At 40.4% G+C, this 144,179-nt stretch overlaps 3 protein-coding genes and 1 non-coding gene across 6 annotated transcripts; 2 read left to right on the plus strand and 2 right to left on the minus strand.

The window, feature by feature from the left end:
* The first annotated feature begins 29,470 nt into the window (after window positions 1-29,470).
* On the plus strand, window positions 29,471-29,577 carry LOC131250358 (small nucleolar RNA R71). The gene has a single exon (XR_009173280.1). It is a non-coding gene; the product is annotated as a small nucleolar RNA R71 (small nucleolar RNA).
* Window positions 29,578-44,805: 15,228 nt separating this feature from the next.
* LOC131249117 (uncharacterized) lies at window positions 44,806-54,429 on the minus strand. Its single transcript, XM_058249684.1, has 4 exons — window positions 54,292-54,429; window positions 53,758-54,095; window positions 46,784-49,377; window positions 44,806-45,219 (listed from the first exon to the last, which is right to left on the minus strand). Exons 2-3 carry the CDS (start codon window positions 54,093-54,095, stop codon window positions 46,824-46,826), a joined length of 2,892 nt encoding a protein of 963 aa, XP_058105667.1. The 5' UTR covers window positions 54,292-54,429; the 3' UTR covers window positions 44,806-45,219; window positions 46,784-46,823.
* Window positions 54,430-56,649: 2,220 nt separating this feature from the next.
* Window positions 56,650-101,273, plus strand: LOC131249118 (G-patch domain-containing protein 1). 2 transcript variants are annotated; one of them, XM_058249685.1, is made up of 11 exons: window positions 56,650-56,887; window positions 63,545-63,629; window positions 63,728-63,807; window positions 64,273-64,297; window positions 64,374-64,461; window positions 64,578-64,644; window positions 68,041-68,134; window positions 91,697-91,887; window positions 93,512-93,739; window positions 93,831-93,947; window positions 100,977-101,273. In XM_058249685.1, exons 1-11 carry the CDS (start codon window positions 56,810-56,812, stop codon window positions 101,046-101,048), a joined length of 1,125 nt encoding a protein of 374 aa, XP_058105668.1. In that variant the 5' UTR covers window positions 56,650-56,809; the 3' UTR covers window positions 101,049-101,273. The 2 variants fall into 2 exon arrangements, with proteins under 2 accessions (XP_058105668.1, XP_058105669.1); XM_058249686.1 differs by having other exon boundaries at window positions 64,276-64,297.
* Window positions 101,274-108,584: 7,311 nt separating this feature from the next.
* Window positions 108,585-112,464, minus strand: LOC131249119 (protein SAR DEFICIENT 4). 2 transcript variants are annotated; one of them, XM_058249688.1, is made up of 2 exons: window positions 112,216-112,464; window positions 108,585-109,709 (listed from the first exon to the last, which is right to left on the minus strand). In XM_058249688.1, the coding sequence occupies exon 2, from the start codon at window positions 109,700-109,702 to the stop codon at window positions 108,689-108,691; it is 1,014 nt and encodes a 337-aa protein (XP_058105671.1). In that variant the 5' UTR covers window positions 109,703-109,709; window positions 112,216-112,464; the 3' UTR covers window positions 108,585-108,688. The 2 variants fall into 2 exon arrangements, with proteins under 2 accessions (XP_058105671.1, XP_058105670.1); XM_058249687.1 differs by lacking the exon at window positions 112,216-112,464 and adding an exon at window positions 112,109-112,175.
* Window positions 112,465-144,179: the final 31,715 nt, after the last annotated feature.

A 144,179-nucleotide genomic window follows, 5' to 3' on the forward strand; every position in this document is an offset into this window, starting at 1 on the left:
TTGTTGAAATTTTGAGCACCCATCATACATGATATATATATATATATACAAATTGTTTTCATTTTCCTTAGCCCACTTATTTTTATTTTTTGTTGTTGCTAATCAAGGTAAAAATAATACCCGGAGTGTTTTATGAGGGATTGCCTCAAGTGTATTGTTGAAATTTTGAGCACCCATCATACATGATATATATATATATATATAAGTCTAAAATTCTGGTAGGCAGGACCAGGAGAAAGGTAAATTAATGGAGGAAATTGTTGCCATTTTCCTTAGCCCACTTATTTTCATTTTTTGTTGTTGCTAATCAGGGTAAAAATAATATCCAGAGTGTTTCATGAGTGGTTGCCTCAAGTGTATTGTTGAAATTTTGAGCACCCATCATACATGATTTGAAGCAGTACTTTATGAAACACTTAGGTTAACTTTTACTTTTATCTAAAACTTTGGTGGGCTAAGAAAAATGAAAATAGTTTCTCCAGTTGATTTACATTTCTCTTTGTTATTGTTCGTCAGAATTTTTGTTCAGGGTAAAAAATTATTCCCTAAAGTTTTATAGAATTCTGCATAGTACATAGTCTATCCAAATTAAACACCCATAACACATGCACAGAGGTATACAAGTGTGTAGGTGGGCAGGCAAACATGACTCTATATATTTATATAAAAGTTCGTATGAAACTCATGTCAACTTTTTCGGATTAGACGCGCATAACTGGTGTGCAAAGGTGCGCACGTAAGCATGATTATCCAGATAGCGAATTCATGTACGGTGGAAACATGATACACATCAAAGGTGGAAACATGATACACGACCTGCATTACCGGTGGGGCACCGCGTGACATAGAAGGCCATCATCAAGGTGGGCTCAGAATGGTTGACATCAAAGGTGGGCCCCTTATAGACAACCCACATCAAAGGTGAAAGCCACATGATCGAGGGTCAACTTCAAGGAACCCCCATGTGGGCTTCACATGATGGACGGTCCACATCAATGGTAGCCCCATGGGATGGATAGTCCGCATCAAAGGTGTGCCACACATGATGGACGGTACATCTAATGTGGGTCCACACGATGTTGATGGCCCACATCAAGGTGGGCCCCCCATGATTGACGGCCCAACATCAAAATTATGCCTCGTATTGATGGACCTCCCACATCAGAGGTGGGCACTGCATGATGGACGGTCAAAATCAATGACGGACTACAGAGATCATATGTGGGCCACGATTGATGGATCGCCCACATCTAACTTGGGCCCTACATGAGGATGACCCACATCAAAGCTGGCCCCCATCTGGGCCCTGCATGGACGGTCCATATTGAAGGTGGGCCCCACATATAGTTCCCACTGAAGGTGGACCCACACAATGGATACTCCACATTAAAGGTGGACTGTACATGATCGATGGTCCACATCGAAGTAGGTCATCCTTCAATAATGATCCATAAATTCCATGATGGACAGCCTACGTGGAAGGTGGGCCACCCACATCAAAGGTAAACTCCATATGATGGATGATGGACATTGAAAGTAGGCCCAACATGATAAATAATTACATCAAAGGTGGGTCCCACAAGATATAAAGGTGGGCCCTACACAGTGGCCGGAGTCGGCATTGAAGGTGGGCCCCACATGAAGGTTGGTCCACATTGAAGGTGTACCCTACATTGATAGGCCACCTAAATCCAAGGTGTGCCTTTTTTATGATGGGGTGATTTTAGTCATTTGGTCAACAGTCCAAAACAAATAACCAACCCTAATTATATTTATATTTATATTTTTAAAATTTATAATAAATAATTTCTCAATAAAAAAAGTCAAAATACAAAGCTATTTATATTTAAATTTATTTTATTAATTTTTAATAAATAATTTCCCAAAAAAAGAAAGTCAAAATATGAAACCATTCCAAGAAATTCCGAACCCTAGAAATTGCGGAGAACTATATCAGTCGTTATTGGTATACCAACTCACCCTACACGTGGCAAACACGTATCTTGCATGGCCAATCTGTAGCAACAGAACAATTTCCACCTTCCAATTCTTGCTACGGTGGTCCACTGAATGAACAGTCCAGATACCGTGTCATCAAGGCCACGCTGTAGATATTTTCGTGCGAAGTACATTGCCTGTAGTTAGAGGTCAGAGTCAAGATATGCGGCCTTCGGACCATTCCACCTCTGAAACCGCGTTCGGATTTCTTTATTTCTTCCAATACGCTTGCGTGACTTGCGAATTCCGATAGTCCCACGGGTTACGTGAATACATCAAAAAATTCATCTGGATAAAATCCACACCGTCCATCAGATGAATCACCTTGTTCTAATATATATTGCCTAAAATATTTTTTATTCAAAACTCAAGTGGGCTACACTACAGGGAACAGTTGATATGAGAAATCTTACCGTTAAAATCGTCCCGATTGTGTGTGGAGCCCACCATGGTCTATATATGTCATCCAATCCATTCCTCTGATTATATATATATATATATATATTAGTATGAAGGAAAAAGAAATCGGTTATTTTAAAAGTTCATATGTTCCACACAACAGGAATTTAGAGGTTTTAGTAGTGATTTTACATCATTCCAAAGGGCGTCTCACTTAATCCTTGGATTAGAATTATTTGTATGATATACGGTGAAAATTCCTTGTTAAGTATGATGGACGGTGTGGATTTCCTTTACCTAGATCTCAGTTAGCGCAAGTCACGCCCTCTCTTTGACTAGGAGCGGTCATGACAGCACAGACCTTATTTATTTCTTCCTACGCGTTGAGTAAACAGCCAACGTCCTACCTGTCTTTGGCCCAATGTAGACAGCACACATGAATACATGACGGACTTCCAAACACGCAAAACCTCACATATCGCTCTGTCCAACGATATAATCTGGCCGACCTTTGGGACGCGATTTGTATGTGCCCTCCGCCGACTGGAAGTTCCCCTAGGCTGAAGTTATGTGGGCCCACTGCAATATCTGTTGACATCCACTCCGTCCATCTGTGTAGTCAAATTATGTTAGTATTGTTTACACTCATCTTCGGTATCCCGACTTGAATCAATAAAAAGCTGTAACGTGTTAACATTATAAGTTTAGTATTAACTGAAATTATACTCATACTCGAAAGTATCTTCGTTTAGTCTTCTTTCAGCTATATATGTTATTGTTGTGGGTGCGCAAGCCTTACACATACCTTTAAAAAAGTGAACCATCGCATATCACATGACCACAATTAAATGAGACAATTAATGAGGTAAAGTGCCTAACATATTTATAAAAGACCCACCATGTCAAGAATCCTAACAGAGATTTAATTGTGATATATTTGGTGAGGCCATATCTCACCGTCCTTGTAGAATGCAAAAGTTTCCCATAGAAATTCAGAGAGTTAACGAAATTCATGAAGACTTTGGATATTCGTAGATCGGACTAATATATGTGGACACTAGAGGACGGATTTCTCGAGAATATGAGAGATACACTATTTTCTTTCTACTAGTTGCCTTGCTCAAGGGCTTTTTGTGATGGGGTAAGAGTGTTGTATTTGACCAGACTCGCAACTAACCAATTATTACGATTGTACAATTGATTAGACTCTATAAAAACACTTAAGATTGAGAACCCGAAGATCCTTAACTCTAAGATGATTTGTGAGTTTATGTTCTAGGGATTCCAATGGACCACGGTTACAGAGAGGGAAGGTGTTAGATACCCACTTTACCTGTATGGATGTACGGTCTTTACTTCACAAAATCTGACTAATTTCTGAAGAATAATGATAGTTCCCGTGTGTGGAAAATGTAATGCGATGCAATGATATTAATGATTGATCGATCCGAATTTCTAATGGGCAGGATCTGACTACATCGGCAAGCCACGGAGTATACATTCAAAACGATCAAGTGTAATATGAAAAGTATATATGTATAGGATGCTTGATGCTGTATGGATACTTATAATAAAACGACGACCAACCAGCTAAGGTTTCTAGTGGACCTGCTACGATTCTATCGGCAAGTCTCAAAGCACACGCCCGACAATCAGATACGATGGAATGCAATGTATATGCTAAAATTACTGCTAACTGGCTAAGGTTTTTTATGGGTAAGATCTGATAATATCAGTACGTCACAGAGCATACGCCCGCCAGTTAGATGTAAGAAAATAGCGAAAATTGTATTATGATGTCGATGTGTATTGCGCGGGCGCGCACGCAAGCGGGGGGGGGGGGGGGGGGGGTGGGTGGGTTAAGAGGGAAATGAATGTTACACGATGCTAATGCTTGGGTTTGATGAAACTGATAGAAGCTTAAACAACTAGATGAACAGTAGTGTCGCAAGTAGAGCTAAGCAGAATCTGACTCGATTTGATTTGATCCAAAGGCCAGGATTGGGTAAGCCCACTCAGATCCGACCGTACATCCAGTCTAGTTAAGATCAGTGGCCAATCCAGACCGATCTGATTTGATCCGATTCGCACAACGTTCATTCAACACTGTTTCTTGTAATGTTGTCCACTTGAGATTGGGATATACCTCATTTTTTGTTTAATACTATAAAATGATCTAGAAAAATAAATGGGCGGCATGGATGAAATAAATACATCATGGTGGGATCCACAGAGCACCGACCACCAGCCATTGGCTGGTGGCAGGGGGAGTAGCCAATAAAAGTCCTCTCAGTCGGTGCCTCGAGCATCGGTTCTGACTTCTGACTCTTGACACTCTAAGACGTGAGGAAGCGGATGGGCAGGTGTACCATGCACCAGTTGGTGCATTGACGTCAACAAGTTCTGTGAGTCCCATGAGGTATGTGTTATATTGTTACGCCCCAAACCCAGAAACCGGGCTCACAAAATTTTTGATCGCCGAATCGGTGCCGACAGCCTCCGTAGTACTCTATTCTCGGCTCTTAGTGCGCATACGCCAGATTCCGATCCTGGGATCCTACAAGGAGGATTTTCCAACGTACATTTAACTCGTAATAAGCATAACCATAAGTTTACCCAAATCACAAATGCAACATCATCATCATATATCCACTAATATAAACATTTAAATACAATGCTGAAAGAGGAATAAATATATCGAAATCAAAGCTCTAGAGAATAGCTGCACGCTCCAAGCTCAACGCTGCTGAGACCTAACGCCACCTGCACACATCTATCGTGCATAAGCTTATAGAAAGCTTAGAAGGTGGTAAAAGTGTGTGCGTAAGATAAGTGTCAGGCACACAAATACAACGACATTCATACAATGTCGGAAATACTGATAAGATCATGAATCATACGATGTCAGAGTAAGCGGAAACATACTGGTAAGTCCATGACGTCAACAAGTTCTGTGGGTCCCATGACGTATGTGTTATATCCAAACCGTCCATCAATTTGGTGGGCTCGTCTTAAGGCGTGAGCCAAAAAATAAGACAGATCTAAAGATCAAGTGGACCGCACTGTGAAAAACAGTGGGGGTTGAACGTTTACCATTGAAACTCTTTTAGGGGTTACAGAAGTTTTGGATCAATATGAAATTTGTTTTTCCTCTTCATCCGTGTAGTTGTGACCTTATTAATAGATTGGATGGAAAATAAACGTTATGGTGGGCCCTATGAATTTTTTAATGGTGAAAATCATATTTTTAATTTTTTTAAAAATAAAATAAAACAAAAGACTCGATCTGAACCGTACCCAACTTGATCTGACTCGATTTCCTTGACTGAGTCAGACTCGGTTCGAGTTAGGCCAGTAGTGCAATGGATAAGATCGAGTCAAATAACCCGAACTTAGTCCCGGATCAGATCGAGTTTGGGTCAGTTCATTGAAAATTTCAGACTGAGTCGAGTTAGACCCAATCCGATCCGACTCGGGCTCTCTCTCTCTCTCTCTCCTTGGTAGAGGGATGACTAAGGCTAAGGCTTTTTAAAATGAGAATGGATGCTCTTTGATACTTAATATATCTAAAATGAGAAGGGAAGGGGACTATTTATAGTCTCTAACCCGAATTTTTTATAATTCCTAGTAATTTAGGGGCAAAAGATGGTTGAAGGGTTGGGATTGGAGATTGCCACATGACACCATCTCATGAGTTGGATGAGGTGGTAAAATGGTAATTTTAGATAAGGAGATGGACATCAGAGTAAATACATTTCAACCACACATTTATGATTTAAAAAAGGAGAGTTTCACATGCTTGAGGGACGCTGCCTCAAAGAAAGGGAGTGTCACGTCACCGGTGGCAGCCTAGCTACCACCAGTCCCCACTTGGACTCCCTGCTTTGTCAGACAACATCGTACAAGCGTGTGTAGGCTCTACTGTGAGGTTTCGACCATTTCTTTGATTGGACTTGATTTTGGGCTTAACTAAGTGAGTTGATTGGGTTATGGGGTTGGGTAGGCTAACCGGGCGAGTTGACTCAAGGCTCTAAGGTTTTGGGTTCCTAGGAGTTTAGGGTTAGGCTGACTAGGTTGACTATGTTAAATAGGCTGAGTTTAAGGTTTAAGACTAGGGTTCCTATGGTTTAGACTTCTAGGACTAGGGTTTAGGATTGGTGTTCGGTTGTCCATCCATCCGTTCAAACTCAATCAGCTTATCAGCCTAGGATGTGGTGCTACAATATCTAAGCAAATCCAATTGTGGTTTGGTCCCAAATTAGGAGAGCGAGCATCAAGTTGATCGGGTCCTAATTACATACATCTATTGGAATGAAAAGAATGGAGAACTCGACTAAGGACCCGATCTGGTCCATCCGATAACAGATCAGTATTAGGTGTCTCCAACACATGTAATCAATCCAACACTCTAAACCATTAATGAGGTGGTTTGATTGGTATTACAAATGTAGGAGGTGGGCCACTAGATAAATGACCGTGATCGATTTGAGGTCCAAGATCATCAAACCCTTGAGTGATCACCGAATCTAATTAGTGGACCACAGACATCTCACATCAAGGGATCCCTATCAGAAGAAGATCCAAGAAGTCAACAGTTTCAGATATATCCGGAGACCTTCCTATTCAAAATGCATGCTATAATCGCGAAAGATCCAACATCAACAAGAAAACCCAATGAGGGTTTAGCCTCCTCGACAAGCTATAAAAGGGGAACGCGAAGCAAAGCTCGAGGCCCCATGCCAAACACATCTATCTAATTTTTACAATTTATTTTTCCTCTATCTTTACTTTTATCTTAGCATATCCTAGCCCATTTATAATATAAATTGGTATTGTTTAGCTTCCACTGCTACGATACCATAGGATTAGATTAAATGTCCACATCCCTATGTTAACTTACATTAAGTCATTAAGTTACTTTTCCACTTAAGTTAGTTTGGTAAACATGATTGCAAAAGTAACTTATGTGCATAAAACTATTTATCCACACACACACACACACACACACACACACACACACACACACACACATATTTGTGTTTCATTTCTCTCTCTCTCTCTCACTCTCTCTCTCTCTCTGTCCATATCAAAGGAGGCCCCACATGATGGACTCTCCACATCGACGATGGGGCCCACATGATGGACGGTCAATGTCAAATGTGGGCCCACATGATGGATCTCCCATATTAACATGGGCCAATGGATGGTTCGCATCAAAGGTCAACTCATAATGATAAATAGGCCATATACAAAATGGACAGGTACGATAGACGACCCAATTTAAAGGTGGGGCTCACACAATGGATAACCTACATCAAAGGTGAGCTCCACATTATGGGTAATGGACATTGAAGTCGGGCCCCACATGATGATGGTTCACATCGACGTGGCCCCACATGATGGACAATCCACATCAAAGGTCAACCCCTAATGATGTATGGCCCACATCTAAGGCGAGCCCCACATTATGGACAATCCACATCAAAGTTGGGCTCTACATGATGAGCAATTCATGATGGTGGGTTGTACATAATGGATGATCCACATCAAGGTGCGCCCCACATGATGGGCTGTCCACATCAAAGGTTGGCCCTAATGATGAGTGGCCCATATCCAAGTCAGCCCCAGCATGATAGACAATCCACATCCGAGGCCCACATGATGGACAATCCACATCAAAGGTGGGCTCTACATGATGGGCGATGGATATTGAAGGTGGGCCCCATATAATGGACAATAACAATGATCGTGGGCCCTACATAATATATAGATGGTGCACATTAAAAGTCAGCCCCTAATGATGAATAGCCCACATCCAAGGTGGGCCCCGCATGATGGACGGTCCACATCAAAGATGGGCCCCATACAATGAACAGTCCACATCAAAGGTTGTCCCCACATGATGGACAATGAATATGAGGAAGACCAATCTGCTTTAAGAGATAAATACTTTTGGTGTTTGAAGTCGAACATGCTTTTCTACTTTTTGGTTGATAAGTATATTGTTTACCAAATATACTTATCTATTGAATAAGTAGAAACGAAGATTGGGTGCCTACTCATGATTTAGTGGTAGACTCACAAGAGTTTCAACACAAAGTTCATGAGTTCAATACCCATTGTGGTGTGTAAAAAAAAAAAAAAAAAACTCTCGCCACATTATGGTAAATGTGTTAGGGTATTCATTTTTCAAAAGGGGTTGGTGATTAAAAGATGGTACCTTTTTTCTGGATGTCATCTTTTTTTTTCTTTTTTCTTTTTAAAAAATATTCATTACTTTCAACATCCCTTGTTGGTCTTTCCACTTATCTCCTTATTGTGGATACTGCTACATGTTGTGATGAAGACAACTTGATTGCTACTTGCAATCATTAGTTTCCGTCATTAACTATATATCTTGTTGTATTGGTTCTTCTTTTAATTTTGTATTGTTGTTTGCAAAGCAAATTAAGTGCATCATTAAGCCTCCTAATCACATTAAGAATTTTGTTTCATATGATTATCTTTCTCCTTCTTTTGTACTTTTGTCTTTGTCCTCTCCTTTGTTTTAATTCCTTCCAAAGTGATAGATACCTTGAAAGATCTCTAATGGAAAGCTACAATGCTCAGAGAGTTGTCTACTCTAGAGAAGCGAGTATATGATACTTGATCAATTTCCTTGATAGCCATTATATAATTGGTTACAAATGGGTATACATTGTCAAATATAATCCCAATAGAATTGCTGCTTGTTATAAGTCTTGGCTTGTCACCAAAATATTTACATAAAAGTTAAGAGTTGATTATCATTACAACAAATCTCTAGTTACTAAATTCAATTTTATGCGTGTCCTATTTTCTATTGTATGAAATCGTGTAACGCCCTGAAATTCGGGGGTCGAGTATAACTCAGCTCCCGAGTTCCAAAACATCACTTATGCAACATATGTAATGATGAATGTATGTTGTTTGTATGAGTGCATAAAACATGGAATAGATTAAGCCAAACTGCAACATAATTTAGGGATAAGTGAAAGACGTAAGTGGAAGACTTAAAGAAATATATGTGTACATGTGCAGGTCCCTGTGATATGTATACTCTGCCAGGTCATAATTACAAGTGTTTAGCTTCAAAATACAAGTATCCAAATGAAATTATCTATTCCAAAAGAAAACCCAGAATCCCCGTCAATCAGGACACGGCTCACATGAACCCGCCTGAGAACTGCATAATAGAAAATGTGTCCTCATCATCCTCATACTCCTGCTCTGCCTCAGGGGTCGCGTCATCATCTACATCTAAGACAGAGTCTGGTTGGTGTTGAAACACCGTCCCGGAATGTGGGAGTGAGTGATCAACTCAGTGGAACTATACAGTAAAAGTTAACATGATATCAAATCAATCAAGCAATAATGATAAGGCAATACAATCAAACACGTCTAAAGTACTCTTGTTAATGCAAGGATGTATGTAGAAATGATGCATGCCCTCGCCTGTACTCCCTCAGCGTCTTCATCTTATGGTACGCATGACAACCTCCCGCAGTGCCAACGACTCCTACGCACATGCAATGCAGTGCATGAACATGATTACCAAGTTGTTATTAGTCCTTTTCATAAAACAAGATTGGGAAGCTAAGGTACCTTCCTCATATCAATTTCCATACAGTGATCCATTCTAGGGTCGTCAGTCCTAGGCAATCTCATACAATCATATGGTTCTAGGTCGCTGCAAAGGACTCGTCACCAATCAAAGCACGCCTATCATACCTTAGTTACTACCCTAAGGCTCGTCGCCTTAATGCAGTATCAAGGTATGCTCGAGGTCACTACAAAGGGCTCGCCACTAATTAATGTAGGCCGACAGCGCGAATATAGTGTCCCATACCACCATAATCGGCTCACGAGTCTAGTGTGCTCACTGGTCACTACGGGGAGGCTCGTCACCCCAGCGTAGGCTGACAACTCAACCACGGTGTCCCATACCACCATGTCCGGCTCATGAGTCTTAGCAGATCAAGGTACAACGGTTAACGGGATTGCATCGGTAAGTTGGTACCCTAGATTCAAACAATGGCGTCCATACATGGTGAACATACACCGGGACAATTGGGTTACTTGATGAACTCGACTAGCACGAGCGCATGTTGAGTTGAACGACATAGAGTGCGCAAACACTCCGTGTGGCCAAACCACTGCCGACAACCTAATACGACTCAGGTTCGTCAAACACATCCTACGTGGCGAAAATAACTTCGGCCACAAACTCAATTTCTGTTACCGATGTCCTGGACTATTCCATAGTCCCAAACACATTCAATTATAATAGATATTCATATTAACAATTTAGAACAGTAATGGAACGACAATTCAAATCATACAGTATGTGAGCATTTGAAGAATATCAACTTAATATGGATTTCAACATAAGAAGTGCTTGAACTTAAATAACAAAGAGTGTAAATTGAATGTAGGAAATCATACACACCAATAGGAGAGTTGAGAATCTCTTCTCAACGCCCGTAAATAGGATACTATATTACACATGAGATTATTCAGACATTTCTACAAACACTTAGACTATATATTCCAACATACATAACATATGTTGGTGATACACATATTTGGATAATTTCTTTTACCAAGGAGTTGACATACATACAACTAGTACAAGTACGCGACAATGAATCATGGCAAACACATGTTCGTATTTCGTACGTATACGATACTTTCTACATACACAAAGAATACACAATTCTCAATACATCTCATATATATCAGGAACGCGATATAAACATAGCATTTGGTAGTCCGCACCTTAAACCAGAAAAAGCACATCGATCTGATTCAGACGATAAGTCTTCGTCAACGGCAACTAGATAACCTAAGGCATGAATCGAAATGAGCTACATCGACACATAAACTATTCTAAGCTCTAAAACAGATTAGGGCTTGATTGACTTACCCAAGAATGAACTTAGAATCGCCGAAATAACGATTCAGAAGTGATGGTTTAAGGATGCAGAGTAACAAGAAAGAATCTCAAGATGATTCACCAACTTCTCTCTCACTTTCTCTCTCTTTTCTTCTCTCTCTCTTAGCTAGGGTTTAGGAAATTCGTATGGAATAGAGGGTGAGGGTTTTAAGGTCTTTATATAGGCCTAACATTGATGAAAATAGCCTCAGGGCCAAGGTATACTTAGGTTATAACCAAATCAGGCCTCTCTTGATCCAACGGAGCGCTGCCGATGGTCTTTTTTCCACGTGCTGTCGGACTTAAGCTCACTGACCATGGATCTAGGTCAGACTAAGTTTTTATACCGATCGAATTTACAGCTCAGCCGTGGCAGACCAATCTCAATTCAACGGTCACCGAAACTCGATCAGGTCCACAAGCACTACAACATGCCTGGGCCATCTTCCCTGATCCGAGGGTGAAATTCGGTCAGAATCCAACGGTCAGATTGCTTAAAATCGTCACGCAAGCGACACGACTCAGATTTCATAAATCATATTTAATTTCTCACCGTTCTCACACTCTTTACTCCGGACTCAAATAAATCGACCCAGGACATCATTTGGACTTGATTTCTAAGGTGATGGTCAAGCCCAACAAGGTGACCATAACTGCCTAAGATCATTGCTATCGGACTTTCGACACGCGGTCCAGGTCTGATCCAAAGATTCCAAGTACTCCGGAGAGCAACTAGATTTAGCGTTGAATCCCAGATTTCAGAGTAACATAGTACTAACGATTCTACAGGTTTTGAGTCTTGCAGATCAAATTTAAAGTGATTGATGCTAATTTCACAAGCAATTGAGTTTAGCACTAATTAATCCACAATTAACTTCTAAAGAATTTGAGGTAGTACTCGGGTCTTAGCATGAAAATTTTCCAGTCATTACAATCTACGCCCCTTAAAGAAAAATTTCATCATCGAAATTCGTACCTTCTCATACTCCTCAAGGATCTGAGGGTAGCTCTTTCTGACCTCAACTTCAGTCTCCCAAGTAGCCTCTTCTTCACTATGATGCGCCCACAATACTTTCACAAGAGGGATGACCTTGCTACGCAATACCTGCTCCTTCCTGTCTAGGATACGCATCAGTCGCATTACATATGTGGCATCCTCGCTCAACTGCACCTACTCCAACTGATAATATGCGAAGGATCAGGAACGTACTTCTTCAGCATAGAAACATGAAATACGTTATGCACGCCCGCAAGTGGTGTGGACAAAGCAAGGCGGTACGCTACCGCTCCCACTCGATCTAGTATTTGAAATGGACCAATAAATCTTGGCGTGAGCTTTCCCTTCTTATCGAACTGCAGAACTCCCTTTATAGGGAAAACCTTAAGAAACACATGGTCTCCAACCTCAAACTCAAGCGGTCGCCGCCTCGTATCAGCATAACTCTTCTACCTGCTCTGGGCTGTTAGAAGTCGACATCGAATAATGTCAACTTTCTCTGAAGTCACCTGCACCAACTCTGGGCCAATCAAGCTACGCTCTCCAACTTCTGCCCAGCAATGCAGTGCTCTACACGGGCGACCATACAATGCCTCGTAGGGAGCCATGTCAATACTCGTCTGAAAACTGTTGTTATACACAAACTCTGCATAAGGGAGACAATCATCCCAACTGTCCTTGAAATCCAAAACACAAGCTCACAACATGTCTTCCAAAACCTGATTCACACGTTCCTTCTGCCCATCTGTCTGCAGATGAAATGTGGTACTGAACTTCAATTTCATACCCATCGCTTCCTGGATACGAGTCCAGAAGATAGATGTGAATCGTGTGTCTTTGTCAGACATAATCTCCAAGGGAACTCCGTACAGACGTACAATCTCCTTGATGTACAATCTAACTAACTCGTCTGCAGAGTTTGTGACTTTGATCGGTAAGAAATGAGCCGACTTCGTCAAGCGGTCGACGATCACCCAAATAGAGTCATGTCCCTTCTTCGTTCTCGGTAGCCCTTAAAATCTATAGAGATGAAATCCCACTTCCATTCTACTATGGGCATGGGCTGAAGCAGTCCAGGAGGTCGGCGATGTTCTGCCTTGACCTGCTGACACGTGAGACAACGAGATACAAACTCAGCAATGTGAACCTTCATGTTGTCCCACCAATAAGATCTTTTCATATCTTGATACATCTTCGTGCTACCGGGATGCATCGCAAGCTTAGAATTATGGGCTGACTCGAGAACCTCCCGTCTCAAGTCAGGAATGTCTGGGACACATAACCGGCCACGATATCATAGCCCCCCATCTGAACCAACACTCCACTCGGAGTCCTCATATGTACCAACCCGCTCTCTCATCTTCGCCAATAGCTCATCATCTGCCTGAGCTGCAATGATCCTCTTGTCAATGAGGGGCTGTACTCGAATGTGTGCGATAATCTCATACGGCTCTTCCACCGTAAGTTTCTGCTCAAAGTCTCGCACAAACTCCATCATGTCCCATTCTGCTATCATTAGCGGAGCCCCAAACTCTATAGCCTTCTTGCTACTTAACGCGTCTGCCACAAGGTTTGCCTTACCCGGATGGTAAGAGGTATCGAACTTAAAGTCTTTCAATGTTTTCATCCATCGGTGTTGCCTCATATTCAAGTCACGTTGTATGAAAATATACTTAAGGCTCTTGTGGTCGCAAAAGTGCTCGAACTCCTCTTCATAGAGGTAATGTCTCCAGAGCTTTAGTACGAATATGACAGCTGCTAACTCCAGGTCGTGTGTAGGGTTATTCTCTTCATGTTTCCTCAACTGTCTTGAGGCATATACAATCACCCTGTCCTTCTGCATAAGGACACAACCCAGATCAACACGAGAGACGTCAGTATATATCGTATACCTAGCCCCTTGCTCTGGTAATACTAGTACAGGGCGAATGTCAACTTGTCCTTCAGCTCCTGAAAAGCTATCTCTGCCTTCTCATTCCAAGCAAACTTCAAGTCTTTCCATATCAACCGAGACAACGGTCTGGCTATCTTCGAGAAGTCACGTATGAAACGTCGATAATAGTCTGCTAGACCCAAAAAGCTTCTCACCTCAGTAACCGAACCAGGCTGCTTCCAGTCCTAAATTGCAGCTACCTTAGTGAGATCGACAGCTATCCCTTCCTTGGACACCACATGTCCTAGGAACTTGACTTCTTCCTTTCAGAAATCATATTTCTTGAACTGCACAAACAGCTGATTCTTCCTGAGAGTATCTAAAACTGCTCTTAAGTGCTCCTTATGCTCTTCCCGACTCGCAGCGTATATCAAAATGTCATTAATAAAGATAATAATGAATCGGAACAAGAATGGCCGAAACACCCTGTTCATCAGATCCATGAACACGGTCGGTGTGTTTGTAAGACCGAACGACATCACAAGGAACTCATAATGGCCGAAACTAGTCTTGAAAGCGGTCTTCTGCACGTCCTCATTCTTGACGCGCAACTGATGATATCCTGACCGCAGATCAACCTTCGAAAAGTACCATGCCTCCTTCAACTGATCAAATAGATCATCGATCCTGGGCAAAGAATACTTATTCTTCACAGTCACCTGATTCAACCTGCGATAATCTATACATAATCACAAGGAACCATCCTTCTTCTTAACAAACAGAACAGGTGCTTCCCAAGGAGACACACTAAGTTGAATAAAACTCAAATTCAACAAGCCATCTATCTGCTTCCTCAATTCCTCCATTTCACTCGGAGGCATGCGATAGGTGGGCAATGAAATAGGTGCCGCACCAAGCATGAGATCGATAGTAAAATCAATCTCGCGCTGAGGGGGTAATCCAGGAATCGACTCGAACACATCCTCAAAATTTCGAACTAGAGGCGTGCTTTCAAACGTCGAACCAGCAATACTCTCTAACAGAGAAGTATAATAACTAAGACGAAAAGGGTAACTGACCTGAACTAGGAAAGTAACTGTCTCGCCCTCAAGTCCATGGAGTGTCACTAACCTAGCTTCACAACCAATCTCTGCTCGCATCTTCGTGAGCCAATCCATACCCAAAATGACATCGTAATGGCATAGAGGTGCGACAAAAAGGTCAACCAGAATCGATTTACTCCCAAGATCAATCAAACAACCCATATAACGCTTAGTAATATTAGAGGAGGTCCCTGTAGCGGTAGTGAGCGTCACTCCCTTCATATAAACAATGCCCAAACTCAGGCGCTTAACTGTCGCATACGATATAAGAGAGGTAGTGGACCCTGTATCCACCAACAAAGAAACGGGAATACCTTGGATGTGAGCTGTAATCTCAAAAGATCTCGGTACCAAGTCAGCCACAGGCGTTTCAGCTGTAAGCGCGTGAACTCGAGCCTGCTGTGGAAAATTTAGCGGAGGAACCATAGGCCACTGAGGTGGCCTGAAGCGAGGTACAGAAGGTCTGAAGGATGGGTGAGCTGGCGCTGACCGAAGGGGTGGAGGTGATATGACCTGAGGCATCAGACGGCTGATCTTCTGCGGTGGAGTAAATTCACTGTCCTGCATTCTCAAAAAGCAATTACGATCCGAATGCCCCATCTTCCCACAGTACGAACAGCGAAAGTCAGATCGCACCTGCTGAGCGGGCGGTGCTGGACGCCTCAGAGGAGAATCTGCCCGCAGCCTCTTGCAGAGAAATTGTGCACTCGGAAAGTCAGGTCCGGTTTGGGAACCATAGATGCTCGCATACCAGATGACCTATCCCCGTCCTGCTTAGCTCGCAGGAACATGCTCACCAACTCCGCATAAGAAGATATGCTAGCACAGCACATCTTCGATCGGATCTCAGACCTCAACCCCTCAGAAAAATGCCGCATCCCCATCGGCTGATCACCCAGAAGCAAAGGAGCATAACGACCCAGCTCAGTAAACCGGTTCTCATACTCAGTCACCGACATCCCTCCCTGACGGAGGCGAAGGAACTCACTCTCCTTCTCGTGTCGGTAAGTGACCGAAAAATACTTCTCGTAGAAACGTGCCTCAAACGCCTGCCACGTCTACTCAAACCCCTTCGCAACTGTGCGGAGAACACTGTCCCACCATAAACTGGCCTCCTTCTCAAACATGAAGGAGGCAAGCTCTACCTACTCAGCCTCTGAACAGTGAAGTGGCCTCAGCATCTTAGAGACGCGATCAATCCAGTACTTGGTCTCCTCGGGTCTATGAGAACCCGCAAACGTGGGAGGTCATAAGCGCTGGAATCGCTCAAATGTGCCGCTAGCACTAGCGTTCCCAGATGGGTGCATAGGTGAAGCAGGTGGAGTCGCCCCCATCGACAGAGCAAAGATGCCAGTCATGGAAGACAGAAACTGCTGCTGCTGCTGCTGCTGCATCGACAGCATCATCTGCTCAAACCTATCAGGAGGCGGAGCGAATGAAGATGCATAAGGCGTCGACACAGATGCACGGTTCGGCTCAGGAACAGAAGGCATGACTGGAGGAGCCATAGGTGGAATCACAGGAGTCGGCCTAGCAGTGGGGCCAGTAGCTGGCTGAGAGTCTGGCCCAGCACCAAAATGAGACTGGCTCGACTGCAGATCCGTCTGGCTATCGCCTAAGGGAGAAACCCCGGCAAGCGACTCACCCAAAGAGATACGGGTTGAAGTCTTCGATCCCTTAGGAGGCATACCCTACATTCAACAGAGGATGCAACCTGTGAGATCCAACATCCACATAATCCACCCGCACAGCATTTACATCACAACTCAAAGATAAACAACATGCATTTCATTTAACAAAATTGTCGCAATACAAGAAGTGCAGCATTACATGAATCGCGACAGAGAAAGCATGTGAGCTAAAACATCTAAAGCTTCAAACAACAAACAACTTCCAAACTACTACGCCAACAACGGCTACATATAAAAACAACAACAAACAGAGCAAAGGACGACTACAACTGCAACTACTTGTCAGAATCAGGAGATGGAGGCGGGGCACCCTTATCCTGCAGACAACACAGGATAGACTTTAGAGTTTGAGACATCTTCTTGAACTTATGCTTCACGAGGCCTCGAAGATCCATAATATCCTGGCGTAGGACAGCCTGACCCTCCTCAAGCCAAACTATACGAGCATCCCTGGCGGCCTGATCTACGCCCTGCTCTGGTGCCACAGGAGGAGAACTCTCACTCGTGTCCTGGGCCTCCGCTTCTTCCTCGTCCTGCTCTTCTCCTTCTTCCTCTATCTCTGCTCCACCTTCGCCATAACTCTCTTCCTCATCACTCTCAGTCTCATCCTCACTTTCTTCAAGTGAGGCTTATCGTCGACGAGGCCCAATGTCCATCTGATTAAGGGTCGTCTGATTAATGTAATGAATAGGTACCGACTTTTTCGCCCCAAGCCTGTAGCCAAACTCATGTGCAAGCTTACAAATGAGTCGGTCAAATGGGAACGATTTGGTCCTCCTATTCGAACGAGTGATAAGAACAATCTAACGCAAGATGTACGTTGGCACACAAAGCTTCTCTCATTGCCCCACCTGATACAGGAAATCTACCATCAAGCGCGTACACTCGTTGCGGTTGCTTCACCTTGCATAAACATTAAATGTGCACATGTGGTGAAGCAAGCGGAAGTCGTCCGTCATGTTGGTAGCTAAAAGGCTTCTGTTAGGTTGTTATTCGACTAGACGACCACACAGGAACCGCGTGCGGCGATCCCTCTCACGTGCACTACTCAGATTCTTCTCACTAACAAGCACCTCACCAAGCGGCACATTCAGGAGTCGGGATATCAAAGCGACGTTGATCGTGGCCTCCCGATCTCTTCCACAAGGGATCTTGAACTGCAAAGGCTCCAGTGAGGGATCTCGAATGAGGGCATAAAAAGCTCGGACAGTACTCACATTGGCGCGATATTCGCCCTCAAACAGGGGACACCAACCGGCCCCTTCCAAGCGCTCCAACAAGAGAAATTCATCAAATAGCCGTGGATCTAAATGAGCTTCAAAAAGGACCCTACAGCCTTCATAAACTCCATGAGATAGCTCCGCCATCAAGGTTCTTCTAACGGGAGCTTGACGATCGAGGTCCCTCTTGGTTTGAAACTCTCGAGTGGCGGCCGTGCTCATGGCGGCACCTCTCAGCCTCCGTGCATGGGTTGGGCAGCTAGGCCCGGCTTCATTAACGGGTGCTCTCTTCTTCCCCATCAAAGAGAGAATGAAAGAGATGAAAATATGGCCGTAACAAACTCAAATAGGGCCATGAAAAATGAGAGAAGAGAGAAATGGGAAGAATGATGAGGCTTCCATAAATTTGAGACCCAAAGGAAGGATTTGAGTGCTCAAATGAAGAGGAAAGAGAGGAAAAACAGCAATGAAGATGGAGTTTTGAGATGGTAGGATGGGGATACACGAAAATGGAAGAGGAAAAGGTTTGAAAAGAGGTTTTTGTGGAGTTTTGAGAGAGATTTCAAGAAAAGGAAAGCTTGGAGGGTGAGTTTGTCAAGGAATGAAGGTTTAAGAGGTGATAAAAATGAGCAACCCTGGATAAGTGGGCCACATTAGACCCCAAATGCGTCAGCCCGAGCCGGCCCGCCCGGCTTGGCCCGCTAAGCGGCGAGGGCTCGCCGAACTGGGAGGTCATCGCAGGTCTCTGGACCTTCCGGCAATGACTCACCTTTTGGGTGAGGTCCTCCTGGCCCCTAAACTGAAAAATGATGTGGGTCCCCCTGGAATTACCCCGATTGGGCCCTTAGTCCGATTCGACGCATATCGGGCCACTGGGAGAAGAAACTGATACAGATGCAGGTTTACAGACATTTTAATGGCTGGGATGGGATGATACACCATCTAAACTCGTCAATGGACGATCTAGAAGAGATTTAGGGTCGCTGTGTGTGATCAGGAGTGTGCACAGACTCGATCTCGATGATCATTTTCAGTAAACTTTCGCTGATAGAAGCAATGGAAAAACTACACAGATTCTAAAATAAGCTCGCACCCTCCTACACTAAGGTGGCTACAGCGTACAGTGTGTGACCATAACCCAGGTCCGGTTTAATCCAAATCATGCTCTGATACCAACTAGTAACGCCCTGAAATTTGGGGGTCGAGCATAACTCAGCTCCCGAGTTCCAAAACATCACTTATGCAACATATGTAATGATGGATGTATGTTGTCTGTATGAGTGCATAAAACATGGAATAAATTAAGCCAAACTGCAACATAATTCAGGGATAAGTGAAAGACGCAAGCAAAAGACTTAAAGAAATATATGTGTACATGTGCAGGTCCCTGTGATATGTATGCTCTGCCAGGTCATAATTACAAGTTTTTAGCTTCAAAATACAAGTATCAAAATGAAATTATCTATTCCAAAAGAAAACTCAGAATTCCCGTCGATCAGGACACGGCTCACATGAACCCGCCTGAAAACTGCATAATAGAAAACGCGTCCTCATCATCCTCATACTCCTGCTCTGCCTCAGGGGTCGCGTCATCATCTGCATCTAAGACAGAGTCTGGTTGGTGTTGAAACACTGTCCCAGAATGTGGGAGTGAGTGATCAACTCAGTGGAACTATACAGTAAAAGTTAACATGATATCAAATCAATCAAGCAATAATGATAAGGCAATACAATCAAACACGTCTAAAGTACTCTTGTTAATGCAAGGGTGTATGTAGAAATGATGCATGCCCTCGCCTGTACTCCCTCAGTGTCTTCATCTTATGGTACGCATGACAACCTCCCGCAATGCCAACGACTCCTACGCACATGCAATGCGGTGCATGAACATGATTACTAAGTTGTTATTAGTCCTTTTCATACAGCAAGATTGGGAAGCTAAGGTACCTTTCTCATATCAATTTTCACACAGTGATCCATTCTAGGGTCGTCAGTCCTAGGCAATCTCATACAATCATATGGTTCTAGGTCGCTGCAAAAGGCTTGTCACTAATTAATGCACGCCTATCATACTTTAGTTACTACCCTAAGGCTCATCGCCTTAATGTAGTATCAAGGTATGCTCGAGGTCACTACAAAGGGCTCGTCACCAATCAATGTAGGCCGACAGCGCGAATATAGTGTCCCATGTAAGTGTTATAGTTTATATCCCTGTCTGTTGTCAAATTTGTGGTGCCAAAATCACTGTTATGTTATATATAACTTGCATAAGTGAAGCTCTCTCAAGGATCAACATTCATGAACAAGCTAAGCTCACAACAAGTAAAGCTCACAAGACAAGACTCAAGCTGAAGAGTACAAGGCAGTTGGTAAAGAACTCAAGACCCTTTCAAGATTGAGTTACATGAAGATTTCAAGATTGATCTACATCAAGAATTCAAGGCTCATTCTTTAAGGTCACTAGTTCCGAATGTTTCAATGTCCTTTGCTTCATGGTTGAGGTTTGACTGACCATAGGTTGACCTTAGAAGTAGGTCATTTCGGATACATAAACCGAATGTTTATTTTACATGAGTTTGGCCTGTTCTTCGACTAGTCCTAGGCCTTCTTCGACTAGTCCTAGAGTTGCTTCGACCAGTTTAAGAAATTCCTCGATCAGTCGTGAGTTTGTTACAAATTTTGGATGAAATCTGTTAGGCTTCGACTAGTCCAGGAATCTGTTCGACTAGTCATAGGAACAGTGTCGACTGGATCTACGACCAGTCGAACATCTTCGACTCGAAATCCAGCGATGGTTTATATTTTCTTCGACCAGTCGAAGGAAACCTACGACCAGTCGTAGGTGACCTACGACCAGTCGTAAGAGGCTTTCGACCAATCGTAGAATGGTCAAAGCATATCCCGCCGAATTTTTCAAATATCTGTTATTGCTTCGACTAGTCGAAGAGCTCCCTAGACCAGTCGAAGACCCGATCTTCTCACTTATAAATAGTGCACGAATCTCAGAAGAAATGATCGATTTAATTAATTCATTCAAGCCAATCTTCGTCGAACTTCTGAGAGATAATTCTGTGCTCCATCTAAGCTAAGTGTGCTTATTTAATATTCTCTTTCCTTAGCTTTATTTAATTGATTTTGTTTCTGCTATTCCAATCTGATTTGATAAGAGGAATTATTATTCCCTTTCTTTGGAATCAAAATCAATTAAGGCAAGCCCTATTTGGTTTAATTTAAAATCTATTAGAATTAGAACCATTGTAATCGAGTACTGGACATTGAACTTGGACATTCAATCATCTACTTTGATTTGGTTCTACCGGGCTGCTACAACGAAGAAGATAATCAGGTATTTTACATTTAATTGTAAATCCCTTTCTATTTTGGTTTCTTTCAAGATTTGTCAGAAAAATCTTATTGTATTGGTTTTCTGAGGAGAGCCAGGAAAACTCAGAAGTGAGGTTTTTTTAATTGTGTAAGCCCATAAACAAAGACACAATTGTAAAGGTTTTGGGTGAACCTGGGAAAACCTATTTTTAGTGAATGCTAATATCCCCTGTGTGAGGATATTAGGAGTGGAGTAGCATTTTGTTTTCAAGATTGATCTACATCAAGACTTCAAGGCGAACCACTATAAACCCTTGTGTTGTGGTTGATTGATTTATTCTTCTAATCTTTAATTAATTTTTGTGGGATGTATGTATGGTGGTGAATGTTGTAATTATTTAATTCAAGCTTTGTGAGAATGTTGTAATGGCTTAGAATTTATTTTCTGCTATTCCTTTATCAGCTTGATTTTTAATTTCTTTTGAAAGTTGTTCCAGCAAGGTTGCCCTGTCATTTTTATGGTGTTTGGCTGTCCCTAGAACAATACCTTTTTAATTACAATTTATTCAGTTTGTATTTAATTCTGTATTCCTCTTCGATTTGAGATTTGATACAAAGATCTTTCTAGAAATAAGGTTGTCCTACCATAAACTCTGATTTTTGGTGTAAGGTTGTCCTTAGAACAACGTTTGTATCAACCTCTCAAGATCTGAATTTTGAGGTTATTTTAATTTACTGCTTTGTGATTTACTTTGGCTATCATTTTCTTTTTATTTCCGCTGTTATAAGTTTTATTTGGCATTGTCCTATTCACCCCCCCTCTAGGACATATAGCTTGGCCTTTTCATCCCATACCACCATAATCGGCTCACGTGTCTGGTGTGCTCACTGGTCACTACGAGGAGGCTCATCACCCCAGCGTAGGCCGACAGCTTGACCACGGTGTCCCATACCACCATGTCCGGCTCATGAGTTTTAGCGGATCAAGGTACAACGGTTAACGGGATTGCATCGGTAAGTTTGGTACCCTAGATTCAAACAATAGCGTCCATACATAGTGAACATACACCGGGACACTCGGGTTACTTGACGAACTCGACTAGCACGTTGAGTTGAACGACATAGAGTGCGCAAACACTCCGTGTGGCCAAACCACTGCCGACAACCCTAATATGACTCGGGTTAGTCAAACACGTCCTACGTGGTGAAAACAACTTCGGCCACGAACTCAATGTCTGTTACCGATGTCCTGGACTATTCCATAGTCCCAAACACATTCAATTATAACAGATATTCATATTAACAATTTAGAACAGTAATGGAACGACAATTCAAATCATACAGTATGTGAGCATTTGAAGAATATCAACTTAACATGGATTTCAACATAAGAAGTGCTTGAACTTAAATAACAAAGAGTGTAAATTGAATGTAGGAAATCATACACACCACTAGGAGAGTTGAGAATCTCTTCTCAACGCCCGTAAATAGGATAATATATTACACATGAGATCATTCAGACATTTCTACAAACACTTAGATTATATATTCCAACATACATAACATATGTTGGTGATACACATATTTGGACAATTCCTTTTACCAAGGAGTTGACATACATTCAACTAGTACAAGTACACGACAATGAATCATGGCAAATACATGTTCATATTTCGTACGTATACGATACTTTCTACATACACAAAGAATACACAATTCTCAATACATCTCATATATATCAGGAACGCGATATAAACATAGCATTTGGCATGTGAAATTACACCCACAACAATAATAAACCATTATCTGACATTGAAAGCCTTGAATTTTTGTGACTTAAATTCATCCTCAACATCAGAGTTTGCTAGTCTCGAGCAAAATATGCGAAAAATAAGTTGAGAACTACAAGACAATTTCTATGTACTCGATTGAATTTTGCAAAATAATACAGATACAAGAATTCTAAGACTCGTGAATGTTGGGTATTACAATCTCCTGGACTCGAGCGCACAGTAAATTTCATGGTCAAGTTCAAATTATTAATCCATCAATCAGAAAAATTCTAAACATTGAGTTCCATGGGTGTATAGTGTAATCTCGGCTTATTAACATTAAGATTTAATTCATTATTTCATGATATCATTGGTAACCACAAGAGCATTCAGGACACCCAAAACCTAAATTAAAATGTACCTCATAGATCATTTTTCTTTCTTTCAGCCTTTGATTTTCTATTAAAAGGAACACCAAGGAGGGGAATCAAGTCCTTACCTATAGGGAGCAAACCTATGATGAAGACTGTACACCCAAATTTTTTCACATATCATTTATGGGGAATCAAGTCTACACCTATAGGGAGCAAACCTATGGTGTAGACCATTCGCCCAATCTTTTCAATTTCTCAGGTTGGTTTCTTTCAAGTTTAGTGATCACCAAATTATTCCTTCAATATCGAATGAAACCTTAATGTGTAAGCGAGATGTGACATGTAAAATTATGATTCAATCAATGTTTAAACTTCTAATCATGGATTAATAGTTCGAACTTAACCGTGAAATCTAACAAATAGTTAAATCCAAGAGTCATAAATTCCAACATTACTTATCTTATATAATTCTAAATCCAAGATGGCCGTCAAAATCGCTTCGAATTCATACGAAATTCCAGAAAAATTTAAAAATTTTCACAATTTCTGCTCAAGACCAGGAAAACACTGATTAGGAAACCTAATCTCCCACCCCCAACCTAAAATCTACATTGTCCTCAATGTAAAAGAAATAAGCATGCAATGCACATGAGACAACGAAAATATAAGAGGAGTGATGGAAAGATAGTACCTGGACGAAAGAATCAAGAGGCTTTCCAAAGATATTTACGTAAGAGCGAGTCAACACAAGAAAGAGAAACCAACAAAAGTAAAATAAACATAACAAAAATAAAATTCTACCTACACCACTTTCGCAGGTGCTCTCGATTGCATTTAGCGTATGCAACAAGCCTTTAAACCCCTAGGTTGCCCATAGTGGATGAGTTGTAGTCTTGTGAGGGTTTACAACAATGTTACCCACAAACATTAAACTAAATAAGAAAATAAAACGGAATAAAAAGCTGGGTTAGCTCCTAGGAGCGCTAAGTTTACCGTCTATCCTAAAACAACATAAAAGAAACTACCCTAGTCCTATGAAAACAGGAAACCTACCTATACCTCCATCAGACTAGGAGATCAATCTTGGTAAACAGGATCAGTCAGAGGCATGGACATGTCCTCTGAATCAAATTTCTCGACAAATGGCTTTAAGCGATGTCCATTTACTTTAAACTCCTTGCCATTGTCAGGATCTCTTATCTCAACGGCCCCATGAGGATACGCAGTGACCACAATGTAAGGGCCAGTCCAACGAGATCGAAGCTTACCTGGAAAGAGATGTAATCGAGAATTATACAAAAGGACTTTTTGACCAGGTGTGAATGATTTCCGTAAAATATGTTGGTCATGAAACGCCTTCATTCTGTCTTTGTAAATTCTCGAGTTCTCGTACGCATCGTTCCGGATTTCTTCAAGTTCATTTAATTGAAGTTTACGTAGCGAGCCAGCGTTATCCAGATTGAAATTCAGATTTTTGATCACCCAGTATGCTTTATGTTCCAACTCCACAGGCAAGTGACAAGCTTTCCCATAGACAAGTCTAAAGGGAGACGTTCCAATAGGGGTTTTAAAAGCAGTACGGTATGCCCATAAGGCATCGGTCAATCGGATTGACCAATCCTTACGATCAGGGTTAACCGTTTTCTCTAGGATATGTTTGATCTCCCTATTGAAAATCTCAGCTTGTCCACTTGTTTGTGGATGGTATGGGGTGCTCACCTTATGAGAGATACCGTATTTCTTCATTAAGCTCTCGAATGGTCTATTACAAAAGTGTGAGCCCCCATCACTAATGATGGCTCGAGGCATCCCGAACCGCGAAAGGATGTTCTCTTTTAAGAATTTAATGACCGTGCGATGGTCATTATTTCGGCACGGAATTGCTTCAACCCATTTAGTGACATAATCTACGGCGAGCAAAATATACAAATTTCCAAATGATTGGGGGAATGGTCCCATGAAATCGATGCCCCAGCAGTCAAATGCTTCTATGATAAGGATGGGATTTAAAGGCATCGTATTTCGACGGGATAATGCTCCCAATTTTTGACAACGCTCACAAGCCTTACAAAACTCATGAGTATCCCTGAACATAGTGAGCCAATAAAAGCCACACTGTAAAATCTTGGCTGTGATCTTTTTAGCAGAAAAGTGACCACCACAGGCCTGTGAGTGACAGAAGGAGATGACACTCTGGTGCTCATCGTCTGGCACACATCTCCTTAGGATCTGGTCTGGGCAATATTTAAACAAATATGGATCATCCCAGAAAAAGTTGCACACTTTGGTGAAAAATTTCTTCTTATCTTGCGCAGTCCAATGTGTCAGTATGGAACCTGTGGCAAGATAATTAGCAATATTAGCGAACCAAGGTGAATGTGAGACTCTGAACAGTTGTTCATCAAGGAACATATCATTGATATGAGTCGCCTCAAGGGAATCAGAGGTATTAAGGCGAGAAAGGTGATCGGCCACTACGTTCTCTACTCCCTTTTTATCTTTAATTTCTAAATTAAATTCTTAGAGTATAAGGATCCATCATATCAAACGGAGCTTAAAATCATTCTTAGAAAGAAGATACTTAAGTGTCGTATGATCTATGTAGATAATGATCTTGGATCCCATCAGGTAGGACCTAAATTTATCAAAAGCGAACACTACGGCTAAGAGTTCCTTTTCCGTAGTCGAGTAGTTCACTTGGGCAGAATTTAAAGTTCTACTTGCGTAATGAATGACATAGGGCCTCTTATCTTTTCTCTGGCCTAGAACCGCTCCAAGAGCATAATCAGAAGCATCGCATATAAGCTCAAAAGGAAGGCTCCAATCGGGTGGTTGCATGATAGGTGCAGTGGTCAACATGGCCTTAAGCTTGGTGAAAGCTTCCTGGCATTGCTCAGTCCACTCTATGGTGCATCCTTTTGCAGAAGATTGCATAAGGGACGAGAGAGGAGACTAAAGTCCTTTATGAATCGTCTATAAAACCCTGCGTGTCCTAAGAAGGATCGCACATCTCTAATGCTCTTGGGTGGAGGTAGGTTAGAGATAAGATCAATTTTTGCCTTATCCACCTCGATTCCTTTGGATGAGATAATATGTCCAAGGACAATTCCCTTATGAACCATGAAATGACACTTCTCCCAAGTACCAAGTTCTTTTCTTCACATCTTTTCAGCACACATTTAAGACTCTCTAAGCACTCGCTGAAAGATGAACTGAAAATAAAGAAATCGTCCATAAAGACCTCGAGATATTTTCCCACCATGTCAGAAAAGATACTCATCATACATCGCTGAAAGGTGGCAGGGGCATTACATAATCCGAATGACATCCTTCTATAGGCAAAGGTGCCGTAGGGACATGTAAATGTGATCTTTTTCTGGTCCTCAGGGGCGATTTCAATCTGATTGTAGCCTGAATACCCGTCAAGGAAACAGTAATAGGAATGATCAGCTAGCTTTTCCAAGATTTGATCAATGAAGGGTAAAGGAAAGTGGTCCTTCCTCGTGACGGTATTCAGCTTCCTGTAGTTAATGCACATTCTCTAACCAGTAGTAACTCTAGTTGGCATGAGTTCATTATTAGCATTGGCTACGATGGTGATCCCGGACTTCTTAGGAACCACCTGAGTTGGGCTCACCCATTAACTATCGGATATGGGGTATATGATACCCACATCTAATAGTTTAAGAACCTCGGCCTTAACCACTTCCCTCATGTTTGGATTTAGTCTACGTTGTGATTGCCGAGTGGTCTTAACATTATCCTCAAGATAAATGCGGTGAGTACAAATCGAGGGGTTGATTCCCTTGAGGTCTGCTATCGTCCATCCAAGGGCTCCCTTATGCTCAATGAGAGTAGATATGAGCATACTCTCCTGTTCTTTCTCCAGATGGGCAGAGATCACCACCGGGTATGTCTCATCTTGACCTAAATAGACATATTTCAAATCAGAGGGCAAAGGTTTTAGTTCAAGCTTTGGTGGCTTGAGGTTAGACGGTAGAGGTACTACATCAGTTTGGGGCAACTCTTCAAATTGTGGCTTCCACCGGTTAACTTCAAGTACCAGTGCAGTATCAAGCAAGGCACATGTCTCCCTAATCATGTCATCATCAAAATCATGGGAGTGGGCCAGACACGTCTCTAGAGGGTCAGAGGATAAGGTCAGAGGTGTCGTATCTTCCACTAAAGAGTCAATCATGTTAATGTTGTGAAAATCGTCATCATCCTCTAAGTTTCTGCCGTTATTGAAAAAGATGTTTGACTTCAATGTCATATTCCCAAAAGACATAGTCATGACACCATTCCTGCAATTGATAATTACGTTTGAAGTAGCAAGGAATGGGCGACCAAGGATGACGGGGATCTAAGTGCTCATGTTATTGATGGGTTCGGTGTCCAGGATGATAAAATCTACAGGGTAGTAAAATCTATCAACTTAGACCAACACATCTTAAATTATCCCTCTTGGTACACGAACAGAGCGATCAGCAAGTTGTAGTATGGTTAGGGTGGGTTTTAATTTACCCAAACCTAACTGTTTGTATACCGAGTAGGGAATTAGATTGACGCTCGCTCCTAAGTCAAGAAGTGCATGATCAATTCGATGGTCCCCGATTACACATGATATGGTTGGGCTACCGGGATCTTTGAATTTCTGTAGCACGTCTTGCTTTAGGATGACACTCACTTTATCGGTCAAGAAGATCTTCTTTTGAATATTCTGCCGTCATTTGGTCGTGCATAAGTCTTTCAGGAATTTGGCATATGAAGGTATCTGTTTTACGACATCAAGTAGGGAATGTTGACTTTTACTTGTTTCAACACCTCTAGGATATCCTGAGAGTTAGAGAAAGGTTTTGGTGCGACCAAACATTGGGGAAATGGAGCAACTGACTTTTCTAGAAGTTCTGGTTCTAATTTTTGTGGGGCCTCACTAGATCCATTATTGTTGTCCTCTTCTGGTTCTTGAGGCTTTTCGGGCCTAACCGGAAGGGTTTTATCAATGATCTTCCCACTCCTAAGAGTGGTGATGGATTTAGCGTGCCCCATTTGATTTGAAGAGCTGGGATCACTTATCTCGTATTGCGGTTTAGGATTGGGGAGCGGTTGTGCAGGAAGCATCCCCTTTTCTATAACCGTCATACGTGAATCCATCTTTTGCATAAAGTCTCGCATTGCCTGGGTCAGCTCTTGCATGGAATTTTGAACCGGTTCTTCTTGAAGTTTCCCCTGATTTGGATTTTGATTGAAGAAACTTTGAGGGGTAGCAATTTGTCCTTTTCTCCAACTAAAGTTTGGATGATTTTTCCAATCAGGATTGTATGTATTAGAGGTTAGTCTATTGAAAGGTCTTTGATAATTATTTATGGCATTGGATTGTTCATTCAACACTTCTCGAAAGGCAGGTATCGTAGGACAATTTTCAGTTGTATGAATGTTGCAATCACAGATGCCGCAAACACTTTCATTAACCTTATCCTTCTTTCCTTCCATGGCCTCAACTTTCCTTATGAGCGTAGTCACTTTACACTTGAGATCATCCTCTTCTTTCAAGAGATACAATCCACCTTTCTCCTTTAATTGAGTCGGCCTAGATGTGGTGTTCGACTTTGGGTAATAGTCTCATGATTGTGTTTTTTCAGCAGGTAATCCCATACCTCGTCAACATTTTTATTAATGAATTCTCCGTTACACATTGTCTCGACCATTTGGCGCATGGAAGATGTCAGTCCATCGTAGAAAAAATTTGTAATGCGCCACGTTTCAAAGCCGTGTTGTGGGCATGAACTGACCAAATCCTTGAACCTTTTCCAACATTGGTAAAATGTTTCATCCTCCTTTTGGGTGAAGTTCATGATTGCTTTTCTAAGGGTAATCATTTTATGATGTGGAAAGAATTTCTTTATAAATTCCCTTTGCATATCATTCCATGTGCCAATGCATCTAGAACGCAGTGAATGTAATCACGTCTTAGCCTTCTCTTTTAAGGAAAAAGGAAAGAGTCTCAGCCTGATTGTGTCCTCAGACACATTTTGAAAATATAAAGTGGCTCTGATCTCATCAAACTCTTTCAAATGTAGGTATGGTTCTTCAGATTCAAGCCCATGGAACTTAGGAAGGAGTTGGATAACCCCTGGCTTGATGTCCATATGTCCTATATTTTCAGGAAAAATCATGCATGAGGGCATACTCACCCCCGCTGGTTGTAAATAATCTTGTAAAGTACGTGGCGGGGGTGCTTGATACACCTCATTCTCATCCTGAATGTCCTCCACCCTAGGTTGGGGTAGAAGAGGTTGGTTCTCAGCCATCACTTCAATTAACTAAGGGGATTTCGAGTGGTGTCTAGTCCTGCGATGGATAGTCAACCCCTCAACCAATCCTTCTTCAGTCAAGAGACGTCGAGTGTTGTCACGGGCCCACTTGGGCATGAAACACTCACAACCCTTAATCAAATTTGAAACCTAATCCTAAGAAAGGAAAAGAAACTCTAGAAAGAAAGAGAGGGTTGGAAAGAAGTTACCAATTTAGAGTCCCTCAGTTAAAAACCTGCAAAAGAAAATAAAACAAGTCAGTTTTTAAAGAGAAAGTCTAGAATTAGAAAATCCTTAAAAAGGAAGATAAAAACAAACCAGTTTTTAAAAGAAGAAATTCCTAAAAGAAATTGAAAATTTCTAAAATAAATTAGGAAAGTCCTAAACTAGAAAGTAAGTTACTAAAAGAGATCTGAAAAATCGAAAGTAGAGAAAGAACTTACCGAATTAGAAATTTCTATCTTAAAGGCCTACAAAATAGGAAAGTTAGTTTCTAAACAAAAATTCTATAAGTAGAAAATTAGGAAACAAAAATAGATTCTAAAAGAGTTAGAATTAAAAAGTTACTAAAAAAACAAAAATAGAAAGTTTATTTCTAAAAAGGGAAATAACTAATCTAGTTTCTAAAAACAAAAGAGGAAAGTTTCTAAAAATAAACTATTTCCTACAAATAGGGAAATACTAGAATTAGAAAATTTCTAAAATTCAAACCCTAATTTTAAAAGTAGAAAAAGTAGAGAAATTAGGAACGAATTACCAATTTAGAAACTTATGTCAGGATCCTACAAAACAGGAAAACAAGTTAGTTCTATAAATCAAATAAAAATCTAAAACTAAAGTTAGTCAAATTCTAATCTTAAACTAATTCTAAACCTAATTAATTTCAGAAAATTGCAACCGTCAATCCCCGACAACGGCGCCAAAAACTTGTTCACTCCCCAAGTATAGGGTTGTGATGTAGTAATAAACTCGGTGAGACCGAGGTCGAATCCCAAGGGACTGATATTTGTACGTAATCTGAAAATATCTAGAACTAGAACTAGATTAAGATGAAATCTAAATCGAATGGTTTTTGAGGAATAATAGTGAAATATTACTCTAAAACTTAAGGAATTAAGAAGAAGGGAACTAGGGATTCAGATGAAGGAGACTAGGGATTCAGAGGATCCACTTGTAGAGATCAGGGAGATCTACGGCCAATTCATGAACTCAACTGGACTTCGAGTCCCATCTTCTTCCAGTTGGAAGATATACCTGGAAATCAATTCTGAACTTCATTTAATCTAGTTTTCAAGTGATCAGACAGGTGTAAATTAGAATGGATTCCATCACAAAACCATGCCCATGAGACAAAGCAAACAACAGAATTAAACCAATTCACAGCCAATCTGAGTGATGTATAAATGTCAGGAAGAGTTCCGTCATCCAATCATGTCCAAGGGGCAATGGTGAACAATAGGATTTCCTAGCTGCATAGTCACAATAAGGGAATGGATATACTCAAAGCCATCGCAAATATATTGTAATTTAAGTCACAATAAATCATTAAAAACTGGAAGCATTCCATGAAATCAACTAGCATCAAAATCAGTTTAACATGAATCAAGCCATAGGAGTACTCCCATCACGCCACAAGCTTCACCTCTAGCCCTAGCTAAGAGGTTTAGCCGACCATGATTAGGCTAAATCCAAAATAAACAAAAAGAAAAAGAAAAGAAAAAGAAAGAAAAAAAACAAATACTCTACTCTCTATCTTCCTTGTGATGCACGTCCAACCAAGCGCCCGAAACCGAGATTTTTTCCCCCTTTTTTCTTTTGTTTCTTTCTTTTTTATAACCTAAGATAGGACTCTGGCTTCTGGATTTATGCAGCAACAAATTGGAAGGAAATCATGCGTAAGGCGTATGCACGTTACGCAGTGAAAGTGCAAACCGCGCTTGCGTTTAGACTGAAGGATGGCTGTACAGGCTTGGCTTCGAAATTTCCTCATGGCTGGGGTCTCGGCTAGCGTGGGCTCCATAGGAATGGTTCAGATTGTTCATCCGATCAAGGATGATGGGCCACAGCTATCCTGAATTTTTAAATTTCTCCGGACTGCGTAAACAAGGTGCGTAACGCACCTACGCTGTTCTGATGGTGGGGCCCACATCGCTTTTGTTTTGATAAATCCACTCCATCTATTGAATGCATGTTGAAAAAATAACTGGAAATGGATGGTTTTGGCTATCTCTTGATGCGGCCCACCTGATCTATCGTTCGGTGATGATTTGACCCTTCAGCGAGCAAGAGAGCAGATTCTGACGTGTCTTGGGCCAAGATTTCCTAAGGTGCAGTCGATTTCTCCTCCTGAGTGCATTGGATGGATTGGATCAGCCGTTCGGATGATGAAGGTGGGTCGTTGATGTAGCAACGGACGGACCGTGTGCGGAGGAAAACAGAGAGCTTCCTTTTCTGTTTAGGAAACTCAGCTGGTGCGGATTGGGTTTGATTCCCTGTCGACACTGTAGGTGAAAGATCCGGTGGCCGGTCGGTTTTAAGCTGGCTTCAAGATGGACGGTGTGGATCTGATGCTTAGCTGGTCTTGGTGGGCCCATCAACTCCCGTTCGCCACTTCCTTCCGCATCAGGGACTGAAAAGGAGCTTTTCGTTTTGAATGGGAGTCGGGCCAAAGTCGGTTTGACCTGACTTTAGTTGCAATGCACGTCCAGTGCACTTGTACACGATGCACAAACTATTCAAGGTGGGGTTCGCTGTGATTTTTATGAGAAATCCTCTCCATCCATTCGTTTTTCCACCTCAATTAAGGGGTTGAATCCCAAAGTGAGACATATGCAGATGTCAGGTGGGCCCCGTATTGGCATTTCATGGCTAATCTGATCTTTGGGTCACTTCCACAGGGACCCACTGCCTAAAATTCGACGTGTACTGTTAATTTATGATCTTCTAGCCCTGTATGAAGTTTCAAGCCGATCAGACGATGGGAACCCTGTGATCTTGCATTCTGGACGTTTCTCAGGCCTGTTTGAAGTAAGCGGCCGGAATTTCACTGATCTCTAGTGTGTAAATCCTGTCGATCTCAGTCCCCTGTGGTCCCGTCCATTGCCTTGGTAATTCCTGAGTGTTAAATCCATGCTTTTAACATCCTTTTCGGTTTAAGCTCGTAAGTACACTCTGCATCACAAACACGATTAAATCAGCCATTAAACAGTATTATGCTTGTAGATGCAGGTAATAACTGGGGTCTAATATGCAATATTTGACCCTCAACAATCAACGTTTAATGGGAAAGATTTTTTATTTGTCTATCACTCGATTGAGCATTGTGTATGTTGTGAGTATGATCAATCAATTTTTGTAAAATGAATACTCACACCATCTTGAAGGTGCCTTTCCCATTTTTCATTATGTTAAGTCTAATCCTAGGAAGGTTTTATGTCGCTTGTGGTCATTTAGATATATGTGTCTATGTGATATGGATTGGCTTTTTTACACACAACCACACCCCACACACTCATGCACTCACCCACACCACATGGGCACTCGATCCCTAGCCTATGTGATATGGATTGGATGATTCCTCTAATGTCGTCACTCTACCACTAGTTTCTACACATTTGTTAGTAGAAATCTTTTTCTTGAAAAAGTAAGAAATACCTTGTTGTCGCTCACTCTTCCACTAAGGCTAAGTATTAGTTCATAAATTACAATACTAGCAAAATTTTCTAGCTTCATTCTTTCTCTCGGATATCAGTGTTAATGTTGGCTCTCTCCTATTTTGTTATACGGTCATAAGCAAGCTATCATATACATTACATTCAACCTTATTTTCCATGAATGTGCCAGGCATATTAGAGTTAATTCCCATAGTATTTATGAAAAGTTAGTGTCAGACGTTATCTATACTCCTCATTTGCTTCTGAAGCTCAAGTGGTAGACATCTTTACCAAAGTTTTCTCTAAGTTTCTTCTTGCTTATATATTTTCCAAGCTAGGAATGATTGACATCTATACTTTAGTTTAAGGCGGAGTGCTAGGTTTTATGTAGTGTGTGTAACTTTTGCAGTAGTCTCTCGTACTACCATATATTTTATCATTTTATAAATAGAGAAGAGAGGGAGGGCTTCACTTTCACCCAAATTTTCTTACCTTCAAATTAAAAATATAAAAAAAATAGACAAATGTATCAAGAAACCATTTTGAATTCCTGTGTGGGAGGTCGACAGTTGAGATTATTTTCCTACTTAGACGATTAGTGGAGAAATCCAGGGAGAAGAAAATATATCTCCACATAGTCTTGATTGATGAAGAAAAAACATACAATTGTGTTCTTAGAGAGTTCAAATCTGCTAAGGGTTCGAAAAGAAATAAGTTCCCAAAAGTCTGTTAGCATAATTTTTGGTAAGTAAGAGGGAGTGGTAACAAATGTGAAAACCACTAGTGAAGAGATAAGTGAGTTTCTAATTATTGTATGCTTGCACCAAGGGGTAGCATTAGGCCCTTATCTTTTTTCATTGATCATGAACGAGTTAACAAGGTATTGGTATGGATAGGTTTCGTGGTATTTATATTTGCAAATGACATGGTTTTGATTGTCGCGCATGAGGAGGTGAGGTGGTGGGGGATGAATGTTTTTTAATGTAAATCTTGTAAAATTAATTAGACTAAAATGAGATTATTTATGAATGATCCAACCTTTTATGGGAAGAGGGCATGCGGTGCTTTTTGTTTGTAAATGACATATTTTTAGTTAACGAGATGAGGGAGGGAGTAAACACAAATCAAAAACTATGAAACGATGCTTTACAATTTAAATGTTTTAAAATTAGTAAATAAAGGGTATTGAACACAATTTTAGTAATTGTAGGAGAGGAAACAAGAAATTACTTAAGATTTTTAAATCAAAAGGTACTAGGGTTGCCAATGGATCAAGTCTGAAACAGGTCCTAAAGTTCTTAGACCCAGTCTAATCGCACTAAGGGCTTGTCAGGTCGAGCTCTTTTGGGTACCAGTCTTGCTTTTCAGGACTCAAATTCGGTGCTTTTTAGGACCCAGATCCAGTTGAATTTTAGATATTCATTGGCTCTTTGGACCTTCATTTCAAGTTGAGTTCGAGTCATGACCACATCAAATATGGGTATTTCACATTGTCGGTCGACTTGCATGGTAGGCTGGACAATACACACCTATGCTAGTTTGACGAATGAGAGGCATTGTGCCTTGGCAAACCTCATTTTGTTATTGAATAATACATACAAAGATACATATGGTGGACCCAAAGCCAACTCGATTACTAAATGGGTATGAGAAATTAGACTCAAATCTGATAAAATCAGGTTGGTCCATTGGGTAACCCAAAGTTTTAGTACCCATTGACAGCCCTAAGAAGTACCCAAATGACCTTTTTTTATATCTTGGGTCCATAATTTAGTAGAGCCAATAAATGAAAAAGATGTTGCTCCTGGAATTAGAGTTGGATGGATGAATTGGAGATGGTATTCTATGTGATTACCATGTACCAATGAAACTAAAGGAAAACTTAGATGTTGTTAGTCAAGGAAAAACATTTTCATAGGATGATTATAGGTGGGATGGGGATATTGAGTGGGATGAGTGATGAGCCAAGGATTGACTTCGAAATGAATGAATTTGAGGGAACATAGGAGTAGTACTTATAGGTATTAGGATTAGGAAAAGTAGACTTAAATGGTTTATACATGTGCAACAAAGATCAAATATTGTTTGTAGATGACATAGTTTTGATTGACATGATAAGAGACCACAAAGCTAGATTTATGTAAGGGTGTTTTAGAATCTAAAAGATTTAAAATTAATTGGACTAAAACATAGCATATGCAGTGAAATTTAGTAACGATGTGAGTGGAAATGAGGAATTAGCTAAGCTGGTTGACTCAGAAGTTTTTACAATGACCACTTTTGATACCATAAGTCAATAATTCATGAGAGTAGAGAGATTAAAAAGAATGTTGCTAACAGAATTCAAACTGGGTGGAAAAGATGGAGATGTGCCAATGAAGTTTTATGTGATCATCATGTACCACCAAACTAAAAGGCATATTTTATAGGATAATTATATAAACAAACCCACTTAAGGAACATAATATTGTGAAATTAAGGGAAAACACATTTATAGAATGAGTGTAGCTAAAAATAAGGACGATGGATGAGTGGCAAGACTAAGAAGAATAAAATTAGAAGTAAATGAATTAGAAAGAACTTAAGAGCAACACCAATAGGTAATAAGATGAGGAAATATACACTTAAATGATTTAATCAAAGACTAAAAATTACACTTGTTAAAAATTAGTTAGTACAAGTTGAAGGCTTCAAAAAGGTAAGGGGAAGGCTCAAAAGGACGTGGGAGGGGATAATAAGAAAATACTTGAGAATCCATGGTTTAGTTAATGATATGGTTTGTAGTAAAGTAGAAAGGGAACAAAATTCATTTGACTAACCACAATTAGTTGGACCAGGTCTTAGTGATCTTAATGATAATGACAATTATTTTAAGATAGTTTTTTCTCCGGACCATAGCTTGTAGCATCAATGGGTAATTACAATAAAGTAATGCAACCTTTCCCACATACACTCATCGAAACAACATTTTTTTATTTAATTTTGAGAATTGTAAAACAAGTACAATACAATTATTTTAAGATAGTTTTTTCTTCCCACCATAGTTTGTAGTATCAATTGGTAATTAAAATAAAGTAACACAACCTTTCCCACATACACACATGGAAACGAATTTTTTAAAATTTTAATTTAAGAAGTGAAAAACAAGTACAATACAACTTAGGTGCATGTGATATTTCTCATGCAGGTATTTGCTCGCTCCTTGGTCACCACTATTCACAGGAAGAACATGTGCTAATTTGGGAAATAGCTATTTTTGTTACAGTGGTGCATAACATGGCCTCTTTATTGAAGATGACCATGCACAAAAATTAGGTGGGTCCACTCATCAAGCTAGCTGAATGTTTGACCTCTGGTGAAGTTAATGAACCAAGTTATCAGTCCCATTATTTTGCCTATTATCATATTCACATAGAAGAACATCTTATGCACCGTTAAGATGCAATAAATGGTTCATGGATCAAGCTGTCTTTTAAGACTATAAATATCTATCACTGGTGGAATCAGCACTACAAAGGGTACTAACAAGTCTACCTCTACAAATACTAGGCCGTGTTTGGAGATTCGTTGTACAACAGTTGCAGCTCTATACAAAATGGCTCTCCCATATATATATATATATATATATATATATATATATATATATATATATATATATATATATAGTAGTGGTCTCTTGCGAACCTGTACCGCAAGGAGGTTGTATGCAAACCTTCATGTAAGCGGGAGGTAATAAGAACAGATGGCATTTAGCCGCATTGACTGAGAGTCTTAAAAAAATGGCTCTCTCTTACACTCATGCGGTGATCGATGCCAAGTTGAGTAGCGAGACTTGAAGTGATGTCCCCAAGCTTTGTGGGCCCACCTTGATGTATTTGTTGCATTCACACCATCCATCCATTTCTAGAGATTATTTTAAGACATGAGAAAAAGAATGAGCAGATCGAAAATTGGGTTAGACTTGTTTGTACGATTGTGTGTACTTTGCTTGATTCGTCTTGGAATATTTATGTGATTTCCAGCAACATAGTCCACGTGAGATATTGATCTACTTCATTTTTGGGCCGTGTTCTAAAATGACCTGGAGGTGGACCCAAATTCACGGATCCACCAAAGGGGTGCTGATTAGGTACTACCCCGCTTGTTCAATGATCGAGATAGGCGAAGGCTCCGAGGGCCATTGAATTGTCACTATGATATATGAGTTTTATCCACACCATCCATCTACTTTTCCATATCATTTTATATTACGATCCCAAAAATAGCAAGTATCCAATGCTCAAATGGACCACACAGTAAGGATTAAATTCCAACTATTGAAAAATTCTTAAGGACCACATAAGTTTTGGACCAAGATGAAATTTGTTTTATATCTTCATGTAGGTGTATATGACCATATCAACAGGTTGGATGGAAACTAAACGACATGGTGGACCCTAAGAAGGTTTGAATGGTGAGTGTCCTTAACACCACTGCTTCCCTTGTTGTGGTCCACTTGAGCCTTGTATATGTTTTACTTTTGTCAATTAATCTAAAATGATATGAAAATTTGGATGGACATGGATAAAATGCATACATGACTGTGGCCCCTTAGTAGCCCTCAGACCCTCACCCTATCCCAGCTCGCGCAGAAACGGATTGGCTACTCCCCTGGTCGGTGCTCTGTGGGCCCCACCATGATGTATGTGTTTCATCTACGCCATCTGTATATTTTTATAGATCATTTTATGGTATGATACAAAAAATTAGGTATATCCCAGTCTCAAATGGACCACATTACAGGAAACAGTGTTGAATGAAAGTCAACCATTAAAGACTTTTTGGGGCCATAAAAGTTTTGGATCAAGCTGATCTTTGTTTTTCCCCTTCATCTAGATACGTATGACCTAATCAACAGATTAGATGTCAAATAAACAGTACAATGGGCCTTAGGAGGATTTTAATGGTGCACATCCCATCACTATTTTTTCCTGTGGTGTGGTCCAACTGAGATTTATATCCCTCTCTTTTTTTCTTTTTTCTTTTTTTTGGATCAAGCCTTAAAATGATCCGTAAAAATGGATGAACAGCATGGATGAAAAACATACATGATTGTGGGTAGAGGTGGGCAAGTTGGATCCGATTCGGTGGATCCGACCCGACTCGATACCGTTCCGAACAGAACCGATGGTCTGATCGGCCATGATCAAATCTGTCCATCGAGATCCGGTTGTTTTTCGGATCGGATTCGGATAGGGGTGTATTCGAACAGAACCGATCCGAAACCCGGACCGAAAGGGTCCGACCCGACCCGACCCGGGATATAAATATCCCTCATTTTTGTAAAATTCTTTCTCCATGCATCTTTAGCTTTTTGTTTGACGCCAAAAAACTCCGCCCAATGTACACCTGAGCCCCAACTCTATTTCTCTATCTCTCTTTATATCTGTCTCTCTGTCACTCCCTTTTTGTTGAAGAAGAAGGTAAGAAGAAGGTTAACCAGATGTCTTGCGGTGAGTTTTGAAATTTTTATAGGATTTCTTTGGTGGAGAGAAATATACAGGGAGAGCCGTTGGGTTTTGGGGCTCGATTTCTACGCTGGAGAGGGAAACAGAGAGAGAGTAGTAGCGGGCATGGTTGGCATACAATGATTTAGCTGCTGGTTTTCGGAAGCATATTGGCTGGTGTACGAAGTGGATCTGCCGGTGTAACGTTAGCAAGCTCTGTGGGTCTGATTACAAGGTATGTATTATATCCAAACTGTCTATTCATTTGGCAATATCGTATTAACGCTTGAGACCAAAATTAAGACATATCTAACTATCAAGTGGACTACACTACGGAAAGTAGTGGGGGATTGAACGTCTACCATTGAAACCCTTATTGGGTTCACAGAGGTTTTGGATCAATATGAAATTTGTTTTTCCTCTTCACTGAGGTCTTTGTGACCTTACGAACAGATTGGATGAAAATAAACGCTATGGTGGGCCATACAAATTGTTCAACGGTGAAAATCATTATCTCCGCTTCTATTTATGGTGTGGTCCAGATGATCTTCGGATATGATTCATTTTTTGGATAGTGCTCTAAAATGAACTCTAAAAACAGATGAATGGTATAGATTTACTAAATACATAACTGTGGGCCATGTAGCTTTGATCTCCTTTGAATCGTTCGTACAACTCGGAGCTCGAGGAGCGTCAGGGCTCGTCTTCGAACGACATGTACAGAGCACCTGTACAGCTGCCAGCTGGTAGGAGCTAAGCCTATACGGATTGGCTACTCCCCCTGACACCAACCATTGGTTGATGGTCGGTGCTCTGTGGGGCCCACCATGATGTATGTGTGTCATCCATGCCGTCCATCTATTTTTATATATCATTTTATGATATGATAAAAAAATGAATTATATCTCAATATCAAGTGGACCACATTACAGGAAACAGTGTTGAATGAATTTTGACCGTTAAAAACGTTTGGTGGCCATAAAAGTTTTGGATCAAGCTGATATTTATTTTTTCCCTTCATCTGGGTCTTTATGACCAAATCAACAGATTGTATGTCAAATAAACAGTACAGTGGGCCTTACGAGGATTTTAATTGTGAATATCCCTTCATTATTTTTATCTTGTGGTATGGCCCATTTAAGATTTTTATCCCTATCATTTTTTGTACCAAGCCCTAAAATGATCTGTAAAAATTGATGAACGGTAGGGATGAAACACGTACATCTTGGTGGGGCCCACAGATCATCGACCGGAGTAGCCAGTCCGTTCGCACTGTACATAGAGCAGCTTTATAGCTGGTAAATAGCCTGGTAGGAGCTATATCCTCTAAGACAGGACAGCAAGAGCTATAGCCTATAGCTATAGCCAATATAGGAGTACTTGTAAAATTAAAAGTAGATTTCGTACCGTGTTAGCCGAGTAAATTATGTGGCCCATATTGAATTTTTTGGTTTATCCAAACCGTCCATCAATTTTTTCAGATGATTTTAAGGATTAATGCTAAATTTTAAATATTTCTAATAATTAAGTAGATCACATCATACGAAACAGTATGAATAATGATTTTTACACCGTTGAAAAGAACGGCAATCCGACCCTTGGCAAATCTGATCCGACTCGGTTGTCTTGACCGGAACGGACTCGGATCGACTCAGGCCAGGAGGGATTAAGATCTATTCGGGTCAGATGACCCTGACTCGGCTTCGGATCTGATCGGGTTCGGGTCCGGCCCTGCATATTTCGGTCCTGGTCGAGTAGGACCCAATCCGGTCCGACTCGGTCCGATGCCCAGCTCTAATTGTGGGGCTTACACAGGAACGAGGCAGGGGAGCAGCCGATCCGTTTCCCAAGCGGACGCGGATTTCCTGCAGAAGCCTTTCGACTGACAAGTTGAGTAGCGAGACTCGCTATTGAACTGACGTCACCAAGTTTTGTGGACCCGACCATGATGTGTGTGTTGTCTCCATGTCGTCCATCCATTTACAGATATAATTTGAAGGCATGAGCCAAAGAATGATACAGATCCAAAGCTTTAGTAGAGAAAACAGAGGGAAGATTTATGCCCACCGTTGAAACTTTCGTAAGGCCCACCGTGATGTTTTTTCGAAATCAAACCTGTTCGAAAGTTAACAAAGACATTAACGAACGGAAAACACAAACATCAGCTTGATCGAAAACTTTTGTGGCCTTTAGAAGTTTTTAACGGGGCATCACTCTCCTCACTTTTTTCTATGGAGTGGTCCACTGGAATTTTGGATGTGACTCATTCTTTGTATGATACCCTAAAATGATCTATCCAGATGGATGGACGGCTTGAATACAAAATATACATCATGATGGGACCCACAGAACTTGGTAGCGTATCTACCCCATCCATCCGTTTTGTATCCACACCGTCCATCCATACATCATGATGGGACCCACAGAACTTGGTAGCGTATCTACCCCATCCATCCGTTTTGTATCCACACCGTCCATCCATACATCATGATGGGACCCACAGAACTTGGTGACGTGTCTACCCCATCCATCCGATTTTGTATCCACACCGTCCATCCATTTGTAGAGATCATTTTATGGCATGAGCCAAAGAATGAATCAAATGGAAAGCATGAGTAGACCCCACCACAGAAAACAGCGGAGAGAGAGTACTGACGCTCACCATTAAAAACTATTAAGGGCCAAAAAAGATTTTGATCAAGCTGATATTAGTGTTTTCCATTCTTTAATGTCTGTTAACTTATGAATAGGTTGGATCTTAAATAAACATCATAGTGGACCTCAGGAAGGTTTCAACGATGGGCGTCTCTCTCTCTATTGTTTTCTATGGTGGGGTCCACTCCAGCTTTTGATCTGCTTATTATTTTTCTCTTGTCCTAAAATGATCTCTAAAAATAGATGGATGGTGTAGATACAACAAATACATCAAGGTGGGCCCATAGAACTTGGTGACGTCCCTTCAAGTTTCGCTAACTTGGCATCCCTCGGCGCCCGTGACTGTGAGTGGAAGAGTCTTTTTTTTTGTTTTTTCAAGACTCCCTCTACCTGCGGCTGAATCTTAACGATTCTCGTCATCTCATGGCTTACAAGAAGGCTCATATATAATCTCCTTAATGTACGGCGCACAGGAGACCACTATTATATATAATCTTAACGATTCTCGTCGTCTCATGGCTTACATGAAGGCTCATCTATAATCTCCTTAATGTAAGGTGCACAGGAGACCACTACTATATATATATATATATATATATAAAGAACTTCCCATGAGGTTGAGTTGTATGGGCCCTACCGTGATGCATGTCAAACATCTACCCCATCAGTCAGATGCACCATCCCATGGTAGACCACGCGCTTAAAAATCAAGTCAATCCATAATTTGGATGGGCCACACCACATATAAAAGTTGAGAGGGGTTATCCTCCCATTAAAACATTCATAATCATTTGTTGGGTCCACCGAGATGAGGTTCACAAATCCAGCCCATCCATTATGTGTGTCCCACTTGGATGAGGGGTCAAACCAAGTTTCAGGCACATACAAATTTTAGGTCGGCCCCGAAGTGATTTTATATGTTTTAAGCATGTCTTCACATGATTTTAGATGGTATGGCCCACCTGAATTACGTATACGGCTGAGTTTTTGGATATCCTATAATTTAAAGAGGACCCATCAAATGCACCGTGTTGATGTTTGACACGCATCACGGTAGGGCCCACACAACTCAACCTTATGGGAAGTTCCCATGAGCTCGACCGCATAGAACCATTTCCCATATATATATATATATATATATATATAACCTTGGATGAGTGGTAGGAGAGGCCTAACAGGTTACATTAAGAGGGTCATGCTACAAGAGTCACCTTATCTGTTCATTTGAACTAAAATGATATTTCAATAATTAACGGTCGTTGTTCACCTTGAACGTGGCATGTCAATGCCCTACACCATGCCACAGAGCATGGCCATATGCAGACGGTCCAAAACCATGACTTGAACCTTGGCAAGGCAAGGCCCAAAATCTTTTCCTCTACTCACTATTCCTTTTTTAGGATATGGTCAAATATTTTTGAAATTCAACCTGCAAATCGTTACTATATTGAAAATTTTCAATATTGAGATGTCATAAGGCATACCACATACTTACTCGACAGACACGCATACGGAAGTGTTAACATCTCCACCTTCATGGAAAATCAAGCAATGTCCTTGAATGCTTCAAATTGAGACGTGGGGAGCTAGCATACCTCTTCACACACGCATACGAGAATATGAAAAGGTCTGTGTCCGCATCATTATAGGATGATATGTACACAAAGCTTTGAATTGAGACATGTCAAATCATAATCAATCTACAGCTACCTGTTCATTTTATAAAATTAGGGGCAGGCTCTGATGCAAAGGAATCATGCCCATCTGATTAATATCCAAACCAGCATCATTCTGTAACGCTAAAATAGTAGAGTTTTTTTTTTAGAAGAACATAAGCCCATACAAGATTTGCAGCATGACTTCAAGAAATGAATGGATTCCATTCATCGTTGCACACACGCGGGCTTATCAACTATTTCCTTTGAATATGGACTATCAAACAAATACAAAGTTCCCAAAAAGTTAAATAATAATAATAATAATAATCATAATCATAAGCCATATATAGGATGACTAAGATGTTCTTAACTAATTAGGGTCAGCTACGCAAATGTTGAATCTTGTTCTACTGTTTGGATTCAAATAAAGCCAGACATAAGTACTTGTCCATGTTTTGTCAATCCTCTTATGCATAAAAAAACTTACGCATGTTTTGTCAATCCTCTTATGCATAAAATTTTTAGCACTTTTAGACAGTCTAAAACACATGACCTTTAAAGCATTGAAAAAAAAATGGCTAATGGTCCACATTTGGTAAGAGGAGAAGAGACAGGTGGAACTACTTTTCCATGGTGCACATCATGAAGAGCATTTTTTAGCCATGGGTATGCAGGGCTGTCAATGGGCCACACTCAAGCCTATCAAAATTAATATTTTGAATAGGTCCAGCCCAATGGCCCAGTCTGAAACAGTTCAAAATCAAGCCAATGCCAACCGCAGACCCGCCCATTAACAGCACTATGGATATGTGACATGTTCTCAATGTGCCACATGTGCTACCACCCATATTAAGCTCCTCGTACGTGCTATGAGGGACCGAACTATATAAGTCATGACAATATATTACATCTAGTTCCCAAAACATGTCCATGGATAGCCTGTCAGACAACTTGTACCCAATCCAAATGACTATTCCTCAAGTGTGCAACATCCATAGTAGGGCCCATCAATTTGATGCCTCCTCTAATCTATGAAGGGGCCGCACTTGTAGCAACTAGATGCATTTTACGTGATGCACCAGAATCCATTATCTCTGGTGGCTGGAGAACTCGAAAAGTCCAGAACAAAATTATTTCTGGGTTGGACTCGAACATTCCACAACATAACCTAAGGGAAAAAAACGAAAAAAAAAAACCCTAGCATCTGAAACAAAACATGGACCATTTTAAATTTATAAACAGATAGGATTTACCTGAACAAGTGCATCAGATCTTTCAAATCAAAATGAATAAAAAGCCGTGGTTATGTAACACAACACATAATGCACATGCCCAGATTGCTAAGTATGCTGACCACCGGTAGTCTTAAAATAGAAGGACACAGGAAAACACGATCTTGGTCCAGACTCCTGAGATGCCTGAAATACTTGACAAATAAGAAAACAAGAAGATACGGTGATCCAAACATCTGCATCAGATCAAGGGAAATTGGTTCTCTTCAGCCATTTTTCTCTCCAATACCATCTTTAACATTTCAAAGTACCAAAATCTATAAAAGTAGACGATAGTTGCAGCATCACATTAAACTCCTTACATGATGACAAACCTTTAGGATTTGATTCAGCAACAATGTCCAATGCTGAAATTTCAAATCTCTCATAGTTCAGAAAGATACCTGCAGGCTGCTCTTTGTGACAGTTCAATGCTCATATTCTGGGGCACTCAAGGGGTGGCAGAAGCCCACAGGCACTGAAATAAAACCAATACAAACAGTTCAGCTGAAGAAACAGCATAAAGTTCAAAGCAAAGCAGACAAATCATTCAGTATGTCAGAAGAAGGGAATTTTTCTTGTAAGGTTGACCTTACTGTAAGAATGTCCTTGTTAAGGTTGACCTTACCATGGATCTCTGCGGGCCTACCATAACCTGTGGCAGACACCTGAACCATGCATCTGGTGAGTCCCCTCCAGGTGATGGGGGTGGACCACACCATATCAAAGACTGGAACAGTGCAAAATCATGCCTAAGACATCTAGAATCATTTCACTATTGGAATAGCCTGAAATTTTGTGGGAACCCTCGTCCAGGAGGGACAACCACAATAGATGGGTATGATACCTGAACCACATCCTGGTGGGCCCCACAAACAATCAAGAAGGTTTTAATGGGTGGGCATCCATTCTCAAATGTTTCCTGTCATGTGGCCCATCTAAGTCATGGACCAAACTGGATTTCGACTCTTAAGCATAAAATGGGGGATCGCATCTTGAAGGACAGGATCGATGTCCAACACATCATGGTGGGACCCACGGAGCTCAACCTTACCATAACTTACATTAAGGTCGACCTTATAGGAACATTTTCCATCATGCTTTTGTTGGCAATTATACATTCAGATCTTTGAAATTTTTTTTTTTTTTTAAAAGGTTCCCAATTCACTACCCCAAAATCACCATTCAAGTCACAAAAATAGAGAGATGAATGTTGATTATAGAATCGGAGCCAGGTGCAAGGTATTCAATAACACCAATGGCGGCCACAGCCAGCCCTATGGTTGTTATGATATGAGCCATAATGGCGATTACAGCCCATTTCGTAATGGTCAAAAAACTTTTTCAAGGGAGAATGTATCAGCCCTGCATTGGACGACATTATGGGGCTGTATCAGCCATTACGAGCCTTTTTTTTTTCCCCCAGAGTGGGGGATACAGCCCCATATTGTGCAACGATTCCCACCATTACCATTACGTAACCATTTTTCAATACCATGCATAGGTGGATGAGAGGAAGACATGTCTTTGGAGTTCAATGTGATTGCCACATCACCAATAAGCCTAAAAGGGACAATTTATATAACAGCTATAAGACCAGTCGTGTTTTATGGGATGGAATGTTGGATTGTCAAGGCACAGGATGTTCATAGAATTTATAGCTGAAATGAGGATGTTGAGATGGATGAGTGGTAAGAAGGATAAAATTAGAAATGAAGGCATTCAAGGTATCTTGAGCAGCCTGAACAGGGAAAAAGATGAGGGAAAGTAGACTTGGAAGTTTGGCCAAGTGCATTGGAGACCAAGAACTGTAATGATTAGGCATAAGTTGGTTCAAGTTTGAAGGCTATAAAAGGGCATGGGGAAGGCACAAAAGGACACATGTGGAGGTAGTAAGAAAATATATGATGACCTGTGGTTTGAGTGAGGCTATGGCCCTTGACAGAGTGAAATGCCTGAAAAGGATACATGTAGCCAACCCCAATTAGATGGGATGAGGGTGGTGGTGGTGGTAAAGTTCCTAAACCATGTAACCAACTTACCATGACCAACACCAATGCAAATGATGTCCCAGAGGTCATATTAACGATGCCGTTGCCTGGATCTATCAGCATCATCACTGCTGTGGTTCTCATACCTACTTCCCCTTGACCGAGAATCATCATATCTGGTTCTCTTAGTATCCCTCTCAGTCTCTCTTCCATTTCTTCTTCTTCTGTGCTCTTCATCATCGTATTGTGCACGAGCGGACCTCTTTTCTCCTGATTTATTCAAATTCATATGTTCTTCTGTCTTTTGGTCATTATCATTTCTATGGTGCCTGTTGCCCAAGTCAAGTTCACCTCTATGCCTTCGCTCTGTCGCTCCCAAGTCCTTGTTTCTTGACTTCGAGTTCAGTTGCTCACTATGGTCCTGTTGCTCACTGTGGTCCCCATCTTCAAGCTTCCTCTTTCCTCTTGTTTCTTGGTTTCCTTGGCCCATGTTCAGACTTTGGTACTCTTCTCTCTTTTGATCATCACAGTTTTTGTACTCCCTGCTACCAGAGTAAAATTCACCTCTCTTTTCTCCCTGTGCCTTATCAGTCTCTCCAACATCCCTATCTCTCTTTCGATCATCATGGTTTTTGTACTCCCTGCTACCAGAGTAAAATTCACCTCTATTTTCTCCCTGTGCCTTATCAGTCTCTTCAGCATCCCTCTCTCTCTTTCGATCATCACGGTTTTTGTACTCCCTGCTACCAGAGTAAAATTCACCTCTATTTTCTCCCTGTGCCTTATCAGTATCTCCAACACCCCTCTCTCTCTTTCGATCATCACGGTTTTTGTACTCCCTGCTACCAGAGTAAAATTCACCTCTATTTTCTCCCTGTGCCTTATCAGTCTCTCCAACATCCCTCTCTCTCTTTCGATCATCACGGTTTTTGTACTCCCTGCTACCAGAGTAAAATTCACCTCTATTTTCTCCCTGTGCCTTATCAGTCTCTCCAACATCCCTATCTCTCTTTCGATCATCACGGTTTTTGTACTCCCTGCTACCAGAGTAAAATTCACCTCTATTTTCTCCCTGTGCCTTATCAGTCTCTCCAACATCCCTATTTCTTGATTTCGATGCCGGTTGTTCATTGTGGCCCCCATCTTCAAGCTTCCTCTTTCCTCTTGTTTCTTGGACTCCGTATTCTCTGTCCCTACCATCTCTTGAGGACTCGGAGCGATTTGTTTTGTCCAATTTCCTTGCCATATCCAAGCTTTTCCTCTCCAGAATATCAGTGTCATATTGCCCACCAGCTCTCTCTTTCCTACCATCATCTCGCCCATGTGTCCGAGAAGCAAACGTCTGCCCTTCTACAGAAGATCCATGTCGCTTCCTGCCATCCATGCGATCCACATCTTCCTTGTACCCTCTACCGCTCTTATCCTCACCAGCCTTTTTCCGAATGCGTCTGTCATGGCTGCTATCACTGCTGCTGCCAGAATCAAAATCGCTACTGCTGTCAGAAGAAGCATCTGTGCTGCTCTCACTGTCACTGGTTAAAGAATCTCGCTCCCTGTTACTTTTTCCATGTTTTTCCATATGATGTTCAGTATTCTTCCTGCCACTGTCTGTGTCAGATTCATCCTCATCAGTATCATGTCTCCTTTTGTGGTTCCTACCTCTCTCCTCTTTGTCATTTTTCCTTCCTCTATCAGAATCAGCTGCATAGTACTTGCTACTGCCTTTTCCGTGTGATGCATTACCATGTTTCGAGCCGTCATTTCCAGCATGTCTCCTACCGCTGTCGGTGTCAGAGTCACCACTGGTTTCATCTCTTCTGCTGCGCTTCTTATATTTTTCCACTTCTTTTCTTCCATTTTTCCTCCTGCTATCAGAATCAGATACATCCTCCTCAGAATCATGTCTTCTGGATTTTCTCTGGTGTTTCCCCATTAAGTCACTCTTGGTTTGCATCTCCGTACCTGAATCAGAAACATCCTCTGAATAATGTCTACGGCAATCTTTTGCATAGTTCTCTGCTTCTTTCTTTGCATTTTGCCTGCCTACATCACTGTTAGGATCAGATAAATCATTTTCAAGCTTTGTACTGCTTTTCTTGTTCTTCTCACGATGTTTGTTGCTTTTCTTGCTGCCACCAACATCAGAATCGTCCTCAGAATCATGTCTCCTAGTAGTTTTCCCATGTTTCTTTTTTGTCCTTTTGGAATGTTTATCACTGCTATCACTATCAGAACTGTACCCATACACTTTCTTTCTGCTGCCTTTCTTTTCTTGGTGCTTTGGCTCATCTATTTCATCTCTCCGGTCCTCCATCTTTTTATTTTTCACAGCATCTTTTTCAGTTTCCAGGTCATCTTCCTTCCTCACTTCTCTTCTGCTGTTCTCTCTATCCGAATCAACGTGTTGATATTCACCTTTTCCCCCTTGTTTGGGACTGTCTTTTGGGCCATTTTTACGGTCTTCTCTCAGTTCCTCATCATCACTTTCTTCAGCTCCTGACTCAAATGCTTTGTCCTGCTTCTTTTGCTCTTGAAGCCCTTGTTCAGAGGTTTCATCTTCTCTGATAATACCAAGAGCAGCTCTTAAAGTCTCCATCTGCCTCTCCTTTCTAGCAGCAATTTGGTGGGTTTGTGTATCTGAAACCCTGATCAAGCCAACCCAGGTAAATGCAAGATGTTAACAATTTCCAAACCACAAATCAAATAGTGCTTAGTAACCATAAGGTAAAAATCATGGTAGATAACAGATACTGATAATTGTTTCAAAGATAAGCAAACAAGTTGCCACGAACTATTAATTAGTGATTTGCAGCCATAAAGCAGACAGTGGTGAGTGACCACAGATACTGAAAAATGTTTCGAATACATGCAACCAACTGTTGTTGTTTTTTTTTTAAAAAAAATAAAATTGTGTGTGTTTCTTTTACTTCAGCAGACAGCCAAGTGTAGTCATTATCCAACCATAACCACGTCAAAAGTAAATTTGCCAGGATAAAAATTATAAGTAATTGGCACCAGTAAAGACGAAAAATGGCAAAAAATAAAAATAATAAGTAATAACAAAATAATTGTCCAGGACCTTAATAAAAAGAGCAACACCTTCGTAGAGGAGCATTTGGACCAATGCCAACAAACTTCCAATACTAGCTTTTTCGAGTGTTATGTACATGGGTGAGATAACTAAGAAGGGTTGAGAAGCTTTAAGTCATCTCTCTCCAGGGATGTAATTATTGAAATCAGACTGACTCAATGCTATTACTTTGAGTGGCTGTTACTGGAACTCTGACAACTCTGCTTCATAGTTAGTGAAATTCAAGAATTAGCATCTTCATTCGTTTTATGCTTCCTTTTTTCTCATCCACTTCTGCCTTAATTGATTTTTAAAAATTTTTTTTTTGAAAAATAACTACATTAAAGTTTCATGATTTGTCAAAAGAAGAAAAAGTAAGAATTAAATAAACATTCAGCCATACTCGATATCATCATTGTTCAGTACAAGACCATTTTAATATGATCTACAACAGAAAGCGCCCATTTGGATGGCTCATAACTGACAAAATAATAGATTAAGAACAGAAACTATTATAGCATAATCTATGATGACAAAAAATGGTGTTCAGAAACCTCACTTGAATTATTATTTAATGTTTTTTTTTTTTTTGAAAGATGGAATTATTATTTAATGTTTCTTCGGTTTATTATAATTTTTATGTACTAAAAATGCCATATTACAGTCTTTCATTAAGCTTTGAAGAACTACTGACTAATGACAACTGTTGATACAGAAATTTGATTCACCCTTTTTGCCAAATTGCTAGACCTTCAAACACCTGCACACGAAGAAGACAACGGAGACCCTGGCTACAACAGGGGATCCTCCGAAGCCAAAGTTAGGCTACGAATCTAGGTCTAGTAGCGTAGATGGGTTTTTGGGTCAGATTTTGCGTACCTTTTAGTGTAGACAGGTCCCCTATTTAAAGTGTAGAGGGGTCATTGTTGGGACTAGAGACAGTTCTCGATCACAGGTGCAATCTTCGCGTACGTTTCTCAACCATTACACGGGATTTGTGGAGGTGATAAGTGTTGAAGTGGTTGGCCCTATAATCATGTAATGGATGGTCGGGGCTGAGCTGAGCCGAGCCGAGCCCTCCATCAATCAGGTTGAGGCCGAGTTGAGCCGAGCCCTTGATCAATCGGGCCGATCGCCATGGTTGGCTCAAGGTGAACTTCTGAGCTGATTGTCGCTAGTTGGCTAGTCAATTCCTTGGCCTATCCGTGTTTGGGCAAGGGGAACAGGCTTGTCTTCTCAGCGAAATTTGTCGTTTTGGATGGCCATTCTCTTGATCTTGTCAGACTGATTGGTCTCTCGATCGTCTTATGGTCATACAAATCTAGACATTCCTCAAAGATCATATAAGCTTGGTAGAAGCTCGGAAATGTGTGGTACTGAGGCCTAGGCTCGGGAGTTCGGTGCTTGCACTTTCTTCAGATCGATCTGATACAGACGGTCATTTAGGAACTCCTTGGTCATGATCAATCCTGACCTGACCTAATCGTTTAGGAGCTCCTTGGTCATGATCAATACTGGCCCGACCTTTCAACCTCGAACTACGGAGTGCATGTTCATAAGTCCGAGCCGACCTCCTAAGGGGTCATACCATTTTCAGCTATCAAAATAACTATAGTCCTAACATATAAAAATGGCTCTCCCCAGTCTGCTACTGAATTAGCCACCCCTTCCTACATGAGTAAGTGAAATTAGCCCATCAGCAAGATATCTGATTTCACTAAAAACTAAATACAAAGCTACAGCTCAGTTCCTGCATCATTCACCCAGACAACAACTTTGATAGAATCTCCATCCACAATGACCTTCCCTTGACATTGGCAGCAAATGTGCGAAGAGCTTCCACTACTTGCACTATTCCCAGTCCCAGAGCAATAATATAACCTGAAAAAAGCCATATGAATGCAACCTTTCGATCTCTTGGGACCCCTCCAATGCTGGCCAGTATTGCCAAAAAGTTGTTTTTGAACCATTTTCCTTTTGCCCCTAGGGGAACATTCCATTAAGCATCTTACACAGGATGTATCAACAATATGACATTGTTTTTGTTTCACGGAACAACAACTGCCCATTTAAGCTTGTAACCATTGAACCCATCTCAATTGGGATCAAACACAAAAATACCGGCAAATTCCATAATCGAGTTAGCAGATCAAACCATAGTTTGCAAACGCTGCTGATTGACCCAGCATTTCCCCAATTCAATTCGACAGGGCCACTTAATTAGGTGATTTGGACAGAGAAACTAGGCGTGCCCTAGTTCAGACCAAAAACCACCTTCGTTTCCTGAGTCCAAGACCTGGTTCCAATGCAAGACTCGACCAAATTTCTTGAGTCCTGACCTGTTTGTATTAATGAAGAAGTTTTTTTTTTTAAATTTCTTTTCTTGTCTCAACATGAAGGGGAGATCCCAAAAGATATCTCCTAGATTGGAAGATCAAATCCCGTTGTTGATTTGATGGATCCTACCATGAACATGAGAGCCTACCAAATCTCTAATTACACTGATTATCATTATGAGATTATTCTATAAAAATCAGCAAGGGTCTCTTTGGTTAGGGGATGCTATGAAATAGGATCACTGTTCAGAGTATCCCCAATATTATCTCCATCTCCAGCTCCAGCTCCAGCTCCAGCGATACCAATAACACTAGCAGTGATACCGATAACACGAGTAGTATTAGAAATTCCAAGTTTCGGTGATGTATCGTTAAGTATCGCCAATGCATCACAGATATTTTTTACCGTAAATTCCAGGTGTTGCTTGTATCACCAATGTATTGATATCTCCAATGTATCGCCAATATTTTCAACTGTGCAAATTCCAAGTGGCACTTGTATCGCTAGTGTATTGATGATATTTCAATTATATCGCCAATGTATCTATATCACCAAAAATCTACTTATTAAAAAAATTCCATTTCAAAATTTTTCTATGGGTGCGTAGTTGTATGCAATGATCAGATTGTCAACGATATTATTATTAATGCAACACGGGTGATATCGAGACCACATTCTTTCGTCTCCTTTTCAGTTGTTGATGATTTCTCGGCAAAATATCGCGTGTTGGTGATATTCTAAAATATTGATGGATGTTTGGATGGAAGGTAGGATGGTTGGATGGATAGATAGGATGATTGGACTGATTTCTTACAACAACACATGCTTTTAAGCCCCCCCATTAAATGAGAACTTATTATGAATGCATTCTTTTTGCAATTTTTTTATTCCTAAAAATGCAAATATGTGTATTTTAGCATCTCTTGAAGTTTCACGGAAAATGTCCACTGCCCCTCATTTCCTGTTATTGGCGATATTGATATTATTTCCGCCTTCCCGGCCAGCGAAACTAGTAGCGATACTGATACTTCGAACACTGATCAAGATTAAGCTTAATCATGATTTTGGAAGGCCCCATGCACTCCATGTTGGATTCACTGCACCAAAGCATGATTTCCTCTGCATAAATGCAATTATGGAAGTTCTAGAAAAACGAAAAACAAAAACGATGCTACTTGCAATTATGCAGAGGAAATGTTGCTGTAGTGCAGAAAATCTGACAAGAGGGCACTGGGGCTGCCAAAATCATGTTAGACTTAATCCCAACTATGGAGGATCCCCTGCCCAAATGGGCACTAAAGTTTATTTTCTTGACCCACCCGGTCAACCTTATTTAGTGACAGATCATGTCCCAACCCGAGTCATCGTTTGCAACCTATGGATCAAACTAATCCCACATCCAGCAACAAAACGGTTAGCTTTATGAATCCCCACTTCTGTTTGGATTTCAAGTCCAAGATTTAACCAATCACACCACAAGGATTTCAGAAATGGAGCCATTAAGACAGAAAATCAGGATAATGAAGAAAGAAAATATGAAGATACCAGAAACGGAGATAAAAGTCACAGAACATCTCTGCATTCAAAAAAATGGGAAAGAGGGGGAAAGAACTGATACCTCTTGTCAGTCCTTGCCCCGCCGCCCACCTCGCTTTCCTCGGCTGCTGATTCCAAGGCCTTCCGCGTCTCCTCTAGCCGCACCGCGATCTCATCATCTGTGTACCCCTGGTCGATTAGGGTCTCCTCCAGAAGCACGAGCTTCAGCTGGATCCGGCGCTTCTTGTCGTGCTCGAGAATCTCTTTGTTCGCCTTCTTGACACCGCCAGTGCCCTGATCGGCCTCGAATTCCTTCGTTTCCACCTTAACGTTCTTCGACTTCACGAAGAATTTATTCGTCTGGATATATCCATTCGTGCCTGAGCCTCGCGGTGTCTGTAATCCGATTCCGTTGTACATCTGGAAAGGGAAAAGAAGGAAATTTCGAAATTGAAACAGGGCTCCTTTGAAAACTTCTTCAAGAAAATGAAAATAGAAAAATGGAAGAATATAGGAAATTGTTGAGAAAAGAAATGCGGATTTCAGTCGTTATTGATGCAGATTTTAGGAATGTTTGATGGGGGGATTGAATTTGATAACGATTTAGAAATGATACCTTCAACCGAGTTTCTTCAGATCAGCAGGAATTACTGAGATACTTCCCTCCTGCAGGTCGGTTTTTCTAGGGTTTGAAGATGATGGGATTTCGAGGATTGGTAGTTTTGGGGAATTTTATGTGCGAGTTCTTTTTTCGGTCTGTCGCGACTGAGGAATCACCCTGTCTGTCCGTGTAGCCGTTGGAGCCACATACTGAGTTGTCAGATGATCATTATTCTACATAGATTGCCTCGGATGCATGTGGGGTCCACTGTGATACTTGTGATAAATCCATTCCGTCCATACGTTTTGCCAGCTCCTGTTAGGGTATGAGGAAAAAAAAGTAGGCAGATCCAAATTCAAGTGGGCCACATAATAGGAGAAGGTCAGGGAAATGCCTACCGTTGAAACCTTCCCTGGCCCCATCATGATGTTTATATGCCATCCAAACCGTTCATAAGGTCATCATTCCTTCTGGGATGAATTGAAAACACAAAAATATTAGGCTGATCCAGAACTTCCGTGGCCCGTGAATGTTTCAATGGTGGGCATTCAATCCACACTGTTTCCTACCGTGTGGCTCACTTAATATTTGGATATGCCTCGTTTTTGGGCCATGCCCTAAAGTGATCTGAAATAAAACAGATGGACGGAGTGGATTTCTCGATGGTGCTGCCACTTGGCAACTTTCTAGCCATTGGACTTGATGGTGTCAAGTTGGGTGTAAACAGAGTGTGTGGCCCAGCTGAAAATCAAACTGACTTATTATGATGGGGGCACACCTAATGAACAACTTGGATCTTGCATGGGGTGAAAGGGGGAGGTGAACTCCGATTCAGTGGTGACCCTCCAGTGATAAGGTCTGGGGTGCTGGTTGATGTAATGGGGCGTGTCGTCTCTGTTTATTTTTCTAATAACTTTAACCTATAAACCCAAAAAGTGAGATACATTCCCATCTCAAGTGGAGCAGTGTTGAATGAGCGTTGACCATTAAAAACCTTTAGGCAGACATTAAGGTTTTGAATCAAGTTAATCTTTGTTTTTTTTACTTTCATCTGGCTATGTATGACCTAATCAACAAATTGGATGTCAAATAAACAGTACAGTGGGCCTTAAGAGCATTTTAATGGTGGATATCCAATCACTATTGTTTTCCTAGGGTGTGGCCCACCTGAGTTTTATATCCCCTTCATTTTTGGGATAAAGCTCTAAAATGATATGAAAAATTGGATGCCATGATGAAACACATACATCATGGTACGGCCCACATACCACCGACCACCAGCTACCGGGATGGTGGCAGGGAGTAGCCAATCCGTTCTCATCTTTCATACATGCCATTCGACCACGGATTGGCTACTCCCCATAACCAGTGCTTTGTGGGCCCCACCATGATATATGTGTTTCATTCATTCCATCCATCTAATTTTCTATATCATTTTATTGCATTAGATCAAAAATGAGGTATATCTTAATCCCAAGTGGACCACATTAGGAAACAATGTTGAATGAATAGACTATTAAAAAAAACTTTTTGGGGCTTGGGTCAAGATGATCTTTGTTTTTTAACTTTTAGAGGATTTTAATGGCGGATATCCGTTCACTAGTGTGTTCCTATGGTGTGGCAAACCTGAGAATTATATCCATCTCATTTTTGAAATCAAGTCCTAAAAATACATGTAAAAATGGATTAATGGAACCGATGAAACACATACATCATGGTGGACCCATAGAGCACCAAACACTAGCCACCAGGCCAGGGGGAGTAGCCAATCCGTTTCATGCCATTCATCCATTTTTCCAGCTCACTCTGACGCAGGAGGTTAAATACGAGGCAGATCCAAATTAAGGTGGACCTCACCACAGGAAGTAGTGGTGATTGAAAGCTGACCGTTGAGTTCTTGGTGATCCATTATGATGTTTATTTGCCATCCAACTTATTTATCTAGTCACCCGAACCTTGATAAAGGGAAAACACAAATACCCACTTGGCCCAAAACTTACGAGCCCCAAATGTTTTATAGTGGCCATTTAATGACCACTCATTGCCGTGGCGGCTCCATCTGAGATTTGGATCTACTTTATTTTTGGGCTAACGCATTAAGAAGAGCTGGCGAAACGGATGGACCGCATGGATAAGACACACACATCATACATCATTGTGGGACCACAGCACCGAACACCTCGTTACTGAATCCGATTCCTGGCAGGCATAATCATTTCCGGTCAGGCTCCGGCCATTGTACTTGTCTAATGCGGGCCTGGACGCGGGCTTGAGCTCGGAACTAGTTTAAGGTGATACCTTGCAGCCCAGGCCCGTCAATGATAACCCTACTGCGCAAGAGCCGCAAACAGCGAGATCAACGGCTATGATTGCATGAAAACCGTGGTCGGCGTTTTGGGGCGGGCTACAAAACTGTTCTAAATACATCGCCGGGGTTCCTACGCTACTTCCTCCCCCCTTTCCCAAGCTCAGGTCGAGCTTGGAAGAAGAAAAGATCGATAGTGAGATCGAGAGACCGTCATCACCAGCTTCCATGGCCGCACCGGAAGCCCCCCTCTGTTACGTGGGAGTCGCGAGGCAGTCCGCTGCTTTCCGCCTCATGAAACAAATGGTACGATTCATCTCCTCTCTCTCTCTCTCTCTCTCTCTCTCTCTCTCTCTCTCTCTCTCTCTCTCTCTCTCCCTCTCTCTCTCTCTTCTTCAATCATCCATCCAAACGCTTCCAACGTCTATTCGGTTTCGTCTTATAAAGGGAGAGAACTTTCTTTAATATGATTAAGAATATATTTTCAGATCACGCACAGAATCACAAGGGCCGTCTGCTACAAGTACATGCAATCAATATTTGAAATACAACAAATATTTGAAAACCAAAATTATTCATTCTGAGGAATTGGAGGAGATAAGAGTAGGGGGTTATTAAGATTGGTTCGGAAGTTGGTGCAATGTAGGGGAGCTATTCTTAACACGCCCCCTCAAGCCAAATAGCAGTTCAACGACATGAAGCTTGTCTTGTAAGAGACGGAACCTTGCTGTGTTCAATCCTTTAGCGAAAATGTCAGCACTTGGTCAATTGTACCAACAAATTGTACCTGGATATCTCCACGAGTAACCTTTTCTCGTACAGGCATGATATACCAGATTTGAGGACAGAGAAATAGCATTGATATTACCGGGATCATTTAAGAAGATAATTAGATCACATAGAACCATGCAAATCCAGAACAATTTGGTTGTGGTGAGGACCTGAGAGTGATACTCTGATTCGGTGCTCGAGTGGGAAATAGTGGGATGTTTCCTAGCACACCACGAAACCAAATTGTGACAAAAAAGAAGAAGAAAGATTGCAAAGCCCAATGTGAAACAATAGTCATCGGGATCGTTGGGCCTAATTAGCATCTGCCAGAGAAAGATGACTCATGCGAAAGTGAAATCCATGGGAGATTGTGCCTTTAAGAAACCGAAGAATACACTTAACTGCCATCCAGTGTGTTGAATGAGGAGCATGCATAAATTGATAGACCTGGTCGACAACAAAGGTGATGTTTGGTCTTGTAAAGGCGATACTGAAGAGCACCCACAATAATGTGACACTCACGAGGATCTGGTAAAGGATCAACATCATACTTAGAGAGTTTAGCACATGAGATGATTGAAGATCGTAAAGGCTTTACATCATGCCTTTTTGTGCGATATAAAAGATTTAAGATATACTTGGTCCGCGTTAAATACATATCAGAAGGAGTGTGATGAACCTCAACACCAAGAAAATAATATTGAGAACCCAAATCCTTCATTGTAAAAAGTCGATTGAGATCAATCAAGAGAGAGATAAGAACGGCGGATTGGTTGTTAGCGATAATAATGTCATCCACATAAATGGGCATGAATGTCAACTCTGCAGACGTCCATCTAACAAAAAGTGAAGTATCTGCGGTGGAGGCCACAAAGCTAAGCCCAAGAAGATAGTTTGTAAGCCGAAGATACCAAGCACGTGGGGCCTAGTTGAGGACATAAAGTGCTTTGTGAAGTTTGCACACATGATTGGGATGAGATGGATCTACAAATCCTCGAGGCTGTGTCATATATACCTCTCTAGTAAGTGCACTGTGTAAAAAGGCATTCTGGACATCAAGTTGTCAAATAGACCACCCTAAGTGTCGGGTGATAGAGAAAACTAGTCAAATTGTAGTATGCTTAACAACAAGACTGAATGTCTCACCGTAATTAATCCCCGGCTGTTGATGAAAGCCTTTGGCAACTAGACGCGCATTGTAATGTTCAATGGAGCCATCAAACCTCTGTTTAATCTTGTAAACCCATTTGCAACCCACTAAATTCTATCCACAACGTGGAATCAACGTTTAGGTACCTTGCTTTTGCAAGGCATTGAACTCAATTGCCATAGTTGTATGTCAATCAACGTACTTAATGGCTTGCGTATAGTTGGTAGGCTCATATGATGCAAGGGTGACTTGAAGAGCCATAGATAGTGGGTTTTTTGTTAGTAGTAAATGCCTTAAGTTTAAAAATGCCATCCTTCGCCCCGGTTTGCATAGGATGAGTTTGGACAGGAGGTGGGGGTGGTGGTATAGATGGGTTAGGAGAAAGAGGCATACGCAGGGGTGGAGGGGAAGGTAGTGAGACAACATCATGGGATGAGTCAGGCGAGACTGGAAGGGGAGAAAGAGTTGGTGAGGGAATAGTATTAGGGAGTGGTCGGCCCTGACAATTTGTCTGGAGGCAAGGGCGAGTCACAACGTCTCCATGATCGATGCAAACCGAAGAACTAGGATGAACAATTGAGGTAGGATGCTGTCTAAAGGGAGTGGCCTCATCCATAATAGCGAATGGATAATGATCTTCATAAAAAATAACATGCCGAGATATGTAAATTTTTTTCCGAAACGGGATCAAAACACTTGTAGCCCCTGTAATTCTTTACATATCCAAGAAACACATAAGACACTACGAAATGCAAGCTTGGTGTTCTGATAGGGATAAAGGTAAGGGAAACATGCGCACCTAAAGTTAAGTAAAATTTTATAGTCTGGCACAACCTTAAACAATTTCTTATAAGGAGATATTATCAAGAATGTAGTTGAGCATCCAATTAATAAGAAATACTGGCACTACAGTGCCAAAAACATCGTCCCAAAATAGTCATGGGACGCTGGAATGAGCTAATAAGGCTAGTCCAGTTTTAACAATATGACGGTGTTTGCGCTCTGCCCGCCCCATTTTGTTTAAGTGTGTGAGGGTAGGAAAGCCTTTGAGAGATACCATGTGTCGTTAGGAAAGATTGGAAACAACGGCTAGTATATTCACCCCCTCCATCAATTTGGAGAGATTTAATTGTTTTTCCAAGCATATTCTCAACAAGAGCTTCGAAGGGCGCAAAATATCATAAACTTGTGACTTAGACTGAAGCGGAAAAATCAACAATACCGATTAAAATCATTAAAAAAAAAAAAAAAAAACATAAAATCTAGCACCAGTCAGAAAGGATGGTGAGGTGGGACCCCATGCATCTGAGTGAATCAAATCAAGTGAAAAAGTAGAGGTCGAATCCGAAGGAGTAAAGGAGATTCTGGAGCTTTTCTCCAGTTGACAAGAGGAACATATCAACGAACGGTTTTTTCAAAGATCAGTTGACTAATAGCTTCAAGAGTATCGGCCAAATTCTTTATTTTATCAAGATATTCAATGATAGACAAATAGCCTTTACGAAGGTTTTAGAACTTGTTTTTTCAGTTGCAAAACTTGAGATTTAGATTGGATGAGGTGGAGGTTTTCCAACCTTAGCCAAACTTCTCAAGCAGTTTGAAGGCCAACGACACGTTGGAGAACTTGTGGAGTAAGGGTAGCAATAATCCATGGCAACATTTGAGAGTCTTGCTCCAACCAAACCTCAAAAGTGGGGGTTGACAGTTGATGTGGGCTCTCTTGTATCATCAAGAAGAAATTGGTTCTGGCACTCTGACGAACCATCTAATTTGTTGGCTTGGAGGATCGGGACAAATTGGCTTTTCCGCAACAAGTAATTGTTGCGGTCCAATTTGATGGAGACTAAGTTCGTAACGTTGGATACAAAAATACCCATATAGGATGTAGTAGAAGTCACAATAGATATATTTTTTTTAATAACAGATATGGGGCAATGGGGAGTTATGAATCTTGTGATGGACAATAGAGACGGCCACAACTGGAAAATTATTGGTAGATCTTGGATGTACAAGTAGCACCTGGTGACGGACGACATGAGGGTGACAGTGAAACAAACGATTGTGATGAATCAAGTTGAGCATAGGGATTGAAATAGTCGACTGTGATGAGAGCCTAGTAGAAATGAACACTGAAACATATGGCGTTTGCTGAGACAGTCGGTCAGTCAACGATTGCCGATTCGAGCGTGTTCAGTCGGTGACGGCAAAATAGTCAATCGGTATATGGTTGAAAGAAATCCGAAGCTATTGGCAAAATTTGATTCAATTGGAGGTGACCCAATTCAAGCAATTGCCTTATTTTATTCCTCGATGTAACCAAGTTACCCAATGAAGACGACAAAACCCGAATTGATCGGAGAAGATGACTAGAACAATTGGTCAGGATCGTGATTGACTTAGTTGTTGGGCAAGAGAAATGCCAATGCGATGTGAATAAGGAAGTGCCGAGACAGTTGGCGACAACCAAAGTAATTGGGGAAGACAACCGATGCGATCAACAACAGTATGTCATTATGTCGGCGAAGTAGTGTCCTATTTGGAAGCGCTAGACATGATCGGAGTTCCGATGTGGGCGATGATTGAGCCGAGGGAGTCAGTGATTATTGAGGTAGCAAATGTCGACAGATGGGTTCTAATGCGAATGCAGATGGAGCCAATGTGATTGGAGATGGTCTAATCGGTGATCAAAACTGAACGTTGAATTGGATGGGCTCTGATGGGTGTTGATGTGATCGACAAAGATGGGTTCCGAAATGCTGACTTTGGTGACGAGATGATCAGGAGGTTGTGGGCACCAAAGTGTTCGGCGAGGGCGAAACAGTTCAACAGAAGAAATCGAGTCCATCTAAATCATGGTGTGTTGAGACAATTGGCAGAGGTAGGAACATCAGATTCAATCAACGACGACAAAAGTTGATTCGATTGTCAAAATCGAATGCAAATGCTAATAATCCAGAGTCCTGATGGTGCGGATTTGAGCTAGCAGTTCCGACTAGCGAATCAAAATGATCAGACGGTTAGGATCGAAAAACAACGAAAGAAATTTCCCTCCAGGGCTTTGATATCATAACAGAAGAGAGAACTTTTCAAATATGATTAAGAATATATTTCCAGATTACACACAAAATGATAAGGGCTGTTTGCTGTAACTAGATGTACGGGATATATGTTACGACCAATATTTGAAATACTATTTGAAAACCAAAAGTAATCGTTCGAAGGAAGCGGAGGAGATAAAGGAGGTTGTTGAGATTGGTTCAGAAGTTGGTGTAACATAGGGGACTTATTCTTAAATAGTTGATGGTGAAACAAACGACTGTGATGAATCAAGTTGAGCATAGGGAATGAAATAGTCGACTGTGATGAGAGCCTAGTAGAAACGAATGCCGAAACATATGGCATTTGCTGAGACAGTCGGTCAGTCAACGATTGCCGATTCGAGTGGCTTCGGTCGGTGACGGCAAAATAGTCAATCGGTATACGGTTGAAAGAAATCCGAAGCTATTGGCAAAATTCGATTCAATTGGAGGTGACCCGATTCGAGCAATTGTCTTATTTTATTCCTCGATGTAATTGGGTTACCCAATGCAAAAGATGAAACCCGAAACATAGGGGAATTATTCTTAACCCCCCCCCCCCCCCCCAATCTCTCTCTCTCTCTCTCTCTCTCTCTCTCTCTCTCTCTCTCTCTCTATATATATATATATATATATATATATGTATGTATATCTATTGAATTTTTATTCAATTTATGTTCTCATAAAACCCGTCTCTCGATTCCGCTTCCGATCCAACAGTGTCAAAAGAAATGCTTTCTCATTTAAGTTATGTGGTGCTGATTAAGAAAGATCTTTTTTTGAGCTTTGTAGTCAATGGAATTCTGTATTTCGTTTTCATTCGGTTGTGGTTAGTTTTTGTTGTTGCTTTCTTCCCATGATCGCATTTAAAATTTGTTGTGGCCTCAAGAATTTCATGACCATCCATTCGTATATAGACACCGAATGTCTATTGGCAGTTGAAATATTAGGGTGTCTTTGGATGATCCGATGATTTGAATTGTGATTATTAGTCTACTGATGTGGAAATAACCAAATTTTCAATCCCTTGGAATTTGTAGTCAAGAGCCTGAGATCCAAATTGCAATCACGTTGCTTTCGAGTTGGACCTGAAAGGAATATGACTGTTCAGGGCTACTTCTACAATATGAAGCTTATTCCCTGGATGCTTCCATAAAGTGTGAACAGAAGTGCTCATTTCAAATCAAGGTTCAAAGTTATAGCCTTCAGTACTCGATGAAGTCTCACAATTTTCTAGAAGAAGATGTCGCCGATGTGTGGGGCATCCTCATGGTATGGTGGGGCATGCTTGGAGATGGCCCACCATCAAGAAAATTGATTATCTCTTCTAGCCATTCTCTCTTCTATTAGAATCTTACTAATAGAAAACTAGAACATTCCAAAAGTAGCTATTTTAGTCCCAGAAAGTCAGCTCTAAAAGATCAGCAGCAAAACAATCCAAATTTCAACATGCGGGTGGGCCTTGAGCTTACATCATCGTGCTGCTTAGTTGAATGCATGGAATAAAGACAGGATGGGAAACAAGAAGCCTAGGTATTTTGAGGGAAATATGTTTACTTCACAGTGGTAAATAATTAATGATCGGTTGCATTATGGTGGAATGCTAAAGTTAAAATCTTTGATTCATCACATGTTATCCATCACGAAAAAAAAGAGCCTTCGATTCATCACACATCTTTCTTAGATCATTTTCTATGAAACTGTTGAGTAGGCATTTATGTAGAGAGTTTTATGCTGGATGTACTGATTGATGATGGTGGTATTTGTGATTATCAACTAATCGAACATCCTTCATTTATAATATTAGATTAATCATTTTTTAGTTTAAAAATCATAAGAAATGACTGCACTTTTAAGTAAAGATGTCGATAACCATTCTCTAGAAATTCAAGAGGTGTGTGAGGGGTGGGGTTCCACATGCTGCTGCTATTATTTTTATGCTTAATGAATGGCATTCTTCTTTAGGGATGGGAAGAAGGTGAAGGCCTTGGGAAAGACAAGCAAGGAATTAAGGGATATGTCAAAGTAAAAAACAAACAGGATACTGCAGGTATTTTATCAGAATTTCTCCTTTTGAAGTTCTACTTTGAAGAATTTGTTTTGTATGGATGTTGCTTGGCATGATGTTTTGTTTGCATTTTTTTATAGGCATGGGCTTAGATAAGGCTGCTAACAACTGGGCATTTGATACCACTCAATTCGACAATATTCTCAAAAGATTGAAAGTGGTAATGCGTTTATCTTAACTTCTTGTTTCTCTCTCTGATGTTAGATTTAGTATAGCCAGTATGCTGCACAGTGATGCTGTTGTTCTTCAGAGATTTTCCTAGCTCAGACGCACCTCTCTAGAAACACTTCTACATGTAGCTGCACATACCTACCTGGCACACCTGTGGGACACCTGAGTCGATGCTTTAGGTGCCTAAGATCAGTCTGTTCAACTCATCCGACAGGCCACACATGGGTGAAAATAAAGGACGATTGAAAAGAATTTCTAAGGTCCACCCATAATGTTTGTGGACCTGCTTTTTGAGTTGGACAGGCTCACCTGATGAATGGTGTTTGACGTGTGCCTGTCATGTTGAGTGCATGTAGACTTTTGTGTGGGTTTGCAAATTCTGTTTCTTTTAATTGTTTTGAGATGTTTTTGAGTCAGGCTGCAGCCCATTGACTAGTCTATTTCTGATTGACAGCAGGTAGCAGAATCGAAAGATGAAGGTATAGTAAAAGAGAGGGATATTTCGTTGTCCCTATTGTTCTATGGCCTTATTGGGATTTTGTTCATCTGTAACAGTTGTAGAAACAAATGGTCTTCAACTAGATACTGCAGACTGTACATCCAAAGTGGATACGGCAGTTAAAGCAACACGACCACAGGGGAGGTAATTAATTTTTGTTTTCTACTTCATGTTTTCTTTTGTCCTTCAAAGAAGTTGTTTTTCTAACATTTTCTTCTTGCCTACTGCGTGTATGCTGATATACCGCACACATTAACCAGATACAAGAAAAGGGAGAGAGGGAAGCTTGTCAATGCATATTCAGCAAAGGATCTTCAAGGAATTCTTGTAATTTCCCAACCCTCTTTACCAAACTGCTTACAAAGATAACCAGTGATATTTATTTGGTAATGCAACTGGAGTACTATAGAAGCAATTAAGTAGCTGCTGCCATCAATTGATGCACTAGTGTCATTGTTCTAGAGGCATGGAACATATTATGTAATGTTCAAACCATTGCTGTTAAAATCTTATGATTTACTATTTGAATCTTTTGATTAAAATAAGATCATATTGGGAAGTGATTTGAATTTCATTGTCATAAAATTCTAATTGAATCTTACTATTGATAGTTAAATCTTATTATTCATGATTTGGATCTTACAATATAATCTCAAATCTTGTGAGTCAATCGAAAAGCATGGATCATGGTTGAGGCTTAAACAATGGCCTGTATAATTGTTATTTGATTTAATTTTTTCCTTTGAAAGTTATTTGGGTCTTTTAAACCAAAACAACATCTCTTGCACTTGCATTAAGCGCTTGTGGGAGCAAATATCATACATAGATGACTCCAATGATGGTGATTATAGTGTAGATCCCAATATTGACACAGTTGACATTGATTGGCCATTTGTCATAGATTGATATTTGGGTGTTTTCCTTTAGATTGTTAGGGACATGCTAGCTTTGGAACTTGGAACTCCAAAAACATGTTTACCTTTGTTTATAAAGAACAACAAGCAATTTGTTCTGTATTATGTTGATGTTCTGCAATACCATGACGTGGTATGATAGAAGGGTTCAAGCCCATAGGTCAATGGTAGACGGCGTGTTTCAGCACTGAGGTTTGAGCCCATGTTACGAATAAAAAAGTGGTATGATACAATATATACGACCTGATCTTATTTCACCTTTTAATAGTTTTTTCTTTTTTAGATTTTCTGTATTTTTCTGAGAGAACCATAAAAGTCTATGTTCTTGTGGTTTACGACTTACGATATTGTACTCAAATTTACAATCTGACATGACTTTCAAAACATCTATCAAAATATCTGAAAATTTTGAATTCAAAAAGTCAGACCACAATGTAAGTTTGTGAACTTGAGTCACCCAATTGAGAGTCTGAGTTTTGAATTGACGAGGTCTCTTGTCCTCATTGGATCTGAGTTGTGTTTTGAGCTTTTAAACCTTGATTCTGCTCTATTAGAAAATATGGACACTTCAGAAAGTTACTGTTGGTTGCTTGCCCAAACCACTAAGCTTTTTGACAGGTCCTTCTAGAAATTAGCTTAAATCACTTCATCCATGCTCACACTAGTTGACTAGCATTTGGCAGAATCCATCGCCTCCTGAATAATATTAACAACTCTCAAGTCATTTTTCCATGATATATTTGTTTGATTTCTTGTAGATATATGAAAACGACATTGCTTTTGTTCATGTTTTTGTTTGTGGATCTTCATAGAAGATCAAATATTTCTCTTAAAAAAAGATCACGTTTTGTGGATCTTCATAAAACGTGAAAAAATATATATATATATATATATTCACGTTTTATGTTTCTGTTGGGTAACATACTAATAATATCTTAAAAGAAAACTTGGCAATATCTTGGAAAGTGCATCATTTTATGTTTTACCACGTTTGTGCTTTTACATTCGGGCCTTTAAGTTGTCAGATTTTCACCTCCATAGTGCATGCTCATTTATGCCAATTGTCTCCATAAATAAGATGCCTTTTAGTTAGGGCTGTCAAAGGGCCAGGCCTGGGGTTGGCTTCGGTCTGGGTTTTGAACTGTTTGGACTGGGCCTATTAAAAAATTTGGTTTTGCCCAGCCCGAGCCCAGCCCATTGACAGCCCTACTTTTAGTTGTTGGGTTTTTCCCTCCATAAAGCCAATTTCTTCTTTTGTATATGCTAAATTAGGTTTTGGGATGATGTATGGGTGGGAGATAAAACCTTAAATGATTTTTTTTCCACGGTTAGCGAGGGTAGCGTTGGAGGCAAGTTTGAGGGTAGATAGATGTTTTTCCATCCAAGGAGAATCAGTATTGTGGGCTCCTCTATGTAGAAGGAATTTAGAGGATGAAGAGATTGAAGAATTCGCTGGCCTTCTCGAGCTATTGTCTAAGATTTGTCTGGAATCATGATTTTAGAAGCAGACTCGTTGAAATGGTAGAAAGATAAGTCCGGTAAATTTTCGATGAAATCCTTCTACAATCTGTTAAGTGGGGTTGAATCAAGTAATGAGATCAGCCCATCTTTGTTTGTGTGGAGCTGCGGAGCCCCCCCAAAGGTAGTGGCGCTTGCATGGCTAGTGGGCAGAAAAGAGGTGTTAACTGTGGACAATCTTCGCAAGAAAAAGATGATTCTCCTCAATGTGTGTTTAATGTGTTACCAAGATGAGGAATCGGTGGATCATCTCTTTATCAATTGTTCGTTTGCCAAAGGATTGTGGGATTGCTTCTTCAATTTGTTCGGAGTAGCATGGGTGATGCCAGGGTCAATTGATTGCTTCTTTCTATTGTGGCATGGTGGGGGAGAAGGTCAAATTGGGAGGAGAATTCGGCGGCTTAGCTTATTAGCGGGAATATGGTTTCTATGGTTTGAAAGGAATGAAAGATGTTTTAGGAACTGTCAGGGGCAAGTATTGGAGGTGTTTAGAAGGTCAAATTGGGAGGAGAATTTGGCGGCTTAGCTTATTAGCGGGAATATGGTTTCTATGGTTTGAAAGGAATGAAAGATGTTTTAGGAACTGTCAGGGGCAAGTGTTGGAGGTGTTTAGAAGAGCTAAATCACATGTAATGGAATGGGTAATATCGGGTAAAGTCATAGCTCAGTTTCCAGTTTGTTGGCGTGAGTTGTAGCTCTCGCAGATGAAGTATACTTGTATTCTTTAGGCTTTTGCCTTCTCTCAATAAAATATCAATGTTCCAAAAGGAAAAAAAAAAATTGGATGTGATGTTGGAGATGGGCTTGGTGACAGTCAACTTTTATCATCCAAAGTATATTCATTGATGTGCATTTTGGTCTTGGTGCATCACATGGTTATCATTTAAACCATTTGAGGTAGAGTGATATTTCATCGTGGAACGGCAATTTCAGTACTTGTTAAATGTTTATGGAGCCCGGTGAAAATTTCTCATGCAAAGTATCAAATGATGACGCTTGCATAGTCCTTGATTTTGCGGTACGCTTGCATAGTTCTTGATTTTGCATGACCGTTCCTCTCATGCTAGTGGTGTTGTGCTCGTGAGCTTATTGAATTGGAACTGTGTTAAAATTTTCTTTCGAAGTACATTATACTAAGAGCAGCTGCATCCATGTATAATAGTCTCCTGATTTGACCAGAACATCCTGGATTCCTTTCTAGATCAGAGGTCTGTTATCACTACATACATGTCTTCAAGCTCTTTAGTGCTGTAAAAAAATTCAATTCTTATTGTTAGTATGTGATTTTCAGGGCAATCAGGTTGAGGATATGCAGATGAATCATGATCAAGTTGTTGAACTAGAGTCATTGGAGGTATTTGAGTCCCGGGACTGTCATGTGGAAGGTAACTTGTGAAATTTATTATTCAAATCCTTTTGCTACAGTTTCTACCTTTCATTATATGTTTGATCAAGGTACTTAATTATGCTTACTGGATGGCTATATAGATAGGTATGAAAAAACGGTTGCTTAATGGCTGTTACATAAAGGCAACAGTGGGAGCCATAATGCATTATGGGGTCCATAATGGCCCATTGTGTAGCCGATACAGTTTTTTTTTTTTTTCATTTTATTTTCAAAGAGGCTGTAATGGCCATTGCGGCCTGTATCGTAACGGTAACGGTGGTGATTGTTATGGCCACTTTACTGTTATTGAATACCTTGTTAGCATATATACAGTTTTTGTAACTGTTTACATGACTCCTAATTTTTGATTGAAAGGAAGATTATATTGAAAGAACCAAGGAAAATAAAAAAGCCCCAAGCACGGGCAGTTAACTATAATGAGCGTTGATGACGACGGATCATTTATCCACAAGAAAAACAGAATCCACTCCCCAATTGCCGCAAAGAGATCCATGCAACACTCAAAACTCTGAAGGCCAATCATCCATGCTATGACCCTCCCTTGAGCTGATTGGAAGATTTTTACTCTTTGTGATGCTCTATTGCAAAATGCCCTAGCGTTCCACTCCTTTCATAGTGACCTTATTCCAGCGAGCAACGCCCGTCTGCACAATAGGTTAACTTTTCGCCCCAAATGGCTTCCATCCTTCATGAATCTCAAAGATGGTGTTGATAAGTTCTAGTCGTCACCACATACTCTTTGAATGTAGCCTTTGGTTATTCTTCAGAAGCCTCCAACACTCTCGTGGAGGCTTAGGAGCACACGATGTTAGTATGTATCAATATATTTGACAGGAGAAAACTAATGAGTGGGGAATGGAGGCTTTAAAGAAGTGAAGTATGACTTGCATGTCCAATTTTCAGGAACACATGACCTGCACCATCATGCTGGAACTCCATTGTCTATTCAAGGGGGTGAGCATCATGCAAGATTGTCATATGGCAAGTGATAAAACCTCAGGTGCGACTAGAAGCTTCCCGTTCGTGAGATATAGGAGCCACTCAGGGGATTAGATTTGGTCACAGGATAAAAGTTCTGAGAAAGGGAGATCTCTATAAAGGAGGCATGGTTTGGAAGAAGGTTTCAAAGAGGAGGTGGGCGATTAGATGAGCAGAAAGGAGCTTTGGGCTTTGGGGCTGAAGAAGACTCAAGGGATCCCTCTTCGAGGGCTGAAAACATGAACAGTTTCAAGGATGTATTGTTCAAGAACAGTGGATAATTGGACCACAGATAACCTAACTTCAGGGAAAGAAGGGGAGTGCGTAGGAAGAATAAGAGACAGGAGTTGAAGAGATCAGAGAATTAAACATGTTAAAGGTGGGAGTCGTGGGCGGTGATAGAGATGAGGCAAAGGCATGTTAGGAGTCTGGTGGCTATGGTGGTAGGACTGGGTGTCTCAATCAAGGAGATATACAAATGGATGGAACTCAGATGGGGTGTTCACAATGTGTAGGCTGTAGTCAAGAGATTAAGTGATATGAAATGTGGATCGAGTTCTCGATAATTGAAGAGTTCAAAAAAGTATGATGGCTAATGAAGCAATTGCTTTATTTTCAAATGGGCCACACTGTAGAAAACAGTTGAATTGAACATCTACCGTTGAAAATTTCTTAAGGGCCACAAAAGTCTTGGATGAATGGATCAAGCTTATATTTGTATTTTCCCTTCATCCACGTCTGTATGATCTTATTAATGGTTTGGATGACCAATAAACATCACTGCAGGGTTGAGAAAGGTTTCAACGGTGGAAATCAGTATCACCACTATTTCTTGTGGTATGATCTTAGATTTTTCTAAAATTTGGGATCAACCCCTTAAATTAGATGTGAAAACGGATGGACGGCGTGGATGGACCACATACATTAAAGGTGGGCCCAAGTGAGTTTACTGAGTACGATAAGAGCGTACTGAGTAACGCACCACGCAATCCGATCTGTTTTTTACCCCCATTCGCGCCCTTCTCTTTCACTTCCCCTCTCCTTCATGCACGCAAGGGTTCCGTCCCCTCAAATCTCGTTCCGGAAGAAAGGGTTCCTAGATCCGACCTGATTCCTCGCCGGAATCTTCGAGAAATCCCCGCAGACGCTCCAATCAGCGAAGAAAGAGGGAAGTTGAAGAAAATGACGAGAAAAATCATCGAAATCATACTTACCTGTCGAATGACCCATCTCTGATTACCACTACAGCCAGGTACTCTCCGATTTCTCTGTTTTTTTTTTTCTAATTCAAAATTTTTTGATTCTCCATAACCCGGATCGGATTTTTATGGTCTTTCTGGGTGGTTAGCTACAATGGGACTCGTGAGTCCCCTGCAATCCACCCGTGAGTGTCCGACTGTCCGTGAGTGCATTTGTCGATGTTTGACAATAATGGAAGACGATATCGTGCGATATCAACAATATATCGTTTGATGTCGATGATATATCGGCCGATATTTGGATTTTGGGTTTTTTGGTATCTTTCGGGGGTTGTCGTGAGGGTTTCGTCTCGCAGGGGTGCGATAATGATAATATCGACCTTTATATCGGTCGATAGTATCGATATTTCGAACACTGCTTAGGACTATACTAGTTGAATCTGAGGTCATGTTTCAATATTCTAAGTTATTTATATGATGGACCTGATTGTGAATGGGGAATTCCTAAAATAAAATAAAAATCTCATATTGGAATAATTCATCCTTTTGATCCTTTAACTCTTTTTCTTTGAATATGGATTGTTTCCTTTAAATGTTCTTTTCCAGACAATCCACTGGGTCTTCTAGTCTTCAAGATTGTTTTGGTTATCAACCATCCATTGTGTGGCCCATCATAAAAATGGTGTTGATAATTGCCAAATAGCCCCAGATCTGAGTGCCGCAGTTCTGAAGACAATAGGAATGAGTTGGGTAAAGTCTCCACCATTTAGTAGGTTTACATGAGTAAAGTCTCCACCATATAGTGCTACAAACTTGGCCCACATTTAGTAGGTATACATGAGTAAAGTTTCCACCATTGTCTTAAGGGGGAGTGGGTAAAATTCAAACTGCAAATTGAGACACAAGTTGGACTCACTGGAAATTACACGAGTACCCTTTACTTTGGGTAAAAACCCATCCCATGTCCTCAAATAATGCAAAGTTTTAGCCTTCTCAAAAACTAATTGAATGCAAGTTGTCCCTGGCTACAACGTTTATACGGTAGAGATGTAAAGACTCTTTTGTTTGAAAAAATGGTCAATATTGAACAAAAATAAAAAGTTTTCTTCTGATTGTCTTTCTTAATCCCATGTATGATTAATTTTGGGTATGTGATGCTCCTGTCAATCGTATGATTCAACCAGAAGGTTTATGTTTGATGTGACACCAAAATGAAAACTTTAAATTAGGTCTTAAGACTATATTGCTTTGATTTAGCTTCTTGCATTGCTTTTGGTATCGAGCAAGTACAGTTCCTTGGGATAGATTTGATGTTGGGAAACACTATGGATTGATGGGGTGATCTATTTAGGACTAGATCTACTATATATGAGGGCCACTGTGATGATAATCAATGGAAAAAATTGTGAGGACATCATTTCCAAGGAAGCATTGTTGAAATTGTCAAAGTTGATATTTTCCTAAGTGTGAAGAGCATTCAACTCAATGTTACTTTGTGTCATATTCTTTTGGAGGAAAGCATTAAAAAGATGTGTTGTGCATTGTTAGTCCAATAGACCATTTCCATATTATTCTTTGCAAATCATGGAAGGGTCGAAACACCATTAATGATGCAGTGAAAAGTACGTACTTGTTCAAGACGAATGGGAAGAGGTTCATCATGAAGCTGGTTATTGAGAAGATCGCAAGTCCTATAAAGCCTCTGGAAGTATTGTAACATTGGTAGGTGAATCGAAGGAAGCTTCAATGGATGAATCTGCAGGTGGATCAATGGCATGATTGACCAAAATTTTCCAAATGGATCTGCTGATGGAACAAAAAGTGAATCAAGAGGATTAATGGAAGATTTGTGATATGGGTGCACGAGGAGAGATCAAAAATTGCACTGTGAACATAATTGATAGATGGATCAACAACTGCATTGTGAACATAATTGACAGATGGATCAACAACTGCACTGTGAACATAATTGACAGATGGATCAATGATTATCAACCTGAAGGGAATATTTTTTTGGATAGCTATATGACTAGCCTTGCCTTATGGGAGACATTGTTGGGTGGTTAAGGAACAGCATGTTCATAGGATGAGCTTAGCTGAAATAAGGATGTTGAGGTGCATGAGTGGCAAGACGAGGATGGGATCAATGTTTGTAGTATCGATAATATTGGCCAATATTATCAGTATCGCACGTCAGCGTTACGAAACCTGTATGGAGTCAGTGTTTGAAATATTGATACTATCGGCCGATATATCGGTCGATATTATCGTTATCACACCCCTGCGAGACAAAACTGTCGCGATAACCCTCAGAAGATACCAAAAAACCCAAAATCCAGATATAGGCCGATATATCGTCGATATCGCACGATATATTGTCAATATTGCACGATATATCATCGATATCGCGCGATTTCGTCCTCCATTATTGTCGGACATTGACAAACGCACTCATGGACAGTCGGACACTCACGGGTGGATTGCAGGGGACTCACGAGTCCCACTGTAGCTAACCACCCACAGACCATAAAAATCCGATCCAGGTTGTGGAGAATAAAAAAAAATTGAATTAGAAAAAAAAAAAGAAATCGGAGTGTACCTGGCTATAGCGGTGATCGGAGGTGGGCCATTCGACAGGTAAGTACGATTTCGATGATTTTTCTCGCCATTTTCTTCAACTTCCCTCTTTCTTCGCTGATTGGAGCGTGTCTGTGGGGATTTCTCGGAGATTCCGGCGAGGAATCAGGCCGGATCGAGGAACCCTTCCTTTTGGAACGAGATTTGAGGGGACGGAACCCTTGCGTGCGTGAAGGAGAGGGAAAGTGAAAGAGGGGCGCGGATGGGGGTAAAAAACGGATCGGATTGCGTGGTGCGTTATTCAGTACGCTCTTATCAAACTCAGTAAACTCACTTGGGCCCACCTTTAATGTATGTGGTCCATTCACGCCGTCCATCCGTTTTCTCATCTAATTTAAGGGGTTGATCCCAAATTTTAGAAAAATCTAAGATCATACCACGGGAAATAATGGTGATGCTGATTTCCACCGTTGAAACCTTTCTCAGCCCTGCAGTGATGTTTATTGGTCATCCAAACCGTTAATAAGATCATGCAGACGTGGATGAAGGGAAAATGCAAATATAAACTTGATCCATTCATCCAAGACTTCTGTGGCCCTCAAGAAATTTTCAACGGTAGATGTTCAATTCAATTGTTTTCTACGGTGTGGCCCATTTGAACATTGTATATGCTTTATTTTTAGGCTAAAGCCCTGAAATTATCTGGTAAAATGGATGGATGGATCGGATGAAATATCATCTTGATAAAAAACTCTTGTGGCCCTCAATAAGTTTGTAATGGTGGGCGTCACTCTCTCCACTGTTTTCTGTGGTGGGATCCACTCGAGCTCTGGATCTGACCCGTTTTTTGGCTCATGCCATAAAATGATCTCTTCAAATGTATGGACAGTGTGGATACAAAAAATACATCATGGTGGGACCCACAGAACTTGGTTACGTCGCTTGTGCCCGGTCAACGAGGAAATCAGATTGCGTACTGAGTTACTCAGTAGCTATTATCGTACTGAGTAAACTCTGTTGGGCCCACCGTGAATGTATGTGGTCTATCCATGCCGTCCATCGGTTTTTTCCATCTTATTTTAACGGTTTTTCCCAAAATTTAATCATACCCAAAGATCGAGTGGACCATACCATAGGAAATAGTTGGAATAATGATTTCCACCGTTGAAACCTTTTTAGGGCTCACAGTCATGTTTATTTCTCATCAAACCTGTTCATACGATCACACAGACATGGATGAAGGGAAAAAAACAAATACAAGCTTGATCCAACACTAATGTGGCTCCCGAGAGATTTTCAACGGTAGCTGTTCAATTCACACTGTTTCCTATGGTGTGGTCCACTTGAGGTTTATATATACTTCATTTTTCTGTTAAAGCCCTAAAATTATCTGGTAAAATGGATGGATGGAGTGGATAAAATTCATAAATCACGGTGGACCCCACAAAATTTACACAGTAAGCGTGGGGTACTGAGTGAGCCGCGCGCGGAGGAAACAGATTGGCTACTCCCACGGGCACCAGCCAATGGCTGGTGGTTGGTGCTCTGTGGCCCCCACCATGATGTATGCGTTTCATCCATTCTGTCCGCCTATTTTTATAGATCATTTTATGTTATGAGTGAAAAAATGAGGTATATCGAAATATAAAGTGGACCACATTTCAGAAACAGTGTTGAATGAACGTTGACTATTAACGACGTTTTGGGAGCCATAAAAGCTTTGGATCAAGCTGATATTTATTTTTTCCCTTCATCTGGGTCTTTATGATCTAATCAACAGATTGGATGTCAAATAAACAGTACAATGGGCCTTAGGAGGATTTAAATGGTGGATATCCAATCATTATTGTTTTCCTGTGGTGGGGTCCACCTGAGATTTATATCCCTATAATTATTTTTATCAGTCCCTAAAATGATCCGTAAAAATGGATGAACGGAATGGATGAAACAAATACATTATGGTGGGGCCCATAGAGCACTGACTGTGGCTGGTGTCAGGGGGAGTTCTCCCGTGTAGGACACGGATTAGATACTGACATGTTGCGTAGCCAGACTGGCTACTGAATTGACGTCACCAAGTTCTGTGGGGCCCACCATGATGTATGTGTTGTATCTACACCGTCCATCCATTTGGCTAGATAATTTTAAGGCATGAGACAAATAATGAGTCAGATCCACATCTGGAGTGGACACCACCATAGAAAACAATGGGGAGAGGGACGCCCACTGTTGCAACCTTCCTAAGGTCCACTATGATGTTTATCTGAGATCCAACCTCTTTATAAGTTAAGATAGACATGAAAGAAGGGAAAAAACAAATTTCAGCTTGAGCGAAAACTTTCGTGGCCCTTAGAAATTTTTAATGGTGGGCGTCACTCTCTCCACTGTTTTCTGTGGTGGGGTCCACTCGAGCTTTGGATCTGACTCATTCTTTTTCTCATGGCCTAAAATGATATCTCTAAATGGATGGACAGTGTGGATACAACACATACATCATGGTGGGCCCTACAGAACTTGGTGACGTCACTTCAGGGTCCACCATGTCATTTACTTTCCATCCGACCTGATATACACACCTGTATGAAGTGAAAACATGCTGGGAATAAAACAGTCACAGCTCTGTAGGGTAAAACATGCTGTAAATGTAAAATCCACCGTTCATCCGATGATCCGTACATACAAAATATAAGCCTGATTAAAAAACTATTGTGGGCCACACCAATGGGAACGATGTAAAACTTCTTCCAAATTGATAAATTCACGCTGTGAGGCCCACCTGAGTTTCTTTTATCAGGATGAATTTTGTACCTTCTCTTTATTTTAGTGAGTTACACCTGATTAACGGCTTTGATTGAAGGTCCACATCATGGTGGCCCCTAATTACTAACCTATTGTTGGCATCAATTCTCATTGTTCCATGTGGTGTGGCCCATCTGAGTGGTGGATCTATCTGATTTTGGCTCTATCCAATCTCAATGGATAGATAAAATATTATTTTACAGATAAAATATGTTGGGAGGAAGAGGAGGGAGACACCTGATATAGGGTGGACGTACGGTCGGCCTATTCTTGATAATCGATTCGGGAGTATTTGTAATTTATGTGGCTATGTATCGAGGAGTGGTGAGGTAACCCGCTTAAAGGAGTATTTACCAGGAGGGTATCACAATGTTGTGGATTGCCCTAAGTGCCCACAGGATGTGCGAGAAGAGATGATGACCATATTGAAAAAAAATATGAAGTCAAAAGATGAACGACATGCACGGGAGAGGGAGATTAGGGAGGAGTTGGGGCGGCCACCATATGTAGGTGAGGAGGATGTAGTGGATCTTAATGGCGATGATGATCCCGATTACAGACGCGCAGTTCAAGAGTCTATGTGGGATCAGTGGGAGAGGGATCAGGATAGGAGGTGGGACACGAGTATGCCTAGATTTGAGGGGTCTATCCATGAACGTGGTGGGGGGAGTGGAGTAGTGGATCAGGGGAGGGTAGTAGGCGGGGAGGAATATGGGGCATGGGCAGAAGTAGTAGCATGCGGGTTCAAGATCTACCTTCAGATCCGAGGATGTACAAAGAGGCAAGAGGGACACAAAAGAAAATAAAGGAGATGTTTAGTGGAGGGGATGTGAGGAAAAAAGTTAAAAAATTTATAGTGAAGTTTTTTTTATATACGATTAAATCCCTGCGAATGCCGCAGCAAGCCTGCACTTCAAAAATATGATAAGTGAAGTGCAGCGTGGGGGTGAGGGTGTGCAGCCGCCCACACCCGCACAGATCATGGGGAAGTACTTGGATGATGAACATGCAGAGATGAAGACATACGTCGATTCGTATAAGTAGTCATGAGAGATGTACGGTTGCCCCGTCATGTGTGACGGTTGGATCGGACCGACGAAGATGTCGGTCATAAATTTTATGGTTTATTCCAGGGGACGGGCGGTGTTCCTAAAGTGTATAGATGCGAGTAGTAAGATTAAAGATTCTAACTACATTTACAAACTAATGCACGACGTCATGCAAGATGTTGGGAGGAAAAACATTGTACAGTTTGTTACGGATAATAGGAGTGCATTTGTCAAGGCAGGGAAGGATATTCGGCGCAAGTATCATATGTACTGGATCCCCTGCGCAACCCATTCCATCGATCTCATGCTAGAGGCGATCGAAGATATGCCGTTGGTGAAGACTGTAATTACCGATGCACGACTCATCACAAACATCATATACATCCATAGCTGATTATTAGCCGCGATGCGCGAAAGGTGTGGTGGGGATATAGTGCGCCCGGGGGCGACGCGGTTTGCCACAAATTATATCGCCTTAAGTAGCCTTCTGAAACACAAACAAGGTTTACGAGAGCTTTTCGCCTCATGATTACGAAGAATGGAAAAAGATGTTGACGAAAGTGACCTACCACATCGAAGAACTGGTGCTGGGAAATTCATTTTAGGATCGCGTGCGCGGCGTTGTGGGTATTCTAGAGCCCATTTATGTGGTGTTGAGGATGGTGGACAATAAGACAAATCCATCGATGAGGTCATTGTATCCATCCATACAGCTGATGAAAGGGGCTATCATGGTTAAAGCTCCCAATGCATATAAGTGGGTGCATGCAATAATAGACAACCGTTAGGAAAAGATGCTTTCTCACCCACTACATCAGGCTGGTAAGTACCTATATGAATTTATTTTATTTTATTTTTTTCCATATGCAACAATAAATGAGGGTTGTATTGATGTGTATATGTTGGTTTTCAGCGTATTTCTTGAATCCCAAATGCCACTACAGTCGGAATCTCTTCGAAGATAATTCATTAAAGAGGGCTGTACATGAGGCGTACGATCACTTATTCCCCGAATGTCCGGGAAAAGACACCTTTTGGCTGTGAGGTAAATATGTTCCGCACTTACATTCTCATTATCTTCATCTCAACCATTCAATACTTATTCTGGTTGCTATACGCCATTAATAGATTGTTAAATTCTGTGATGCGGTTGGAATGTTTGGGTGCCACCCTGCAGTGAAGTCAAGGAACACTATGATGGCATGTGAGTTACTGCGGTAAACTTAATTGTTATATTATTTTGGAAAGTCTAAAATAATGAAAGAATCTTATGATATGCAAGCGAATGGTGGTCCATGTACGGGACTGACTGCGAGACGTTACAATGACTGGTTGTTCGTGTGCTTGCACAGACGGTGTCCTTGTCACCCTGTGAAAGGAATTGGAGTACATTCTCCCTCATCCACACAAATAAACGTAATAGACTAGGGTATGAGAGGCTTCAGAAGCTAGTGTATTGTCACTACAATATGAAGTTACGAGAGAGGCTGCTCCGCACGGAAGGAAGAAGAAAAGCGCGGGAAGACCCACTGGACCTGATGACGGTCGGACAACATGCATATGCTGAGGATGTGGAGGATGACCCAGTTTACCAGTGGGTTAGGTCAGATGACTTGGATACCTCAGATGGGCGACCAGAGCTACATGTTGCGGTGGAAGCAGAGACACAAGGGATTGATGTTAATGCACATGTGGAGCAGCAGAGGTCTCCTGCTGAGGCATTCGACCCATTGACGAGGAGGCCGGAGGGCAGCCCGCGGCAGTCACTATCACGTGGGACACGTGGCGGGGAGACATTGTCTGACACCGAGACTGAGTCAAAGAGTGATGCGGGGAATGAGTCCGGTGATGATGATGGCGGCGATAAGGGTGACGATGACTCTAATGACAGTAAGGATGATGATGATGATGGCGACAGGGATGGTGGCGACGCGGATGGGAGTCGGGATAAGAAGCCTCTTAGCCCTTTCACCTGGGAGGAGAATTTCGATCATTCAACACAGGACCCTGACCATGGTTCTCGTCCAGGAGAACCATGACCGTCTTGTTTACAATAAGACGCGTCAAAATCTACCGCAGAAAAAGAGGACTCATAAACTTTCAGATTTTGAGGAGCTGCTGGCAAAATGCATGAGGGACACAAGCGTTCATGGCAGGCGAGGTGACTTTAGATTTGGATCACGGACGAGGGAGGGGAGCTTGAGTTACAGGCCACAACATGAATCTGTATCACAAACACAGGAGAGTAGCTTGAGTTCTGTGCCACAGTATGGGCATAGATATGGACCTAGTGGATATGCGACGAGTGACTCTAGCAGTTACAGCACATCATTTTTCAACCCTGGTCAGGAGTTCACTTCTGCATATGGGCAAGGATACGAGCAGCAGTATGGATATGGCCAACGATATGGATACCAAGGAGCTTTATATGTGCCCTTCCCAGATCCATATCAGTTACAGACTATGACGATTACGCAGTACCCACAGATGAGCGTATTGATTCAGTTCGGAGAGGATGAGTACCAGTGTTATGGTAGGGAGTATTTTAACTGGTACCACTCTACTATGACCTGGGCACAATATTGTCAATTTGTGGAGCAGCAGTACTATGCCTAACTCCGTCGAGATGGAGATGATGATTACGAGCCACCGCGCAACTCTATGTGGGTCTAGACTACAACTAGTCTCCATCATTGATATGCATATTTCTCAAATTTTACTTCTTCAGTTCTTCTTTTGCTTTTCAATGAATTGGTTGTGTTTTCATATATGACTATGATATATTTATAAATATCATGCATCCAATTTAAATATAGTTGCATTAGTTCAGTTAAACATCGCATAGCTTAGGACCCTATACAAAGGAAACTTATTATGTGCATATTTTTTTTTTGAGATGTTATGATTTAAAAGTGTGTATTAAGGGCTTTTTTAACAATCTCCAAAGTTTCATTAAAAAATTCAACCATTTTCTCAATGTTTTCCCATGTTTCCCAAAAAGTGCGATAAATTATGCGATACAAACGATATAACCCGTGCGATAACCGATGCGTGTGTGTATCCCAAGGGTGCGAGGCATAGTGCGATACCGATATTTCGAACACTTATGGAGTACAGAAAATCCTGCTCATCACATATTGTATTGCAATGCATCACTAAGTATTGCTATGTATCGCTGATATCGCGAAATATCGACAATTTCTCATTTGAAAAAATTCTTCCAAATTGCTATGTATCGCAGATTTGATGGTAAGTAGTCTGATTTAGGGGAAATTGGGGAAATTTTGAAATTTCTTCCAAATTGGTTGCAATCTTATACTCCAAACACGAAATCAAACATGTATGAGGATAGATCTACTGATTCATGAGGTTTTTGTGATTTTTCGGAAAAAAAATATTTTGTAGTTAAAAATAATAAGAAATTATTAAAATATAATTGTTTTTTGAAATTCCACTTTTAGCAATGGTCAATTAAGTCCAATTTCGCAGAATGTAGGAGTGTTTGATGAAATCATTGTCTCTCACACACACACACACACACACACACACACACACACACACTCTAATTTCGAAATTTGAGGGTTGGTGGTCCGATTTCGGGGAAATTGGGAAAAATTAAAATTTTTTTTTCCAATATAAAACACTGATATGAGCTATCCTTGTCAGACTGTCAGTTAGATTGCCAGAGGTCACGATTCATATATATATATATATATATATATATATATATATATATATATATATATATATATATACATACTCTGATTTTTGGAAAAAAAATTTAATTAAAAATGATAAAAAATATATTTTTTCCCAAAATTTCTTTTGCATCATTCCCAAGTATATTTCTAAATTTCCACTTCTTTTGCTTTTGAATGTATTGGTTGTGTTTCTTGATGCAAGAAAATTGGTCTAAACTAGAATGATGTGCTGAAACTAAAATAACAGATTAATTAAAGCAATCAAAATACAAAATATAACTACTTTATCACAAAGTTAAAGAATCCAAGTAACAAAACATGTTCCAATTCAAAGCCGTAAACAATACCGTAATGCAAATCTAACAAAATATGAGTCGATTAGGACCTATGGAAGGTAGAACTTCCATCTAGCATATGGATTATTCCTAATTCAAAGGGATTCACTTAGTTTTAGGGTTTTGGCTAAACTAGGTTTATGTTTAGGGTTTTAGATTTTGGGAATTGGGGATTTAGGTTTAGGAATTGAGGATCTAGGGTTTTGAGAACTAGGGTTTTGGGGTTTAGGATTAAAGTAAAGGACATGGAATGGAGAGGAATGAGGGGGATGAAGCAAGAGGGCCATAGAACATGGTGGTTGTCTGTACGGACACGGGCTTGGATCGGGGTAGGTTGGGTTGGGGTTGGATGGGTTAGGGCTTGATTGGGTTGAGGTTTTGGATGGATTAGGGTTTGATTGGGGTGTGGTTTTGAGGAAGACAAAAGGAAAATAAAAGAAGAAAGAGAAATAGAGAGAGATTAAGGGAAGTAGAGAGAGAGAAAAGAAAGAAAAATGGAGATAATAGCTTGAAGAAGAAGAGAATAAGAAAGAAAGATAAGTGGAATCACTCCATGGCTTCACACCATCTCCATTCCTAGGAGGTTTTCTTGTTGGTCAAAAGCAAAAGAGAGAAATTTCATTCAATGCATATAAATCCTAGAGCGTTCACACGCCCAACGCTTTATAGTCTTTTGAGGGTGTTTTTGTTACTCTAAAATATTCAAAATACTCCAATTGCTAAAACATGTCCAAAATACCCTCTAAATCAACTAAAACATAAAACAACCTACAAAATAAATAAAATAACTAAGAAAACAACTAAGCTAATGTCCCATGATGTCCACGACCAAGATGGGCCAATGGTCCGGATGATCCAACGTGCGAAATCTAATGGTCCGATAAAAGTGGCCACTCGATCCAATGGTCAGATGTCCTCATCATTTCTACAAATGTTTTCTTACATTTATAAATATAGTTGCATTAGTTCAGCCATACAACGCATAGCTTAGGACCCTATACAAAGGAAACCCAATATGTGCATTTCTTTTTTGTGATGTTATGATTTAAAACTGTCTATTAATGTCTTTTTTAACAATCCCTAAAGTTTCATTGAAAAATTCGACTAATTTCCTCATGTTTCGTAAAAAGTGCGATATTACCTGATACAAACGATATATCCGGTGTGATAACTGATACGTATTCATATCCCAAGGGTGTGATACGTAATGGGATACTGATATGGTAAACACTGGATGTGATTAGACATAAATGCATCCAAGGGAATTTAGGAGTTGCACCAATAGGTAATATAAGGTGAGGGGAGGTAGACTTAAAAGGTTTGGTCATGTGTAATGAAAACCAAGAGTTGTGCTGGTTAGGAGTGAGTTGGTTCAGCTTGAAGGCTCTAAAAGGGCAACAGAAGGCTTAAAAGGACGTGGGTGGAAGTAGCAAGAAAAGACATGATGACTTATGGTTTAACTAAGGATATGGTTCTTGTAGAGTGGAATGGAGGATCAGGATTTATGTAGGCGACCTCAATTAGTTGGGATAAGGCTTAGATGATGATGATGATGATTTTCAACAATTAGAATTACAAGTTGTGTTGATCATGATCCAATGATTCAAATTGATGTTCCAAATCTAAGGGTGAGATGTAAACAAAAACAATAAATTCGTTCCATGATCAAGCGAACAAAGCTACTTGGCCTTCATCATTATCTATGGTTGAAGTCAATGGTGACACAATTTAAAGTTGGGCCAAGGTGATGGACGTTCACGGAGATCCAAACTTGAGGGTGAGTTTCCCAATTGGGAGGCATGGGAGGGATTGATGCAAACTAGGCAACGCCTGGTGATCTACCTGGTTAGTGAACCCCATAAGGTGTCTGGTCAATCAGTGGGTCCATATGGCCATGTGGTTGGGCTATTTCATATATTATTAGTTCTTTTTATAGAAAATAATATTTAGCAACAATAAATTTGCACCCTTAATTTTTGTCACTAATTTTTTAGTCCACGTTTTGATTACTAAATGACATCCGAATGGTGAGGAGTTGGTCCCATTTGAAAGCCTATTGAGCTAGGTATTAGATGAGGCCTAAGAACATGTGATTTTGACTGTTTCAGTCAGCTACGGGTGATTGACAAAAGGGCTGTATATTGTGATAGGATTTAGATATATTCAGTATTTATTAGTATTCTATTCATATAGATGGTTGGGATTAGAAATAATTTCAAAAAAATGATTAGATTATGGTTTATTTGCATTTAGAAAAAGTAGGTGCATGCCTGTAATTTTTTTTTTAAAATTATTTATTTATTTGTTTATTATTATTATTAAAATTAAAACTCATGAATAGTGAATGAAAAGAAAAAGTTTTATTTGTTTTTTCTTAATCATGTGTTGGGTTAATTTTAGGAGTATTATGCTACCAAATGCAGTTTTTTTTTTTTAATATTATTTTTTTGAAAAATAAATCTCATTAAAAAGGAAATATTTTAGAAGAGGAAGGAATCCCAACCAAAAGAGTTTCGGGACAAGAACCCTTACTGGGGTTGTAAATGAGTCAGGTGCGGGTCGGATATTGCAATATTTGTATCCAATATCTGACTCAGTAGATATGGGTATGGATTCGGATATCGTCCAAGAAAAATTCAATATCGGTACAATGCATGTATCACGCCCTTGGGATATGGAAACATATTGGGTATCGCATTTCATGTATCTCATAATGTATCGGTGTTTTTGAGGAAATTGGTCAAATTTTTTAATGAAACTTTAGGGCATGTTAAAAAAAGATAGTCATACACTTATAACTCAAAAGATCATAAAAAAACAGTACACATAATAAGTTTCCTTTGTATATGTACCTAAACTATTTGTTGTCTGATAGAAGTGATGCAACTATTTTCAAAGTCAGTTCATATATAATTTATAGATCATAGAAGACATGTATGAAAGTTGAAAATCAAAGGCTGAAATCGTAAATCGAATTTTCCCGAATTTCCTCAAATTCGAAAATTGGAGGCCAAAATCAATGATTGATCATGCAAAACATGCAAAACCATGGATTACAAACTTCATTCCACTGATTCCAATTGATTTAAACAATAAAAAACGGTGCAAATTCAAAAAAAAAAAACCTTACTAATTTTGTTTTCGGTACCGCACACCCTTTGATTTAGATTTTCGCACCCAAATCTCCTTCTCTCTCCAAACGATAAAAAATAAGTGGTTGAAATATTTTAAGTAGGTAACCAAAGGAAAAAATTTCACAAAGAAGCAATTTTTTGGGGATTTTTCAAAATTTTTGCATAAGGGGTTGACGATGGTATCGACAATGCAAAGGAGTTTATAAGAATGATATTTCCAAAATATTGCAATGTATCGATATATCGTTGATATTTTGGGAAATTTTGCACGATACGGGTAAGAAAGTGAACTTAAGCTCGGTTTCATATTGCGCACATGCGATATTGATTGTATCAGTCGATAACCTACAAAATGGTTGAACCTCAAAGCCTAAGAAATGCACCCTCCCTTTGCCCTTAGATCAATTGATTTAGATCTGTTGTTGAGTTCTAGTTTTGTTCCATAGCTACTGTGTCTGTGATTTGAATGTTTTTGATCGGTTCATACTACCATCATGACCAATTCCTACTCCCTTCTTGATAGGTTCATGTGTTTGTCTCTATAGATTTGAATGCTTACATCAATAGATTTATCCTTCCAAGACAAGTTTCCTCAAGTCTTTCTCAAAAATCTACGTTGATGTCGCATTAGTCCAATTGGTTCATGATCCAATATTAATGGACTTGTGATCCTTATTCCTTGATACATTTAAAAGTTGGAATTGTTCTCATCTAAAGAAAAGTTACCTCACATACAAAGAAGCATGACTCGACTTTTTGTAATCTCCAACATGTTGCTTTTGTTCTATACTTACCATAACGTACTAAGAAATGCATATCTATAATGCACTTCAAATTGGCATCTCTAACACTAATATGTATGCTAAAGTTATGTGTTGACAAAAGGAGTTCGTCAGTTAGTGTAAAAAGTGAAAGTTGGTAGGCTGTCGTAGTGTTGTGATGCCATGTGGCATTTTGGTTCTTACTTCATATGCAGTAACTGCTTTATACCAGCAATGTGTTCATGTTGTGCGTTGTTATGAACTAACGGTTGACACTTGCTTATCTTTAAATGGGTTGGTGATGAGGACATCACTTCATGTACACCTTTGCGCACGTACTAGAGGAAGAGGCGGGCCGCAACGATTTCCCTGTGGCTAGGCGAGTACCCATGATCGTGTTGAAGATCCCATGTGCATGTGCGAGCATTTAGAAGACTCCGCATTGGGAAGATGCACATGGGTTGCTTTATGGAGTGATCCAGATTGTTGAATTGGAGGGAGGTAACGATTGGGCCGTTGGATCACATGATCGGGCCATTGATCGTAGATCGTCCATTAGCTTTTCTTAAAATTTGTCATCTTATAGGATTTGGTTTTGTTTATGTTATGTTTGGTCACTATTTTGAGTGTTTTTAGTTGATTTTAGTTAGATTGGGGTTATTTTCATCAAAATTCACAAAACAGGGTGTTTATTGTAATTTTTGAACTTTCTTAGAGCTATAAAAGAGGGTGGGCGTGTGACCCTCTCCTTCATTGGATTTTATGATTTTTATTTATTTATTTATTTTTTTTTTTAAGAAGAGAAAAAGCTCTTCCTTTCTTCTTCTTCTTCCATCTTTATGAGATTTGAAGATACTTCCATGTGATTTGGAAGGGAGATTGGTGTGAGGCTAATATTCATCAACGAAGTCGCGATGTCTCCATCTATCCTCACTGATGAGGACATCACGTGCACACGTATGCCCCTCCTACACACGTACGCATGGAGGAGGGCCTCCTAGTTAGAGGACTGCATTTTGGTTCATTGGAGTAGACCCGATCGTCATGTGAATCCCACCATGGGTTCTAATGATCATGGCCCACTATTCTAAATGATCTAGTACTTTGAGTTTTGGTTATTGTTGTTATTAAGAACATCATGAACGGTTTAGATTGCTTTGATTAGTTGTTATTTGTGGTTACTTCGTCTCTAAGTAATAGGTTGCACACATGGCACGAGTTTTGGGGTATAAGATTTTATTATAAATAGGCACCCCTTATAGTCTTTTCTCATTGATGATTGGAATAAAATTTCTGTGTTTTCTTGCTCCTCTTTGAGTTGTGAAAACCTAATTGGGTGTGAAACCCTCCCTTCTTCGAAGGGCTACTATCGTGGTGTGAAGCCATACCCATCCCCATTCACCCCCACCTTCTACCATCTATATTCCTCTCCTCCTATAGTCATTCTATCTGCAAATCCATCGTTAATTTGCAGCCGTTCATTCTCTATAGCAAATTTCTAAAATCTGGCCCTGCAGGAGGGCTGAAACTTTGGCAGAGCACCACGCACGGACCGTACATCGAATCGGGCCAAAACTTGGGGGGTTTGTAGCCTAACCCTAGCCGACCAGCCCCAAGGAGGGGGTTTTTGGGTTCGTGGGCCCCGCGCACGTGCGGACTGCCCTCAGCGTACGTGCGTCCGGCGTGGCCTGTTGTCCCCACGCGCAGGCAGTCTTCAGGTTCAGTCTCTCCTCTCTTTCATTCCTCTCTTACCTAATTTCCCTAACCCTAACCCTAGATTGTCTTAAACTCTCAATTTCTTTGCCCTTTTTCCAACCCTAGGGTTTCCTGAATTGAAACTTGTGAATCTCTTGGATTGGGGAAATTATTCCTGTGCATGTGTGGCTGAATCTACTCTCCTTTTAGTATTGTTTGGTCTATAATTTTAATTGATCCAGCCCTAGCATGTGTAGGCCTGGATTCGCATAGATTCCCCTTGATTGAGTGCTTGACTTTGTGGGACGTGAAATTTTGTGTGATTGTTTTGAACTAGTATGATCTAAAGCCTGGAATCTCACATATCATGTTTAAAATTTCATGTCCTGCATCAAATTTGGTATCAGAGCTTCGGGTTCTTGTAAGGGAATGCATCGCATGTTTAGGGTTTGGTCTATTCACGTTTAGTTTGCATTAGCTCTCATCATAGAGTCCGTAAGATCATTTAGTTTCATTTAGACGCATATAGTTGTATTAGGGGGTCTTTGAGTTGAGAAGTAGTTGTATGCCCATACGTACTGGTCGCGGTTTTGGTTTGCACCCTACGCTAAACATGAAGCAATTGCAAGAATCAATGGACAACTTAACCTGACAGTTTGAGTCTTTGGGTAAGCGATTAGAACAATGTATTGACCATCGCCTTAAACAAATTAATGTGCGCGTTACCCAATTAGAGACCTCCGCTCGGGCAAACCCCCCATCGGGGAAGATGCTCAATCTTAGGCATGTGGTCAAGAGGATAGACCAAGGAATGGATGTGGCCAAGGAATCGGTTATGGGCTCGCACTCGTGCACCCACCCCGTGAGGGACATCAAGACCACTATGACCCCGATGCACAACTCCTCAAGAGAGTTAAGAGTAGATGCCCCCACGTTTGATGGCCACTTGGACCCTAAAGCTTTCCTAGATTGGTTGGCGGATATGGACTACTATCTTGAGCAGTATGACATGTCGGATGCTCGTCAAGTCCAATTCGCCAAGATGAAGCTGTGGGCCAAGCAAAGAGGTCTTGGGCTACTGTAGAGCGAAAGAAAGAAAGGGCGAAGGAGCTCCCAATAGTCCATTGGGGAGAAATGAAAGAAATTCTTAAGGAAAAATACCTCCCTTTTTCTTATCACTTGAGGTTGGTTGAGGAATGGCAGTCTCTTCGACAGGGTTCCATGAGTGTTGTTGAATACATTGAAAAGTTCGAAGAGTACTTGACCCGTTGTGAAGTTGATGATGACCCCATACTCACTCTTGCTCGATTTAAGATGAACCTCCATTCTGACATTAGGAGAGAGTTACTCGCCAAGGACATTGACACTCTTGAACAGATGTATCAAGTAGTGTTGGAGGTCGAGCAATACCTCAAAGCATATGTGAGAAGGCGGTTTGAGTCTCGTGATTCTGGCACTAAGGCCAACCCTTCCGGGGATAAACCTGGCACTAGATATCAGTATAAGCCTTCCAGTAGCTCTCAGTCTAGGCCCAATGATGATAAGGGTAAAGAAGTTATCGGATCTTCAGAAGCGAGGCGACTAGGTGTTTTAGATGTCAGGGGTTTGGTCACTTTGCCCACAAGTGTGGCACGAAAGAGGGCACCAAGGTGTTCTTTATTGAGGGGCAGGTAGAAGTAGTGCTCCAAGAAAGTAATAGTAAGGAGGAAGAATATGACCAGCAGAAGCCCCTAGTGATGAGGAAGAGGGAGCGCAAGAGTCTGCGACCCTTGTGGTTATGCGTTGTGCCTTTGCACAAGCAAAGAATACCGACGATTGGCGCCGCAACACGATCTCCGATACTAACACAGTGATAAGAGCTGCGAGATGATCGTGGATAGCGATAGTTGTGCCAATGTGGCATCAACTGGCACTGTGAGCTGTCTGGGCTTGAAACTTGAAGATCATCCTCAACCCTATAGAGTGTCTTGGGTTGATGAAACTTCCATTCTAGTCTCGCACCGTTGTCTTGTTCCTATTCAGTTTGGATCATATAAAGACACATTTTGGTGTGATGTTGTTCTTATTTAGTTTGGGACGTATAAACGTAGGAAGCCTATTGATCTTGTCCCTATGTCACTGTCCCGCAAGCCATCAGAGTTTGCAAAGTCCTTTGTGCATCACATTCATTCATTACATTAAGAAATCAGGGAAAGATCACTACTAGTAATGAACATTACAAATTTTCTACAGACCAGCATAAACGTTTCAAGGAATTCAATTTAGGGGACTGTGATGGTCCGCATCAGGCCCGAGCGGTACCCTCAGGGAGTCGTTCGTAAGTTACACGTACGTAGAGCTGGGCCATTCAAAATTATAAAACGAAATAGTCTCATTGCGTATGTGGTAGATCTTCCACCTTCCATGGGAATTAGTTTCACATTCAATGTGGAGGATCTAGTTGCTTTTCAGGGGACCACTGATACATTGTCCGGCCTTTTGCCTAACCATCCTAATTCCCCAGACCTGTTTCTTGATCCATGGCCTCTTCCCGACCCTTCTTCCCAGCCTCTATCTCCCATACCCACCCTTTCCACACCCAGAGAGGAGATAGAGGATATCCTGGACCATCAGATAGTATCGACGTTAGACGGTGGATTTCAATAGTTCCTGGTCAAGTGGAAGTCACGCCTAGCTTCAGACAGTACGTGACTCACTGAGGAGGAACTTCAGAGACTTGATCCTGACATCTTGGAGTAGTTCAGGAGTTTTGTTACATTAGTGGAGAAATATTCACAGCCGGGGAGGGTTGATGGGGACATCACGAGCACACGCATACCCCCCTATGCACGTACACAAGGAGGAGGAGGGCCCCACCATCGATCTGGATCAATGGCGACGTCCAGGGAGGGCCTCCTAGTTAGAGGACTGCGTTTTGGTTTCTTGGAGTGGACCCAATCGTCATGTGAATCCCATCATGGGTTCTCATGATCATGGCCCACTATTCTAAACGATCTAGTACTTTGAGTTTTAGTTATTGTTGTTATTAGGAACGTCATGGACGATTTAAATTGCTTTGATTAGTTGTTATTTATGGTTACTTCGTCTCTAAGCAATAAGTTGCGCACATGGCGCGAGTTTTGGGGTATAGGATTTTATTATAAATAGGCACCCCTTGTAGTCTTTTTTTTTTCTCATTGATGATTGGAATAATTTTTTTGCGTTTTCCTGCTCCTTTTTGAGTTGTGAAAACCTAATTGGGTGCGAAACCCTCCCTTCTTCGAAGGGCTACTACCGTGGTGCGAAGCCACACCCATCCCGATTCGCCCCCACCTTCTACCATCCATATTCCTCTCCTCCTACAGTCATTCCACCTGCAAATCCATCGTTAATTTGCAGTTGTTCCTTCTCTACAGCAAATTTCTGGAATCTGGCCTTACAGGATGGCCGAAACTTCGACAGAGCACTACGCACGGACTGTACGACGAATCGGGCCGAAACTTGGGGAGTTTGTAGCCCAACCCTAACCGACCAACCCCAAGGAGGGGATTTTTGGTTCGTGGGCCCCACACACGTGCGGACTGCCCTCAACGCACGTGCATCAGACGTGGCCTGTTGTCCCCACGTGCGGGCGGTCTTCAGGTTCACTCTCTACTCTCTTTCACTCCTCTCTTACCTGATTTCCCTAACCCTAACCCTAGATTGTCTTAAACTCCTAATTTCTTTGCCCCTTTTCCAACCCTAGGGTTTTCTGAACTGAAACTTGTGAATCCCTTGGTTTGGGAAAATTATTCCTGTGCATGTGTGGCTGAATCTACTCTCCTTTGAGTATTGTTTGGTCTATAATTTTAATTGATCCAGCCCTAGCATGTGTAGGCCTGAACCCGCATAGATTTCCCTTGATTGAGTACTTGACTTTATGTGGGATGTGGAATTTTGTGTGATTGTTTTGAACTAGTATGATCTAAAGCCTGGAATCTCGCATATCATGTCGTGCATCACCCACGTCATCGTCTCTTTTTCCCTCCATCAATGTATTTTCTTCAAGTTCTTCGATTCTCCCATCCTAAGCCTTCATTTTCTCCTAAACCCATATTTCCCTTATCTATCTACCATCTAATCCCTAGCCGACCTAAACCCATCCATCCCATGCCACATGTGTGAATCTTTCGGGTTGGCCGTATGGCTACACCTTACGCCTTTTAGTGCTCCATCATCCTTATATCAAAATCTCTTTCTTTCATTCCCAAAACCCTAAACCTAAATATAAAATCCCTAACTCTCCTACTTTCCTAAAAGTACCCAAACCCTAATTTTTACCCTAGGTAATATTCGGCCTTCTACTTTGAAATAGACCATATCCTATGCTAATTGGATGTCCCTACATCCATTAGATCCTAGTTTCCTTTTATTTAATGATCTTGTATGACGATGTTGGTAACTTAGGCTAGGATTATGCATGATGTTCTTTTAGTTTTCATAGGATTCATGATGATTATGGCAATGTTTGTGTTTTTTTGTTAATTGTCTTAATTCTGTTACTTGATCTCTCATGTTATTTGGTTTATGCATCGGTCCTGCATCAGTCGGCTTTCTTCGTTCCACCAGCGGTGTTCTCAGCTTAAAATTCTCATTCTATCCATAGTATTATGATTTCTCGTGCAATTTGTGGGGCTACGTTGTGGACCTTTTTGGATTACGCCAATGTATCTAGGGTATCGTACTACGTTCTATTTTTTGATTGTTGGTGATATGTTATTTCTAGTATGCTCATTACCTCTTCTTGAGAACTGCTGAGGTGATTTGTCGAGTGATTGGAGTAGCGATTTTTGGCATTTGTGTGAACATGGTGCGCATATTAGAGATTTGAGCCAACCATCATGTGGGACTAGAGCAAACATTTCCTGGCCTAAAAGTCCTAGTGGTTCCACTCATCAGGTGGGCTAGATGTGTATGTTGGATATATAATGTTGGTTATCTTTTTCCCTGACCATCCATTCTCTCATGCATGTTTGGCTACTTAATCAGTGCAGCAGCCTGATTTCTGGAAAGGGCATGTTCGGAGTGGTCCCCGCCTAATAAATGGCCTGGATCTTATACGCATTTGTCTTGTCAACCAATTTGCAGCAGATACTCTTCAGTCTCTCCTTCTGCCCAAATTGCCATTTGGCACTTATCTTTCTTCGAATAAATTGTGGTGTTTGCTATTTTGGGTCATAATGCAATTTTCCTGTTAGATCAGATTCCCATGCTGCGCCCATTTGCTCCCAGCTAGATAACTTTATATTTACTTTGTTTCTGAACTAAAATTTATATGTTGTGAAAATCACAGATAATGGCATTTCAGAACATTGGTGGGGCCATAAACATGGGTTTATCTCGGGAGGTTTCCTTGGTTCACAATCTTTGAAACTGAAATCACTTCAATCTAAAAATTCTCAATGTCGTGGAGCAGCACGTGCAATAAATGAAAGGGCTACATTTGCTGAAGAAGATCAAGAAAATCTTTATAACCTTGTCCAGGTAGTTATTCTTTTTTCTGATACCAAGTTATATGCTGCATTTGTTTTCAAGAAATGCTTCTTTGGGGTGCAAAGTAAGCCAAACCCCTGTTTGTGCAACTTAAATTGGCTGAGAACAACTGTTTCAGTTTCACTAGTGGAATGTTGAAATTGCTGGATTATCCTTATTAGTTGACAATAGTTTCTCAGGAGAGAATCCTCTTTCATCTAGTTTATTTATGCATACTGAAAACTCCCATGACAAGCTGCCATCTGGAGTCTTATGTTACTTGAATTCTGTGCTGCCTTATTTCTCCAACACCACGAAGTCCTTTGACCATTACCTCCTAGCAATTAGCAGCAAATTAAATCAATGAAGATCAGAACATTTAGATAAGATGACCTCCAAATTGTTGATAGAATTTGGTAGAACTCCGAAGGAAATCAGGACCAACTGACATGCAAACATATACCTGTAAAAAAAACAAAAACTGATATGCAAATGTATGTTCATATACAATATCTTTAGGGACCTGTTTGATTTGCCATGATTTCTTGTAAATTAAAGGAATTATGTCATCATTACGATTTTACCACAGCAAAATCAAGCAAGGGAATGGCCGGTCAAATGCAGATGTATTAAGGAGACCATTAAGTTAATTTGTAATCATTTCTCCTTTCCATGTACCTATGGTAAAAATATCCAATCCAACAGCCACATTAGTTTATTTTGAACATAATTTGAGATTGAAGTAATGTAAAAAAGCCATCATTATGATCTTCCCATGGATAAATCAAACAATGGAAACTATCATTGCAGTCAAATACAACTGATGCAAGGAGACAGGTAAAGTAGTTTGTAATCATTGGCCATTTCCTTACATTTCCTTTACATTACGGCAAATCAAACAGGCCCTAAAGAAACTTCATTTCATGACAAATGATTTGGGATGAAACTCATCGGTGCATAGAGGTGAGAAAGGAGGACCATCTGGTTAAGCCCCATATCTTCCCATCAGAAGCAAGTGAAAGTGATTCATTGGAGGCAATCCCAAAGGTACTACACATTTTGGATACCGAATCCTATGTTAGATACAGGGCTCACCAATCAGAAATACCGAATCCTATGTTAGATACAGCATACAGGGCTCACCAATCAGAATTTGAAGTATGTAGGGACACCCTTTTTAGAGGGGGGCGCACGGGCTCAAGTCCTGAAGTGGGAGAAAAGCACTCACAGGATCCTTCTAACTGGGTGCCACTCCCTCTTCAAATCCTGCTTCAGACTCCTGCTCCTGCTTCCTAACTACTTGTTTACATTTTCAAACAAACACTTCCCTGCTTTCACAACTGAACTTCCACTTTGCTTCACACGTCATGCATCCCGACACTCACTACTACTAGCTACATTGTCCAACTATGGAGCTCATGGTAGGGACAAATGATTGTTGATGGGCTATTTGCTCCATGAGTCCAACCTCATTCTTTAGATGCAGAATGGCCATGATTAACATTTTATAGGGTACAGTTATTACATTTATCTGCACTTAGTCTTGTACTCCCAGATTAACTTAATGATGTTTTTGCAGTGGAATTGTTCCTGTTAAGAATGATTTTTGATGTATTTCTTGTTTTGTTCTCTGTAGGATAAAGCCACAACAGGAAAGCAGGGACTTGGCATAAAGGATCGACCCAAGAAGATTGCTGGCTGCAACTGGAAGGGCAAGAAGACATCTTTTGATGACAGCGATGGGGAATATCCCCCAGATACTGGTGGTTCACTGAAACGAAAACACAGCGAAGAGCCAGAAGTGAGAGAAAATGATGAACCAAAACTTAAGCTGAAAAGGCTTTGCAAACAGCTTCTCCGTCAGGTTCGTTTTTTCTTTTCTTTTTTTAAACAATGCAAGCTTCTTGACAGTTGAAAGCGTGCCTTTCATCAGTGGCTGACTCTCCTTAATGCAGGCCCCTGGTCAGTCACTGAAGGTGAAGCAGCTTAAAGTACTTATTGAGGCACAGTCAGCTTCTGTCTTCTCCAACTTGTCTTCAAAGTGTGATGCTCTCTTGTACTTGAAGAAAAAGGTATGCTTGATTCTACAATGATTATTCTGAGACAATTGTCTCTTCTCATGATAAACAGTTTCAGAATTTGGTGAAGCCCCTGAAAAATCCAGTTAAACCCTGATTGTGGTTCACTTAGCATCGACAGTGTAGAAGAAATAATCTTTTAGAAGTTCAGTTTCTGCAAAAATCCCACAAGTTCTGTTGATGCAGCAAATTGAAAGATTTGAAGATCAATCGAATAATCTGAAATTATGTTTTTGAAAGCGTAAGCTCCAAATCCTTGAATGTTGCTACACAATTAAATAGAAGGCCAAAACAATGGAATGTGGAAGCATCAGCAGTCTTCTAGTTATTTGACCAAAAAGAAGGAAAAGAGCTAGTTTGTTCAACTATAAAGACACAGAACAAAAGCCAACAAAGATTGGGAGGTATTCCAAACTGTCCACTAGAATCCCCCCTGTATAACCCCATGAAAAACTTTAAATGCTGTTTTATTTTTTATTCAGATAATGTAATGGGCTGTTACAAGCAAGGAGACCTTTACATTGACACTTTTGACAGCTTAAAGAGAACCCTAATATAATAGGAAGTGACTAAATGACCTTGAATCCCATCACTAACCTATCAGCTTTCTGTAAAGTGGCCATGACTTGCTCAAACGATATCGGAAATATACCATCTTGGGCTAGTTTGAAAGCTTACCCAATAGGCTATCAAACATGTCATTCTGACGTCGTTGATGCCCAAATAGTGGCTGACCAAAAATCATGATGGAAATGCAAAAGGCTAACTTATTAAATAAGTTAGGACTCAATCTAATCCTATAAACTAATTAATATAATAAATCTTATGAATTTTGGGACCATTTGGTTGATCCCAAGGGCCCCACATTCTAATATGATTGTTGATCTTATCACATTCATTATCAAACCATGGATATGGTCCAAATCATCAATCAAGATAGTACGAACTGTTGGATTGGTTGATCAGAAGCTTGTGCGGCCATCTGGTTACATCAAGCCATCTTGATGTAAAAAAGAACTCGTGAAGGAATAGAATTCCTAACATACAGGGATGCACAGGTAGCACTTGCAACCGCTAATGACTCTGTGACAATATTTGGCTCTTGCCTAAGATGAATGAACGAAATGTTTAATCTAGAGGAGAGGACTTTAATTTCGTTAAAAATAAAACGAAAACCCCCAAGGCTCAGCACTGAGAGCCCCAGTAGATGATCTTAGCATCTTGCCCTTCCATTACGATTGGGACACTAAGGGATGCGAGAATGTTGCATATTGCTTCTCTTAGCATGGTAGTAGCCACATGAGATGGAGAGCATGTTGTCGAATTTTTGAAAGGCACAAAAGTGTAAAACTTTTCAAAGGTCCAGATTTTAGAAATTAAGGATCCCCATCTAAATACAATTAAGTTCCAGAATACACAAACCAATAGCCAGAAGCTTGCCTCAGCACATGTGATTGCTGCAGAAGTCTGATGTTGATCCTCTAAAGCAGGTCTCTCCTTAATCTATTCCGGTGAACAAAGAGAAAGAAGACCATCCGGAGGTAGGGCTGGGGTGTGAACTGAGAGTTGTCTATAAGTTGGACCTCACATGTGTGAACATTTGATGGGAGGGAGGAGAGAGATTTCTCTCTCTTCTCCTCTCCCTTTTCTTCTCTTTATAGTAGACGCCGTGAGGGGTGGGGATGTTGAAGGCTCTCTTTTAGCACTTTCCGCCTTGGGATCAAATCTATTTAAAAGGAGGAATGAGGGTTTCAAAGGGATGCACCAATTATGGTGTTCCTCACCCCCAAGACTTGAGTATGCCACACCACATGAAAAGTCTATATACCCACCTTACCTAAGTAACTAAATTGATCTAATCCCTTCACTGTCCAATGATCCACTCTTGATGGTAGTCTAAGAGTTGTGCTACATGATCTCAACCATTGAATGCCCATCAAGCATGATAAAACACGTTAAACGGTTAAAACAAAAGATCGATGGTTAAAAAAACTTTCATTAAACATTCAAAACCATTAGATGTCGAGCTCAGTTAGAAAGTCAGTTGATGGACAGTCCAATCACTAAAATCTAAGCTACTAATTAGTTTCATGGGATAACTAGTGGATCTTATGTTGAAGCATATGGACTAAGGCTGCATCCTTGATGTATACACCTAACTCTACCCATATGTTAGCCACTAATGTAACCTCACTTGGTGAGTCAAAGAACAAAACACTCCCACATCTGATTTAGACCATTCCGAAACCTTCTAAAAAAACAGAATCACCTAAGCACGAAAACAAAGACATCAACAAAAGCCAAATGGTCATTACCTTATCCAGTTTCGAAAGAAGATGCAAGAGAGAAAATCAAGCTTTCTTAAACAAGAAGAAAGAAAAGAAAAAGATCCACATTCATCTTCACTTCGCGTGAGCCCCCATCCCAAACTAGTTTTAGTTCGTGATTCTGATCTTCGCGATCATAGGATTCTCAAAAGTCATCTTCGAGAGGTAGCGGGTGCCTCTTGGGAGCTCATACTCCCCATATGACCTTAGGCCTAAGGATTAATCAAAGCTAGTATGTGATCAAGTTGATCTGATCCGGGCATGATGGTGTCTCCTAGGTCGGAGACATGATGCGATCCTCCAATGCAAGTGCTTAGCGAGGTTAAACACAAGATTTTTTATTCAGAGGACACTCACTCCTATGTGAAGTAGGGTCATGGCACAACTATCCTGATGGTTGAGACCTTCCATCCCAACTCGTTGTTGGTCCCCTCGCATTTGATGATCAATTAACCTTTCACAGATTGCCCAATCCCACTAGCATAGTTGTAGAATTTAGGGTACTGAGATCCATGTAACAGAACTCTCCCCCTGCCCAATAGCTTGTGGCCAAACTCACCTTCCCCTAGGACAACCATAGGAATCCCTCCCCGTAACCCATTATAATAGTCAGTAAAAGTCTCCGCTCACGTTTATGGCATCCATGGTATAAACCAAACACATGTGGTCCCAAATACAAATGATCATAGCCATCATCATGGTTTTCCAGGGAACACAATACTGAGTAGTGGGCATTCAGGCCAGCAAACAAGAGCTGGGCCTGCCCAATTCCAGCAGCCGTCTGAGGGCCACACAAAACCCTGCTGTAGTTAAACTTCCAGGAACCGTGTGGAGGCTGAGGCTGGTGTTTGTTCTTAGATGCTGACTGGAGCCATTCTTTACTAAAATCTGCAGGTACCCGACCCTTGAAGGCAATGGATGTTGCTGCCCATGCCAAGATGTAGCCCTTACTAAAGTCAATAAGCATTTCTATCGAAAAATTGATGGCCCTGAATACCCAATTATGTTTCTCTTTCAATGTCACCAAACAAATAGCAAATGGAAGAAGGCTCCACAATGCATTCCTTTTCTTCAATAAAGGGCCTCTTCCTCTGTTTGATAGTTCATCCCTAAAAAATTGATTCAATGCCCATTTAAGGCGGAAAAATGCCAGGAAACGAATTCCATAGAAGAGATGCCACCAGGAAGTGTAGGAAAAAGGTGCTTGCTGGTTTCCTCATCCGCTTTGCACATTACACACCTGTTGGGAATGGCCATTCCTGTAGCTTGTCCACCGTGAGGGCTTTGCCAAGGGCCACCAATCAGATGAAAGACCTCCCTTTCTTCCATAAAGACCTCTTCCTTTTTTTGATAGTTCCTCCCTAAAAGATTGATTCAATGCCCACTTAAGGCAGAAACATGCCAGTAAGTGAATTCCACAATAAAGATGCCACCAGTCAGTGTAGGAAAAGGTGCTTCCTGGTTTCCTCATCTGCTTTGCACATTATACACCTGTTGGGAATGGTCATTCCTGCAGCTTGTCCACTGTGAGGGCTTTGCTAAGGGCCACCAATCAGATGAAAGTGACGACTCTTGGAGGGGCACAAGGCTTTCACAGCAGGGAAGCAAATGGAGCCGGGTTGGTGTAGACAGGCTGCGAAAGATCGAACTTGCTAAGAAGGTCCCCCAAGGCTCTTATTTCCAAGCCATGGTTTCTTCTTCATCTGGGTTAAGGGAAACCTTCTCTAACAAGCATAGCACTTGTTGATAATCTTCCATCTCCTCCAGATGTCTTCTGAGAGTAATCTTCCACACCAACCTGTCCCTGATTCTTTCCATGCAATCACTCACCATAGTACTACTTGTATTCACTAATATGTAGAGTCTTGGAAAAATCTAACTCCCAGGGAGCTATCCCAGATCCATTTGTCTTCCCAAGACCAAACATTATTGTCCTGATTCACCATTAATGTGAACCCTTCAAACAGGACTTTACTCCATTACTTGAATTGGTTCCCCATGGTGGTAGAATACCTCCCTGCAGCTCAGGGGTTAAAGCTGCCAAGACTCTTGTTTGTATTACATCTTCTTCAGCTTCAATGGTATTTGGAGTCCTCATTGGATCAGTAACTGGTGCATTGAAGGGGGTGGTAGAACACGTCATCTGTTTTTTTGAAAGGCAACACAGTTTTATTAAGAAAGAGGCTAACAAAATGCCTCACAAAACCACAAGAGCAAAGACCAGCTAGAATAAAAAATTGTTTGGATGGCAACCAGTGAAAGGCTTTAGCACCGAAGCCTAAGCCACAGCATCAAGCTTGGTCTTTCAAAATACCTCTTCTAGACTACAAAGCCTATTATTAAAACACCTATTGTTAGTTCCTTCTGGTCCTCCACAGTCATCCCTGAACTGGGCAAACATGGATTTGTTGACCTTGAATTTCAATCATTGATCACAGCTTTACCCATTTCTCTCAATTGGCTTCTGGGTGTCTCACTGCTGCCTCTGTCACTGCTAGCCTCTGACTTGTGGACTTTGGTTGTCGTTCTAATGAGACCTGTGCCTCCAACTCAACTTTAACAGTCTCCATAGGATTTGCCAATATTACCGACACACTTTCCGTCATCGTGCTTTCAGCTTGATGTATGGCCCATCCATTGTCACCCACAGATTCCTGTGCAGATCTGTCGGTCAGTTCGTTGATTAACTTCAACTGATACATTTTTGTATCCATTGAAATCCAACTGTGGCTTGGATCACAACATTTTTGGATACATGCTCGTCTGGATCTTTTTGCTTCAACTGATTCAGTCCCATTTATCTCTACAGGTTATCCTTGTGGCTTGGACACACTTTTTCAATGAATCCAAGCATTTATGGAGATCTTACTTAGCTTATTTAAATCCTTCCTGATTTCACTTATTTCCTCCTGCGTCTTTGCTATGTTCTTTGGTCCTTTGGCTTCTGCTGAGGGTGTGCTTTTTAATGATCAACATGTGGTGTGTTCTTTCATATCAAGGGGATAGATACAAATATGGATTGCTTATAAAAACCATAGGAAGATGGGCACAGATTTGGGCGATAAGGAGCGCGATAGTAGTAATTAATGCAATCCAGGTAACATTCGGATGAAGGATGAGGGTGGTCATAGTTAGGATGGGAGTTCGGATAGGAATATTCGTATGAAGAGTACGAATATCTACCTATTGTCAACAACTCACCAATGGAAAGGATAAATTCGGTGCCCGTTGGTTAGGATGGATTTGAGTGTCGGTGGGATATTATGCTGCAATTGCTGTATGGCAGAGATAAAATAGCTGATTTGTGTTTGGATGAATAAAACTACGGTATTGAGGGTGCACAGTTGAAGTCTTAAGGGCTGGATTTTATTTGGGAATACAGATCTATGACTTTGGGTTTGGTGAAATATTCGAATTCATGAAGATTCTAAGACTTTGCGTTGGCAACAACACTTGAATGGCTGTAGCATTTTTTGGTGACAGATTCCTAATTTGGAATTTCGTGAAGTGTTTCCTTTTTCTTTATGTGTTGTTTGTTTATGGGTCAAACTTTTGATGCCTCACCTTGAGAAACCCCAAATCCAAAACCAGACCAGAAAAAAAGGATCTTGCTTTGGTGAATGAGTTGAGAGCTTTTCCCTTGGTTTGCCATAGATTCGTTCATCATCATCAGATCCTTGTCCCAGCTATTGGAGGTTGGCTTTATGATCCTGTTTTGCCAAGAGTTCCCATTCAAGGCTATCTTTAGCAAGTGAAAAAGCCTTGTCATGACCTCAATACAAGTCCATTAAGAGTCTTTCCATTGTCTTCCTTTTAGACCCTTCAACCCCAAGCAAAGTGCTCTTCCTTGTGGGGCCGTCTCTGATTTTCTGAGAACATGGCTGAACCATTCCTGTTTGCTCTCTGTCATTCAGTTTGCTTTTCACACTCCTAGGCTTGTTTGTGTTACTACCCTTTATCATACAAAATGGAATATGGCCACATACCTGGCACAGCCTGAAAAAGAGCCCTGAGCTATAAAAATGAGTTATGCAGATGGTTTTTGCAGGCTTGTCATGCATGTGCCAGTTGGTGGAATGTATGGGATCGAAACCTTCCATCAGATGTGCATCATCAGGAAACCTTCCATTCTGTGAAATCATGTCCATCTGTTGTCCATGTGGGCCATAGTGTTTGGAGAAATACAAACTGTAGGTTCAGTTTCCCTACAGGCTCTGACAGGTCTATCGTGCTCGTCTGGCAAAAGCAAGAAAAAATATGGTTTTGGGCATGACCCAATACACCCTCAGCATTGAACTGCCATGTCTGAATGATAGCCTATATTTTGTTTCCTTGTTAAAAGATGGCATATAACAGTTAGAATTTGACAAGGGGAAATGATCCGGCAATAGTCCCCAAACCTCATCACTGTCCAGTAGTGATAAGAACTGCGCGTCAGTTACTCTCTACCTAAAATATCATGGTAATTTGGGCCGTTAGTCATTGTTTCCAATCTCTGACTGGACAGTGATACGGTTCACTGATAGCAAATTTTGCTGTTGCTTTCCAACAGTGCACCATCGCCATTTGAAAAGAGCAGGTTACATTTCTCCTTATATGCATTCAATTCCCCCTAAATGTCATGAATATCAGCATATTAACATGAAGAAGCATTTGACACTGCCACTGATACGAGGCCGTCTTTTTGTGGGTGCAGCTAGAAAGCAGCAGGAAGTTTCGTGTGGAGGGAAAGAGAGTCAGTCTCTACTCATCATCTAAGAGAGACTGAAAATTTTGTTAGGAAAGAGGACTTTTTTGAGGTGAGCTTGTTATAGATCTTAGCTCGGATTTTACTTAATACACTTATTATTATTTATTATTCTTTTTCTTCTTCAATTATTTGAATTTTTATTTAAAAGCAACTTGGAAATGGAAATTTGATGTTTATAACATCATTACTGTTAAAAATCCAAAGGGACATAGGCATATTGATTCCAGAATCTTGATGGGAACATTTCTAGAGTGAAGAAAATATCCGAGTTGGGTGGACTGTGGGTACTGCTCTTTCATAAATACCTATTTGTCGGTGTAGCATTTTATCATCTATCTAGAGATTATTAACTGATTTTGCTCTCTCTCACTCTCTAAGTGAAACAGTTGAGGGGATTTTTTTATGGGACCCACTGTATATGACATCCACTCTGACCAACAGATGATTCAAGGCATATTATCCCACTCCCACCAACAGATGAGCCACCACATTAACCCCCTTCCCAAAAACCAGGTCCATCTGTGATTCAGGTGGGCCTTACTAAGGGAAACTATTGGAATGGTAGGCCTTGTCCTATTCAGTGTTCATCTATGGTGTGGACCACCTGAATCATGGACCAGGCTGAATTTTGGTCCCTGGACATAACATGAGCTGACACATCAGTGGATTTCATGTGCACATCACGGTGTGTGCCACCCCAGGAATGCCGAAAGTTAGCACGTTAAGCTCCTCTCTGCTAGGGTTTGCAGGGAAGCATCTCTCTCTGTGTGTGTAAGGTCAACTCATGGGAACTTTCCATGTGGTTGAGCTGTGTGGGCCCGACCGTGATGTGTGTTGGACATCAACACGGTGCATTTGAATGGCCCCCTTTGGGTTATGGTATATCCCAAAAATCAGCTGGAACTCAGGTGGGCCATACCATCTAAAATCATGTGAAGACATGCCTAAAACATATAAAAGCACTTGGTGGGGTCCCCATGAGTTTTGGATGCGGATGAAACTTAATCTGGCCCCTCATCCAAGTGGGATGCACACAATGGATGGGCTGGATTTGTAAACCACATCTCGCTGGGGCCAATAAACAATCAGAAGGTTTTAATGGGCGGGTAACCCCTCTCAACTGTTGTAAGTGGTGTGGCCCACCTAAGTCATGGATCTGACCTGATTTGGTGTAGAGGTCACCGGCCATTCCCCGGTGGGTGATGCCTATCCTAGTGCTAGTAATGGTAAATTTCTTTCTATTAGTAGTCCATTTAACTGCCAATCCTAGGTGCTATTAGTTACTAATAGTAAATTTCTTTGTATGAGTAGTCCATCTAACTGCCATATTAGGCAATGCCTTAAAAGCCGGACCAACTGATAAGTCAGAATGGTTTGGACCGGCACAGTCCAGTTCCATATAAACCACATTTTTCCAACTAATAGCCAAACCGTTCTACCTGGAAATTTTGTGCGCCAGGCATCCATTTGAGTGCTCTCAATAAAAATAAAAAACAAAGTGAGGCAGCCTTATTTTGTAGCAAGAAGATCTAATTCGTGGCCCACCTTCTGTGATATTCACATGGGCACCATATCTGTGGCTGTGGCTGCATCCATATGGATATGGCTCCACAGGTTTAGCTTGGCAGAAGAAAAATAAAATAAAATACGTCGCATTACACCAAAGTGATGTGTTTGTTTACACTTCAGCCTTTACCACGTAGACGTGTCACATTAGGAATGTAATAGTGTCCAAAGACGTATGCATGACCGAAACCCTAGAGGCAGTCATCTTTCCGGTTATACATGGCTAGATTTAATTGGCCACGCACGGCGGTAGGCAGTGGTTTACTAAAAGGATAACCCTCATTTTCACAAATTGCTTGAATCCTCATCAATTAATAGCAGAGTAGTCAGAGATCCGGCTATTTCCATGCGCCGAAAGTAACAAGGCATTCGGTTCAATTTGAGTCGAATACAACACTAACACGCAATCAAAATCAGGCCATTGGTTACATGTATGGCCACACGTTTGAATTGATGCCCAAAAGTGTCAAATTGGGTGGGTCCAACAATAGATGGTAGATGGGATGATCCAAGCGATCTGAATAGTGGCCTGTGAACGGAAAGATGCTAAAAAAAACTAATAGTGGTCAAGATCTTGTGATGGAAAATGAAGAAAAGCTAATCCTTGTATTATGTTCCGGTAGTATCCCTGGCACATTGAAAAATGTTATATATGTTCCGGTAAGACATTCACTTCAAATATAGACCCTGGGTTTCTCCTCAACCATTTCTTTTTCCTCACACACGTTTAGCCCACCTGCTGAGCAGACCAACCGTGGTTCAGGTCACATCCACGGTCGTCCCACCTGATGAATGGCCTGGATGACATTTGCAGTATAGCATGTGTGGTCCACCTCTTTGCATAGAATACAGTGATTTTCAATTCAGATAATGAACCAATGATATTTTCATATAGACAGTCCAAGGGTGCGTTTGGTTGCACCAAATATCATGAAAACAAAATTAGACTGATTAATCATGAATATAAATGATATTTGGTGTAATCAACCTAAATCTTTTGTTTTGTGTGACTCAGAACAGCCTACATTCAACTGAAAAAAGTCCTAATATTGGTAACTAAGCATGCTTTCTTGAGCCATATTTCATGAAATATCATGATATTGGGTGCAACCAAACACACCTTATTTCAGAACTGAAATCCATGTATCTGTGCAAGGATGTGGGTAATGTATCAATATAAATTGGGCCTAAGGACTGTCCATCACATTAGGGTTTTCATTTTGTATAAGTGAAGGCAAGTGGGACCCATCATTCAATGATCTGAACAGTTGATATTGTAAAAAAACTCCACAACAATAAAACTAAGAGAGTTTAGAAAGAAAATACAACAATGGTTCAATGGACAAAGAAAAGACCAGAGATCATACATGAAGTTTCTTCCAATCTAAGGGGCTTTTGGTGCATGGGACATCACAAGGGGGCTCATCATATCAAAGGTTTGGATCGATGACCCAACTCGGGTGAGTCCCAACTCAAATCGAGTGCAGACGAGTTGGTCTTACTCACTGAGTCTTTCAAGCAGGTAATTGGTGTAAAACTCTCAAATTTGGGTTTTCGCCGCGTAAATCAAAGTGGCTTGTCTTTTAGTTTTCATCATTCAACAACATTACATTCAATAAGCATCTTTTTCCTTAGCAAATGCATCAAAGGGTCTTCAAGCCAAAGTGAGTTTCAGCTTCAAACAGAAATTACATTACTTTCAATTCAGATTCAAGAGAGAGGCAACCACAAGTTAACAGCTACTTCCCATTGTTTTCTTTTGTCATTTCCTCTCCAATTAAACTGAATGTTTGCAATTCAATTCCCTTGTGCATCCAAACCAAACACCAAAATTTAAGGGTGAGATCCCACATAATCGGTATTTAAGTCTACTCCTGATTTGGTTGGGTCCCATGCCCTCCATATAGGATTTGGTGCACTAAACTGGCACCTTTGTTCACATAAACACAATTAGCAATGTTTTTGTTTTTTCCCAAAAAACCGTTAATTGTATTTTTGCAGACGAAAGTGCCGTTTTATTACGGTGAATCCTATGTGGAGGGCATGGAGCCCGCCAAAATCAGGATTAGAGTTCATCCTGATTACGCAGGATCCACTACCCAAGCAGACCCTTACGCATGTCGAACAGAGGAAAACTCAATTTCAGGAGGAGAATGAAAATAAACACCACCCAGTTTAACTTCGAAGCAGTGAAATCAACATCAAATGCAATACTTGTATAATAAGACATATCTTGATTGTAATTAGTATTGTGTTTGCTAGTAATCTGGGGTCAAACAAGAAAGTTATGAGCTAGATAAAGAGCCTCACATAACAAGGCTACAGTCCTTGAACCCAATATGATATTTTGATGCATTAGGATCTGAAAACATACTTCGAATGTGAGCGTATGATGTTGAACTTGGAATGGAGGATTTTATTTTATTTTATTTTATTTTATTTTTTAAATTAATGAAGAAATGGACATCTAGAAGAAATTCCCTCTGATTTTTTTTTAGCCATCTATTTCTTTTCCCAGAAGTTCGATAGAATGGTTAGGATTATCAGATTGGTGTGATTTTCGGGGTATGACGAATCCATGGTAGGCCATCTAACCAATTCAGATCTTGTACATGTTAACGCATACGAAAATTGAGTCACTGATTAGCTAAGGGCAAGAAAGTGACAGATTGTATAGCTTACCCCAAGTTATCAATGTGTCATAGAACCATTTGTAGGTATCAGGTTTGTCTGTCATCACTAGATTCAAGAGCGTGGATCAGATAGTGATGATATTCATGGCTATTCTCATCATGTGCAATGTAGAAGAAGATGAAGAAGAAGGCGAAGTGCTGAAGGGACAATTTCTGCAGTGTTGCAAAAATCCTACGATTTATGATTAGAGTCAAATCTTAAGCAAAAACGATTTGAATCCCACCTTAAATCCGTTTTTATATGAATCCTACAATTCTATGATTTGAATCCTATGACTTACGATTTAAATCTTGATTTACGATTCAAATTATACCTGTTCTCTTCTATTTTAATCATCACTTGGCTTTCATTTTATGTTTTTAAATTGGTGAGGGCTTTAAGAATAATTTTAAAAAGGCAAATTATTTTATTTCGTTCTTTATAAGAGATTATATGATATATATTCTCTTCAACGTTAAATCATGGAGCATTATTTTTTCAATGATTTCTTACCTCGTAACTGGTCGAAACACCAAATCGATGTATGACTTGTCAGGAATGTTTTTATGGATGGCTACCATCATTCTGACTTATATATATTGTGGAATGATAGTTAGAAATCAATATTTTTTTCATCGATATATAAAATCAAATACTGCTTTTCTAATGGGATTCTACGTTCAAGAAAGGGAATAAGAACATAAATTATTAAAAGATCCTTGTTTGTATATTTTTTAAGGAAAATTTCTTAAAAGACAAGATAAAGGAAAGATAAGAGTCCTTTAACACTATCAGGACATGGTGTTACTTTGTGCATATTGATGACAAAAGGATGATTGGTGACTTTTTATTTTTTTCTGATTTATTTATATTTTTTCAAAATTTTAAGAAAATCATATAAAAAAATCTTGCAATTTATGATACGATTTACAATTTGATATGATTCAACCCCAATTATGATTTGTGATACGATCACGATTTTGACAACATTGATAATCGAGGAAAATTTTGAAAATATGAGTTTTGAAGTATGAAAAAACCATTCAAGCTTACTTCCCATGTTTCCAATACAAGGATAATTCCAAAAAGAAAAAGAAAAACATTGTTTGGGTGTTCCCAGTGACATGGAAGGCATGCTTTTCAGTCCAAATTAATATTGGAAATGATTTTTGCTTTAAATGTGTGCGAAAATTAAGTTTGGTCAGAAAAGGAATGGAAGAACAGAAGCCCGCAGTATGGGGTTTCCAGTTCCTTGATCCCTTGTAGAAAACCACCTCTGACAGAATAGGACTTTCCATATTGAAAAACATTGCATAGAAAATATGAAACTTAGGGGGTGTTTGGCATCTTTATAAATGAGCTTATTGGCTTATTTCTATAAATTAAAAAAAAAAAGAAAAAAAAAAAGAAGCTTTTAGATGGTTTGGTAATAGTTTAATTAGGTGGCTTATTTGTTTAGAAAGAAGCAAATAAGCTGTGATTTTATAAGTTAGGGAGTAATTTTTTGAAAAAGAGTTTATTTGGCTTAAGTAGGTAGACATTTTTGGCTAATTTTTGAACAAGTTTGTCCTTAAACTCTTCTAGTAATTCCCATCTTGCCCTCTTCTCTTCTCTTTACCATCTCTTCGAGGTAAGCTCACATGATGATTGATGAATGACCCATATTGAAGGTGGGGCCCCACATGATAAATGGTCCACATCAAAGGTGGGCCCACAAAATGCATGGTCACATCAAAGGTGAGCCCCACATGATGGATGGTCCACATCAAATGTGGGAACCACTTGATGGATGGTGGACATTGAATGTGGGACCATATGATGGAAGGTTGACATTAAAGGTGGCCCCACATGATAAATGACACATATTAAAGGTCGGGCTCCACATGATGGACGGTCCACAACAAAGGTGGGACCTACATGATGGATGGTGAGCATCAAAGGTGGGTCCCACATGATAGATGGGCTGCATCAAAGTGCAGCCATGCATGATGGATGATCCACATCAAGCAGGCCCTACCTGATGGATGGTCCACATCAAAGGTGGGGACCCACATGATGGATGATGGACAATGAATGTGGGACGACAATATCAAGTGGGCCCCACATGATAAATGGTCCACAACAAAGGTGGGCCCCTCATGATGAACGACCCATGTTGAACATGGGCCCCAACATGATGTATGGACCGCATCAAAGTGTGGCCCAACATGATGGAACATCCACATCAAGTGAGCCCTATTTAATGGGTGGTCCAAATCAAAGGTGGGACCCATATGATGGATGGTGGTCATTAAAGGTGGGCCCACATGATGGTCGGTTGATATCAAAGGTGAGCCCACATGATGAACGACCCATATTGAAGGTTGAGCCCCACACAATGAATGGTCCACATCAAGGTGGGTCCACATAATGGACGGAGCGGGCTTCACATGATGGATTGCCCACATCAAAGTGTGCCTCCTCATAATGGATGGTCGACATCAAGTGGGCCCCACCTAATGGATGGTCCACATCCAAGGCCTCACATGATGAATGGCCCATATCTAAAGTGGGTCACATGATGGATGATCCACATAGAAGGTGCACCCCACACAATGAATGGTGGATATCAAAAGTGGGCCCCACATGATGGACAATCCACTTTGACGGTAGGGTCCACACCATGGACACATCAAATGTGGACTCCACATGATGGGTGATGGGTAATAGACATTGAGGGGCCCCACATAAAAGATAATTAGCATTGATGGTGGGCCCCACATGATGGGTGGCCTACATCAAGGTGGGCCCCTAATGATGAATGGTCCACATCCAAGACAGGCCTTGTATGATGGACCCCTAATGATGAATGGTCCACATCCAGGACAGGCCTTGTATGATGGACGACCCACATTGAAAGTTTGGCTCACACAATGGACGGTCCACATCAAAGGTGGGCTCCATATGATGGTTGATCCACAGATAATGTACGATATAATGAATGGCCCAAATGTCTTAAAATATGAAGATTGAGCCATCCATTCTTTTGTCATTTGGGGCATGGTTCATCTACGATGAGATCCACAAACACAACCATCCTGATTGCTCTTATAATGAAGTTATTGTAATCTTTAAAAATGACGTCAACTACCCTTAAAAAAAGATCTTATTTGAAGGTTTTTCAAACCTGCTTATTTCCAATAAGTTATTTTATTTGATTTTATTTACTTTAAAAAGTGATTTTACCAAACGAGCTCATTTAAAACAGGAGCTAGAACAAAAAGAGCTTATTAAAGTAGCTCTTATTGAATTAGAGTAGACATGCCAAACGAGCCCTTAGGTAAACCTGTTTGTAATTAAGATAATTAGATAACAGTATATAAGTCTAAACATCATGTATGTTTCCAGGCAATTATACGTGAAAAAGCAAAAACTACATATCAAACCTCTATCAGACGAGTCTCATATACCAACTGGGCGGTGAGAATGTCGACAACAGCTGAACCAACGGACTTGAAAACTGTAACCTCATCAGAGCTACTTCTTCCAACCTTGTCTCCCTTGATCAAATCCAACAAAGTCCCACCAATATCCCCACGTGAGATCACTCCCCTATCAAAAGCACCCACCAATTCCCCTGATTCCACCAATGCGGCCTCATTGTCGACAAAAACCCTCCCCCTCCCAATAGCCTCATCATCGCATTCCCTCATCGAATGGTTAAAAGACCCCACCAAATCCAAATGGGCACCTGCCTTCAACAGCTTCCCCCTAACGAGCGGAATCTCTGATCTCGTAGCGCAACTCACAACATCTGCCATCGCAACAACCTCGTCCAAACATTCACCATGCTGAAAACTAACACTGCCTGATTCACCTTCTTCCATCTCCTTTGCCAAATCCTGAGCCTTCTTGGCCGTCCGATTCCAAACGACCACCTTCTTCAAGCTAGGAATTGCCGCCAAATGAGCTGATATAAGATAAGAAGCCAATGAACCTGCCCCAATCATCACAAGAACTTCCGCATCTTGTCTAACTAGATATTTAGCGGCAAGGGCAGATACACAAGCTGTCCTCCAAAGGGTTATTTCCGTTCCGTCCATCATGGAAAGAGTCTGTCCTGTGGATGAATCGAAAAGAACGTATGATGCATTGATGCCCGGTAAGTTGCGGGCCGAGTTCTGGGGGAAAGAGGTTACGATCTTGACTCCGATAAATGGAAGTGAAGGAGAGGTGGACCAAGATGGCATTAAAAGAAGAGACGAACATGGGTTGATGGGGAAATTCTGCCGAAGTGGTGATTGTATCGAGGTGGAAACCAATGGGAGAGAAAACTGAAGGTGATTGATGAGAGAAGGGAAAGAGAGGAGCGCAGCAACGTCACCTCTGTCCAAGAATATGGGATTTCTAACATCTGTGTTTGAATTCTCACGAATTGATTCTTCTACATCCATCGAGAACCTAATTTCATGAATGAATTGCAATGAAATGAGATCAAACTGCAATATAAACTGATTTAGGCTACATTTGGATGCACGAGCGAATTGAAATATGAACATTTCAATTTAATCAAATAGGTAATAAATGAAAAAGAACTACCTTTACCACAAAATTCCTTGGTGATAAAAACCATTATTTTCTATATGTTTCATTGAAAGTAAGGCTCTCTATATACACAGGAGGATTGGCCCCAATCAAGGGAGATTACAATCAATCTAATTAAATCATAATCTAATCAATCCAAACAAAAAATAAAAAATGTACATGGAGAATCAAATCTTTTCTAATACTTGGGAATTTTGATGTTACCAAATCATGCCTCAAAGAACTGAAATTTCCAGGTGGGGCTTTTTGAGGGGAGAAATTATGTAAGTGCGCTCATTTGTTTTTTTGTTTTGTTTTTTCTTTCTTTAAAAAGCAGTGAATTGAGAATTGTGGGCCCCCCTTGGTATGCGTTTGATATCCAACCCATCCAACAAGATGCAACCCACCATTATCCTTACATGAACAAGAATCTAGCGAATCCAATCATAAGGTAGACCAAACCATAAAAAAACACATACACCACTAAAAAAGATCCAAATTTACATATAGCCCATATGTTGATTCGATCCACTAGATTCTTGGTTTGTGTGATCACCATGGTGGGGTACATTTTTGGACAGGTTGGATATTATACACATCCCATGTATGCTCCACAATTCTTGACCCCACCACTTTCTAAAGAAAAAATAAACAAGCGCATTTTGGTAATTCCCCCCGTCCAGAAGCATTTCCTTGGAATTTTCATTCGTCTGCATGTTATTTGGCAAAATGCAAATTCCTGATGAATTTTGCAGCAAAAATCCCAAAAAAGAAGCTTAAGACATTTCCAAGCATTCATAATCAGGAAATGGAATTGTCAATTTGCAAATACATTCATTTGAATCTGATTTGGAACTCGATCCCTCAATACAAATGCTAAGTAGGGCTAGGCATAGCTTGGGAAAGAGAAAATTAGTTCATCTCTTTTAGGATTTCCTCTTAGTAGGACTTCCAAAAATCAAGAAATCAATACTCATATGGATACAAATATGTCCTTATTTCCAACACACCACAAAAACACCCATTATGCGATTTTTGGAAATTCTACAGAGTGAGAATTTCAAAATCAGGGACTATTTTTCTCTGAACGTGAGCCAAGAGAGATGATCTATTAGTGCTGGAAGAACCGGAACATGGATCCATCGGGTCCGTCTATCTATGGGGCGATAGCATGGATGGCTTATCTTTCAAAAATCAAACCCATTAGACAATCCTCTCTCTCTCTCTCTCTCTCTCTCTTCAATTTTATGGACTGGATTCCAGAGGAATGAAAATCCAGGTTGCCAAACACAACTTCCAGAATCTAAATCTCAGGAATTTCAAATCCTGGATTGAATTCTTAAGTAAGAATCAGAATCCAAGCTGCCAAACGAACTCTTAACTTTCTTTCTTTTGCATTTTCTACTGCTAATTTTGAAATCCACGGATCAGATTGGATAGGATTTCCGGTAATTTCGAAGGGAAAATCAGAAGGTTAATATCATTTCTCAGCGAAAATTTTCAGTCATGCTCTATGCACAGTTAAAATAAAATAAATAAATAAATAAATAAAACAAAACAAAACACGCACCCACACCCCCCACGGACGCGGATTGCGACCTACCCCGCCCGCACAGTAATCCGTCCGAGCAGGGCTCTGTGGGGCCCACCGTTATGTAAGTGTTTTATCCAAGCCGTTCCTAGCTTTTCTCAGATCATTTAAAGGTACGAGACAAAAAATGAATCATATCCACAGCTCCAGTGTACCACATCAAAGGAAGGTGCAGTGATAATCACACCCACCGTTGAAACCTTTATAAGGGCCACCGTGATGTTCTTTTATCATCCAACCTATTCATAAGGTCATTCAGACCTGGATGAAGTGAAAAAACAAATATCAGCTTCATCCGAAACTTTTCTAGCTCCCAAGAAGTTTTTAATGGTGGAAATTCAATCCCCACTTTGTGGTCCATTTAAGAGCTTTACCTGCCTCATTGTTTCGATTATATCTTAAAATGATATGATAAAAACAATGAACGGCGTGGATAAAATACTTACATCACGGTAGGCCCCACAGAGCCCTGCCCGGACGGATTACCGTACGGGCAGTGGTAGGACGCAATCCGCGTCCCACCCCTACACACTCACGCCGTAGTGGGCTTTCAGCACCTATGGATACTCGAACCCTTGACCGGGTGTTGAAACTCCCGAGAGTCTACCACCCGAGCAAGAGCAAGGATCCTCTATGCACAGTTCGATCAGCGATTTCAACGGTCTGGATTTCCGGAAAACTATACCAAAGGTATGGTAGAAATGGTGCAAAACTATCATCGGAGTCCAGTTCGACTGACGGTAGAGAGAGAGAGAGAGGAGAGAGAGAGAGAGAGAGAGAGAGAGAGAGTACCTCGCTGAGGAAGAAAGGAGCTGCGGATTGCGAATTATGTAGGGTTTTTGAAAGACATGGGAAGCTGACGGTCGGTGGCGATTTCTCTCAGGAGAAACGACTTTGATACTCTGCCAGAGAGTATGATGGATGATACACAGCCACTTTGAAATTTCACACGTGGGATATGTGTTATTCGAGTTAAAATGTAAAAATCTTGGGACCCACTTTAGGTGGTATATAAGATAACAGTTATACTTAACTGATGCTCTTAACTAGTAATCGAAATAATGAACGGTTTGAATTTTAAGAACATTTTTTTTATTACATCAGATATCATAACCGTTCAATTTATGTTATTTTTGGACTTATAACGTATCAACAACTTGTACCGTGATTTGGACGGTTTAATTGGATTTTTTTTTTATATGCCGCATGTACAAATGGAAGTACCTGCGTAGTAAATTACAAGGATGACATGCAGACTACCGGGAGGGGATTGCGTGTGGCACCAGACACAGAGACATCTCTGTGCCCGGGGCTGTGTGGGGCCCACAGAGATATCCGTGGTAAATCCACTCCGTCCGTCTGTTTTGAAAGATCACAATAGGACAGGATTCTAAAAATTAGGCAGATACAAACTCACCTGGGTCATACTATAAGAAAGAGTGGGGATTGAACGCCTGGCGGTGACAGAAGTTTTGTATCAGGATGATTTTTTATTTTTTATTTGGCATACAGTTTATCTGAGTGGTAATAATTCTATTAACGGTTTAGATGAAGTATAAACATCATGGTCAGCTCAAAGAAGGTTTGTGTTTGTTTTCACTGTTTTGTTGGTGTGGCCTACTTTAGTTTTGGATCTTCCTTATTTTTATAATGCTGTCCTATTGTTGTCTTTAAAAATATATGGACGGAGTGGATTTATCATGGACATCTCTGTGGACCCCACACAGCCCCCGGCACAGGGATATCTTTGCACGGGAAGCCTCTTCTCTGTGACCCTAGGCACAAAGATATGAGAAATTTACCACTGTACGACCTATTTATGGCCCATTTACGCGTTTAAGCCCACCGCTTTTTACCTCACCAGAATAAGTCCCAGCTGTGCGGACGACTTGCCAAAGGTCGAAAATGCCCCTGCTTCGCGTTACAGCTACAGATTATAACCGTAGCTAAACCGTAGCATCAATCCGCCAATTGTAAGAGGGGGGGGGGGGGGGACAGCGAGTCGCGTTCGACGGGTTAGAGATGGGCCTATAACTACGGATTATAACCGTAGCCATAACGGTAGCGCAATGCACATTTTTCTCTTTTTTTTAAAATTTTTTTTAATTTTTATTTTTTACATGGAGAATTTTGTTCTACCTACATTTTTCTCTAATACATATAACCATATAAAAAAAAATTTTCTCTCTCTTTTTTTTCATTTCTTTCTCTATTCATTTAATAAGAATATCTTCTAAACCAAAATTAGTTACTTGACATACCACATATGATTTTGGGGTAGGAGAAGCTACTTTAGCCAACCATCCTGGTTATTTTTCAAGATTTCATTAGTTCTATTGTAACACCCCGTACTTTCAGTACTCGGGTATCACCACGTAGATCCAAATTAGCTCACATATATGCATTGACCCACATAATTTGCCTTACACGTCACTATCCAACGATCCTCAATCTATTCATCTTAACCCTTAGATTTTAGACTATGACAACTCACAACATCATAATAAGATTTGAGATCAATCTGTTCGTTTGACTATCACGAGTTGAACTGTATTTAAATAAATGAAAATCTTATTTTTTATAATCTTGAGCATGATGACATCTCATCATACACCTATTTGGTACAGTCGAACCGTATGAAACCAATGTAGGGATCAAAATCACAAGGTCCACCATTTATCGGTCTACAATGCCCCGTAGAAAGATCCATCCTATTCAACTCCCAAATTTTACCTAAACATTCATTAGGACCCCTAGAGTTATCAATAATGAAATACTAGGCAATTCAATCGTTGGATTGGTTTATAATGGTCCTAACTCCTAATGACCTACAGTGTGGCCCACAACATGAATTATATATATAGTGTGCAAGACAATAGTAATAATAATACAAAAATGATATAAATACATATATACACTTAACAAAATAAATGAAATAAAATAAAATTATTATTATTATATAGGTAGTAACAAGTCTTGAAGATGTGGACAACCCATAGGGCCACTTTAGCCATTGACGATAGATTCAGGGTAAATCTGACCATCAGAACAATTATAATTATCCGTTAAGGGTTAAGATCTAGTTGGCATGGCCCACTTGGGGTCTCACCATTGACCTGAAATGGGCTAGGGTCCCTATGAAGGGTTCCCAATTCGAATGGACGGTATGGATTATTATACTGACATCTCAGCGGGCCCCTATATGGTGCATGTGCACTAAGGACACTGGTACACAAGCCACACTGGGACCAAGCCTTTTCACAAACAAGAAATATCTCCTGCCTTTCTCTCTCTGTTTGAAACCGACACTCTTCAAGCCCCTAAGTGACCCATCATGATCATTTTCTGGACCATCTGATGCGTTCAGTTTCTCCATGGTGCCCGGTTTAACAAAACCGTATAGCCATGTGACCATTTGTAAGCAGACGGGAAAGATGGGTAGCCACCGTCCGTCCTTAACTAGAAACAGCCTGACCCAAGAGCCTGTGGAGAGAGAGAGAGAGAGAGAGAGAGAGAGAGAGAGAGAGAGAGAGAGAGAAACTGACTTCCTCTTTGGGAAGGGCAAAGCTCGGCCGTCCACGGTAAGGACGATCACAACCGTCCATCCCTCTCTTGCTGACTATAAAAGGAGGACACTATAGCCCTTGAATTCGCACCAAGTGGGAAGGAAAGAGTGCGGAGAGGAAACCCACCCCCTGTTTTAAACATAGGTAAGACGGGCAACAACTGCCCCTGGAGAACCGTCTTCTCTTTCATTCTTTTGTTTCTTCTTCTTCTTCCTTATAGCTTCATGTCATACCTATCTGAACCGGAACCATGCCAAGCAAATGGTTGAGTTCGGTCCAACCACAGTAACGTCGAGATGAGCCAAACAATGGCCGTTTCAGACCACATTACAGGCCCCGTTTAATGTTGTTTTGAGCTCTCTATAGAGCTTCGAACCAACTCAGAAAAAACAAGCCGATAAATGCTTGTGAGGCGAATCGAGAAAGGAGAAACTAGTTTTTAGGCTAGAACGGAGCCAACCCATGGCCCTGTTTTGGTCTGGAACTGAGCCAATCCATGGCTCTATTTCAGTGGGGAATCCGACCCTATTACAACACCGGTTTCGGCTCGACCTGAGCCAATCAATGGCAGCAGGGTGAGCTGAGAAATCGTTAGGCTGAACCTGTGTTTTGGAGCTTGAAAACTGGCCAACTAATGGCTATACTTTCAGGGTGTATCAGTCCAGCAACGGCAACATTTCTTGGGTTGGAGAACAGTTAAGAGAAGGCCCTGTTTTGAGTTGAAGCTGATCCAAACGGTTGCTCTGTTTGGAGCTGAACACAGGCCATCCATCAGGCCACTGAATGACCCTGTTTGTGGTTTTGTTTGAGCTAAAAATGGACACCGATGGGAGCTCTCAGATGGCCCTTGATCAGCTTCAGTGCGGCCTTAAGGACTGATCGAGGATTGGGCCGTGAGGGGGTCCCAAACCGGACCGCTGCAATGAGTTCTGGAGAAGAACTCCAAACGCATGCAGAAGCACCTATTCATGTGAAACGATGGTGGGTTGCGCCATTTTTGGGCCCTGCATAAATGCAGGTGGGCCTCACCCAACGCCGGTGGGCCAACCCTGACTGAGAGCCCTATATTGACCGTGGACCCCACCAAATGCCGATGGATTGTTCTAATGCTTGGCCACCATGGGCCATTTGTGTATGAACCGTCCATCAGGGACGATGGTCCAGATGTGGGCCATGGGCTGGACGTTCCTCAATGACGTCCAGCGCTGGACGCCCCTTTTGCAAGGACACATGTCTACATGTGTGTAGCATGTGCACATGCACCGTCCAGACAGTGGGACGTAGGTGGGGTACATCTAGGCCGTCCATCCATTCCGGCTTCAGACTTAAGGCCCTCCTTGAATTGTATACATGGAAGGTCCATGTAGAAACCCCCCCGGGAAAAAGAAAGAGTGGTGTACGTACACACTAGGACGTGTAAATAGTAAATAATGTTCACCTGCCAACCAGTTACGTAAACCACATGCAAAAAGTTGAGATCTCATCATACCTGATGAGTCTCGAAAATCTGAACGGTCCACCTGAAACAGAACCTCATGAAACCCTTTAGTCCCAATTTTTACTTTGAACCAAAACTTCGGCGGGCCATGATTAAGGCAAAAAGTTTCTTCCCTTGAAATTGCATTTATCGTTGCTATGGCCCACCGGAATCTTGGATCAGGGTGAAAATTTACTTCCTAAGGTGTCTCGAGATTCCACACCTCATGAACCGTTCGGATTCGACCCCCATGTCACAGGTGTGAAGGTACGCCTGTACCTAGATGCATAGGTAAGCATGTCTCATATATACTCATGCAGGGTGAGTCATGCACATGTGGAACCCACTTTTGTGCTATGGATATAAACTATCCAGGGGCTGGACGTGGTGCACGTGATGCACCAGGACGCTAAATATTTATATACGTACCATATAATATACATATTGTAAACATAGATATACTATGTGATATATCTATAATGTATATAATATATACATACATACCATATGGTACAAATATAATATGCATGCTTTGTACATAGATATACTATGTGATATATCTATAATGTGTATAATATATACATACATACCATATGGTACAAATATAATATGCATGCATTGTACATAGATATACTGTGTGCACTACGCCAAAACTGCGAAAAAAGGACGGTCTAAAACTGTCTCAAATGACCAAAAAGGACGGTCATGGACCGTCGCAAGGGCCGTCAAATTTTGACGTGTTGTATTACTTAAAGGACGGTCGAAAACCGTCATTTTTATTGACGGAAAAAAGGACGGTCCTGGACCGTCCTAAAAAAGGACAGTCGTGAACCGTCCTTAGAAAGGACGGTCTTGGACCGTCTCTTATAAGCCTTTAAAGGACGGCCATCGACCGTCCTTTTAAAGGACGGTCATGGACCGTCCTTAAAAAAGACTGTCATAAACCGTCTCTAATAAGCCTTCAAAGGACGGCCATAGACCGTCCTTTAAAAGGACGGTCATGGGCCGTCCTTAAAAAGGACGGTCATGGACCGTCTCTTATGGGCCTTTAAAGGACTCCTTTAAAAGGACGGTCCATGAGGGTCAATATACACCTGTTACAATATATTTCATCGTATTCTTTCTAATATACACCTGTTATATAATATATTTCATCACATTCACATTCACATCCATCTAAACAACCCAAACTACGTAAATCCAACATAAACTACATTCATCCAAACATAAACTACATCCATCCAAACACAAGCAATCTTATCCACATTACATTCATCCACACATAAATACATATAGGTTTAACATCATAAATAAAAAAAGAAAAAAAATCAACAACAATTTTCTTTTTTTGTCTTTCACCTGAAAAAAAAATATTAAACCAACAAAACATTATAATTCAGAATCATGAAGAATTGCATAAACTTCTTCCAAAAAAGTGGGCACTTTCTAAAAATAAAACTGATCATTAAAATAGGTTTAGGTTTAGGTTTTAGGTTTAGGTTTAGATTTAGGATTAGGTTTTAGGTTATAAGTTTAGGTTATAGGTTATAGGTTATAGGTTAAAGGTTTAGGTTTAGGTTATAGGTTTTGGTTTAGGTTTAGGTTTAGGTTTAGGTTAAGGTTAAGGTTAAGGTTTAGGCTTAGGTTATAGGTTTAAGTTAAGGTTTAGGTTTTAGTTATAGGTTATAGTATATAGGTTATAGCTTTAGAGAATTGAAAATAGGTTAAGGTTAAGGTTTAGATTTAGGAAATCAGGTCCGAGTTCGGGATCAGGTTTAGGTTTGGATTTTCAAGTTTAGGTTTAAGTTTAAGTTAGGGAGTTGAGATTAGGATTAGGTGTAGGTTTAGGTTCAAGGATTTGAGAATATATTTCGATTTTAGGTTTAGGTTTAGGTTTTAGGCTTATGTTTAGGTTATAGGTTTAGGTTATAAGTGCAGGGAAATAAGTTTAGGTTTATGTTAGGTTATAAGTTAAGGTTTAGGTTTAGGAAATCGGGTTCGGGTTCGGGATCGGGTTTAGGTTTGGGTTTTCAAGTTTAGGTTTAGGTTTATGTTAGGGAGTTGAGATTAGGATTAGGTGTAGGTTTAGGTTTAGGGATTTGAGAATACATTTCGATTTTAGGTTTAGGTTTAGGTTTTAGGCTTATGTTTAGGTTATAGGTTTAGGTTATAGGTTTAGGTTTAGGTTAGGTTATAGGTTAAGGTTTAGGTTTAGGAAATCGAGTTCGGGTTCGGAATCGGGTTTAGGTTTGGGTTTTCAAGTTTAGGTTTAGGTTTAGGTTTAGGTTTAGGTTAGGGAGTTGAGATTAGGATTAGGTGTAGGTTTAGATTTAGGGATTTGAGAATACATTTAGGTTCTAGGGTTAGGTTTAGGTTATAGGTTATAGGTTTAGGTTTAGGGAATTAAGAATATGTTAATGTTTAGGTTTAGGAAATTGGGTACAGGTTCGGGATCGAGTTTAGGTTTGGGTTTTCAAGTTTAGGTTTAGGTTTAGGTTAAGGAGTTGAGATTAGGATTAGGTGTAGGTTTAGGTTTAGGGATTTGAGAATACATTTAGGTTTTAGGTTTAGGTTTAGGTTTAGGTTATTGGTTATTGGTTTAGGTTAAAGTTTAAGTTTAGGTTTAGGTTTAGGTTATAAGCTATAGGTTTAGGGAATTGAGAATAGGTTAAGGTTTATGTTTAGGAAATCGGGTTCGGGATCGGATTTAGGTTTAGGTTTAGGTTAGGGAGTTGAGATTAGGATTAGGTGTAGGTTTAAGTTTAGGGATTTGAGAATATATTAGGTTTTTAGGTTTAGGTTTAGGTTATATGTTATAGGTTTAGGTTTAGGTATAGGTATAAGTTATAAGCTATAGGTTTAGGGAATTGAGAATAAGTTAAGGTTTAGGTTTAGGAAATCGGGTTCGGGTTCGAGATCGGGTTTAGGTTTGGGTTTTCAAGTTTAGGTTTAGGTTAGGGAGTTGAGATTAGGATTAGGTGTAGGTTTAGGTTTAGGGATTTGAGAATACATTTAGGTTTTAGGTTTAGGTTTAGGTTATAGGTTACAGGTTTAGGTTTAGGTTTAGGTTATAGGTTATAGGTTTAAGTTTAGGTTTAGGTTATAAGCTATAGGTTTAGGGAATTGAGAATAGGTTCAGGTTTATGATTAGGAAATCGGGTTCGAGTTCGGGATCAGGTTTTGGTTTGGATTTTCAAGTTTAAGTTTAGGTTTAGGTTAGGGAGTTGAGATTAGGATTAGGTGTTGGTTTAGGTTTAGGGATTTGAGAATACATTTAGGTTTACGTTTAAGAAATCGGGTTCTGGTTCGGGATCGGGTTTAGGTTTCGGTTTTCAAGTTTAGGTTTAGGTTTAGGTTAGGGAGTTGAGATTAGGATTATGTATACGTTTACGTTTAGAGATTTGAGAATACATTTAAGTTTTAGGTTTATGTTTAAGTTATATATTATAGATTTAAGTTTGGGTTTAGGTTAAGGTTAAGGTATAGGTTTAGGTTATAAGCAATAGGTTTAGGGAATTGAGAATAGGTTAAGGTTTAGGTTTAGGAAATCGAGTTCGGGTTCGGGATCGGGTTTAGGTTTAGGTTAGGGAGTTGAGATTAGGATTAGGTGTAGGTTTAGGTTTAAGGATTTGAGAATACATTTAGGTTTTAGGTTTAGGTTATAGGTTTAGGTTTAGGTTTAGGTTTAGGTTAAGGTTTAGGTTTAGGTTATAAGCTATTAGTTTAGGGAATTGAGAATAGCTTAAGGTTTAGGTTTAGGAAATCGGATTGGGGTTCGGGATCGGGTTTAGGTTTTGATTTTCAAGTTTAGGTTTAGGTTTAGGTTAGGGAGTTAAGATTAGGATTAAGTGTAGGTTTAGGTTTAGGGATTTCAGAATACATTTAGGTTTTAGGTTTAGGTTATAGGTTACAGGTTTAGGTTTAGGTTAAGGTTTAGGTTTAGGCTTAGGTTTAGGTTATAAGATATAGGTTAGGGAATTGAGAAAAGGTTAAGGTTTAAGTTTATGAAATCGGGTTCGGATTCGGGATCGGGTTTAGGTTTGGGTTTTCAAGTTTAAGTTTAGGTTTAGGTTAGGGAGTTGAGATTAGGATTAGGTGTAGGTTTAGGTTTAAAGATTTGAGAATACATTTAGGTTTTAGGTTTATGTTTAGGTTATAGGTTACAGGTTTAGGTTTAGGTTAAAGTTATAGGTTAAAGGTTTAGGTTTAGGTTTAGGTTAAGGTTGAGGTTTAGGTTATAAGATATAGGTTTAGGGAATTGAGAATAGGTTAATGTTTAGGTTTAGAAAATCGGGTTCGGGTTCGGGATCGGGTTTAGGTTTGGGTTTTCAAGTTTAGGTTTAGGTTTAGGTTAGGGAGTTGAGATTAGTATTAGGTGTAGGTTTAGGTTTACGGATTTGAGAATACATTTAAGTTTTAGGTTATAGGTTACAGGTTTAAGTTTAGGTTTAGGTTAAGGTTATAGGTTATAGGTTTAGGTTTAGGTTTAGGTTATGGTTTAGGTTTAAGAAATCGGGATCGGGTTTAGGTTTAGGTTAAGGAGTTGGGATTAGGATTAGGTGTAAGTTTAGGTTTAAGGATTTGAGAATACACTTAGGTTATAGGTTTAGGTTAGGTTATAGGTTAAGGTTTAGGGAATTGAGAATAGGTTGTGGTTTAGGTTTAGGAAATCGGGTTCGGGTTCAGGATCAGGTTTAGGTTTAGGTTAGAGAGTTGAGATTAGGATTTGGTGTAGGTTTAGGTTTAGGGATTTGAGAATACATTTAGGTTTTAGGTTTATGCTTAGGTTATAGGTTATAGGTTTAGATTAAGGTATAGGTTTAGGTTTCGGTTTAGGTTATAAGCTATAGGTTTAGCGAATTGAGAATAGGTTAAGGTTTAGGTTTAGGAAATCGAGTTCGGGATTTGAGAATAGGTTTGGTTAAAGTTATATGTTAAGGTTAAGGTTATAGGTTTAGGTTTAGGTTAAGGTTATATGTTTAGGTTTAAGTTAGGTTATAGGTTTTTGGTTAAGGTTTAGGTTATAGTTATAGGTTTTGGGATTTGAGAATAGGTTTAAGTTATAAGTATAGGTTTAGGTTAGGTTATAGGTTAAGGTTTAGGTTTAGGAAATCGGGTTCGGGTTCAGGTTCAGGATCGGGTTTAGGTTTCGGTTTTCAAGTTGAGGTTTAAGTTTAAGTTAGGGAGTTGAGATTAGGATTAGGTGTAGGTTTAGGTTTAGGGATTTGAGAATACATTAGGTTTTAGGTTTAAGTTTAGGTTATAGGTTATAAGTTTAGGTTTAGGTTTAGGTTTGGTTTTGGTTTTGATTTAGGTTATAGGTTATAGGTTTAGGTTAAGGTTTAGGTTTAGGGAAAGGTAATAGGTTTTGATTTAGGTTATAGGTTATAGGTTTAGGTTTTAGGTTTAAGTTTAGGTTTTGATTTATGTTATAGGTTATAGGTTTAGGTTTAGGTTATAGGTTTTGGGATTTGAGAATGGGTTCGGGTTTAGGTTATAGGTTTTGGTTATAGGTTAAGGTTTATGTTTAGGTTATAGGTTTTGGGATTTGAGAATGGGTTCGGGTTTAGGTTATAGGTTTTGGTTTTGGTTTAGGTTATAGGTTTTGAAATTTGAGAATGAGTTCGGGTTTAGGTTATAAATTTGGGTTTTGGTTTAGGTTTAGGTTATAGGTTTTTGGATTTGAGAATGGGTTATGGTTTAGGTTTAGGAAATCGGGTTCAGGTTATAGGTTTAGGTTTAGGTCTAGGTCTAGGTTTAGGGAATTAAGTTTAGGTTATAGGTTTAGGGAAAGGTTAGGTTTAGGTTATAGGTTTTGGGATTTGAGAATAGTTTTAGGTTATAAGTATAGGTTTAGGTTAGGTTATAGGTTAAGGTTTAGGGATTTGAGTTTAGGTTATAGGATTAGGTTTAGGTTTAGGTTTAGGGATTTGAGTTTAGGTTATAGGTTTAGGTTTAGGTTTTAGGTTTAGGTTTAGGTTTAGGTTTAGGTTTGGGTTTTGGAATTTGGTTTTGATTATATGTTTTGATTTAGGTTATAGATTATAGGTTTAGGTTTTAGGTTTTGGTTTTAGGTTTAGGTTTGGTTTAGGTTATAGGTTTTGATTTAGGTTATAGGTTATAGGTTTTTGGATTTGAGAATGGGTTCGGGTTTAGGCTATAGGTTTTGGCTTTGGTTTAGGTTATAGGTTTTGGTTTTGGTTATAGGTTATAGGTTTAGGTTTAGGTTTAGGTTTAAATTATGGGTTATAGGATTTGAGAATGCGTTCGGGTTTAGGATATAGGTTTTGGTTTTGGTTATATGTTTTGATTTAGGTTTAGGTTATAGGTTTAGGTTTTAGGTTAATGTTATAGGTTTAGGTTTTAGGTTAATGTTATAGGTTTAGGTTTAGGTTAAGGTTTAGGGAATTGAGAATAGGTTAAGGTTAAGGTTTAGGAAATTGAGAATAGGTTAAGGTTAAGGTTTAGGTTCGGGTTCGGGATTGGGTTTATATTTGGGTTTTCAAGTTTAGGTATAGGTTTAGGTTAGGGAGTTAAGATTAGGATTAAATGTAGGTTTAGGTTTAGGGATTTAAGAATACATTTAGGTTTTAGGTTTAGGTTAAGGTTTAGGTTTAGATTAAGGTTGAGGTTTAGGTTATAGGTTAAGATTTTAGGTCATAGGTTTTGGTTTAGGTTAAGGGTATGGTCCCTGCAAATACAGATATAAACACGGCCATCCGGCGCAAATGGCCAGGCCCTTCCAATGCTGTCCATAAAAAATGGACAGCTTCATCATGGTCATAATAGCGGTTCCCTCTTTCTAGGGAACCCCGCTCTTCCGAATAGCTCCGACGCACATCCGGGTCTGCTCCATTAATTTCAATCAAATATATAAACACGGCATGTCCAAATGGCCAAGCCCCTCCAATGTTGTCCATAGGAAATGGACAGCTTCATCATAGTGATAACAGCGGTTCCCACCTTCCAGGGACCCCCGCTCAACATCCGGATAGCTCCGACGCACATCCGGGTCTACTCATTTAAATAAAATGGATTATCAAGATCATTTAAATAAAATCAGGTCCAATCAACAATCTGACCTGGAGGATTCTGTTAGTATTGTTGACGGCACCTCGAACCTTGTTTAAATCCAAGTTGCAATCTGTGGCCACTGATGTTATTTGTCTTTTTGTGAAGTTGGCAACGATTTCTGCATCAAACCTGGCGAAAGCAGCCCTAATGATAAAGAACATTTCTTTCCAGGAATTCATTATCTCTCTCTCTCTTTTAATTTTTTTAACTTTCCATTACAATAATAACTACCTGAAATCATGGCGTTTTCTCAAGATAGAAGTCCAATCCATCCCAACTTGTGCACCTGTTAAGACAAGTAATTCAAACAACATCTTGCAACACATTTAAATGCCTAATCAGTCTCACTCCAGTCTTATATATTGAATGCCTAATGTACAGTCTCTTGAATTGGTGCAAACCATACCTGAATTGTTGTACACATCATTTGATTTCCAACCTCCCCAGGGAGTAGATTGATCAGATTGAACGGCCTGCTTCATTGCTTACTTCTTTTTCATCAACATCTACACCTAGACATTCATTACTTACTTCTTTTTCATTAGAAATGGTGCTTACCAAATGGAGGAAATCATACACATCTGTTACGACATCTAGATTTGATGCCACCTAGCAAAAAGAAGAAAGAAGGTGATTCATATTTATGCTTATGAAACAAAGTCTAATAGTTTACATAGCTAGGTTATTAAACTAATAATTTCTAAGAAAAATAGCAAGTGCCAAGACCTATGGCATAAAAAAATAATCGTTACATGGATTAACAATCAAACAACAATGGTAAAGGGAAGAAAACTAACTTCTTTCTTGCTCCACATAATCTAGTTGGGGCGTCGTATTAGTTCATGTAAGATCCGCGGACACCACATGCATATAAATTAGTTCATGTAAGACCTGAGGACACCACATGCATATAAATACAATCATTAAAATCTGAAAAACATTAAAATCAATCAATGTGCATCAGATCATTTTAAAGCATGTCCCTTTATTACTCTCATCTTCGGGTGGAGTCGACGCCATCAAAATCCCAAAATTAACAGGAATTGACACCAATAACTCGCCACTCAACCACGTCCTGAATCGAAACAAATACTAACATCAATAGCAGATCACTGAAACCCCAAGCCCACAAAGGAATCTATCAATTCTCCACGACGAAAACATACCAGAAATGCTTCAGACTGATGAAAAAAAATAACAGAAAAGTTCAGCTTTTCTATTAGTAGCCCACAAAAATACAGCGACTCTCAACCCAATGAGGTTTGGGCGAATGGTCTTCACTATATGTTTGATCCCTATAGTTGAGGGTTCGATTCCCTTCCTTGGCTTTACCCGATACACGTGGTCGTGGGTGATTGCGTGTATTCATCGGGATTAGTCTCACTTCAAAAAAGACGTGGGGACACCCTGTCTTTAAAAAAAAAAATACAGCGATTCTCAATCAGCAAACCCATGAAACAAGGAGAAAAACAGGCAAATTTTCGACTTTTCAGCTAAACAAACAAGAACTAACCACTTTCTAGTTGAGGAAGAAACTCCTCATAAACTCTTGAAATGCTGAGAAAACACTAAATTTTGAAGCTTTCGACGGATGCTACCATCGCAATCTAGAAAACTACAGAAATAACAAACCTAACCTCATTTAAAGCAGCAAAAAAGGAGTAAATCTCACTTTACATGAAAAAGACAATACCAGTAATGGCTGTAAAACAGAATTCAGATTTCCCAACTCATCCAACCATCAAAATCTATCTTGAAAAAAGATTGAAAACATTGTTAAATGAGGAAAAACAGTAAATTCAAAAATCAACCTCAGGGAAAAAAATACCCAACAAAAAATTCAAAAATAAAAAATTAATGGCATCTCCCAACTTCAAAAAACAGTAACTTGAAAGCTTTCAGCTTCAAAGCTAAACCCGGGAAAAAAACTTTTAAAAAAAAAAAACGACACCTCAGAAGAATCAGTGACAGAAAAACAAACTGATTTCTCAGTTTCCACCACAAACCCAAAAATAGAAAACTCTCTCTCTCTCTCTCTCTTTCTCTCTCTCTCTCTCTCCATTACAGAAGCAGTAAAATTCAAATCTCCCTTCATACAGAAATAATAAAAAATCAGAAAAAATGCAAGAAAGTTGTCCCAGTTGATAACAGCAGTAAATTCAAAGCTCTCAGCTAAAACTACCATCAAAATCTAATGCTAAAAATAGTTCAAAAACAAATTCCCACCTCAGAAAAGGAATCCGAAGATAAATCCATGCTAAAATTGATTTTTAAAAGAAAAAAAAAAAGACATCAAATTAAAATTACCCAAGAACAAAATGCCACCTCAGCAAAAATAAAAAAAAAAAATAATACCGGCAGAATTTACAAAATAAAAAAGAAAAGAAAGAAAAACCCAAATCTCTCTAAAACAAAAACCCACCTCAGAAAAGGCAACGAAAAGATCAACCAAAAAGAAATTTTGAAAAGAAAATAGAAAAAAGCAAAAAATTCGAACTATCATTTAATGCTAAAACCACCCAAAGAAAATCAGGAAAACAGAAACTCCATATGAAACTTCACAAGAGACGTCAGAGCATGGAGATCCGATTTGGTAGATTTATAGGGCATCTGTCATCCATGTTGGGGTCCATCAGAGCAACTTTACTGGTTAATGAAAATGAGTTTCCATTCATAGGGATTGAAGGATGGCGCATGCAAACGCAACAAATTTTAGAAACAGAGAGAGAGAGAGAGGGAGAGAGAGGGAGAGAGAGAGAGAGAGAGAGAGAGAGACTAAGTTTTTGAATTCCCAAATCGTCCAGTTTTTCAGATGTGAATCCCCAAATCACAAAATCAGGGATTTTCAATTCAGAATCCTCAAATCCGTTAATTAGGGATTTTCGAATCCCATACAGGCTGATTAGGGATTTCGAATCCCAAATCCAGCAATTAGGGTTTTCTGATTTGAATCCCCAAATCAAAAATTAGGGATTTAGAATCCCAAATCCAGCAATTAGGGTTTTCTGATTTGAATCCCCAAATCAGAAATTAGGGATTTCGAATCCCAAGCCCCATATTGGGGATTCCAGTCATATTACCCCATAATCCAGTTGAAATTAGGGATTTTTTTTTTTTGGATTCGAATTAGTCAATTAGGGATTTTGAATTCGAACCCCAAATCCAGTTACCCGATTGGAGATTTCAATCTGGAATCAGATTGGGGATTCCATTGTCATACCTGGAGTGAACTTCGCTCAATCTCATGACGGATGTGGAACTCCTCACCATCATCCACGTTTGTCACGTATGGAAATCCTCCATTCAAGCTCCGGCAGCCATGTCTGAGGCGAGAGAGAGAGAGAGAGAGAGAGAGGGCAGAGGGAGGGCGGCGAGAGAGGGCAGACGGCAGGGGTGAGAGAGAGAGAGAGAGAGAGAGAGAGAGAGAGAGAGAGAGAGGGCAGAGGGAGGGCGCGTGTCGAGGCAGAGAAATGGGGGAAGATTGGGCGCGGCTCTGTTTTGAGCACGCGCCCAATTTTGGGTGGGCCATGGACGGTGCTATGTGGGCCCTACCATGATGTATGTGTTTCATCCATTCCGTTCATCCATTTTTAAAGATCATTTTAGAGCTTCGTGCCAAAAATTAGAGGGATATAAATCTCAGGTGGTCCACACCACATGAGAACAATAGTGATTGGATATCCACCATTAAAGTCTTCCTAAGGCCCACTGTACTATTTATTTGACATCCAATCTGTTGATTTAGTCATACAGGACCAGATGAAGGGAAAAAACAAAAATCAACTTGATCCAAAACTTTTATGGCTACCAAAATGTTTTTAATGGTCGACGCTCATTCAACACTGTTTCCTGTAATGTGGTCCACTTGAGATTTGGATATATCTCATTTTTGGTCTCATATTGTAAAATTATCTGTAAAAATATATGGACGGCATAGATGAAACACATACATCATGTTGGGGGCCACAGAGCACCGTCCATGGACCATTGGTTGGTGTCAGGGGAGTAGTCAATCCATTCCCAAGCGTACTGAGTAAATTCTATGAGGCCCACCATGATTTATTCATTTTATCCACTCCATCCATCCATTTTAACATATAATTTTATTACATAAGCTAAAAAATGAAGCCTATAAAAATCTGAAGTGGACCACATCATAGAATATAGAATGAATTGAGCGTCTACCATTGAAAATTTTCGGGAGGCCACTGAAGATTTGGATCAAGTTGATATTTTAGTTTTCCCTTCATCCATGTATTTGTGATCTATTAAATAGGTTGGATGACAAATAAAAATCATTATAGGTCATAGGAAGATTTCAACGATGGAAATCATTATTCCCACTGTTTCCTGTGGTATGGTCCACTTGAGCTTTGGATATGCTTTAATTTTGGGCTCAACCACTAAAATGATCTGGAAAAATGGATTGACAGTGTGGATAAACCAAATACATTCACTGTGTTATTGCTAACTGGATACAGCAGGGTAGGATGCAATGTGCGTTGAAACCCTTTCGGGGGTCACAAAAGTTTCGGATCAATATGAAATTTGTTTTTCCTGTTCATCCAAGTATTTGGTCCACACCACATAAAATGGTGTTGATTGAATATCCAACATTAAAAACTTCTTGTGATTGAGCCAAAGTATGAGGCAAATTCAAAGTTTGAGTGGACCCCATCACAAAAAACAGTGGGGATTGAATGCCTACCATTAAAACCTTACTTTGGGCCGTAAAAGTTTTCAACCAAGCTAATATATATGTTTTCCCTTATTCCTTGTCTGTATTAACTTATAAACAGGTTGGATCTCAAATAAACATCGCAACGGGCCCTAAAAAGGTTTCAATAGTGGGTGTCACTATCCCACTCTTTTCTATGGTCGGTCCACTTGAACTTTGGATTTGCCCTGTCAGTCAGATGCACCATTCCATGGTGGGCAACGAGCTCAAAAATAAAGTCAATCCATGACTTGGGTGGGCCACACCACATACTATAGTTGAGAGGGTTACCCTCCCATTAAAACATTCATAATCATTTATTGGGCCCACCTAGATGTGGTTCATAGATCCAGCCCATTCATTATGTGTGTCCCACTTGGATGAGGAGTCATACCAAGTTTCATACACATCCAAAACTCATGTGGGCCCCACCAAATGCTTTTATATATATTTTAGGGATGTCTTCACATAGTTTTAGATGCTATGGCCCACCTAAGTTTCATATATGACTGATTTTTGGACTTAAAGGGGACACATCAAATGCATGATGTTGATGTTCTACACACATCATGGTGGGGCGCACACAGATTAACCTCATGGGAAGTTCCCATGAGGTGATCTTATAGTACCATTTCACTATTTTCAGTAACTTCTTTATGGGTGTTACTCTAACCGTGTAGGGCCCACCTTGATATATTTTATGTATATCGACACCGTCCATATATTTTTCTATCATATTTTAGGATGATGTTGATGTTCTACACACATCATGGTGGGGCGCACACAGATTAACCTCATGGGAAGTTCCCATGAGGTGATCTTATAGTACCATTTCACTATTTTAGGTAACTCCTTTATGGGTGTTACTCTAACCGTGTAGGGCCCACCTTGATATATTTTATGTATATCGACACCGTCCATATATTTTTCCATCATATTTTAGGATGTGATTTCAAATCATCAGAACTAAATAATCTTAAGTGGGCCATATCAATCAAAACAATATGACGAATAACCATTAAAAACCTTTTGAAGGCCATAAAAGTTTTGGATCAATTTAATCTTTGTAGTTTACCTTCATCTAAATTTTCTTTACATTATCAACAAGTTGGATTGCAAATAAACATTATTAAAACCTTACGATGCGCTCTTTATAATTTTTAATGGCGAGGTACTATATTATCATTCTTTCCAGTGGTGTGGTCCACTTAAGATTTAAATCTACACAATTTTTTATACCCGGCCCAAAAATGGGTTGGAGAAACATATGGGTGGCAAGGATATACAACACATCATCAAAATCTCACTTTTGTTATCTAACTTTTCAATTTTTCTTGTCAAAATATAAAATTTAGTTTTCTTTTTTAAAAAATATATTTTTTTACAATTTGATAATTTTTTCACAATTTTGTTTATTTTTTAAAAATTTTTTTTCAAAATATCATTTTTTTAATCGAAATCTCACTTTTGTTATGTAACTTTTCAATTTTTTTTTGTCAAAATACAAAATCTAGTTTTCTTTTTTAAAATATATATATTTTTTACAATTTGTCAATTTTTTTACAATTTTGTTTAATTTCTTAAATTTTCTTTTTTAAAATATCATTTTTTTTAAATCTCACTTTTGTTATATATAACTTTTTAATTTTTCTTGTCAAAATGCAAAATTTAGTTTTCTTTTTTAAAAAATATATAATTTTTCAATTTGTCAAAATTTTCACAATTTTGTTTAATTTTTAAAATTTTCTTTTTCAAAATATTATTTTTTTATCGAAATCTTTTTTTTTTTTTCAAAATTTAAATTTTTCTTAAACATTGTTAATTAATTTTCTAAGCTTCTTAACTATTTTCTTTTTCGAAATTCACAGTTATTTTGAGTAGGTTAATTGAGCATAATAGAGTAATAGAGATGGTCTAGGGCCGTCTCTAATAGAGACGGTCCTTGACCGTCTCTAATAGAGACGGTCTTTGACAGTCTCTATTAAAGACGGTCTTTGACAGGGTTGTATGACGGTTAAGGACTCTATTAGAGACGGTCTTTGACAGTCTCATATTGCAAGTAAAAGATGGCTAATGACCGTCTCTAATGCAGACAGCCAACGACCGTCTCAGATGACCACATATAAGACGGTCAAGGACCGTCTCTAATGCGGACGGCCAATGACCGTCTCAGATGACCCATATAAGACGGTTAATGACCATCTTAAATGATTTGTGGACATTCAAAATTTTAAGACAATATTAAGGACGGTCAGGGGCCGTCTAAAATTTTAGAGACGGTTTATGGCCGTCTCTAAAGCATCCTTAAACCAAGCAATTTTAGAGATGGTCCAGAACCGTCTCTAAATCCATCATTTTTTTTCCATTTTTCACGTAGTGGTGACGCACCCATATTGTACATAATATATACCTGTATACCGTATGATGCAAATGTATTGTACATAGTGTATACACAGATATACTATGGGATGTATATAGTGGGCAAGCTCATCTATATGGCGGTGGGCCACATATGGGGGCCCCTCCGTGATATAAATGCTTATCTACACGTCTTAAAATGGACCCCACCAACTAGGTAACTGTATATTGTGCCCACTTATTGGGACAAGTATTGTCGGGCTTGTACTCCTCTCAATAAGCACCAAACCATCATAATTTGGGCCTTTTGACCAACCATGGCGTCCTGGAATCTTAGAACTTATCAGCTAATGCAAGGGATTTCTCTAGGAATCTGTTCAAGTGACGCAGAGACGCTAGCTTCTCGAGAGGGCTCACACCAAAGGACACCCTACAACGTATCTGGTGATGATTCTTCCCTTTGAGCTTTCCATCTTCTCATTAGCTTAAGTTATAGTTTTTATTTAAATTCATAATTGATATCTCCCTTTATAATCACATGTGTTAGCTGGTGAAAATTGAATTGATGTATTACATGCTTTATGATTATCCTGTATAATTGTTCATGCTTGTGGATTTCTTTTTGTGGATTGCTTATGGAATTTAAACTGGTACATTAGTGAAAAATTCCCACATATGAATGTACACCCATACTTGGGATGTAACTTGACTAGTCGTGATTGTAATGGACCTTCGACTTGGTGGTTATTGAGTGATGGTCTAGATGGATCATTGATGTGAGCCTACCATCCAGGGTTGTTATATCCAATGGCTTTCAAGGATGGTCTTTTATTGCACGGTTCTAATACTCGCCCTATATGGCCTACTTTGATATCGCCTTATATGGCTTTGTTCTAGTATTTTTTCTATATGGGATCGATGTTTTATTCTGTGCAACCATGCGATGGTAAGCCTCATATGCCGTAATATGATTGGCCACTAGTCGATGGGTTTCCATTAAACATCCTAAGGTGGTAGCCTCATGAGCCGGGGATGGTGGTAATGGGACCTATGCTCGAGCTGTCGGCCTACGCTGGGCCATGTGCTCCCCGTAGTGACCGTGAGCTTACTTAAATTGGCTGGTTGCAAATGGACTAATAATGGGCTGACAAGTCATGCATACATGGCATATTTCGATGACTTGGATCACTCTGCCCTGCGATTACGCTGCGTGTTGTGCTTATGATCAGTCATTCAATTGTGATATTGACTCGATTTATCATGCCCTACGATTACGCTCCGTGTTGTGCTGATAACCAGTCTTATCCCTGGGTGACGACCCCGATGTCCGTCTGGATGTTTTTCCCGGGACATTGCCCGTCTGGATGTTTTACCCGGGGCACAGACCGTCTGGATGTTTTACCCGGGTCGATCATTACATTAATGCATCCATGCATTTAACAAGACTGCATTTACTCTGTTTTGGTTGTCTGTATGTTTTATACTATTTCTTACCTAATGCGGCGGTATATAATCTTGAGGGGAATTCACACTGAGTTGGCCACTCATTCATCAAATATAAAACCGTACAGGTAGTACAGGCGGCTTAAGTGATTTGCATGTTCAGACTTGATAAGGAGCAGGGTATGATCACTAGGAATGCATGACTGTATGCTTGGAGAAGTTATGTCATCTTGTAGCTTATATTTATATGTTTTCTATTATTTCTCATGTATTAGATTATGTAATTCTTGTATTTGTAAATTTTGGAGACATTGGGTTGTATAAGTCATTATGGGCATATTTGAATGATAATGAAATTTTTCTTTATATCGATTTGTCCACACTACGCTCATTTGCTTACTCTGATGAAAGAAAAAATATATATACTCGAATTTGACCATCCTTTAAGGTTAATACTCGGGTTTTTGAGAAACGGGTTGTGTACTCGGGTCCTGAAAAGTCGGGGCGTTACATCTATGGTCGAAAATCCATTTCATTCACTTCACGGTCAATTTCAATCAGTTCGCGGTCAACTCAATTCATTTCACACTCAATTCCCTTCACTTCACGATGAATTCCATGCATTTAACGATCAATTCCCTTCAATTCAAGGTCAATTTCATGCATTTCATGATTAATTCCCTTCACTTCACGGTCATTTCCATGCATTTCACAGTCAATTCGCTTCACTTCATGGTCATTTCTGTGCATTTCATGGTCAATCCCGGCGATTTCGTTTTAATTCACAGTCATTTCCATGCATTTCATGGTCAACTCCCTTCACTTCACGGTCATTTCCTTGCATTTCACGGTCATTTCCCTACACTTCACGGTCATTTCCATGCATTTCACGGTCAATCCCGGCGATTCCGTTTTGACTCACGGTCATTTCCATGCATTTCATGGTCAATTCCCTTCACTTCACGGTCATTTCCATGCATTTCACGGTCAATGCCGGCGATTCTATTTTGACCCACGGTCATTTACATGCATTTCACGGTCATTTCCCTTCACTTCACGGTCATTTCCATGCATTTCACGGTCATTTCACTTCACTTCACGATCATTTTCATGCATTTCACGGTCAATCCCGGTGATTCCATTTTGATTCATGGTCATTTCTATGCATTTCACGATGAATTCCTTTCACTTCATGGTCATTTCCATGCATTTCACCGTCAATCCCGGTGATTCGGTTTTGATTCACGGTCATTTCCATGCATTTCACGGTCAATTCCCTTCACTTCATGGTCATTTCCACGCATTTCACAGCCATTTCCCTACACTTCACAGTCATTTCCATGCATTTCACGGTTAATCCCAATGATTCCGTTTTGATTCATAGTCATTTCCATGCATTTCACAATCAATTCCCTTCACTTCACATTCATTTCCATGCATTTCACAGTCAATTCGCTTCACTTCATGGTCATTTTCATGCATTTCATGGTCAATCCCAGTGATTCCGTTTTGATTCACGGTCATTTCCATGCATTTCACGGTCAATTCCCTTCACTTCACGGTCATTTCCATGCATTTCAAGGTCAATTCGCTTCACTTCATGGTCATTTCCATGCATTTTACGGTCAATCCCGGTGATTCTGTTTTGATTCATGGTCATTTCCATGCATTTCACGGTCAATCCCGGCGATTCCGTTTTGATTCACGGTCATTTCCATGCATTTCACGGTCAATTCCCTTCACTTTACGGTCATTTCCATGCATTTCACGGTCAATTCGCTTCACTTCACGATCATTTCCATGCATTTCACAGTCAATCCCAGCGATTCCGTTTCATTTCACGGTCATTTCCCTTCACTTCACAGTCATTTCCATGCATTTTACGGTCAATCCCGGTGATTCCATTTCATTCTACCTATATATATTTTTTTTACATGGAGAATTTTATTCTACCTATATTTTTCTCTAACACATATTTATATAAATATGCATATATAAGCATATAAAAAAAATTATCATTTTTTTTTCATTTCCTTCTTTATTCATATAACAAGAATATCTTCTAAACCAGAATTAGTTACTTGACGTATCATATATCATTTTAGGACTGAAAGTTAGGCAGGTTCAACCTGACCAACCTGTGACGACCAAACATTAGGTTGGGCTTGGGTAGGATATATCGAGTTTGGTCTTGGGGTTGGGCCATACACACACCAACCTGATAAAACTTGGGTTGGGCTCGGGTTCAGGTCTCGGGAATCGTCGGGAAATGCATGGAAATGACCGTGAAATGAAGGGAAATGACTGTGAAATGCATGGAAATGACTATGAATCAAAACGGAATCGCCGGGATTGACCGTGAAATGCATGGAAATGACCGTGAAGTGAAGGGAATTCATCGTGAAATGCATGAAAATGACCGTGAAATGAGACAGAATCGTCGGGATTGACCGTGAAATGCATGGAAATGATCGTGAAGGGAAATGACCGTGAAATGAAATAGAATCGCCGGGATTGACCGTGAAATGCATGGAAATGACCGTGAAGTGAAGGGAATTGACCGTGAAATGCATGGAAATGACCATGAATCAAAACGGAATCACCAAGATTGACTGTGAAATGCATGAAAATGACCGTGAAGTGAAGCGAATTGACCGTGAAATGCATGGAAATGATTGTTAAATGCAGGGAATTGATTGTGAAATGAATGGAAATGACTGTGAATCAAAATAGAATCGCCGGGATTGACGTGAAATGCATTGAAATGACCGTGAAGTGTAGGAAAATGACCGTGAAATGCATGGAAATGACCATGAAGTGAAGGGAATTGGCCGTGAAATGCATGAAAATGATCGTGAATCAAAACGGAATCGCCAGGATTGACCGTGAAATCATGGAAATGACCATGAAGTGAAGCGAATTGACCATGAAAATGCATGGAAATGACTGTGAAGTGAAGGGAATTGACCGTGAAATGCATGCAAATGACCGTGAAATGAAAGGGAATTCTCCTTCACGGTCATTTTCGGCGATTCCGTTTCATTTCACGGTCATTTCCTGCGATTCCATTTCACTTCATGGTCATTTGCATGCATTTCACGATCAATTCCCTTCACTTCACGGTCATTTCCATGCATTTCACGGTCAATTCACTTCACTTCACAGTCATTTCCATACATTTCACGGTCATTTCCAGCGATTCCATTTTATTTCACGGTCATTTCCATGCATTTCATGGTCAATTCCCTTCACTCCATGGTCATTTCCATGCATTTCACGGTCATCAACCTGATGGAATCTTGGAAAATAACCAAGTTAGTTGGCTAAAGTAGCTTCTCCTACCCCAAAATCATATAGGGTTCATCGAGTAACTAATTTTGGCTTAGAAGATATACTTTTTAAATGAATAAAGAAAGAAATGAAAAAAAGAGAGGAAAAAAATTTTATATGCTTATATATACATATTTATATAAATATGTGTTTGAGAAAATTGTAGGTAGAATAAAGTTCTCCATGTAAATAAAATAAAATAAAAATAATTTACATTGACTGTCGTCACATCAGTCCGTCTATGGCTACGGTTATAATCTGTAGCCATAGGGGCCGCCAGATGGGCGTGGCCCCGCCAGATCGGGGTGGCCTCGCCGGATAGGCCAACAACTAGCGTGGAGGCTGCTAGTTTGGCAAGCCCACCTCGGATAGTCCTCTATGGCTATGGATTTTGGTATATATGGCTACGGTTATAATCCATAGCCAGATCTCTGACTGTTGCATACGCCATTGCCATTCTGCTTTGAACATCTACCGTTGAGACCCTTTTAGGGGTCATACAAGTTTTGGATCATTATGAAATTTGTTTTTCCTCTTCATTCAAGTCTTTGTGACCTTATGAATGGATTGGATGGAAAATAAATGTTATGGTGGGCCCTACAAAAGTTTTAACGGTGAAAATCAATTTTTCGCTGCTCTTTGTGGTGTGGTCCAGTTGATCTTTGGATATGATTTTTTTTTTTAATGCTCCAAAATGATCTCGAAATATGGATGAACGTTGTGGATATAATAAATACATAACTGTGGGGCCATGTAACTTTGATTTCTTTTGAACCGTTCGTATAACTCGGAGTTCGAGGAGCGTCAGCGCTCGTCTTCGAGCACCAGCCAATCCGCTTGAAGGAAAAAAAATAGGGGCATTTTCGACCTTTGGCAAGTCATCCATACAGCTGGGGCTTATTCTGGTAAGGTAAAAAGGGGTGGGCTTAAGCGGATAAATGGACCGTAAATGGGTCGTACAGTGGTAAATTTCCCCAAAGATATTCTCGTGCCTGGCCGGGCTGTGTAGGGCCCACGGAGATGTCTGTGATGTGGAATTTCACCACCTATGGATGCTCGAACCCTTAACCGGGTGTTGAAACTCCCGAGAGTCTACCACTCGAGCAAGAGTAAGGATCCATCTATGAACGGTTTGGATGTCATACAAACACTGTCGTCAACTATAATAAGAAGGTTTCAATATGACGTTTCTGTTCCCACTGTTTCATTTGGTGGGGCACATCTTAGTTTTGGATCTTAATTTGTGGTTTTTATAATCTTGTCTCATCGTGGTCATTAAAAATAAATGGATGGGAGTGTCTTTGATGCATACATATTTGTGGGCCCTACAAAGCCCCGATAAACGAATAACTATGTGCATGGGTCACGGCCAAAGCTGGTCATGAGCTGAGTCAGCTCGAGAAATTCACTTGACTCAACTAAAAAAAGCTCGACTTGAGTCACCTCAACTCAGTGGGATGAATCAAGGCGAGTCGTATTGTAACGCCCCGAAAATCGGCACCTGAGTATAAAGACCACAATCCTGAGTTCACGAGTGTTAACCCAATGAGAATGCATATGTGACCTCATTCAGATTCACATTCATTCCGCATGCGGATAATTAAAGTAACGTAATTCACCTAGTGGATCCCAAGCGAGGTAAAGATAACGGAAGATTTAGAATTATAGGGCTAACAATCAAAAATACAATTTTCAATAGTGGTGATTGTCCAAAATGAGGATTATACAAGCCACAATCTACAATATACATACCCTAGACGGTTAAAATATAAAGTTTTCAGTTTACGCCTAATTCTCCAAAACATAACGGCGTTGGCACAACTCAATATAAGCCTACTTGTTTGAGGTCTCACTAATATCTGCATCAATGATATGCCTGGTTGGTGTTTTAAAACACTATTGCAGGTGGGAGTTAATAGCTAACTTAGTGGTTCTATTTCTAAGTTAAACATATTATCAACCCAATCAGCGTAGATAATGATAAAACAAGAAATCAAACAATTCCTAAATACTCTTGTTAAATGCGCATATGAAGATATGACATGATACATGTTCTTTCCAAATAATATTCCCTCCCAAGCGACTTTAATACCTATTTGGCATATGCCAACAACACGACTCCAACGCCAAATCACTACATCCTATCTAATGCAATGCGATTGATGCGTATGTTATCTGAGTAATTATTAAGTTCCATTCATCCAGCATATTGGCAAAAATAGGATACCGACGTTATATCATGAGTCCTTATCCGGATCGCGTGGCTCGTTGCCGCACGTAGTGACTCCTTGCCAGTGTCCATTGATCCAACTTTAGGTATCACCTGTTTATCTCACCAATCAACAATTCAAAGGTATGTCATGATACCTAAAGGTATGATAATCAACCCAGTATGGGTCATCAGCCAAACACCGAGTATAATCACTTAGTTCTGAGGTACGAGCTTGTCAAATAAAACCAAATCACCATTTCGATGTGGGACTCGTACCTTTTGCCAGCACGCTGCCCTGACCGACTAGAGCGCTATTTTTAAAGGGAGTCCGGATCAAACGGCTCACCCCAACCCATGCTCGGACCACAGCCTGGATGAATAGTAGTTGGGGTGTTACAACACATCACCCAATTCCATTCATGCTTGAGTCGTTCGAACGGTACTCTGGCACGCAACCATCAACCGGATAATTTGACGGGGGCTGTTCGAACAATGGTCTATCACCTACATCACTGCTCATTGGTCACTATGGGGAGGCTCGTCACCCCAGCATAGGCTAACAGCTCGGATACGGTGTCTCATACCACTATACCCGGCTCATGAGTCTTAGTTGCTCACTGGTCACTACGGGGAGGCTTGTCTCCCCAGCGTAGGCCAACAGCTCGGACATGGTGTCCCATATTACCATGCCCAGTTCATGAGTCTTAGTGGGATCGTATCGCACTGATGGTTATGAATGGACACATCCATTGGGAACGGGGTATCCTAGATTCTATTTAGTCATGTCATACATTGTGAACATACATGATCAGTCGGCTAGTGGACCAATTTGATTGACTTGAGAGAACCCTGACGCAACCGACATTCGATGCAAGCATCCCATGTAGTTCAACTACTATCGGTCATCTGTGTTCAACATGTGTCGATCGAACAAGCCTATAGTGGCCGACCTAACTCGGGCCGCCCATTGGTTTGGGCGATTTACCGACTAACCCAATATCCTAAGCAATTCTAAACATCACTAAAGACTAACAATTCATCAAGTAATCACAACAATATTTTATATAAAATCTAAATTTAGCAACACAACCACTTAAGTATTTCATCGAATATATGAGCATCAATAACATATCAGTATCACTTAGGCATTTCATCAACCATATGAGCATTAAAAAAATCACACATTCATCTAGGTATTCCATTAAACATATGAGCATCAATAGAACAACACATTCAATCACTTAGGCATTTTATCAAACATGTGAGCATCTATAAACAAGTAATCACACATGTTGCAACCAAATTGAAATGTGAACATGTTAACATATAGCAATCCATGTATAAACAACAAAATCATTAACTGAGATCCTCAATGATCAATAAATGATAACCTAGAGATAATAGTCTGTACCTTAAGAGAGGATTTCTAATCTTTGAGCTCCTAGGATTGGGAATTTGGAGAAAATCACTAATTCCTAATGTAAAGTAAGGAAGTATTGTTAATCACAAATAGGTATAAGTTGTGAAATCGAATGGTCGAAAGTAAGCCTTTTCTCCAGTTGCAAGTGGCGATAGATTCGGTGAAGGATTTGGTAAGTTAAAGGGTTTAATCGATAAATTACTAACCCCCAAGCACCAAGGTCCTTCTCTCTTTCTCACAATCTCTCTTCCTCTTTCTCTCTTCTTCTCTTTCTCTTTCTCTCATAAGGTATAAAATTCATATGAGAGCAAAGGAGGCCCTAAAATGCCCTATTTATAGCACCAGATTTGGTACATATGTCCTTAATGACCATTTATTCTGTAACATCCTGGATTTTCACTATTTTGGATTTTCAAAAATTTTTGAATTTTTTTCTTATAATATCACTTACTGACCATTAGTACTCAGTGTGAGTTTATACACAGGTGAAACCAGTAAAGAACTGCACAAGTTTGATTAATCAACCGTAGGAAGCCAACGAATCTGCCCGATCACTTGAACATCAGGTGTAGCCCCATGATTTACTCACATAGGATCCAAATATAACCGACCCATCGTTAACTAATCGACATAATCATGACTAAATTAAAGATCTAACCGGGGTCGAGTCAGATAAGACCCAGATCTTGAATAATAGACTAAATCAACCCCGTTACTCTTTTAGCCTAAAACCGACGGTTTATAGTAATCATGACCAAATCTTGACGTTCACTAGTTATAAATAGGTCTCCTATAAACATAGTTAATCCAAACCCTAATCATCGCCCATAAGAAATCTCAATACCTAATTCATTTCAGAAATGCCCCAATTTTTCGAACAAGCTCTAGACCACTCATTGGTGGGCCACTAGTTCCATAATTATAAAGTAATGTCCGTCTTACTGGGCTCAACGTCCATCGCCAGAGTCAGACCCGGGTAGTGTCCAGAACCACTCAACTTGAGCCGAAGAACGAGTGCATGAGAAGTGCAAATACCCTAAAAGAAAAAGCTGAAACTTAAGTGAATTGGGTTGTCCACTATTATGCAAATTTGAGGATTTTGAACTGTCGGTTTACAACCAAATTTCATGCGTGGAGTAAGGATATTTTCCTGCTCATATCCATATAGCCGCTACCCCGATCGACCATCGGGGACCGTTGAATTGACTTCTAGTCTTATCTATCGATCGGCGCATCCAAATGGCGGGCCGATCATGTCTATACATAGATTATCATTAGGACTAACTATCCTATGGTGTATATCATTATGTATACCCCATAGTGGGCCCTATAAGCTAGAAAAACCCTCCCATAGGCTAGTATAGTAAAAACCCAACACTTGGGGCCATTTGCACCAAAGCTGATATTATAAAAGGGGCTTATTTTGGGCGCCCCTCTCCCCATACGAATTTGCCCTAGAGAAGGGAAAGAGAGAAGAGAGAAAAGGGAGAAAGAAGAAACGAAGAAGAGAGGAAGGGAGAGTGAAGAAGAGAGAGAAAGTGGGCCATAGTTGAAGGTGGGGCCCAAAGGAAGTCGATCCTTACAACTCATTCCTTCTTCCTCAAGAGATCTCACACCCACCACTCTAAATTCGAATTCCAACTGATTAGAGAGGTAAGCACCCATCTTCTTGAGATCCTCCGTGTTGAGCTAGATGTTGCATGTAATCCTAATATGCAAAGTTCCTTTGACTCAAGATCTCTACGAATCCACCACGAGTTTGGCAACCCTAGATCGTTTTCTAGAGCTCTCAATGATTCATAGGTGCGGACTATTATCCTTAGGTGGCCTAGCACCAATTATACTATGAGTCTAATGATTTTGATTGCTTGGATGATGTATTGAAAGAATCTAGAGAAACCTAGGAAGGACTTCACTTTCGATTTCATCAATTAATATGGATTGTTATGGAATGTTGTTGCTTCTCATGATGTGGTGCAAATGGATGCTTACATGTTCATGTCGTGTCAATTCTTATATGATGTTGCCTTATAGTATGTATGATTCATTATCTTGTGCATTTTTGTTCTATGGGATATATAAAGTGCCTAGCTTCCTCACTAACCCACACAAAACGCATGCACTTTTGTTTCTTAATATTGTTAGCCTTGCTCATTAGGATAAATCTGAATTATATGTTGGAAAAATATGAACTCATGATCTTGCTTATGCTAGTTGATAAACCTGATAGTTAACATGATATAGACTATCATCAAACCCTCGGGTTGGTCAGGAATATGATGAAAGTGAAGGTGGTCCCGTTGGTAGGACTATCCTGAGGCTAGACCCATGGATTTGGGCGGCCGCGTGTGGGCGACAGTAGTTAGACTACATGGGTCGCTCGTGCCCAATGTCGTCTGTCACGTGCCTGCCTGAATTTGTAAGGTCTAGTCTACCTATTAACTAACCTTGCTTGTTAACCCTGTTTGCTCATACATGTATGGAACCTGGAACACCCTTCAACCATTGTAGCCCATTGATAACCAAATTGAAACCGATCCATCATCTTGTGAGTCGGGCATGGTGGGATGAGACACTATGTCCGAGCTGTCGGCCTGCGCTGGGGTGACGAGTATCACGCCCCAAACTCAGAAACTGGGCTCACAAAATTTTTGATCGCCGAATCCGGCTCTGACAGCCTCTGTAGTGCCCCATTCTCAGATCCCGACACTCGTATGCCAGATTCTGATCCTGGGATCCTACAAGGAGGATTTTCAGTATGAATTTTTTTTAACGGAGCATAACCACAAGCATAACCAAGTTATAAAACAACATCACCACATATCCATTATATCAAAAACTTTAAATACAATGCGAGAAGGGAAATACAAAGTGATCAAAAAGCTCCAAAATGATTTGATACGCGCTCCTGCCTCAGCGCTGCTATGATCCAACGACACATGCACGCAATGGTCATGCATAAGCTTACAAAAGCTTAGAGGGTGGTGTAAGTGTGTGCATAAGGTAAGTGTCAAGTATACAATATCAGATTGATGCGAAAATATACGGGTAAGTCTGTGAATACAACCGGTTGTACCAAGGCTATGTGATGCAAGACATGAATGTTATCGACCATACCAAGGCCATGTGATGCGAGACATGAATGCTATCGGCCATACCGATGCAATGCGAGGCCAACGTAGCCGAATGTCATATGCGAGATGCAATACAAGCATGTCAGTCCTCATCAAGTATACATATTAGTACAGTTTCTCCCTGAGATATCACCGGGGTCTAATACACTTCACACTGACTGCCACCTCCCTAGCTGCACAGCCCAGCAAGTGGAAGAGACCACATTATTCGCCTAACCAGTAGTCTGCCAATAACTACCCGGCTCGTTGATAGCGGACTCATTTGCGAGCTGGTCAAACTTAGCCTAGCTTATAGCCTCCTCACTTGGGCAGATAAGGCCACACTCCCTTCCAATCGACCACGACATAGTGGGAGACATGGCCTACTGGTATTCGACACTCGGGCACTTATGTATCCACTCGGTCTAGACGTTAGAGCATCTCTTAGTACCAAAAAGGTTCTGAGACTTTCACCCAAGGACATCCTAAGTGCCCACAGTGCTAGAACCAAGTATTTTCGGTATCCGATATGGCCATCCACGATGTGCCTGTGGAGCCATGACCCTGATGTCGCTAGGGCGTACAATGATCATGTCACACAACTGCTAGATGCATGAATCACACCGTCAAATCATGCAGCAATCCAGCACGTACCTGTTGAGGGTCAAATATTGCATATCAGACCCAGTTATTGCATGGATTTATAAGCATGATACCGTTTAATGGCCCGATTTAATCGTGTTTGTGATGCAGAGTGTATTTACCAGCATGGACTGAAAAAGGGTGCTAGAAGTGTGAATTTAACACTCCGAAGTCAGCAGAGCAAGGGAGACACTCTAGAGAACCAAGACTAAAGAATTTACATGCCAGGGATCCGAGGAAATTAAGCCATTCACGTTAAAGAGGCCCGAAATTGGTGAAAAATGCAAGATCATATAGTTCTCGCCATCTGATTTGCTCAAAACTTCATACATGGCCTAAGGGCCATAAATTAACCGTACATATCAAATTTCAGCCCTCGGATCACTATGAAAGTACCCCAACTGACAGATCAGCCCATAAACCATTGATTCTGGGCCCACCTGATATCTGGAATTGTCTCAACTTTGGTCTCGACGGTTTAAATAAGATGAGAAAGTAAATGGATGGATCAGATTTTCGAATCACATCACAGTGGGGCTCGTATGTGAGGTGTGTACACTGCACGTGTACACGTACGCGAGCCGCACCGAATCAACTAAAGCGGGTCAGCGCTGCTAACCCGCGTCTTCTTCCCAACACGGCAGTTGCCATTTTAGCGTTATATAATGAACGGATGGTGTCCGTTTTTACGGATGTTAGTGGACCCCATAGAGCGTACGTACGGATGATCCAAGCCGTCCATCTTGTAAAGGGCCATGAATTCTTCAAACCTATGCTGAACTTTTGGACCCATGCAAGCACACGTGCGCGATACAAAGGCCATAAGTGGACTGCCCTGCAGCGTTCAAATTGATGTTTTAATGATTTCTTCTCTGATTCTGAGTCAATGGACATGAAAAACCATCCGTTTCTTACCGAAATTTCGAGGGCAATCTAATAGACGGGGTGAATTTTCTCGAAAACACCTCTGTGGGGCCCACCGATCATGTCAGCGCCGGACGTGCGAAAGGCTACGCACGTCCGCGAAATTTGATCTTCCAGGCAGTTGTGGCCCACCATCTTTGATCATACGGCAGATCTGAACCGTCCATCGTGTAGGCCAGCCAAAATACTCTGAAGAGACATTGATTTTACAGAAATAATGTAAGGAACGAGAGAGTTATGAAGCCCCGAACTTGGCTGCGAAAAGGCTTTCGCTGCGCGTGCGATAGCTTCCCAAATCCGATTTTCACCACTCTAAAAGCTATAAAAAGAGTTCCAAATGTGGAGAAGAAGGAGTGCTTGAACAGGGGACGTCAGATAGAGAAAGAGAGGCGGAGAGAGACGTGTTTGGAATTTTTATGTATTTTTTCTTTATTTTTCTTCTTTTTCCTATAATTATGTCAGGCTAAACCTCTTAGCTAG

Source organism: Magnolia sinica, chromosome 6, assembly GCF_029962835.1.
Source record: "Magnolia sinica isolate HGM2019 chromosome 6, MsV1, whole genome shotgun sequence".
In the NCBI taxonomy this organism is placed as follows: domain Eukaryota; kingdom Viridiplantae; phylum Streptophyta; class Magnoliopsida; order Magnoliales; family Magnoliaceae; genus Magnolia; species Magnolia sinica.

Bases quoted from the DNA above. Each gene is read 5' to 3' on its own strand.
- LOC131249117 (XM_058249684.1), bottom strand. From the start codon at position 54,095: ATGTACAACGGAATCGGATTACAGACACCGCGAGGCTCAGGCACGAAT. The intron at 49,378-53,757 runs GTATCAGTTCTT...TGGCTTGATCAG, and splicing joins GGGGCAAGGACTGACAAGAG to GGTTTCAGATACACAAACCC.
- LOC131249118 (XM_058249685.1), top strand. From the start codon at position 56,810: ATGGCCGCACCGGAAGCCCCCCTCTGTTACGTGGGAGTCGCGAGGCAG. The intron at 64,462-64,577 runs GTAATTAATTTT...CACATTAACCAG, and splicing joins GCAACACGACCACAGGGGAG to ATACAAGAAAAGGGAGAGAG. The intron at 64,645-68,040 runs GTAATTTCCCAA...TGTGATTTTCAG, and splicing joins AGGATCTTCAAGGAATTCTT to GGCAATCAGGTTGAGGATAT.
- LOC131249119 (XM_058249688.1), bottom strand. From the start codon at position 109,702: ATGGATGTAGAAGAATCAATTCGTGAGAATTCAAACACAGATGTTAGA.